This window comes from Alosa pseudoharengus, unplaced genomic scaffold (assembly GCF_046254945.1).
Source record: "Alosa pseudoharengus isolate Yale_2024_CS ecotype anadromous, Long Island Sound unplaced genomic scaffold, YU_APseudo_1.1 YU_APseudo_1.1_scf_7, whole genome shotgun sequence".
NCBI classification, from domain to species: Eukaryota; Metazoa; Chordata; class Actinopteri; order Clupeiformes; family Clupeidae; genus Alosa; species Alosa pseudoharengus.
The window spans coordinates 22,796,149-22,917,346 of NW_027468859.1; the positions used below are offsets into that span (position 1 = coordinate 22,796,149).

The 121,198-nt window shown below is 41.2% G+C and overlaps 4 protein-coding genes and 1 long non-coding RNA gene across 9 annotated transcripts in view; 2 read left to right on the plus strand and 3 right to left on the minus strand.

Moving 5' to 3' along the window:
* Window positions 1–8,052: 8,052 nt before the first annotated feature.
* batf (basic leucine zipper transcription factor, ATF-like) lies at window positions 8,053–14,615 on the plus strand. Its single transcript, XM_076272625.1, has 3 exons — window positions 8,053–8,369; window positions 9,926–10,030; window positions 13,108–14,615. The coding sequence occupies exons 1-3, from the start codon at window positions 8,304–8,306 to the stop codon at window positions 13,312–13,314; spliced, it is 378 nt and encodes a 125-aa protein (XP_076128740.1). The 5' UTR covers window positions 8,053–8,303; the 3' UTR covers window positions 13,315–14,615.
* Window positions 14,616–15,109: 494 nt separating this feature from the next.
* LOC143110238 (choline/ethanolamine transporter flvcr2b-like) lies at window positions 15,110–80,395 on the plus strand. 3 transcript variants are annotated; one of them, XR_012984095.1, is made up of 11 exons: window positions 15,110–16,392; window positions 29,110–29,251; window positions 64,244–64,384; window positions 65,790–65,857; window positions 65,989–66,092; window positions 70,735–70,845; window positions 71,520–71,625; window positions 71,804–71,915; window positions 74,307–74,362; window positions 75,568–75,740; window positions 79,667–80,395. XR_012984095.1 is itself a non-coding variant. In XM_076273129.1 (10 exons), exons 1-10 carry the CDS (start codon window positions 26,165–26,167, stop codon window positions 79,721–79,723), a joined length of 1,521 nt encoding a protein of 506 aa, XP_076129244.1. In that variant the 5' UTR covers window positions 25,921–26,164; the 3' UTR covers window positions 79,724–80,395. The 3 variants fall into 3 exon arrangements, 1 of the variants encoding a protein (XP_076129244.1); XR_012984094.1 differs by lacking the exon at window positions 15,110–16,392 and adding an exon at window positions 25,921–26,788; XM_076273129.1 differs by lacking the exons at window positions 15,110–16,392; window positions 75,568–75,740 and adding an exon at window positions 25,921–26,788.
* Window positions 80,396–88,264: 7,869 nt separating this feature from the next.
* LOC143109654 (SNW domain-containing protein 1-like) lies at window positions 88,265–99,659 on the minus strand. Its single transcript, XM_076272438.1, has 14 exons — window positions 99,592–99,659; window positions 98,510–98,663; window positions 98,254–98,415; window positions 97,556–97,651; window positions 97,328–97,434; window positions 97,033–97,137; window positions 95,437–95,506; window positions 95,206–95,271; window positions 94,810–94,926; window positions 92,099–92,240; window positions 91,073–91,175; window positions 90,439–90,556; window positions 89,695–89,852; window positions 88,265–88,601 (listed from the first exon to the last, which is right to left on the minus strand). The coding sequence occupies exons 1-14, from the start codon at window positions 99,603–99,605 to the stop codon at window positions 88,409–88,411; spliced, it is 1,605 nt and encodes a 534-aa protein (XP_076128553.1). The 5' UTR covers window positions 99,606–99,659; the 3' UTR covers window positions 88,265–88,408.
* An 875-nt stretch (window positions 99,660–100,534) lies between these two features.
* On the minus strand, window positions 100,535–103,129 carry LOC143109536 (uncharacterized). Its single transcript, XR_012983892.1, has 5 exons — window positions 103,041–103,129; window positions 102,087–102,225; window positions 101,774–101,830; window positions 101,566–101,651; window positions 100,535–101,354 (listed from the first exon to the last, which is right to left on the minus strand). It is a non-coding gene; the product is annotated as an uncharacterized LOC143109536 (long non-coding RNA).
* A 9,548-nt stretch (window positions 103,130–112,677) lies between these two features.
* cnstb (consortin, connexin sorting protein b) overlaps window positions 112,678–121,198 on the minus strand; it is a 21,150-nt gene continuing 12,629 nt past the window's right edge. For 2 of the 3 annotated variants that reach the window (XM_076272288.1, XM_076272286.1), the window contains exons 8-10: window positions 120,795–121,112; window positions 118,895–119,024; window positions 117,361–118,494 (exon numbers count right to left, since the gene is read on the minus strand). In XM_076272288.1, the coding sequence (XP_076128403.1) occupies window positions 118,286–118,494; window positions 118,895–119,024; window positions 120,795–121,112 (657 nt within the window). In that variant the 3' untranslated portion in view covers window positions 117,361–118,285. Of the gene's footprint in view, window positions 113,146–113,260; window positions 113,353–117,360; window positions 118,495–118,894; window positions 119,025–120,794; window positions 121,113–121,198 lie in introns of those variants that run through there. The other variant, XR_012983887.1, reaches the window with a different exon arrangement.

Below are 121,198 nucleotides of genomic sequence, written 5' to 3' on the forward strand. Positions count from 1 at the left end.
GTGTCCTAAAACAGGGAAGATGTAGTCAGCATCTTCACATTACCTTCCCCCTCTTTTAAGCTTGCGCAAATAAAAATCATAGATTGTGCAAGTCAGTGCATTAAAAGATCAGTGCAAAAATGTTTCAGGTGACTGCCAGTCTTTTCAAGATCACTCCTTCTTGGCCCAACACTGCACTCTTAGCAGTACACAGCCCCCCGATACCCAGGCCTCCAGACTCCCTGCCACACCGCTCAGCCCTCTGCAATCCCAGCAGATAACAGGCTATCCAAGCACCGGCCTACTCCCAAGGCCAAAGGCCAGTCTGCCACTAGATATATTCAGGAAGTCCTCAGGTCACTGCTGCTCTCTTGGGCTTGGCAATAGCTCCCCACAAGGCTCACGTCAGCATCAAGGAGTTCCCGAGCTATTCCTCCTTCAGGCGTAGGCCAACCCAACAGGACAGCAGCACAACTCCTCCAGTGATCTTTTCCCCAGCAGTCTCTTCATCGGCCTGCCATCCCCTTCTCCGCAGTACACCTTCATGTTCCAAATCAATTGAAATGTGGGTCCAATCCACACAACTAGAGGGATAATCCCACCACTGCCACCAAATGTGAAAAAAGTGTCCACCATCTTGTTTTAAAAAGATAAAAACAGGATATTCTTTGGTAGAAAACATCTTTCTTTAATTTATCCAAATGTTTAAAAATGGACAACACACTTGCACATCAATCAGTCTCTCACACACCAACACCCTGGCCCTTTTAAAGAGCACCAAAATGGGTGTGGCCCAATTAACTCATTCACCATCACCTGCAGACAGCTAACATGCTGACAAGAACATGTGCAAAAGTGCATTGAATTAAAAACAGTGTCCTAAAACAGGGAAGATGTAGTCAGCATCTTTATTTATTTATATGCATTGATAGCATAATACAGCCTATAAAAACCTACACAGGTTGTTATATTTAACTCATTTTAAGTAAGTCTATGGGGAGTTTGATCTCAGTACAATAATGTAAAGGTCATACCTGTTAAACTCACCTTAACATGACATTTACTGAGGGTAGACAGAAATAAATCTTATAAACCTTATCTTATAGCCTAAACAAAGCAACACTGTCAGGCCTATGGTTTACCGCTAGTCTGTGGGCAAGGCAGGTAGCTCACTGCAAATAACGGTAACACTTTACTTGACGGGTGGGTTCATAACACATTCATAGCAGCTGTCATAAACTGCACATAAAGCATTCATGACTGTTTCATGAGACATGACTCAACATTCATACCAAACTTTTCATGAATGTGGAAGACAGAACAACGACAACTTGTCAAAATAAAAGTCCAACAATCGCAAAGCAGCATTGCCGTTTTTGATCCAAACCTCTTACCTGATCACGTCACATCTGAGTCAATGGGCTACTCTAGTGCCAAAAAGACAGAACATGGTCAAGCAAATAATTTTTGTTTCATAAAAATTTATTTGTTTTATGATGTAACCTTTGCAGATGATTTCTCATCTTTTGCTACTGGGAATGTCCAACCGTTCCAGGTTACACAAATACGGGTCAAACTCAGTGATTACAAATACTTCACAACTTGTATAGTAAAGTGACATTCGATGTAGACTTCATAAGATATTCATGAAATATTTACAAAGGCTGGAGAGATTAAATGAATGGTATCCAGGTTACACAAATATGGGTCAGCTGAATGTAGGCTAGTTTACCTTTGCGATTGTTGGACTTTTATTTTGACAAGTTGTTGTCGTTCTGTCTTCCACATTCATGAAAGGTTTGGTATGAATGTTGAGTCATGTCTCATGAAACAGTCATGAATGCTTTATGTGCAGTTTATGAAAGCTGCTATGAATGTGTTATGAACTCACCCGTCAAGTAAAGTGCTACCAAGAAAGTAACACTTTACTTGACGGGTGAGTTCATAACACATTCATAGCAGCTGTCATAAACTGCACATAAAGCATTCATGACTGTTTCATGAGACATGACTCAACATTCATACCAAACCTTTCATGAATGTGGAAGACAGCGACAACTTGTCAAAATAAAAGTCCAACAATCGCAAAGCAGCATTGCCGTTTTTGATGATGTAACCTTTGCGGTGGATTTCTCATCTTTTGCTACTGGGAATGTCCGAACGACCGTTCCAGGTTACACAAGTACAGGTCAGCTGAATGTAGGCTAGTTTACCTCCCAGTGTTAAACTCAGTGATTACGAATACTTTAGAACTTGTATAGTAACATTTGATGTAGACTTCATAAGATATTGATGAAAAAAAAATATTTGCTTGCTCATGTTGTCTTTTTGGCACTGGAATAGCCCATTGACTCAGATGTGATGTGATCAGGTAAGAGGTTTGGAACAAAAACGGCAATGCTGCTTTGTGATTGTTGGACTTTTACTTTGACAAGTTGTTGTCATTCCACATGTTCCACATTCATGAAAGGTTTGGTATGAATGTTGAGTCATGTCTCATGAAACAGTCATGAATGCTTTATGTGCAGTTTGCTATGAATGTGTTATGAACTCACCCGTCAAGTAAAGTGTTACCAGAAAGTTTGTATGTGCAACGATTATTTAAGCAGTTTAGGATCCGTATTGAGGCCCAAGCTCTTACAGTTGTGTTTTGCCAATGTTTTATGAATATGTACCACTTAGTTGAATGGAAGAAAATACATGGTAATGCCTAGATGTGCAGCATGCCTATTTATAGCTCTGTGCAACTCACCGAGTGGTTAATGGTGTTCGTTGATTATTAAAAACAAATATATCATCGGCGCAATGTATGATTTCAATCGGTGTTATTTGCTATTGTGGAACTATTTTTTCAGATACCTCACAACCACGTATAAACTTCCGCTCAATATTTGAGTCTGAAGCAGAGACAGTAAAAGAAGGTCTGACAGGGAAAAGACTACAACCGTAAACAGACCCCCTTTTTCGTTTCCGGTAGCACAGTAATATCAACGAACAATGAGTCTTCCAACAGAAATCAATGGGATTTTACAGAATGCCAAATAAAACACAACAGAAACTGTATTTTGCTACGCTACTTGTTTTGGAACATCAACAAACATCACTAACCACTCGGTGAGTTGCACAGTTTTAAAAACGAACGTTAAGGGTTGTTTTAAGGACATGTTTGTGCATGCCCATAGCCAGCCACTCTGAAACAGTCAAAGGCAATTCAAAACGAGTCAGAAAGTCGAGACAGGACCCATCGTCAAAATTTCGGTGTCCACCACTCTAGTTCATCCTAAGCAAACCAGAAAAGGGACTCAAAGTGCTAAATACCGAAATTATCCTTTAAAGAGACAACAACAACAACACAGGACCATCACTCATGGAGATAAAAACAGAGAAAAAAAACATACACAGGAAAAACACAAACAAGAACGTTCACACAATTTTACACATATAACATAAAACGTCAACAGACACTCTTAGCAACAGGCAGAATACATGTGATGTACTACAGATATTAAGAATTAAAAGTGTTCACATGTCTGACTGCTTAAAAGCCAGTCCTTAAGAAAGTGTGTTGGAAAGTACAACTTCTTATCTGATTTTGGCACAGTGATCCAGAAATTAGAAGCTCTTACAGAGAAGCATAGGTGACTAAAAGCACTGGTCCTAAGAGGGACTACACAGTCCCCTCTTAGGGCAGATCTTGTAGCACTACTGTTGGAGTTTTTTTTTGTGTTATGAAAGCACAGAGTGGTGGTGGAGCCTTACCATTTAGAATTTTAAAAATCTGCATGTAGTTGCCTGAAAAGTTGTGGGTTCAATTCCCAGCTTCCACTGTTGTGCCCCTGAGCAAGGCACTAAACCCCAAGTTGCAATCCTTGTAATAGAATTCATATAAGTCACTTTGGATGAAAGTGTCTGCTAAATGGATAAATGTAAATGTAACATTGTTTTCTGTCCTTAGGACTTGACAGCACTTTTTAAAGCTGTGTCATGACGAACATACCATGGTAGCAGTCCTGTATGATGTCATAAGTAGTCATGTTTTCTGGTGGGAATGTGTTTCCTGATATACCACAAATGGCCTGATTTACTGCTTATCTACTGATAGAAATGTCAGTGAGTCAGAAAAGGAGTTATAAAGAAGGTTGCTTTATTTTGTATAAAATATGAGTTTCCATTACAGTTTATCACATATTCTTTTATATATAAATACCCTGTCAAAGCATTTTATACAATATAATATCACTTACATGTTTTGTGTCCCTCGTGTTTAATACATTTTTTCTGTTATTTTTCTTTTCTGTTTTAACCCCATTGATCCCATAGAGATAAGCTTTCTCACCAGCATGCACCCCAAAAGCTTGCAAGGCAGCTGACATGGAAAATATCCACCACCACTTCAGGAACAGAACATGAAACTATCTCATGGCTTGAAGGAAAGGGAAATAACGGCTGTTACTAGTCACTGATAACTCAGCTCTGGCCTTATTCTGGTACGGAACCTTTATTGAGCATACTGTAGAGGACTGAGAGGGAGCATGTCCTCTGATGGCACTGTGGCAAATTGCACTATATGTTGCCGGCTGGAACACCTCGGGACCACCGGTAGAGAATGGTGTAAACTCTGTTTAGTACTTAGCATCCTGCATGCTCAGCGGCATTTTCACATAAAACACATGCATTTAACCTCTACACTGTTACAATTTAAACAGACAGTAATGAAAAACATCCACGTTTTCCCTACTTAAATACAGTTGCACGAGTAGTTGATAAAAATGTGTAAGGTCACACAACATGAAACGTGGCGATTTTCCAAGCGAACTACAATGTGTGGCGCAATAGCACTTGGGAGTACTTCGACCTAGCGTAGTAATATTAATTAACACCTAATTGTAGATCCTATCCACCATGAAATCACTATAATACTTCTGCTTGTTATCACAACCCTTCACAATGCATGTTATAACCATGATTGATCACAATCTACTTTACCACTACCTGCTACTTTGCTAAGTCAAGCAGGGCAAGTTGTCTCTATTTACGGATGACTGTGTGTGTGCCTCGAAGGGGGAGGGGGAGGCTGAGGGGTCGATCCAGCATGAACTCTGTGGTGGATAGGATCTACAATTAGGTGTTAATTAATATTACTACGCTAGGTCGAAGTACTCCCAAGTGCTATTGCGCCACACATTGTAGTTCTCCTGTTTATTCGCTTGGAAAATCAACTACTCGTGCAACTGTATTTAAGTAGGGAAAACGTGGATGTTTTTGATTACTGCTATCTTCCTCCCTCTATGGCTACGTCTGAGCCCGCTAGCATAGCAACATGCTAACACATTCGCGCCACGCACCAGAGCGTTTGAGTGCACATACCGACACGGGAGAGGTATGACTCAACTCGTGAAAGTTAAGGTAAGAACATATATTACTACTGACATTGGGTGGTGTGTTCCTTTAACCTTGTACTTTAAGCATACTACAGGGATCATGACATTCTTATCTTGTGAGTTCGGATCTCGAGGCATACATTTAACTAAGCTGAACTTGGAGGGTTGTGAATCTCATCGTGTTCAATTTTTATAAAACATGAACTTGCACAGGACGTGTCACCTCCAGTCTTTTTCTCCAAAATAGTTGAAGACAGTTAAAAGACTATGGATGTATGTACTTGCTCAATTAAAAGCCTACACAGATTTCATTTCTTGACGTGTTGAAGGCCTATTTGCCGGATAATTTTGTCAGCAAAATGTATCCCTTAGGTTATAGTAGGCTACAACGTGAGAAAATGCCAGAGAAGAAGTAGGCTGTTTCAGTCAAAGATCAAGAAATGACTGTTTTCCTCACCCACCTTCTGCTGTCTGTCATGTCCAAGAAGCTGCAGACTCTAGTTGTGTTGTTATTATATGTTTATCTGGGGGGGGGTGCTAATCACTTTTATTATTTATGTTATTGATACAGAAATGGGATGGAACTGTGATGGAACTAAAGAGAGACACAAGAAGAAAAAAGAAAAGGGTGCCCTCCATCAGTGACAACTCAGGCGTTTTAATTCCAACGTTGGCAGAACATATTTCACACGTGGGAGGACTGTTCTGCCTGGTGTAATCTGTTATTTACCCTATTTTGTCCTAAGACTCACGAGAGGATTTTGCACTGATGCCAACCCACGCCGAGGGAAATATTTAAAAGGAGAGAAAATCTCAAATAGAGAGACCTTTATCGGAATGTAACGCAGATCAGGCCCAAAGCCATATTAGATATTTGTGATGACTATCAAATATAGTTGTTAATAGAGGCTTAAAGTCATGGCACAGAATACTAAAACCCCTGCCCCTTGAATGTACAGGGAGAGAGTAATTTGAAAAATTTGACACAAATCTTAGCTTCACCAGCCAAGTTGAAAAGGGTAATTTTGATCTAATTCTCTGTCAATAAAACTTTAACAATATGTCAGTTTAGTAGCCTATTGAATTATTGAAGTTTTATATAACTTGTGCCACATACACAGAAAACAGAGAAATAATTGGGCTTTTGGTATATGTACACATTATACATGTTATGTTATGATGCCCAACATATATTTTTCTTTCCTTGAGGTAACAGTCCCATACTGCAGTATTCATTAGTACGATATTACATCACATAATGACTGAGTATGCTGAGGATGAGTTATTTAAAAAGAAAAGGTTTCTGTAACTCTCTATGTTGTATAAACGATCTGGTACCTGCACATACCCGATAGTTAAGAAGCCAGTATAATGTAGATGGACTTGCCTTTGGAAAAGTGTCGATGCAGACAGACCTAAAGCAGGAACAGAGCATATCACAGTTCTGTTTGCTCTGTTCAGCTGTCCAAGGTTTCGGTAGAATAGCAGGGAGGGAACTGAGAACCACTGCCAAGCCGCTTTTCTGCCCATGGTAAAACCCCAAATAACCACTCACAGACCCTTAATGCTCTCTATCAAGTCCATATATCCACTCTGTACCGCAATACTATTTTAATGAGGTTCAGAGGAGATATGAAACACACACACACACACACACACAAAAACACCTCATGGTGTGAATCAGAGATACATGCGCTGCTGCTGTGGGCATTGTCCACATGCTATGGCCTGACTTCACTCACTCTGATGCATAATGTCTTCAGTGTGGTATCATCTTACTTCATGCTTGATTCGTTGATAGGTTCCAGATACAGTATATTTTTGAAATTTCCACCCAAAAAATATTCATGTGGGAAATAAGCACTTGAGCGTAAGTGTGGGCTTGTTCACCTTTACAACAACCTCTTGAGTGTGTATGTGTGTGTGTGTGTGTGTGTGTGTGGTTGGGGGAGGGGGATTGGGGGTTGTGCAGATTTTTTTTTATGGTAATTTGCAGGGTGAAATTTGGTGGAATTTTTGAATGAATTCATAGGACCATCTGAATGCAGCTGCTGCCATAGCTGGTCTCACAGCAAGGGGAAGCACCATATTGCTCAGTGAACCATGAAGATAGACAGAGACAGAGCTGCAATGAGCAGCCATGGTTTATCAAATACTCTTTATTGTAGTATACAGAAGAGAGTTGATCCCTTCATTATGGGTCTATAATCTTCATTTTGCGTCTATTTGAAAGATTTAATAGTCCATTTATGATAAAGGCTGTTGAACCTTTTCTAAGCCAAAGTGGGTTTATCCAAGAAAACAAACATTTCATCAAGTATCAAGCTACTGTCTTAATGTATATAATTAAGCTTTACCCCCGCATTGCTGTCATAACAAAAGGAGCCTGAACTGAACTTTGATTTTTAAAAAGTCAGGTATTTTTCTGATGTTGCCATGTTAATGACTGGGTTCAGCATTGAAAGGGCCATTAAAAGGGGAAGTCATACTCAATCATAAACCTGCACAACTTTGCACTCCAGATCATACAAAAATGTATTATTCAGCCCCTCACCATGAGTTCTCATGCAAAGTTTCCACTGACCATGTGACTTCCAGTCTGGTGTCACTTACACTGTGTTTATCAGAAACCACATCAGACACAGCTAATTGGGCAGGACCGACTCTCACAAATAGTAGAGCGCTCAAGAGAAAGTCTGCGGCAAAGACAACAAGTGTGTGTGTGTGAAAGAGAGAGAGAGAGAGAGAGAGAGAGAGAGAAGAAAAAGAAAGGAAAACAGGCATTGCTCATTTACAAAACAGTGATCAGCGCAACGCTCGCTTCATCACCTCCAGTGTACATATTTGGAACACACACACAACACACAGAGAGCCACTACGCACACAGAAAGCAGAAGTTAAAAGAGGAAAGCCGGGTTTTTTTTTCTCAGCAACGAGGCTGGCATGGCACAGGGCTCTGACAGTAACGACACCAGCTACACCAGGTCCCCTTCACCGGGCAGCACACGGGTAAGCGGCTGGTCTCTTTGCTCTGTTCCAAGTTGGTAGCTTTAATACCATTCTGTGCACTATTCAGGTTCAGTGTTTTTATCGATTTAAAACATGCTGAAGTATCCAGAGAGACTCATATCTCATATTTGTCAAAAGAATGGATGGTGACAATATGTTTTCCTTATTAGTCACCATAGTGAAATGCAGAGAGGAAAGACATGTGCAGTTAGCTGCCCAGTATATTTAACATTATTTTGTGTTCCAGCTTTACAAGTAATGATATTTTTTCTTCTTCTGAGTAGTAGCCACAGTTTTCCATTGAACTTAATGTGGTCAAGATGACATATTGAATGATAGCAGGTTGAGGTTTTAGCCCTACCAGAGTTTATTTAGCTCCCAAAGGCACTTCTTATAAGTCCCATTCAATAAAGCATGGAGTGCATTGATTGGAGTCCCTATCTCCACCCTGAATTCATGTTTTATCATGCATTTACCAAACTTAGCACCATAGCTATGAGAACTTTGTGATAATTGACATTTCATTACAGAAACTAACCTCGGTTGCACTTCTTGATTCAGTTATGGTCTAAACTGGGAAACAAACTCTCCGCTCAAATGTTTGAAACAGTGTGCTGCCTCCCTCAGTCACTTCAGGCGACATGAAGGAGTTTATTGGTAGACCAACAACAGAGTTTATCTGTGAGCTGTTGCATGGTGACTGATTCAATGAGATACACCCTGTTTCAGGTCATTGAAACACCATTGTATGTGGTTTCAGAATAACTAAACCCTTAGCTTCAACTTGAACCAACTTACTTGTAGTGCATAGAGAGGTCTATGTACTATGTTCATGGCATATGCACAGGAGGTAATTAGTAATACGATTCTCAAAGGGCTGGGAAATTAAATTAATACATTTCTAAAAGAGTCTGTCTGTGAGGCCCAGCAACTAATGCAAATCTGTAAGGCACAGTAAGCTATGCTGTTGGTTTGTCTACCTACCTTACTGACACAAAACCCAATGAGAACTGAAGCTGAATACCTGGGCAGTTCATCATTGGCATGAGACAAAAGCACAGCCCAGCAGCTTCTTCCCCCTCTGTGCTTTTGTTATCTATCATACTGAGAATACAGAGGGAATTTCATCTGACCCATGTTTTGTGGATGCAGGTCCATCATCTATACAGTTTACGAGAAAAACCTCAGGCTGTTTCTAATGTTGTTTATCTTTCACTATCAAGTCTTACAGCAATAGAGTTTGCATCAAAGAATGTCTGCATCGTTGATGCTGTTTCTTAATCTAGGAAATAGCAAATGGATGAGAAGACCTGTGCAAGAACTGGCTACACCATCCTCATATGACATTGCTTGAAGTAATGTTCTTAAAATCCTATAATTCTTCTTGTCCAGCAACCATTGGCCAGGGAGAGGTTTGGACCGCTAACTATGAAGCGTCCAGTAGAGTGTGGAGAACGTGTATGTGTATGTGTGTGTGTTCTTGTCTCATTGTATGTGTGACATGAGTCTGTAATGGTGTGCATGTGTGACATGTTTGTCCGTGTCCGAATTCACAGGGCTCCCAGGACGACATGAGAAAGGTGATGAGGAGGGAGAAAAATCGCATCGCCGCTCAGAAGAGCAGGCTACGACAGACCCAAAAGGCAGACAGTTTGCATTTGGTAAGCGACTCATCCCCTCGTCCCCCCAAGCATGGTTTCTCTGGAAGCGTTGTGCGGGATAACCAAAAAAAGTTCCACTGCCCTCCTGGATGCCATGCCACATTCAATGGCCTAGTTCTTGGTTGAAAGGTCAAATGTGACACATGGTGATATCATCACAGGCATGATTCAGGGATTACAGTTAATATTGTGTGGGTTGGAAAACAAGATACTATCAAAATATAATAATACAAAACACAACACAGTGAATCTAAACACTGACTACACCGTAATATGGGATGGGTAGTGTGGGATTTTGGCCAGGGTGAAAGCTGAACATGGGTGAATTAAATCAATATATCATAAATGTAGAGTGTAAGAGAAAATTATCCTTTACATTTACAAAATGTGAAGCTAATGTAGCTGGCATTGTAAATAGTATTGTTGAAAAGATTTGAAAATGTAAAAAGATTTCAAAAATATTTAGAGCTTCAATGCAGACATTCAAGAATACAAAACGATCGTTCAGTTGCAGTACAGTTTGCAGGGAGTGGTATGTAAGGGGAGAATCAGTTAGTCACCTGGCATCTGTGCAGACACGGCAAGTGATAACTGCCTGGATACAAGTCTATTATATTTACATGGTGAAGACTTGACCATGTGGCGATGTGTCATGGCTTCTGTTGCATTTCACACCCAGGATGTGGTGCGTGCCATCTCTGCCTCTCAATTTGGCATTAATTATCATGTGTGGGTGCTTTGCCGGTCACCTCCAAATGAAAAAAAAAAAAACAGAATTCTGCACAGTGGATGACTGATTCAACAGACTTTCTGCAAAATGTTTGGCACTGGTTTTGCTCAGAGCTCTCTCCTCTCCTGTTCTCGTTGATTCCCGAAGGCCAACACGTGATAGGTAGCTTGTTGAAGACGAAAGCAGTCAGTTTCATTTTAACCTCTCTACATTCATTGACTGCAGTGTGAAAGGGGTGTTTTTTACCTTTCACTCTTCGAAGGGGAAGGAGAGATCATATCCGTTGACACTGAAGGCATGCTTTGGTTAACTTTGTGGTTGCTGATACGGAGGAGGGGGGGGTGTTATATTGTTAACATAATTATCTTTAGAAGGTACCATGTTTTGGAGAAAGCTATAGCTTCACATTCAGCAGTAAAGATTGCATCATAAATACATGTGCTTCCCCATTCAAATGAAAGTGGAAATGAAATGATACCTTCAGGGACATAAGTGTTATATATGTTCTCATTTAAACCCTCCACAGCAAGTTGGATTGTCACACTTAAATGTATCTTTATACTTATGTTTTTTTTATACGTATACCTTGAAGTTTTACATTATTTATGTTATGGGTTTAACCTTTTTTTTTAACCAGACAAAGGCTTAGGCTATACACACTTTTGCTTATGCAATTCTTGAAATGTCACTTTCTCGGAAATGTCGGTCCATTTCTCATCCATTTTATCAGTTGTCATCCTGCATCATCCTGCTTGGCCAGGTCATTCAATGTCATCAGGTGTCACTAGGTTTTGATGGTTTATTTTGGAGTATTTTTGTGAGTCCTCTTAATAACTTTGCTTGTCTCAGACAGTCAACATAGATACTCAAGAGGGACATTTTGTGACAAGAGCTATTAAATATATGTATAGCTAGTGTTCATTATCAAAATCAGTTCAAATGTATTGTGGAAAACCGTCTGTCAAGGCTGACATATTTACAAGATTTAAAAGATTTTAACTTCTGCATCTTCAGATTCACTGAGTACAAACACTTGTGCAACCATTCTGTAGTTTTCTCTTTTTGATACTGATAGATAGCAGACTTTAATTAGAGCTTCAGAAGCTGGTATGCTCAGTGTAAATTGTGTGTGTGTGTGTGTGTGTGTGTGTGTATGTCACCGTGTCATAGCCACACTTGATAAACAGGAAGCTGAAATTTCCCTCCCTGTGACATGTTTCCTGAGTTGTACTTTTTCAAGAGAATTGGTTTTCTGTCTCATTCTCTCTTCAGCGTAAACGAGGCCTCACTGTAGACTGTGGGCCGTGGGCGCGGGACGGGAGGTGTAGTTCGTCATTTCTCGTAAAAGCTGAGCTGCAGTCGTGGGCCGTATTTGGCTTTGTGACGCGAATGTCGGGGCTTACCCAGGTCTATCTGTGACAGTAAGATTAGGGCCTGCACGTACCATTTCCCCAGGCTCCTATCGCACAAACACACGCAGGCCTTTTGCAGAAGTTCCCCCCACACAGCATTGTTTTTCCAACACCTTTGAGAACACAGCAAGGCTCCCTTAAATGCCACTAATGAATTTCTAATGAACTGATAGTTTCAGATTACAGTACATGAAACTTATGAATATGATGATATACAGGCTAGTGCAGATAGTGAAATGAGATGAGGAGTTTCTGTGGTAAAACTGGTGCTAAAGTGGTAAAATTTAAATCATTCCAATCAATCTTAACTAATCATTCCTTTCACATAGAATAGTAACTAGCTGAAAGAAAACCATTCTTCAATTATGCTATAAGGTACATAGGATCATTATTTGGGTTCCCCCCCCCCCCTTTTTTTACCATTTGCTAACCCAATATCTACACCTACTGTAAGCAAACATGTGAAGGCAGATTCTCTTTCCCATGACACATTTGAACCACCACACTTCACACAAACCAGGGCAGATGACCAGGTTTGCTACTGGATTGGAAAGGTTATGACTACTTAACCTATTTATTGCTACCTTTTGGGCACATATAGGACAACAGTGATAACATTACAGAAATATATTACTGCAGCAGGCATTTCACTTGCAAAAGGTACACTGATATAACAACAATACAATAAGGATGAATATATTATACCTTTGCTATAATTACAAGATTTGTGTTTACAAACTTGGGGTGGTACAAAATAGCCTACTTGTACGGTTCAGTGGCATTTTTACATATGGTCAACTACATATTCAGATTTTTCAGTATATGTATCATAATTAATTTTTTAGGCTTTGCCTGTTCAATCAAGGGTCTGTATTTAGAGAGTGTCAGAAATCACTAACCCTTTTTTTCCGTCTGCATGCTTGTGTGTACACCAGGAGAGTGAGAACCTGGAAAAGGAGAACGCTGCCTTAAGAAAAGAAGTGAAGAGGCTTCGGGAGGAAGCAAAGTATCTGACTTCAGTCCTGAACAACCATGAACCCGTGTGCACCGGCCTCAGCTCGCCTTCATCTTCAGATCTGCTCTATAGTGCTCACCACGGAGGTTACCACCAGCACATTGCAGTGCAGCACTACCCACTCTGACCATGGGGTGGCGCAAACAAGTCATGAATGAAGTATCACCTTTTTGAGGAAAAGGTTAGGTTGGCGAGATTGAACTTTCACTTGGATGCAAAGAAGAGGCTTTCACAGAGCCACCTAAGACATTGTTTTGGATCAGTGTCCGTCTCAAATTACTGGTTTCCACAACGTGACAGCTGATGAGTGTAACTAGTAGCCTAGCCTACTTCTGCAATTGAGAAAGCAAACCATGGTTTACAAGTTTTTACAACACAGAGAAACAAAGAGGTTCTCTTAATAGAAATGAATGTAAAAAAGTATTTTATGTATGAATATAACTTTGTATATTGGACAACTTTTACACCTCTAGTGCAATTATGATTAATGACAAAATACAATAACGCAAATAATGTCACTTGTCTCTGCGCATATAGCCTACTTTGGGTACCATTTGTGAAATAACTTGGCCCTTCAGTACTGAATGTAATGTTCCTTTTTTAGTCTTTGAAAAGATATCTGGTGTATCTCCTTTTTGCTGAGATTTTTAGTCCGCTATTCTAATCCACATTTCCAAATTCAGCTGTCTGTTCTGTGTGCATGCTAAGAGAAATAATGGCGTTCCTTCACGATCCTGTCCCTGTGAATGAGGAACAAACAATTGTGTCTCAAAACCGGACCACATAGACAATTCCAGCCAATCAGCACATTGCCTCAGAAGGACAGATGGACGTCATTTGATTGGATCCACTCTGCATCAGAATGGTGGACTGTCCGTCTTCAATGATGAGCCCTTGCAATAAAGTAGGCTGTATTGTTAAATTAGCAAATTATTATTTAAAATGTTAATTTCTGTTTCAACTTTTCAACCCTTTTAAAGTTTGAATGTAAATTTGCATAGATGCATCCTGTTCCTTTCACAACCCTTGCTCTCACTATTCCATCTAAATAACTTAAGCCTATATTATTTTGAAAATGTTGTTTATAAATGTAGGCTATCTTTGGAAAAGGTTTATTTTGTGGTGTACTTTTTGCTTCTTTGATTGTATGCAGAGCTATCCTTAGCAACAGTCTGATTATGTAGAACGTTGGAGGGAAAAGGGGCTTTAGTGACTGAATCCGATTATGATTTTGCAATTGTAATGCCACATACGGGCTCTGGTAAATCCCTCATTAGGAAACGTTGGCCTGTAGAGGGCGCTCCAGTATCATGGTTCTAAATGATGACGCCCCAGCAAGTGAAGAGCCTGTTAAGAACTGCTGCCGTTTGCCTGGGTTTGCTGGTTTCTTTGATATTTGGCATTGACAGTAAAGATATTGTGAAAATATCCTTGTGTTGGGTTGCAATATTGCACATATCACCTTACTTAGGCCTATTGTATTAGCCTACTGCCTTACTTTTAGGCCAACGTGATTTTTTTTTATCTTCAGTCCTGCTATCAGTAGAAACAGAAAATGCAAACAGATGAGCAGATATAAATTATACCCTAAATACTACCAAGATATTAAGTATTTAGGCCTATTAATAAACAGCAAAGCCATACATATAATAGACAATTAATATAATACATATCGGAATATATATCTGAATAGGATATACAAAAATATGCACGCTTGTGAGATGACATAACTTTACAAAAGGCTAGCTAAATAGATATCTTAAACTTATCAAGTAGACATTTGGCTATAGGGACTTGATTGTAGCCTAAATGTAATTCAGAGAGGAAGACAGGGCCTAACTACACTGGTGACATTTCATTGGGTGAAATGCAATGATCACATGAGGTGGTACCACCAACACATTGGTTACTTGTCATTTCGAACAAAGTAGGCTTTTGCCTGCTCCGCACTTGAAATTTGCCGTGGTTCATGGTCAGAGGTAGAAACGCAATTATTTCAATAACGCTCGATTTTATCGTTGACTTCCTAAACCAAAATGCGATAGCATGCGCCATATGATAAGGGTTAGAAGTTTTTCATTTACAAGTCCACTTGTCGAGCTAGCTATTAGCCATTGGCTAACCAACTTCTGCTTTTGCTGGCTCATGTGCCGACAGTGTGGTGTTTAAGTAGGCTGTCTTCGTCAACTTACCCGGGGACACTAAGGCATATACAAACTCAGGTCCAATGTCCACTTAAGGTACAATAAGGTAGGATATGGGTTTTTACATCTGGTAGATTTCTGTCACTGTCTCGACATTCTCCGAGGTGACTGGAAGAGAAGGTTAACTTAGCTAGCTAGACTACATAGCTCGCTAATGAATTGCACTAACCTCCAACAATTAACGTGAAGCCTTTACAGTGAACCTCCGGTAAATGTAATACACTACTACTGGAACTAGATATTGCCTACCTAAATAACGTTTACGTTTACATTTTTTGACGTGACTGACTGCCATATTGTGGTCTGCTTCTTTTGACAGCTGAGTTAGCTTATGAATACAAGGTCTCTTGTTCTACAGGAGTTGAAGGTAGCCTATCCCACATTCACTGTAAATTCACTCTGACAACATGAGCGGAGGCAAAGAATTGTCTGCTGGCGACATCAGTGACAAACAATATTTTGAAGTAGCTAAAGATTCGGAGAAAGACCCGCAGATTCATTTCATAGGTGGGCCACTGCCTTTAAATGACATTAATGTAAGCGCTGACAAGAGGCAGCCAGCCACACGTTTGTACAAGAAACGTTGGCTTATAGTGCTTTTATTTAGCTCTTATTCTCTCTGCAACTCGTACCAATGGATTCAGTACGGAATTATCAACAATATCTTCATGAAGTTCTATGGAGTCGATACATTCACCATAGACTGGATGTCTATGATATTCATGCTGACTTACATACCCTTTATATTCCCGGTTACCTGGCTACTCGACAAAAAGGGACTAAGGGTTATTGCGCTGATAGCCACAGCTATGAACTGCGTCGGGACATGGATCAAGGTGGCTAGCGTACGACCAGACCTGTTCGCGGTGACCTTTTTGGGTCAGTTCTGCTCATCATTTGCTCAAGTGTTCATTTTAGGAATGCCTTCGCGAATAGCATCGGTGTGGTTCAGCTCAGAGGAGGTTTCAACGGCGTGCTCAATTGGAGTGTTCGGAAACCAGGTAGGTCAATACGTCCATAATGCATGATGCCATTCTTATGTTGACCACATGGTCAGTAACCTGGGTAGGCCTATCACCAGGTGCCACATCACCAGAGGCGGACAGAGTACACAGCTTCATTACTTGAGTAAAAGTACAGATACCCTTTGCTAAATTTTACTGAAGTATAAGTAAAAGTACAACAGTCAGATGTCTACTTAAGTAAAAGTAAAGTACTTGTTTTTAGTATTGGAGTATCAAGAGTACAAGAGTAGCCTACATTTTCTAAATATTGCATTACTACTGCCACAGTGCTTACATTTATGTACAGAAACGTCATACATGGAGTTATGAAAAATGTTAATACCTTGGAGAATGTAAAATGAATTGGAAGTAAAATCAAGTCATTTTAATCGTTTTACCATGTTGCCAGGGATGGGCAGTATTTCTAATATATGTATTTAAAATAGGTATTTCAAATACAAAATACTATTTTGTAATTTAAACACTTGAAGCGAAAACTATCATTAACTTGTTCAGAAAATTGAAATAGTCCTGCGAGGTGGGGCCACGGGTTGGCACATTCCCGGGATGGACCTGCTGCGTCTTCATCCATTGTTTCGTCCATGGTTTCGTCTCTTATCTAAATCTGACCATGGAGTTTACTTTGGCGGAAAGCTGAATGTGATTGCTGATAGGCTGCACAATCCAATCACAATCCAATCACGTTTGAGAGGGAAACAACAAATTGAGGGTTTCCGAGATTTTTCTTTTTTCCTTTTTTTTTAGAAGTAGTAACGGGTACTCACGGTTATGGATAGAAATGTAGTGGAGTAAAGAGTACAATATTTGCCTCTCAAATGTACTTGAGTAAAGTCATGAGTACTCCCCAAAAATGATACTCGAGTAAAGTACAGATCCCTCAAAATTGTACTCAAGTACTGTACTCAAGTAAATGTACTCCGTTACTGTCCGGCTCTGCACATCACTACTGCGTAATTATGCATACATTTATCATAGCGTCGATTAGAACATGCAATGCTCATATGACTAATTTGACGAAAGTATGAATTATGCACATGTTTCTGATATCCAGTACAAACTGTGATGTACTTATAATGTTGCTATTTACACAAAACTCTGTATTCATAAAAACAGTGCAATTCCTTGCCATCACAGTTGATTCAAGTGTTTGCCCTGTGAAATATAAAGTGTCAGCCTATCCCTTAATAGTAGAGGTTTAAATGAGGTTTGTATTGAATGCATAATCTACACTTTCATTGTGAAAATGTGCATATTTACTCAGATTACACATTAACATCAGAGTCATTCTGTGTCTAATTAGACCGAATCTTGGAAAGTTATTGCAGCAGTCTCAGATATTGCTCAAAGTTTCCCAATGTAGAAAAAATTTCGGCCTTGATTTACCCCTTGGGGGTAAGGCTATTTGCACCCCTGGTACAATTAGCAGTTTATGCTATTCGTACCCTGGTGCAATAAGAAGTGAATTCTATTCGTACCCCGGTGCACACAGCAATGTGTCCTATTAGTACCCCGTCTGGTACAAATATCAATGTATGCTATTCGTACCCCAGTGCACACAGCAATGTGTTCTATTAATACCCCATCTGGTACACATATCAGTGTATGCTATTTGCACCCCTGTGCATTTAATCTGGCATATTGATCACACCATAGACTGTATAGAACTGGACAGTGTGGCTGCATTCTGCAGTGTTCTATGGAATTGAAGCCGCCGAGGCGACGCCATCTTGGAAAATTTGGAGCCAATTTGAAGTGCGGCTGCGCAGCAGAAGTTGAAGCATGCGCAGTGAAGAGGAGTCGCGGTCAGGCACGCCCACTCAGCGAGTTAAACACGCCCCTTGTCAAGTGAAATCCGCCCCCTACTCCTTTCCACAACGCAGGTCGACCATGAGGTCGACTCGGTGCCGAAGGCTAGCTGGCTGGATGAATTTTGCGGCTGTGAGTTAGCTAAACAGTACAAACAACAATCTTCGGTTTGCTCTTGTCTGGTAAGTGTTGCGTATCAACTGAAAAGTTTTTTTGTCTATTGTTGTTTTTAAATACGTCTAAGAGGGCTTATTATGTTGATTATAGACTGTGACAATTTAGTATGGTGAATACTAATGAGCTAACAACAGAAATACGGACCGCGAATTACATGCTAACGTTAGCAGCTACATTAACGTTACCGTCAACGGTAGGCTAAGTTAGTTGTTGAAGTGAAGATTAGCACACAGCTCCCATAACAGTCGATGCATGATTTACTCGGTTTTATTAGTTTTTGCTGTTTTCAAATATCTCAATCTTAATGTATGCCATCTCAACATGGAGTAACCATTGACTGTACATGGATTAGACAGTCAGTACAGTTATGATGTGATAAAGCAACGGTATGATGTGATCAAGCAACGTAAGTTAACGTTAACGTAATGTGAAGCATGGACCTTATCAACCTGTCATGTCAATGTGCCAGCGTTGCATTTTTTCTAACGTAAACGACAAAGACACCTTAGAGCTACTTCTGTGATGGTAGGTCGGTAGCATAGACTGTAAAAAATAGATTGGTAGGTCGGTAGTTGTAGACCGCATAAGTGAATGATCGATAAATGAAACGCCTGCATTAAACACTACGCCAAGAACCAGTCACTTCCCAGGGATATCGGTGAACATTTGAGAAAGACCTTAGTTTGTCATCTAACGTCCATGATCAGTCATACTGATAACGTTATTTTTCAAGCTGACGCAAGTTAATAACATTCACACCGCATATTTAAATGTGTAGTTAACATTAGGTAGGCTGTGACGTTTATTGCACACATATATTTAATTAATTGGTATTACTAGTGGTGTTGAGTGCCTGATTAGATGCTTTGTAATGTTGTAAAATTGTCTGACTAACTTTATTGTAACTTTCCTTTTTGCAGATAAGATATGGGTGATGGCTGAATGTACTGGAGGTGGCGGCAAGGTGGTCTCCATGGTCTACATCGGTATGCCTACGTGAAGTGGTTTGGCTGGGGTGGTCTGAGGTGGCATGTGTTCCCCCTTTCTCCAAGTCCCCTGACATCCATCTCCCTGACATCATCACCCACCGTCACTGGATCAACCTGAAGCCCCTTATACATGGGACATGGCACAGCACCACTACGTTCTGAAAACACATGACTTTCAATAACTTCCGTGGCACCAAGAAAGGTCTGCCGCTGCTCTGAACCTTCTGTTAATGTGACATCATTCATACTTGAGGCTGTACACATCCCTTTGTTAATATTAACTTTCTGTATGCCCCTGAACTTACACAAATTGTAAATTGCAATGCGCCATTTAACTAGTGGTGTAGTCTAGTTAGTTATTTGTAGTGGTGGGTATACTGTGAGCAACCCCAAATGTTATATACATTACAAATGTTAAAATACGTATCCTTGCCTATTTTAAATGGGTATACTGAGATGATGATGCTTTTTAAATGGGTTTACTGTGTAGTCCTGTGTATCACGTAGACTATACCACTATAATACGGTCATTTAACTGCCTTGGTATTAAAAAGTCAGAGGCCATTGCTTAGTATTTAACAGTAGCCTACACAAAGATGTAGACGTTAGAATATTAAATAATTTTCAGTATCCCGCCGGCGACATTTATTTTGACTGTTTCCTACGAAAACTAGAGGTTCTCAGCTTTCCAACATTTGATGGTAGGCCCCAGAAGAGGTGGGAACAATGCCCTTGTAAATTGAAATTCTTTTTGAGAGTTAAGCAGTTTTAATATCAGAATAATTATTGGTTGATATTAAATCAATATTGAATGTTTTTTGTTTCTTTTGTTTGATATATCATTCAGAATGCTGCAACACGACTGGTCTTCAATCAGCCAAGGAGGACACATGTAACTCCTCTCCTAGTTACTCTCCATTGGCTCCTTACAGTAGCCAGAATTAAATTTAAATCTCTCACTTTGGCCTATAGGACACTGACTGGATCTGCTCCTTGTTATTTTAATTCAATGATCAAGATATACATCCCCAACCGCCCACTGCGGTCTTCTGATGAGCGTCTGTTGTGTCGACCAGTTTTAAACGCTAGGTCAAATTCAAGACACTTTTCCTCAGTGGTTCCATGTTGGTGGAATGAGTTGCCCAGTGCTCTTCGTTCTTGTGATAGTTTTTGGTATTTTAAGCACTTCTTATACGTTATGGTTTGTAATGTATGCAGTAGTACTGTTTTATTTTCATTATAGGCTGTTGATTAATTTGACGTTGTTTATTATTGATATTCTCCTTAATGTAGTCTTACCATGTCATTGTTATTATATTATTGATTGAATAGGCATTATTATTTATTATTGCTTTTCCCCCCTCATTTTCATTGTTTATTTCATTAGGCTATTGATTGATCCCTGTTTTAAGTATTATATTGTTTTGTATTTGTTAAGGGTAAGCATAACCATAACCATCATCATCATAATGTGGTATTTTCTTATGCACTTGAAACAAAGAATAAAAATGTTTCTTTAAATGTAGTACCATTTTAAACACATCACACACTGAATAGCAAAGTAGCTTCCTGATTATGTGTAAAATGTTTACAGAGTATCCTGATGTAGTAGGTCCATGTTCTCATATTTTTACAGCTGACATGAAGGCTGCAATATTACATTTTTGATTTATAATGGAGCACCCTCTCTGGTGAAAGACTAGCAAGCCTGTGGTAGAGGCATACGATTACAGACATATTGAGAGAGCCTATCAATGAGTTGTCAGTTTTCAAATTAGACGTATTATTTTGAAATGGGGTACGTCTACGGGAGGATTTACACATCACTGGCAAGACCTGATCAATTCATACCAATGCAAAATGCTTCTCCAGCAGTGCAATCGCAGGTAACAACAATACCTTAACGCATTTCAGATACCGCTGTTCTGAAAAACTAAGCAAGAATTAACGTTAATGAAACTTAACATCGCCTTCTCCCAGTCAAGTTAAGTGTATTCAAATGAAGTTGCAACGATGATGGCGGCAATCACTGGTTACGTTAAAGGAAACCATTTGAAACAAATAGGACTGTAAATGATGTTGACTATGGCTAACGTCACTTCGGATCAATATAGCAGAGCCCTTTTACTTTACCCATAGAATCTTTTTTCACAAAGAATCTGTCACTAACTAACAAAGATGTCTCTTACAAACAACTACACAATGTATGACTATCAATATGTATTTAGTCAGACTGTGATAAGATATAGCCTAATGATAATAACAGCAACACTTATTTAGGTTAGATTATGTGTCGAAATCAGGTGTCGTTAAAATAAGGGAGCGATGACGTGGTCGTGTCTGCAGCCTAGACGGTAAAACATAATGGACAAAGCGTCGTGTCTGCAGCCAGCCAGCTGTCAATCATAGGTGTAAACACGCCCTTTTTAGATTTGTTAATATAACATTAAAAAAAAATAATTTCAGCAAGAAAAGAAAAATTGTGTGTATTGAAGCAACTTGAAAACTATTTTTTCGAATAAAAAGTTGTAGATACAAAAATAGTTTTAGGTGAGAAAAGTGACACGGAAAGTTGGCAACTTGGCCATTGAAATACATGGGGATGGGCGGAGTTACACTTTGTACTGCAGCCAGCCACCAGGGGGCTCTGGACTAACGCTCGCATCACTCTTAACAGACGGCACACTGTCCAGTTCTATATATACAGTCTATGGTACTGCATGCTATTTACACAAGGGGGCAGGCGAATTCCCGGAAGTAGAAGAATCAATGTAAGCTGGAGGGACCACTTCTCTGCTAACCCCATAAAAGCCCATTCATTTTAGGATTTTTTTTTTTTTTGAAATACCATAACTTAATATAACATATATCCTGTGCCGATATTGTAGCTTCTGTGTAATCTACATAAACAATAAAAGGCAAAACAACACTCGACTACCTCGTACGTAACGTAAGAAGAATGTTTAGCATGTCCGGTTGTAGTGAAGCTAACGCACTGTAGGGGGATAACCGTATTGTTTGGATAAGAAGCTCAGTCCAGCCAGCACGGAAACTCATGAACAAAGCTATGTAGTCTATAGCATTGTATGTTAAATTAAAGCATTGCATAGAGGCAAGTAAACCTAATGAAAAACGGCACTAACAATAATCATTTCAGAGGTTTTCGATGGATTGACCGTAGGTCGGAAAAGTGGAAAGAAGATTAGCTTCAAGGCTATAACTTTTTTGTTTTGTTTTAGCATGACTGTTTTTGAAGATGATCATGTGTGGTAGCTTCAACATTAACACAACTTGGTATCACTTGTGAGGATGATATTAATAATAATACATAAATAAATGTTTAACTTTGACTTTGAAGGCGAAGGAAGTGTGAGAAGAATTTCTGTGTATCTACCATATGAGTTACAAGATTCAGTTCGATGGCTAACGTCACAAAGTTAAGTGTGAGTCTGCGCAGTACTGGGGGGACCAACTGAAAAATCGTTCTATTTGACTCTGTGCCCTCCCATTGAAAACGACGGAGTCTGTTCGTCCATTTCTTTTACTGTCTAACGTTATGTATTTACACCCTGGTGCATGAACTAGCTAATTGTTGCAATCAAAACTTCCGTTTGAGAACCGATTTCTTGTTCAAATTGCGCGCCTTTTCTCCAGAGACGTTGGTACACATGCACACTCACTCTGCCTCCACAAGGAATAGAGGTTTGCAGGTAAAATTATAGTTTATAGGCCTGAACGTCATATTCACGAAATTTCTGTTAGCTAACAAACTGACGGTTGTATGTGTTCACTGAACAAAGATTATGAAAATAAAACACAACTTTTCCATCTCAAGTTTAATTTGAACAGATATTAGTGCTGAAACCGTTCAGAATTCTTCACTTTCTGCTGACGAAAAAACGAATGTCGGCCATGTTTTTTGGGCACGCGAGCAACATGTTTTTGTTGTTATGTAAGGGTGTGAATAGCCCAGTTGTGTGGCCAAGGCTATTCGTACCAGGGGTACGAATAGACACTCCTTTTTTTTTTTCATTTGTTTTTACACTGTCAAAACTGCCTGATATGCCATGTTTGAACATTAATATATTTAAGAGTAAAATCTTAGGCTGCGCAAATTTCATAGGATGGAAGGCAAACATGTTCTCAGCATGACTGGGCCATTACAAGTTTGTACTGCATGCCCACTGATTTTATACAAGACCCTATTCCTTACTATCTTTTTGCTCATTGTATTTTGGAGAACTCAGATAATGGCCCAACATTAGTGTATCTAAAGAAAGAAATAATTGTTGATATACCAAAATGGTTTGGTTCAGTGTTATTCTTTTTGCACTTTTCCAAATCTAGGGCCTTATAGAAAATCAATAAGCATGCCATACAAACATGTAATGTTTCAGTCATACCGAGAAAAGTCTTCTGTCCTACAAAGTTTGGGCTGGATATGAATAATACTTTTCAAAATATGAATGCCCAAACATTGCTTCCCAGACAATGCTTTTTTTTTCAGGCTGTAAAACTAAATATCAAGTGCTGGAAAAAAATAGGAAGACATAGGATTTGAACAGAACTATTTCACAGGCCTTGGTTTAGGGGACCCATGATAAGAAAGGTTTTAAAAAATTCTGAAAGTGCAGCAGCAACTTTCTGATTTGACACAGAATGACCCATCAGTCCCTTCAGTCATCCTATAATCCTTATTGCTATGAATGTAATATGGAAAATGCAGACTTGTTAAGGCCTACCTACCTTAGAAGTAAGTGAAAATCCTTTTTGCTGAGTAGCTTTAACTTGTGACAGGAGACGCCTGCTGACCGAAACTTTCTGTGGACAGTGGCAGTGATCATGTGCATTGTTGCCAGTTTCCTGAGAGAACACTCTAATGCCAGGCTGCTGAGTTTGATGTTTGGCTCCCAATGGTAAAACCTGGGTGGCCATCGGTGCTTACTACTTGGATTTTGCACAAACGGTGGACCGACTTTTGTGGTGTTCCACTCAAAAAGAGGGATACAATCCTTGCCCCGTTATATCATTAACTTGTCTAACTAAATCTGTGAAATGTAACTGTTAAACTACAAGCAACAAGGTCAGTAATGAGTCACATATGTGGACCGGACCAGACCATAGGATGTAAAAATGAAACTTACTAAATTACAGTTATTGCAACATTTACTTTAAAATCCCCCTCAGTTATCCATTGTGTAGAGGTAATGGCCTACTAGATCAGGTGATGGGCCTAAAGTGTAAATAAAGTGGCCTAAAGGCCTAGTGCCCCTCAACAGCTAAGATACTGATACTGTTTCTGGATAAATGAAAAAACATTTGCATGATCCCCATTATCAGGCTGATGGCCTGTTTGCATCGTCCTCTTTTGTAATCATCTTTACCGGACTCAGTTACCTTACCTACTCAGAAACCCGGAGATAGTTGCCTTGAGGAAGCCTGACAGGCACAATCCAGCACCAAGTGATAATAAATCATGTCTGAGACTAAATCTGAGACAGCTTAGCCTTGGTCCGACAATGGGGAAGGGGTTATAGATACAGAGGGGAAAACTCTAGGATAAACAGTTGTCCATGACCAAAATGCATTGTAATTGTCTACAAGGCAAGCATTGAGTCATGGCTCTCTAGTATTGTTAGATTAAAACTGAGGTGAAACACATCAGACGAACTGTTTCAGAAAAGTTGGAAGATCACTACGTGAACGAATATCAATGCTATCGACTGCTATCATTTTATTCCATGATTAAGCTCTTGTCTTTGTCATGCTATGTGGAGGTTTGGTAAATGATGTCTAGCTCATATGATAGGCATACGTCAATATGTCTGAATCTGTTCAGACAGTTTGCTCAGTGTTCTTGTTCTTTTTGGTCAAGTCTGTGCTGTACAAAAGCGGCTGTATTGCGTTGGTCTAATACAAATCACAATAAATAGTCATCTCCTGACCTTGTGTCTCATGTTATGTTGACGTTTCTTTAACATAACTGTCAATATATCGCCTGTGCTACTGCTCTATATAAAATATGATGCTTGGATTTAATGCTTGCATCTGTTCGATCATCGTAGCATTTACTCTCATTAACATGGGCTTTTGAATTGACTCTGATTTCCACACCAACAGCCAGCAGGTGTTGTCGGAATCTCCTGGGATGGTCTTTAAGAAAACATCACCAGCAGAGTAAAAAAGTGCACCCGTGCACTCTGATAGATCAGCTAGGAATAGATGGAAGCAGTAGGAGAAAGTTCAGTGATGTCCTATCAAGCCCTGTGTCACAGTAGGAGAAAGGTCAGTGAGGTCCTGTTTAGCCCTGTGTCACAGCTCATGTTTGATTGTCAAGATTGTATTGCAACATTGCAAGTCAAGACATATGGTACAGTTGGTGGGAGGGGTCTTGGTTATTGGCGAGTGAGGGAGGTGCGAGTTCCAAGAAGATTTTGTGTCACATGACTTGGTGTGGGGTGATAAATACTGGAACGTCTGGACAATTCACGCAAACGGTTGAAAGTGATCAGGCATGAAAACTAGTGCTGTGAGACCAGCTGCTTTTTTTTCTCACCTCACACATTCTGAGGGAACACCCCCCCTCCTCCCCTGACATCCTGTGACAGGAGCACCAGCCGAATCTGTGGCCAAACCGAAAGCGAAAGGCAATAGAAGAAGTTAAGGAAGAAAAGAGAACTGTTTGCTGTTGTCATACTGGTTATACGGGTATAAACACTTGTGATTGGCTGCAAGCCTACGTAACTCCGGCCCACCGATAACACTCTTAACACGCAATGCCTCAAAGCAATGAAGTAGTAAGCAGAAGCTCAGAGATGAGCAAGAGCCCAGCGGGTGCCCTCGAGCACCACAGGGAGTTCTTTCCCACCAAGGCCAACAACAAGCTGCTGCCCACCGGCCCGCTGGGCTCACCGCTGACCATGGAGGCTGGGGAACGCGTGGGTCTGGTGTCCAAGACAGAGACACGCGTGTACCGGCGCCGCTGGATAATGCTCTTCCTGTTCAGCGCTTACTCAGCCAGCAATGCCTTCATGTGGCTCCAGTACGGCATAGTCGGGAACATCTTCATTCGCTTCTACAGCATCGACAACATGGCCCTGGACTGGCTCTCCATGATCTACCTGCTTACCTACGTCCCACTCATTGTGCCGGTCATGTGGATGCTCGACAAACGCGGCATGCGGGACGTGGTCCTCACTGGGGCGGCCTTCAACTGCATCGGCGCCTGGGCGAAGGTTGGCAGCGCAGCGCCAGACCTGTTTCCCTTGACGTTTTTTGGGCAGTTTGTTTGCTCAGTGGGCACTGTGTTCATCCTGGGAATCCCACCTCGCTTGGCATCGGTGTGGTTTGGAGAGAATGAAGTTTCCACTGCCTGCTCCATTGGAGTGTTGGGTAATCAGGTGTGTTTACCCTGGGTCTTAGTATATTTTGTCATGGCCATTGTATAGCTCTATTTTGCCTGCATGTGAGGGTGAGAGAGTATGCATGCCATAGGGTATGTTTGGCCAGGTTTTGGCTTTATTGTGTGATGAAGGGATATGGAAGAAGAGACGTATATACAGTAGTATAGTACAGTCCTAGATTGTGTTTTACAAAAGGAATTGAGCACATATTAGTAACCCTTACATTTTCTTTTAATTTGCTGGCTACGGCATGTTTTGAGAGAGTTCACCCATCTATGAAAACATTCTTTTTACTTCATGCCTGTAGTAGACATAATTGGATTTACTTGTCTGTATTATGGGAGGATGATCGCTTGTGAGAGAGGCTCTGTTTCTATACAGGGAAGGTGAATGATGACCACCCCTTTCTGACCGCTGGCATTCTGCAGCCGGTGTTAGATAGACAAGCAAACCTAATACAGGCTTTCACTGTCATGAGGTAAAATTTATTTGTTTGGTTTTTGGGTGAACTCTTGTAGCCTATCGCTTTAAGACTTTTAAGTCGGGCAGTGTATCTTTGAGTTTATTGAGTTTACACTGGATAATATGTGTTCTAGCTTGTTTGACTTCTTGCTGAAGCACTTTTGCTGAGAACAGTCCAGTTTATTTTGAGCCTAAAAGCTCAAAGTTCAGTAGAGCAGAGGGGAGAGTTCAAGCACTCCATGTGCCCTAAATACAACAGTTCAGCAGGTGATCCGTTTCTGACAGCCATTTTCATTTCAACCAAAAGCAGCTTTTTACTCTTACTGTGATGTTTGTGTGTACTCTCCTTTAGAAATATGAGGAAACAGTCACACGAAGCAATATGATATGAGGACGGTATCATTGGTATGATAAGAGGATGATGTCACTGTGTTTGGAGACTAGTGGTTTTCCTGGGTCAGGCTTCTTGTTTTGATGTGTGCAATGAATGAACAGGAATAGAACCTGATCTTCAGTCTTCATTGCTCATGCATCCGTGAAGACATCAAGCCTATAATAGTATGTTCCTGTGAGATTATCCTAATGTTATTTTGTGTCCATTGAACAGCCCCCTACATTGTACTGATTCGTTAAAAAAACAGGATTAAAATGGGAAAATATATCCATTGTTCTGAAGTAGATTCCACACTAGCTGATTAAAATGATTTTGCCTTGCTGATCTCTATGTCTTAATGTGTACAGTTGAGATACACACAATCAGGTGACGTGATGAGGGGATTTTTGTGCATGATTTTTCTCTTGTGATGTTTTTTCATATTCTATTGATATTCTATTGATAAAAGTTCCCTGGTCATTGAAACACATGATCGAGCAGCAGGTCTATTAATCATTTTTAAGACGATAAGTCTAGTTATTGATGTTAAGTACAGTTCTAGAAAATAAGACTTCAACAACAATATCAGGATTTGTTTTAACCCTTTAATACTTAGTTGTGCAGGAAATCTCTCCAAGAATTTAAAAGTTCAAAAAGAAGCTTAGGAAGTTATATAGATTGCTAATAAACTTCTTGGATACAGCACAAAGGAGTTTTTAGGATCAATACAGTATGAGATTATTACCACTTGGTCTTAAATCATAACACATGGAGACTTTTCTTGCAAGTGATAACTCAAGTGGCTTTGTTGGAGGTGAAGCACACACACACAAATGGAATGCATGTAAAAACCAACACAAATGACCGTAGTTACACACATATTCTACTTTGATTAAAACCAGATTGAAAGGGTTTAAGCCAATATAGTGTAGAGCAGGGTGGGAGCTTTTCTCCCTTGCCGCCACCCTCACCATTATCCAACTTTTGAGCTATATCCAGTTAGTTTGAATCTTGTGTGTACGTGTCAATGAGTGGCATCTTAAAAGTCATAGTTGAAACAAATTATGTAGAATAAACTGTTATTCTTTATGATTTACCACCTTGTGCAAACTCACCTGTTGCCCTCAGTTTGAGAAGGGTTTGTACGGCACTACCCATCCCATGGCAAGGTTACATGCTTGTGTCACTGGACCACAGGGCATGTTTCCCCATCCACTGCCACGATGGCCCTGTGTGTTTGCTGTGTGTTGAGTAATAAAAAATGTCCACTCCCAGTTGGTCATTTCACAATTTACACTGTACTGTAGTGGAACACGTTTTTGTTTCCATAGACTTCTCCAGTGTGAACTGAGGCTTTATAGTTATACATCAGTTTATCTTAACTTGAGTCATAGCTTATCAGTATACATGTAAGATGGCCTGTGAACCATGATGACATGGCAAGCTCAGGAACTCATCCGTGTGCCTTCTGACCTTCCTACAGCTTGGCATTGCCATTGGCTTCCTAGTTCCCCCTATCCTGGTGCCAAATGTGGACGACATGGACGAGTTGGCACACCACATTCGTGTGATGTTCTACATAACCGCTGGCGTGGCCACTCTGCTCTTTGTCCTGGTGGTCATTGGTATGTATTGCAAGACATGCTCACTGAGTTCATCTCATCTCATCTCAAAAGCTCATCTCGTAACAATTTGTTAATTGTGTTTGAATTGATGTCTGTTTGACTTTCTCCTGTCTCATACGTTTGCTGTGAAAATGCGGTCAATGTCTAATGCACAGCATGAAGCCGCATAAACCAGTCTTCATATACTGTGGTTGCTCTGTTTGATCAGAAGTCATAAGGTATCTTCACAAGAAATGAAAAAGGGTTGACAAAGAGATATGAAAGTCTTTTGTAATCATAGCCTCTTCCGCTTTCCAGCGGGAATGACCAAAAGAAAATAAGGGGAAAAAAGGGAAGATCTACTTCTGCTCCCAGCAGAGGCTTTCACATTGAGAGCAGGAGATGAACAAAGTCAAAGGAGGAAGGGTCAAACACAGATCAAAGGAAAGAAACGTTGGGTGTATGAATTCCTTCCAGGCAGCTCAGTGAAGAGGACTTTTGGGGCGGAGTTTGTTGGCAAGTCCCAGCCCCATGGTCTCACATGACTCCCAAAAAAAACATTCATTCACATTTAACCCAAAAATAGTTTGCTTCATTGAAATGGGCAAATTGACAAAGCCCAGACACCAAAGAAATATCTGGTTTCTGGTATTGACCATCTGGTAAAGTGATGCTTGTATGATTTAAAAATAGCCATTGGTTAAGATATGTTCTAAAGTCGTTAATCAGCCTAGGAACTTCACCAGCCAAGTAGGGCTGGGAAGGTAACCGCATTACCGCAATACCTCGGTCACTTGTACCTACGTTGTAAAATTCACATTAGCGTCATGAATGTAACAGTTCTAAAATCGTGATAGCCTTTCATAATCCATAATCCAATTTTTTGTGTGTGGAGGGGTATACATCGAAACCGCTGTAATTTCTTGCTTACCGACCGCGGTAAGAAAACATCCATGCCGTCCCAGCCCTACAGCCAAGCACAAAGTGTTGTACAGTTTAGCTGAATGTGATTGTGGAAGCAGCCAAAGCAAGAAACAAGGCGAGGGGGGCAGTGAGGACATGGCCAAGTCACGTGCATAAGGGAGGACAACAAATGAAAACTGTGTTTTCTGCAGATAGTGGAGCCTTCCAGTATACCCTCCCACACACACACACACACACACACACACACAGAGAGAGAGAGAGAGAGACAAACAAACACACAGTTAAACAGAAAACTACAACAAAGGATTGTATTCTTACACACACACACACACATAGAGGAAGAGAGAGAGCGAGTAGGGTCCCCTTTCTCCACTGTTCCTCTCATCTTTCCCATTCGTTGTTTGTTTGAAAAAAATGGCATCCTTATCGGGAACCCTTGCCAAGGTCTGTGACACACACACACACACACACACACACACACACACAAACATGCCCGCAAGCACACACACACACACATGCCCTTATCAAATGCTGTCCATGGAAGAGCTTGCTCATGTGGCTACACCTATGAAAATAAATCAAACCTTAATCGGATAAAAAAAAGTTGGCTCAACACATGGTCCGTTCCAGCTGGCTGGAAGCATAACAGCCCTGTGTTCACAGATCAGCATGCACAAAGTTGGTTTGTACAGATATCATTTCTTGAATCATGATCATATTTTATGACATGTTAACATGTTAATTAAAAAAGGTGTAGGATAGAGTAGTTTTGGCGGTAGTACTAATAGCGTCAATAGTTGTGATCGCAGCAACTTGTCACATACAGTACACTAGCCATATTAGTAGTCAATTAGGAGAATGTGGTACTGGCATTGCAGGAGAAGAGCATATTTTGCATTTTTCATTTGTAAATACTCACAGTTGTGACCATTACGAAGAGATGGCCCTCTGAATTGGTTTAGCAACATTACACATGCATCCCATAAGCTGCAATGCAGCAACATTTGAGAATTTCTGGTATTTGGAACTTCTCACACATGCTTTAGACCCTGGAATTCAGTTGAGCCACAGTAGAGATAACAACAGGCATCCGCCCGAGAAGCGGCCTCTCCTCTTTGTGCTCTCCTTTGTGGTGTCAGTGACAGGGTGAGAGATCTGTGGAGATAAGACCAAAAGCAAAACAAACGTTACTTAGTATGCAAGTGGTGCAAATAGGGGAGTTGTTCGACAGAAAAGAAGGGGATTACCCTTGAACGATCTGGCATGCATCTACCAGACCTTGGTTAGACCCACCCTACAGTCGGTGTAGTGACACAACTGCAACAGTTGACTACAGCAAAGTCCTTTTAGGCAGTTCCCCCCATTCGGCGGCCATCTTGCAGTACACTTTGGGCAGTTATCAGGCATCAATTGTTTTATTCAAGTGAATGGGGAGGCATACAGGAAGGTGCGGGATATGTGTAGAGACTAATGCCATATTGCCGTTACGAACTTACCCCATGCATTTCTTTGGAGGAGTCTTTGAGTGCTGTGTCTCCTCATTAGAAAGTCTCCAACGTTAGTATGCAAGCGGTGCAGATAGGGGGAGTTGTTTGACAGAAAAGAAGACAGTCCCTTTAGGGGATGACCTTTGGACTGCGTGGGTCTGTGAGATCCGTCGCTGTCCCCCTGGACAGCTACCCTACTGAGCTGCTGCTCCAGCGCCTGGTTAGAGAGATCGGACTTGGACACAGGCTCTTCTGTGTGGGACCTGTCTCGCTGTTTCCAATGGAGATGTCCGCCAAGCTGTCTGCCTACTTTTGCCTCTGTGTGAATGGAGCAGTTCGTGCTCAGTTTCACACTGGTTATTGGGACCTGATGCTGTTTGAGCTTCACTGAGCTGCTGGTCTTATGGGCTAGCTTTCCAGAGTCTGGTTTTGCTTGTATCCCAGAGAAGTCGCTGGCAGCTGACTTGTGATTCTGGAGCCCTCCAGACGCCCTAGCATTGCCTGGTTGGATTGAGCAGTATAAGTATAAGTATATATACTCTTTTGATCCCGTGAGGGAAATTTGGTCTCTGCTTTTATCCCAATCCGTGAATTAGTGAAACACACACAGCACACAGTGTACACACAGTGAGGTGAAGCACACACTAATCCCGGCGCAGTGAGCACCATGCTGCTGTTCAATATAATGTTAGGCCTAACCAATGAACTGATTGAATTTCACTTACAGATTTTTATTTATTTATTTACTTTTTATTATTCTTCATTTGTTTGTTTCCTGTCTTAATGTCTGGGTACGAGTGCGCTTGCGAATCACGCCGCTCTGTCCAGCATTTTGTTTCTATATTTGCCAATTTGTTCATTTGTCTGTTTATGCCTTGATGTCTGCGTGTGGAGCGCCTTGGGTTGCACTCTGCATACAAAAATGCATTATATAAATAAATGTGACTTGACTTGAACGATCTGGCGTGTGTCTGTCAGACAGGGTAGTGACACAACTACAGCAGTTGATTGTTTAAAAATGCAACCTGTAAATGTGTCATTTGTACACTGTATTAAGTTTAAAGCTTAAACTAGATTTGATTTATTGTGGTATTAATCCTAATCCTTAGTATTGCCACATTCTCAGAATTTCCTGGGTCACATTCTTTTGAAAAAAAACAAACAAACAAATGCTCTGGAATGTATTCTGTGGTTGTGAATTTTCCATGTATTTTACACCATTTATTTTATCTAGCTGCACAATCTTCAATGGAAATTTTCATTCTGTTTCAAGTGGAAGTTTCCACTGACATATGGAAGCAGGACAGTTGACACTGACATAGCAGCATGCTAACAGCTGTCAACTGACTCCTTGTGATCCATCATACAGTTACTTCATTTCCAGACCTGAGGAATTGCCACTAACTTAGCCTTTATCTGCAAACACATAAACAACCTACAACATTTAAGGGAACAGTTGTGGTAGTCTTTATATTCTGGGTAGGTGATAAGACCCCCTTGATGAAAGCTAAGGTTCCTAAGCATGGTACCTATGCAAAAGTTAGACTTTCTTCTTATTATTATTATTAGTAGTAGTATTAATAGTAGTAGTAGTATTATTAATAATAATAATAATAATAATAATAAGTTTGCTTTATATAACGCCTTTCTCAACACCACAGTCACTTTTCATCTTCATGCCCTGTCATAGTCACCCATTGAAATTACTCTGAAGTAATTATGTAGTGGATGTTAGTCTGAGCTATTTACAGAATCACCGCTCCTCTGTTGCCTCAACAGTCAGATCCGTTTTCTCTTCATAAACTCTTTGCTCACCTGCCAACAATAATTAGAAAAACTACGGAAATCCGATGTTGTAGAAAACAATTTGTACTTGGTGCCTTACAAGAAAATAATCAAACCACCATCAGGAACACAACAAAGTCAGCGGTGTTGAAGCGCTAAGTCTGTTTTTGTTTTTTTTGTGACCGGGTGTCATACTTTCTTTGGCTGTGTGTCAACCTACCTGCACCTGTGCAGCTCGTCAAAGTTTCAGCAGGAGCCACAGGACTCCATCTGTGCAGACTAATGGCCAGACCATCTGGGTCTCTTACTCAAGATCATGTTCTTGGAGGCCCCACAGAGTACGCTTCTCCTCTGTACGGTCATAGGAATGGACGCCCAAGGTTACAACCAAACCAATAGGATCGCAAACTCACTAGCAATGTTTTTCGATTTTTTTTTCTTAAAAAAATACTTTCATATTAACTGATCTCAGTATAGCGAGATGGGTATGAGGGTAGTGTCCATTTCAGTCTCCTTGCTTTACACTCTACCCTACCGATTTGCGCCAGAAGGCAGGCAGCCGTGGCCTTACTAATGTAACAAAGTAAAACATTAATTTGTAGAGTACCAAAACCAGACGTCTTTTGAGTGTAATCAGATTATGGCAATCATTTTTACAGTTGTTTACAACTTAACAGAAACAGAGACTTTCTAATGAGGAGACACAACACTCAAAAAATCCTCCATAGAAATGCATGGGGTTAGTTTGTAACGCCAATCTGGCCGTTGTCTACACATATCCCACCCCTTCCTCGCCAAAACGTCGACATGTGTATACATTGAGCCAATCATGTGGTGTGATGTGACTACATTGAGCCAATTATGTGCTGTGTTGTGCAGACATCGTGCCAATCATGTGTTGTGAACTCGCCGCTGGAGCACGGTTGGTGTCGTGAAGCCTTGCGCACGCGCATTTCTGCCGAATAGGATGCCCGATGAGTACCCAAAAAGCGTTGCATTATGGCCGCTGAGTGGAGGGACTTGCCTAAAAGGACTTTGCTTGAACCCATTTGCAAGGATGGACGACGCTGAATATAGAACGTGCTGGCAGCGACAGATAACATGTAAGTGATAACCATAGCAGTGACGGGACGCACACGCCATACAATCGGCCTGACATTTTGAGTGAACTTAAATGAACAACAACAATTCCAACACCCACAAGTTAAGGATGTCTTCAGAGAGTTACACTTGATAAGCATGATAGGTCTACTTTCGGCGCATCAACAATTGAAATGGAGGGGCAGCGTGACTATTTCGGGAAAGGCTACAATCTTTGATAGGTGTAATCTCAAAAGAAAGTTCACTTTCTCTATCACCGAACTCTTGAATACAGTGATGGTACAAACCAATATCTGTAATGCAGTGGGTAAATTAACGTTACGTTAGCAGTAGTTTTTACGTTTTATGCAAAAAATATATGGTTTATGTAACAAACCCTTCAAATTTGACAGAGACTGAACAAAAATATGAGTTTATTGTATAGTTTTTGATGGGGAATTCAGAGGAACACCTCTTTTGTGTGGGACCTGTCTCGCTGTTTCCAGTGGAGATGTCCGCCAAGCTGTCTGCCTACTTTTGCCGTGTGAATGGAGCAGTTCGTTCTCAGTTTCACACTGGTTATTGGGACCTGATGCTGTTTGAGCTTCACTGAGCTGCTGGTCTATGGGCTAGCTTTCCAGAGTCTGGTTTTGATTGTATCCCAGAGAAGTCGCTGGCAGCTGACTTGTGATTCTGGAGCCCTCCAGACGCCCTAGCATTGCCTGGTTGGATTGAGCAGTATAAGTATATATACTCTTTTGATCCCGTGAGGGAAATTTGGTCTCTGCCTGTGCTAAAAAAGTAAAGTGAATGGGTGTCCAACTCTTGAAATAGCATGCATCTCCTTCCATGCAATCCCCGCCCCACCCCCACTTTTTTCCCACGCTTAACGGTAGTGCTATATGTAGATAAATTACAATACTTACAGTATTTGAAGTAGCTGCACAACCATGCTAAATAGTATAGTTTTGGCACACAGTACACAAAGACACTTCTGCCATCATACCGGAATGTAAACGTAAACGTGCTAATTACCAACCATTTCGTTCAAAAAGTCTAAAACAACAATGTTTTTTAATACTTCAAAATAACATTGTGTGTGTGTGTGTCTTTACCTGGTGAGTGAACTCTCTTGCGAGCTTGGACGTGGCACAAATTTGGAATATTCCAGAATGCACTCAGTGTTCTCAGGGCAGCAGTCCTCACAACACACCACCTGCAAACAGAGGGAACGGAGGGAGACTAAGATTAAGAGCTTCTACATACCTGACGCACCCGACCAGTAGCGCGACAACGTGACGTCAAAATGACGTAGATCTCTCTGGCGCGCCAGGGTTTTGGCAGTGTAGCACACGGTAGCGCACCACTCATTTTTTTTCAGACGAGCGCGACAAGGCAGAAACAGGAAGATGGACTAGTTCGAGGGCAAGCGAGTTGCAGTGTTTTGTTACAGTCGTGAATTTTTAATAGTTTGCTGGATAAGTTAACAAAGTTACCAGTGAGAGTTGCAACACATGGAATTAAGAGGAAAGAATAGAAACGATTTATTTTCAAACAAAGGATATCTATTAAGGCCTGAACAAAATCTCTTTCCACTACAGGAAATTACACAAACTCAGCCAGCTGCTAGCTAGCTAGCCAGCTAACTAAACTGTTTAAATTATTAAAATTTCCCTCGGGATGACTAAAGTACCTATCTATATATCCATCTATCTATCTATCTATCTACCTGTGCACACACCTTGGAAACTACATGATAATGATGATGGTAGTTGTGAATAGTAGCAACCAAAGTCTGAAGTACCATCACAGAGGCTAGCTACTGGTGTTTCTTACTGCAGCTTCTTCTGCTGTGTAAGTAGTTAACGTTAGCCTTTTCACAACAGCGACACCTCTGTTCAGGAGAATATTGCAACTAGTATCGCGACCACCACGCGCGAGTATAAATGGTTACGGCGCTTCTGTGACGTCACATTGTCGCGCTACTGGTCGGGTGCGTCGAGTATGTGGCGCACTTAATACGTTGCAAAACACACAGAACATGAAAAGACCATCACTGAAGTATGGCAAGCGGTTTAGGACATAACGTCTGTCAAAATAACGCCTCCACATGTAGATTTTTTACTTCTTCAGGAGTAAAAAATAGACGCCTGAGCGTCAGACGTCATATTTTAACGTGTGACACGCGCAAAAACTTTGCGTCTGACGTCAGAAGTAAAAAAATGACGAAGGGATCAATCTAACATGTAGTCACTGGTCTATAAAACTTGGGTCAATATGATTGATGTTAAATCAACGTTGATTTGATATCAAGAAAAAAGGCGTCAAAATGCTATGGAATTGACGTCATTGAATTGACCACCATATGAGAACCAATAATGTTAATAATCATAATAGTAGTAATAATAGCCCACTAGGCTAATGTTACTATTGTTTTGACACTTCTACCAATCAGTTTGGTAATATAACAGACTAAAATGCCAACAGTAATAATTTTCACGATTGTTTTTAATGGATGCTTATCGCCACTTGATAAGCGCGTGCGCACACACAGCAATTCCCATCCCCCACCCTTGATCAAATTCAAATTCGCATAGCACTCTAGAATCTTTGCTCCTTTTCAACTCCAGTCACCAGTGACTTCAACCGTCACTTTTATGTCATGCCTCTGACTGAATGTGCAAGCTGTATAAACTCTGCTGTCATCATATCCCAGAAATACAGTACTTTTGTATGCCAATTGAAACGTGAATTTATTCTAAATATATTGTTTCATAATGGAATGTTAATCAAAGCCGTTAGTCATGTTTAGAATTAGCTAGTGAGCTAACGCTAGCGATGTTAGCTGTTAATGTTAACTTTTCCAGTAACTAACTTCACTATTATGTGGAATATCTGTTTGTTTGAAGTTACATAACACGTTTACATGTCTGTTTAGTTTTAGAATGAAATATCAGGCGCAAGTAAGTTAGCTTTTACGTTAAAGTAACTTAGCTACATTTAAAGTGGCTGTTACCATGCAGGCTAGCAGACACAGATGAAAGTTGTTATGCAGGCTGGCAGACACAGATGAAAGTTGTTAACGTTAGAATTAATAACAGTTAATGTTACCTTGCGAACTTCCATGGGACATAGGTAGGTCACATTATTTAAATTTAATACATGTAGTGCTATACATGTAGTGTTGCTATGACTGCAAAGAGGTCCAGTATGAATTAAGTAATATATCAGTTATCTACCCACTGATTTAAGGAACTGCAGTTTAATATAGCCATGGTCATTAACAGACCTGTCATTTAATGGATGTGAATGGGGCAAGTGTGATGGGTGGGTGGCACCTCAATATCATGCCTACAAGTAAAGGGATCTTTAGTTTGTGAAGGGTAGTGTTAGGCTACATGTTCTTCATTTCATAGCCCTTATTTGCCCCTTGTTTGATGTACCTGACTTGCTCTGAGGCATGTGTTAAGATGCATGTGAGTGTAGTAGTGCTTCAGTATGGCAAGCCGTTTAGGACATAACGTCTGTCAAAATAACGCCTCCACGTGTAGATTTTTTACTTCTTCAGGAGTAAAAAATAGACGTCTGAGCGTCAGACGTCATATTTTTACGTGTGCCACGTGCAAAAACTTTGCGTCTGATGTCAGAAGTAAAAAAATGACGACTGGATGATTTGCTGCAATGCCAGAGCCCATGTGCCAGAGTAGACACAGCATTGGCTGCTGGAAAAAGGAAATGCAGCCGATATAGTTGCAGCAGAAGAAACAAGAGTCAAATCGGCGGACCATCGCAAACAGGGCTCGGGGGATTACTTTCCACAAGTAAGATTTAACATTATCGTACTATTGGTTGTATTTTGTGAATGCAATATTACCAGAGAGTTCAAAAGGAGCAAGGATCTTAGTTATTACTGTATGTAAATTGTAGCCAGCTAGCTAGGCTACTTACTAGGTGTTCAGGTGTTCACCCGGCTATGAACTGAGACTTGATAAGTCATATTCCATAACACTGACTTACATTACAACTGACACAAGAATGCTATTGTAGAAATGAATCAAATATTACTAGTATAACATTGGCCGGCGAATTTTACACAAGTGGCTCAGACTGTAGCCTATTATTGGGCAGTTGCTACTTGTAGCTTAGCTAGTAATAAGTGTGTTGGTGGTAGCTTCACTATTTCCTGAATAAAGTAACTTTTCAATAGCTTAACTTCTTTATATGAAGTAGCTTGGCCAAACAAGCTACACTTTTCTTGTCATGTGAAATTAGCACAATTTAAAGTAGCTTCCTATGTAGTGAACTAGCCTACTGCTGTGTTTGTGTTACTAAGCTTGCTACATTTGACTGCGGTGGTAGTTTTATTCATGGCAGAGTAACTGATAGTTTAGCTCACTACAATTTCCAAGTAGCTTGCCCATCACTGTATTATTCACATGTAATTCACCCTAACAAAAATAAGATTCATCTCAAATCCCTTTTCATTCATTTATTTATTTTATATCTCCCCAGAACAACTGCCTTGCTCAAGGACTACCACGAATGAGCTGAACGGTCTCCTCACACCCCTGGAACTGAGGAAGGTGCAGCTCTACATTGCAGTACTGCAGGGCATCTGCTACACTGTGACTGGATATTTGATTTATGAGCTCCACCTTCATCACCTTTTTGGTATGGCAACTGCTCTGCCCATGACCGGAAAGCACTGCAGAGGGTGTGAAAACTGCCCAACGCATCACCGGTTCCTCACTCCCCTCCATCGAGGCCATCCAGGGCAAGCGATGCTTGCGTAAGGCGCGCATCATCATCAAGGACTGTTCTCACCCCAACCACAGACTGTTCACCCCACTCCCCTCAGGGAGGCGTTACAGGTCTCTCCGCACCCGAACCAGCAGGTTCAGAGGAAGCTTCTTTCCTGCGGCTGTCACCCTACTAAACTCTAGCTCTGCATTCCGGTGACATCCAACGAACTTAAGCCCCCATCACCCTACGTAAACGTGATCTTCAGAGGCTAGCCGGGAGGAGCTACAACAGAGGGCAGCTCATCCCGGACAGACAGGCTACAGTCTGCCTGACGTGACTCGCGGGAGATATCGCGGAATTTTGTTTGCAATAAACACAGCAGAACTTTCATTCTTACTCATTAAAATGAGCATGATGACTGACGAAATACATTCTTATGATGTAGTTTAAATAAACCACTGTTGTCATACAGTTAACAGGCCTGCATTGTAGCACATAAATTCAATATCAAGTGTTTCCCCTATATGTGTGTCTATCTATTTAGCCAAAAGCAGAAAATAACAGAATATCCAAACGTTTTCAGTAGGCTAGCCCACCATTGTTGCAGAAATCACATATAAGAAGGTATCCCTTCGATTTCTGTTTATTTTCGCATATTCCAACATAAGGAAGCAGCATGAGACTCCTGTCATAATCGTCATGAGGACATTCCTCCCAAATGGCCCTATCACGTCTTTGAACTGACGTCATGAGGGCGGGTTTTAGCTCGTGGAAGGCAACTGCAAGATCTGTCTGCAGGCTGATGGTGCATTCAGAGCACCTCGGAATGACAAGGACCGCCCCCATGGCTACTTTGTTTTTCCGACAGCAAGTGTTCAAGTGCTTTGCCATCGAATGTGTGACAAACACGGATGCCACAACAAAGGTTAAAACATACACTCACTAATCCTAAACAAACAACTGTATTTGCTTAAAATATAGTGTAAGATGCTCGTGAAAGAAAGATATGCAGCTTTTCAAGTGATAAAAAGGGCAAATTCCCAAGTTCACATTAAAACTGTTGGACATGAAAGGCCACATGGACTACAAACGAACTACGTGACGACAAAAGTGATGACGAGCCCCTAACTGGGCAACTCTGTTAGCAAAATCTAGCCCCAGTTTCCGACCTCTGACTCACACATTAAGTGACGTGAATGACGCAGAATGATGATGTTTTCACTCTGAGAAAGGTTTTTCCGAAGCACATGAACGCTAGGTAAGACTCCCGCGATATTTTAAGGTCATGTGACATGGTGTCACGGTGGTAAGTCCCTCCCCGGCTGACAGAAGTCGGACAGAATTTTTAACCAGCAAGCATTGCGTCCATCCCAGTATGCATTGTGTTCAACCCAGCATGCATCACATCAAGTCAGATCTGCCTCAAGTCGAACACGCCTATTGACTTAACCAGAGCCCGTCTACGGAGAGCCTTGGCACTTCCTATTAAGCCTCATTGTATCGACATTGGTTGCAGTTCCATTAGAATTCCACTGGGGGTGATCGCGGGCGAGTGCAGGTTGAATGGGGGTCTATGGAGCTAGACGGCTAAATGTATCTCTTTCACCTGCTTGTCGTGGAAGAATCGTAGTTTATGCAAGTTCAATATAGATTTTAGATCTAAAGTTGAATGAACGAGTACTTATGTCCTTTTCATTTCTTACAGGTTGGGTCGTTGTTGCCCATATCACGCTAGCATTGTGCTAATGAATGACGTCATTGACATATTTGAAAGGCTTTTTAGAAGACTTACGTGACTTCAAAAAATGTAACAATCAACAGTGTGTATTTTTTTTGCCTCTCCTAGCGAATGCAACATTCAAATTACTACTCAAAAAATTATATCCAGAGAAAAGTGGATATTGAGGGGTAAATAGACCTCCATGCATTCTGCACTCGCCTGCGAGCGCCCTCAAGTGGAATCTGAGGAGGAACTGCTACCAGTCCAGAAACCGGAAGTAACCAGACAGTGCCAATTCTCTTCCTATTAGACAGTAATCAACAGTAGAATGTTATGCCATGGACATACAAGTGGTGACCATTATGTCAGTTTACTCAACTAACATCAAAAAACAATTGACGCTTTTTAAAAATACTACTTCCATTGAGAACATATATTGTTAATCAGTCCCTCCAGGAATTCACGATGTTGCGATCGCAACAATTAACGCAAATTCAGCAAATCCTCGTGAATTCTGGGCGACCTCGCAATTTTGTCCAAACACTGCAACTTTTTCGCAAATTTGACCAATCATCATGGTTTCCCCGTGAAATTTCACCTACCACAACAGCCCCTCGCGCAGAATATTGACTCAGATGCCACACTCACTTCTGCAGACACCAGAGATAACTTGTTCACTCCTCTGCAGTTTTGATGACAATAAATAGAAGGCTAACGTTAATGATCTGCTTTACTTGCATCTGTCATCTCAACCTAGTGTTGCTAACCTGCCTAAGCTATGAAAGTAAGTTAATTAAGGCCTACTTGGTTTACTGACATTTGAGTAGGCTACAATATGCAACCCATTGGCAAACGTTTACACCTGGAGATGTCCTTTTAGCTCGTCATGTTTGCTAGCTTGTGGGCTCAGTTTGTGTAGTGCAGTGCTACCAAAATCATAGAAATTAATAACATTGTAAGACATTTACCTCTTCTATGATCCAAGAATGATTTCATACGAGTTCATTTTTAACATTTATTTTAACTAATGACAGAAAACATCCCGAATTCTATCCACATATCGTAATGCACTATGCAAAAAGTTATTTCCAGTCGTAGCCGAGCACAATGAGATGCAAGCGTTCCAATCCACCAGGGTCGGACTGGGAACAAAATTCGGCCCTGGCAATTTTCTCCTGGACCGGCCCACCACTGGACCGACGACCCCCCCACCCCCCAAAAATAAATAAATAAATAAATTAGGGCTGTCAATCGATTAAAAAAATGAATGTAATTAATTACATACTCTGTGATTAACTAATCTAAATTAATCGCATATATGATTTTTTGCTGTGAAAGTATTTTAAATATTTAAATTCAAATGAATCATTGAATAATCAGCATTAGTGACATTAAAGTTCAAAAACTATTTTATTATTATTTTAATAATGGCCATAATAATCTATGATATGACCTAATATGCTGAGGAAATAAATTCAAAAGTGCTTCGGGAAGAAGTTTTTTTTATCACATACATTGCAGAGGACTTTATTTTAATCAACACTTTATTTTTATCAACACAATCAAGCCGTTTTTGAAAAGTAAATGTTCCAATCAATGATCTAGGCAGCACATTTTCGTCTCTCCTTCATTTTACAGTCTAATGGTTACTGACTACAACGGCTCGGGGTCAAAGGTCATACAGAATCGATTCATCTTTAATCTAAGTTATTTTTTTTAATCAGTTATTTTTTCTCAAATTAATTAATCGAAATTAATCAGTTATTTTGACAGCCCTAAAATAAATAAATAAATAAATCCCCCCCTGATTCCCCCCATAAATAACAAACACACAGTATTATGTTGTAGCAACACTTCATAAACTGGACCCAAACATTTCGATTTCGACCTATAGCCTAATCACAATAACACGGGGGTCCGGGGGTGTCTCTCTGGTTGCTAATCACACCATTTTAAAGTGATTTGAGAGGGACAGGATTCAGGGATAGGCTACTAAAGACAAGCTCATCTTCTGTCTGTCTCACGTCATGTTACCCCATGCATTAAACCACATGTCACTGCTTGACTAAATGAAAAATATAGGCTAGCCTACTGAACATGGACATCGTCATAGTTGACAAGAATTACGTTTTGTGCCAACATGTTGTAGAAACAGCAGCCTTTATTTGGTGCAAATATCCTTTACTTTGGTCATAGTCCGCGATTCACATTAACTGTAGGCTATCACTACAAGTGTATACTAAACGTTTCTGCCCAAGTTTGTGTGCCGTCATCACATTTTGCAAAATTAGGCTACCTTCATTACTAACCTACCAGTTGATACTTTTTACCTGCATCGACTCGCGATTGATTATGCATCTAATGTAACACTCGGTGGAGTGACTTCCACTTTCCAAGTTTCACTTTTACTGTCGTTGTGAGCTAAAAGGCTAGGCCTACTATATGGGAAATACTTTGAAGTTCCTTTTGAGTAGGATCAGCTCCAAAAATGAATGGGTTTTCTTTAACCTGTGCTACACTTTTCCACCAAGTTGTGCGAAAATTGTAGGCTACCCGTAGTTTTTTTTTTTTATGTTGACAGAACCGCACTGTAGCCTACATGATGCAGTGAATGGAAGGTCTTGGTAGCGCGTGCAACTAACGTCTATAAAAACAATATATTTATGGAATAAAACTAGACCTCTGATTGCTGTTTACGGTTAAACTGCGATGATGTGAACACCAGCCAGCGGAGGGGACTTAGGCTACCATGCACTCGTAGGCTACATTTCCCCACAAACCTAGCGGCTGCTTGGACAAATCCACTTGAGGGGTGGGGCAGGGGGGCGCGATCATAGCCTAACACACACTGAACCTGTCATGAAGAGGCCAAAATTATTGACCTGTCACCCCCCAAGCCAAATGGATGCAACTTCATTTATAGGCTATGCCTAGGCCTACATGACGGGCCGCAAATAGGTTAAATAACTTAAAAACAAACAAAACAAAAAAAATCCCGGAGGTCACCGGCCCACATGTGGACCGGCCCTGTACAGATTACCAGTCCGAGCCTGCAATCCACTTAGATGTGTTATTACGCTACTCTCACGTCCTTAAAGTGGCAGGCAGTCAATTAGACTTACACACTACCAATGTAATAACATTAAAGAAAAGTGTAGTCTAATAGTTTAAATCAATATGAAATTACTAGATACTTAGTTGGCCATCAGTAATTATGCAAGTCACAGAATATGAATTATTAAAAAGATATGAACTTAATATGAATTACAACATATATGAATGTATTGAAACATATGACATTATGCCATCTCTTTAGGGGGCTGTCTTTTTTGGACAGTTCTACGAAAGGTTATACTGCTTTGTGAATTACCCCAGTCAAAGTATTTACACAAATAAAGTAGGCCTACTTTGATTTTCTGTAACCCTTACTATTTACCTTTACTTATCCTTTTTAATAAGCATCAAGATGATCCGTGTAATTTTGGTCTTACTAACCTTAATTACCCTCAATTAAAATCGCAACTATTTGTGCAATTTTCACTTCCTCTCGCAATTTCTTCGCAACAAACAGCTAAAAACACCGCAACTTCCATCGCAATTTTTTAGAAAAGCTGTCGCGAAATCAGGCATTTTAGATCGCAACAATCTCAAAAAATCCTCACGAAATCCTGGAGGGACTGGTTAATGAACTTTAGGTTAGCAGTGGCAAAAATGAACCTAATGACAAAACTTCAAAACTGAGGTACAAGCCAGTTTTGTGTATCATTACACCCCTAGTACTCAGGCATTGGTGTGTGTGTGTGTGTTAATGTGTTATTGAGTGTCTTTTCTGGTCGTTTGGTTTCCTCTACACATGTTGGGGTGATGCAATCTGTAAAACAGAAATAAGAGAAGAACACAGTCAGAAAAATACTACAGAAACAAACTATTCTAAATACTTTGAATTTTCTCAATTCAATCAATTCAACTTTATTTCGCCATGTATACAGAGATACTAGGAATTTGATTTGGTCTTCTCCATGCAGGCAACACTAAGTGCAACAGAAAGACAGAAATAAAGACAACATCTCCACTGTTTTGTTGATGTTAAGCTCCAGGTTACTGACTGCACACCAGGACTCCAGGAGACTGACCTCTCTGCGGTAGGCTGACTCGTCGTTGTAGGAGATGAGGCCTATTATGGTGGTGTCGTCCGCATATTTGATGGTTTTGACAGAAGGGTCTCCAGAGGTGCAGTCATTGGTGTACAGGGAGAAGAGCAGGGGGGACAGCACCCAGCCCTGGGGGGCACCGGTGTTAACTGTGCGGGGCTGTGAGAGGTGTGGGCCCAGCCTGACATACTGAGTCCTGTTGGTGAGGAAGTCTGTAATCCATGAGCAGAGGAGGGGGTGAATGTTCAGATGGGTCAGTTTGCTGTGGAGGAGGTCAGGGATGATGGTGTTAAAGGCAGAGCTGTAATCCACAAACAGGAGTCTTGCGTAGGTATTCCGACTGTCCAGGTGTTGTAGAATGAAGTGAAGTGCAATGTTGATTGCATCGTCAACTGAGCGGTTGGGTCTGTATGCAAATTGAAGGGGGTCCATGAGGTGGTCGGTGGATGCTTTGAGATAAGAGAGGACCAAGCGTTCAAATGCTTTCATGACTACAGAGGTGAGGGCGACCGGTCTGTAGTCATTCAAGCAGGTGATCTTGGGCTTTTTCGGCACCGGAAGGATGACCGCAGATTTGAAGCAGGCAGGTACTCGGCATAGTTCTAATGACTGATTAAAAATGTCCGTAAACACTGGGGTCAGCTCGCTGGCACAGTGCTTGAGGGTAGCAGGGGACACCATGTCTGGTCCCCGCGCTTTCCTGATGTTCTGACCTTTGAAGAGCCTCTGAACCTCATGCTCCGAGATGACCAGTGGAGCAGGTGAGGTGGTGGCAGGGGGGATGGAGTGGGGGGACCCACGTGGGGCTTCGAACCTAGTGCAAAACACATTGAACTTGTCTGGTAGATTTGGGTCGGTGGAGGCTGGTGGGGGGGCTTTTTGTAGCCCGTGGCAGATTGTAGGCCCTTCCAGACAGCTCTGATGTTCTTATCCCCGACCTGTTGTTCAATCCTGGCCTTATACAGCCCCTTAGCATGCTGGATGGCTTTGCTGAGTGCGTATTTGGCCCTGGTGTAGGCAGCCTTGTCTCCGCTCCTGTGGGCCGCCTCCTTCTCACTCCTCCGTAGCCTTACTTCCTTATTGAACCATGGCTTACTATTCCCATAGATGACAATAGATTGTCTGGGAATGCAGAGTTCCTCACAGAAGTAGATGTAGGACGAGCATGTGTCTGCATACTCATCAAAGTTATTGCATGCCAATTTAATAGTTTCCCAGTCTGTAATGTCAAAGCAGGCTTGTAGTGTTTCAGTTGCAGCGGGTGTCCATTTCTGTACAGACCTCTTGATCGGTTTTTGTTTTTTGAGTTGAGACCGGTATGTGGGGATGAGTTTAATCACAGCATGATCGCCATTGCCTAGTGGCGCGCGCGCACAAGCGCGATAGGCCTCTTTGATGGTAGAATAGCAATGATCAAGAGTCCGTTCTCCCCTGGTGGCGCAGCGCACCAACTGATGGTATTTCGGAAGTTCAGATCTCAGATCAGTGTGGTTGAAATCACCCATGACAAATACAGTGGAGTTAGGGAACTTATTCTCCACTTCCGTGATATGATCAGCTAAAAGCTGCTGCGCTGTATCGGCGTGCGCCTGTGGCTGAACGTAGACACCCGCAAGGATAATGGATGATATTTCCCTAGGCGAGTAGAAAGGTTTGCAGTGTATGGCCAGCAATTCCAGATCGGGGGAACATAATTCAGCAATGACTGTTAAATCGCTGCACCACTCGCTACTCACGTAAAAGCAGACACCTCCGCCTTTTGTTTTCCCGGTGGCTGTCGCATCGCGGTCCGCTCTAAAGAGCTGATAGCCGGGCAGGTTCACCGCCGTGTCAGGAATATTGGAGTGAAGCCAGATTTCCGTAAAGCAGAGCGCAGCAATATGGGAATAGTCCTTGTCCGTCCTCAATCGAAGTTGAAGCTCATCCAGCTTGTTGCTGAGTGATCTCACCTTAGCCAGTACTAGTCCAGGTAAAGGTGCACGGAACCCTTTCTTCTCCAAGCGGCGACGGCAGCCGGCTCGACTACCCCTCGCTCTGCTGCGGGGGAGTAGCCGCCATGGGCGAGCTTTCGAGTGTTTGTATGGGCTGCAATCCGCTGAGTTTCTGAGGATATCCGAATGAAAACCCTGCCAATCAGGGTGGCAACTAAGGGATGGTATTGCGCTGATGTTAAGTAGTTCATCTCGGGTGTAGGGAATTTTCATAGTGGCGCCGCACGATAAACATAAACACGGACAAACTTCTGTTTATTAAATTAAGATATAAACAGATCTGGAACTGTGGAGCGAAATAAACCAGTCTCCACTTCCTCAAAGATTAATATTTATAATATTTCCTTCATAGATAAATGCAGTTTCCTACGAAGTTAGGGCAGACTAGCCTATTAATAACACTATTCATGATATTAATGCCCAACCATTGCTTCACATTTATTTTTTAGGCACTCCTATCCTTCAGTACTAGTATTGACAGATGCAGTCCTAGCTTCTCCTCTGCACTGTAGTTTTGCTGTAGCTCTGTAGCTACAATGTTAAAATGGTTAAATGTTAATAGATCAAATGTTATTCTACTGCTGTAAATCACTTTGGATGTGTCTGACAAATAAATTAATACATGTAAATGTTAGGTTGTCACAGAAGCATAATCAAGGGAAAAATATGAAGATATGAAACAACAAATACAGCCATTGGCTTTGGAAACCATTCATGATATGGACAGGTTGAACAAAATCTGAGATTGTGTAGCTATTACCCTATAATATTTTAAACTTGACATAGGCTACTCACTTATGATGTCAGATGTTTTCACAGGATTAAGTTGCAGGTCAGGCTGTCGAAGACAGATCTTTGGGGCCGTTCTTGCATCTGCTCTCTTGATGTCAGCATATTGGGATGCTGTAATACATGTTGTAGTTCCTACTTAAACCTAACAATGATAGAGAAACAATAATGACAACAAGCATTACAGCAAAGTTGCACAAGCATGTTACAAGGGCTAAGGCCTCATGGGAATGCAAGTGAATTTTAACTGGGTTGATGAGGGTAGTGATATTGCTAGTGAAATTATAACATCAAATCATATTTGAAAAGATTGAGGATTAGATAGCACAGTGTGTCTGCCTTAGCTGCAACAGAATATAAGACAGTATTAACTTAGCATGCATTACTTGTCCATGTCAACAGCTTTCTTATAAGGTTATACCATTTACATGTGAGGCAGACATCACACAACATAAAATTGTGATAGCAAAACGTTTTAACTTATTGTATTCATACGTAGTCGTTAGTTAGGCTACACTAGCCCATTGTATTTACAGTAGATGGTGAATAAAAACCGCAGAAGGCAAAAGTAAGGTAGACTGATAACGTTAATGTTAAATACTTTTATGAAGCAAACACCGCTTAGCTGCTACATTTACCTCAGCTCACATTAAGGTAACGTAACGTTAACTTTAAGATAATCAAGCCCAAGATAGCGCCAGCTTCACACATTTAACGTACACGACAGATTTAACGTACATGACGAATTCTTCTTTAAAGTTGATAGTAAAATAAAACGTACACCAAAATAAAAACAGACATAACGAGATAGCCTACCGACGAACATTTACCTGAATTAATTTCTTCTCCTGATAATACAATAGCAAATACAACTTACTAGCCTGGTAGAAACCAGACCCTCACAACTTACCTCAACTCAACTGATATACATAACGTATTTTCGAAACACCCAACATTTAAATTCAACATTTCTCCTAATATACTTACATTTATAAACATCGGCAGAAGTAGCTGCCGTGACCTCCATCGTGTCAGCCATTTTGTCCGATTTGATTTTCCCGGCGGCTCGTCTTCTACGGTTATCGGGCTCCCGCTGAATTGTGGGATAGCGTAGTAACCATCCGTTGTATACTGTGGAGGTAGTAGGCCATCCGGGTACTTTTCGCCTACTAGTCGATGCCTACTAGAATTCGGACGTACCACTACTGTGGCGTACTGCGTCTCGCCTACTGTACAGTACGCTAGTATGGGTATTCGGATGCACACATTCTCTGACTTAACTCCTCCTATACCAGTGGTAACTGCTCAGTAATGGCGTCGCCACAAGATGGCAGCCTCCACAGAACGCTCGTCGCCATGGGTCTGGTGAATATAGCCTACCGAATGCAGATGGCTACAAGCTCACGCTTTGCCTGGTCTAGACTAGTTTCAAAGATTTAGTCAAGTCAAGTCAGTTAAAGCGCATTTAACATGCACATAGTGCAACCCAAAGCGCTCCAACAAACAAGACACATAACAAGACAAACGATGCCGGATGGAGCGGCGTAGTCGCCAGCGTGCCCATGACATCAAGACATGACAAATACATTTAAAAAATAACAAATACAAAAAATGCTGGACGGAGCGGCGTAGTCGCCAGCGTACCCATGACACCAAGACATACAAGACAGACAACAAAACAAATAAACAAATAAAAAGTGAAAAAAAAGAAAATATATTTAAAAAGGGGAAAGGTGATGTTAAAATTAGTCCAATTTCCAAACCAGCTGAAAATGTCCAAGGGCAATGATGATCCGTGAAAACTGCACAGAGTGTCTTCACAACCGATATGCCAACAAAGTTCTTTAACGTTAGCAAATGATCAACCCGGTGAATTCACTGGCATTCTGGAGATCACGTTAACGTTAGGCCTTGTAGACTGCAGTCTAGAGATCACTGGAAGCACAGTCTGAAGTAGTGGGCGATCGTGTAGATCCGCAACTCGGTGGACTTCTGACCGTCTGTACTCCGTGAGACTGCAGCTCCTCACCGCTAGGCTAACGTTAGTCTGCAGTTGGCATGGCAGCTCGCAGGTCAGCAACAGCTCGGCGGCCACGACAGATCTTTCGCAGAGTAGCTAGCCTAGGTCCAGCTGTCCTGAGAGATCCCCTCGACCAGACAGTGAAGTGCACCGTTCACTAGAGGGTGACAATTTTTCGGGACTCCCGCGGGTCACGGTATTACCGCGGGTTTCCCGCAGTACGGGAGTAAATTTCACTGTTGGTAACGTGATTGGGACGGGACAGGAAATAATAAACGGGACCTGGCGGGAAGCCAGAGAATAACTTTAAAAAAATGACGCTGCAATGCAGTGAGTGCGCCCAAAGACGTGAGGCATTTCGTTTTAGAAAAGAGAACCAATTACAACCCACAATACGTTTGTTGTTGATTGGTAGCCTATCAGAGCAAGACAAAGCAGCTGTTCACAATCAATCAGCTTCAGCGACTAGGCCCTAAGGCAAAATGGATGCAAAGAAACAGTTACAGGCAAGTGTCCGCAAAGGACAGCTCTATTCAATTGCACGAGCTGTCCAGGAAAGCGATTCTCATTGAGTTTAATGTGTCATGCAATGTTGGGGCATGGCACCTCGACGATCGCATTCCTCAATATATTTATCGCATAACCCTGGCGGAACACAAACAATAGTTTTATTTTGTTTACCCATAGCCACAACGTTGCTATGCTTCGCTGGTTTAACGTGATGAGAACGGTGCAAACTTAACTGATGGGATGAGATCTACAATTCTGACTATGAAATGATTTAAGCATAGCCTACAGCAAAGTCCTGTAAAATATGTAATTTTAATGTAGCCCAAAATGATCGACTATTAAAGAAAAGTTAGACAAGGCTTTCTGCCCTACCAAAATGTATGGTCACTGCACGCTACTGGGTAGCCTAACAGTCGGATAACTTTAGACATCAACATAGGGAGCGGGACGGGATTCGGGAGTCTTTCTCTCGGGATTTTGCGGGACAGAATTTTTTGGGGGGGGGGGGCTGTCACGTGATCGGGATATGACGGGAGTATTTGTGCGGGCTCGGGATGGGACGGGAGTGAAAATTGATTCCCGTGTCACCCTCTACCATTCACAGATGGATGGAAGGATTTCAGAGGCCCAGTTAGTCTGCAGTTGGCATGGCAGCTCTCAGGTCAGCAACAGCTCGGTGGCCACGGCAGATCTCCCGCAGAGTAGCCCAGGTCCAGGAGTCCCGAGAGATCCCCTCGACCAGGCAGCACCGCTCACGGATGGATGGAAGGATGTCCGATGCCCAGCTAGGGCAAAAGCTAGCCATAGCAAGCTCCCAATGGACAAACGTCAACGACGTTTCAGCTGACTTAGAAGCAGTAAAAAGGACTAAGAATAACACGAAAACTATCAAAAATAACGTAAATAAATAGGGAAAACATTTAACTAGACAAACCAATACAAAAAAATAAACATGACATTACATAAAATTACGAACATTACATAAAAACAAACAAAAACATGATGCCAGACGGAGCGGCGTGTCTCGCCAGCGTCCCCGTAACCTAGCAACCTTTTAGGCTATGTATATACTATGTTATAACAAAAACATGATGCCAGACGGAGCGGCGTGTCTCGCCAGCGTCCCCGTAACCTAGCAACCTTTTAGGCTATGTTTTTGACGATGAAAAGAGAAGACGCAGAAGTGGCGTCTCGTCTTCATTTTTTTATTTCGCGTTTAGACGAGCATTCTCAGGGGGAAATCTTTGTTTATATGAAGACGCAAGAGTATGTGATATTCGATTGGATATGCATTCCAGACCGCTGGGTGGTGGTGAGTCCAAGTCCTTATTTTTTCGAGTCCTAAACAAGTCACTATCTTATTACTGCATATTAATATGTCATCAATCATGCTTTCTATATATCATTCTTATCAATATATCATACTTGACATATTGAAGTGTTTTAAAACACTTATAAGTACGGAGCCCCTAAGGGGACATGAGCAAAATAAAATCTAAAGTTTAGTTTCATGTGCTCACTTTGAAAAGTAGGCTATCCTTTGGTATCTTACTGAGGAAAAGTAAGAGTGAATACAGGATTTTTGATTCTAATGAGTTCACTATGTAATAGCCTACTATGTCCTGACTTTCATGCTAATGAAGCAACTTTAAAGGAACACACCGACTTTTTGGGACTTTAGCTCATTCACCGTGTTACCCAGAGTTCGATAAGTCGAACGTGTGATATGTATGTGGTATGGAATATGTATGTGATATGTAAAAAATCCCTAATTACTTGTGGCCTGGTATTCACAACGAGTAGGTTACAACTGGCAATGCAGATTAAGAAGACGAGGCGATTTAGGCAGATATATTGACTTGAGACTACAGTATATTGGGGCGAAGCACTGCTACTTGGGTGCAGAGATATCACGCAACACATAGCCTACCTTGTCTCACTCGCCACAGCACAGACAATCTCTAGGCTATTCTTTAAAAACAGCCCCTACAAGATGCTTGGCGATTCTGACCTTTTGACGATCGAAACTATCTCAGCAACAGAGACATGAAACAGTGCCTACAGTGCATTCTCCTCCAAGATGCCTAGAGCATTGTACTCAATGTCCCCAAAAATGTTGCTGGCTGCACTGCATTCTAAGCCATTCTATGTTACACACCCCATAGCTGCTTGTCATTCAAAATGTTAGAATGGCTTAGAATGCAGTGCAGCCAGCAACACATGTTATGTAGGCTATGTAGAGTATTGGTCTTCACAACTGAACGTAAATGCCCCCGCCCCTTTTTTACAATATAAAAATGTCTAGTCATTTGTTATACCAATAGGCCTACTATAATAACTGTGCCGCATGGGGATTTGAAGAAAGAGGACCGATGCAGGCTATTTTTTTTAGACCATTAGTAATTAAACAGTGTTCTATCATCATGGTCATGCGATCATTGAGGGCGAAGAGTGTCTAGCGCTCCACGCTCAACTTGTTTACCATTATGAGTGCACCATCCGTGTAGCCTACTTGCAGCGCACTTTGTTGTCAAAATTATCAGTGTGAATGCACTCATGTGAATGAATACACAGTGCTAGTGACGACCTAGTGACCATCCAAAGGATTTACATCTTATTATTGTGTATAAAAAATATTACATTAAAAAGGAAAAATGGTTGTGCTTTTGATTTTTGAATATTTTTAAAAACAGTATAGTTCTCTACTTCAACTCAATTAGCATTTTCACTTTGCAACTTTCCCTTGTATTGGAGTAATATTTGACAAGGTGTATCTGTACTTTCACTTAAGTAAAGGAATTGTGTAGGCTACTTTGTTCACCTCTGCTATTGGTTTTACCAAGAATATTTGGCAGTATTTTTAAACTAAAAAAAAAAAACACCTTTAAAGTATTTTGGTAGAAAATGCAAAGCCATCCTTCTTCTAACCTCTGTGCGTGAGACCTTCTCAGCAGCAAGCACATGCTCCAATACAGAATATACGGCCCCCACTGACGTGCAAATGAGCGATAGAAAACCGCAAATGAAAGCTTGATATTTATGTTGCAAAACACAACGCTGATATGGGTGTAAGCTTGAAATGCCATCAGTCATTGATGATGATTTATTGATAGTTTCGGTTAGCTCCGTGGAGCAAATTAAATTGTTTAGGCTATATCGAACCCATCGAACCACATCAAAGGGATCAGAGGATCCATCATAATATCACATGATCCAAGTCAGACGACAAATGGTAGCATGTTCAGTGATGTTCATCCCTTCTCACAATAGATAAGAGACCTGCATTCCATGCAAAATAACGTTGCAATGCAGGTGTAACGTTAACGATGAACTTGAGGCTGCTGAAGTTGGTATGGGCAGAAAATAGTTGTTTTTATAACATTTTACCCATGCCGCAAGTCAAGTCATTACAAGTCAAAGGGGCAAAGTCAGAGTCGAGTCTCGAGTCAATAGCATGGAAGTCCAAGTCGAGTTACAAGTCATTTCTAATTTTGTCAAGTCGAGTCTGAAGTCATGAAAATCGTGACTCGAGTCTGACTCGAGTCCAAGTCATGTGACTCGAGTCCACACGTCTGGTATGTACTATATATTCTACTTAAGTAAAGTACAAATAGAGAGTATGGGCTTTTAGAAAATGTATGGATTAAATGGCTGAATAGGCATGTTTGGCTTTGATAGAGACCATAATGTCTTGGCTGCAAAAATGGCTCAACTTTAGGCTACAGTGGAATTTATAGGTGGATGTGCTCAAACGTTTGAAGACAAGATTAATGAGGACTCAAAATTATATTTTTAATCTTCATCACTATCATCATATTCATCCAGACTGGCATTTATGTTCTCCTCATCATCCTCTTCCTCCATCTGATTGCTACAAGTTTGTAACCTACACAATTCCGTGCACTTTAATTTGTTTGAAAGACAGGAGCAGTCAGGAAGTTTGCAGGTCCGTACACATTTGCAGGCCAACTTAGTTTTATCTTTGTCTATGTCTGAATCTTCCTTTGTGTACACCCTGTAGCAGGATCTATGGTAATGGCCTTCTGCTGCTACTAATGGCCACCTTACACCAAACAACTTTGACAAGATTTGGGAAAGATTCTTGAAAGATTGTAGTCTTTCAACTAATGTCTCCCATTCAAACTTTACTCAAAAGACTCCAATCTTTCAAGAATCTTTCCCAAATTTTGTCAAAGTTGTCTGGTGTAAGGAGGCCATAAGTCACGACTGGCTATGGATAGTACTCTTTTGTAACCTTTCCTGACGGCTGCTCTTCTGATTTTGTCATCAGGTCTTAACTCTGCACATTTTGTTAGACTCTCTTTTGTCCTTTGACCTTTCAAATACTTGCTACATTTATCACAAAATACAGGTGCTGGTCATATAATTAGAATATCATGAAAAAGTTTATTTAAGTAATACAGGTGCTGGTCATATAATTTGAATATCATGAAAAAGTTTATTTAAGTAATTCCATTCAAAAAGTGAAACTTGTATAATGTATACATTTCTTCCACACATACTGATATTTTTGAAGTGTTTATTTCTTTTAATTTTGATGATTATAACTGACAATTAATGAAAACCCCAAATTCAGTATCTCAGAAAATTTGAATATTGTGAAAAGGTTCAATATTTAAGACACCTGGTGCCACACTCTAATCAGCTAATTAACTCAAAACACCTGCAAAGGCATTTAAATGGTCTCTCAGTCTAGTTCTGTAGGCTACACAATCATGGGGAAGATTGCTGACTTGACAGTTGTCCAAAAGACGACCGTTGACACCTTGCACAAGGAGGGCAAGACACAAAAGGTCATTGCTAAAGAGGCTGGCTGTTCACAGAGCTGTGTGTCCAAGCACATTAAAGGGACACCAGGCAACGTTTTCGTGTTAATTAATCATCTTCATAAGTCGGTATATGGCCGGGGTGAATGAAGGCTCTCTCGCCCGCCCCTACTGCCTGTAGGAAGAATATCCCACTTGCAAGTTCGGTGTATCCTACCCGCCGACCGAAGCAGGATCAGTTTACAGCACAGAGGCAGGCTAACGAAACGCTAAGAGATTGTTGCAAACGTGTGTATAATGGCAGAGCCAGCGAAGAAGCAGCGAAAACCCTTGACGGAAGATGCAAAGAAAAGGAAAAGAGCTTCAGACCGAGCGAGGGGGAGTTTCGTAGAGAAAAAGCATCAGGCTTGCCTGGTGTCCCTTTAATAGACACCCATTCAAAAATGTGAGATTCACAAAGAGTGGACTGCAGCTGGAGTCGGTGCTTCAAGAACCACCACGCACAGACGTATGCAAGACATGGGTTTCAGATGTCGCATTCCTTGTGTCAAGCCACTCTTGAACAAGAGACAGCATCAGAAGCATCAGAAGCGTCTGGGCTAAAGACAAAAAGGACTGGACTGCTGCTGAGTGGTCCAAAGTTATGTTCTCTGATGAAAGTAAATTTTGCATTTCCTTTGGAAATCAAGGTCCCAGAGTCTGGAGGAAGAGAGGAGAGGCACAGAATCCACGTTGCTTGAAGTCAAGTGTAAAGTTTCCACAGTCAGTGATGGTTTGGGGTGCCATGTCATCTGCTGGTGTTGGTCCATTGTGTTTTCTGAGGTCCAAGGTCAACGCAGCCGTCTACCAGGAAGTTTTAGAGCACTTCATGCTTCCTGCTGCTGACCAACTTTATGGAGATGCAGATTTCATTTTCCAACAGGACTTGGCACCTGCACACAGTGCCAAAGCTACCAGTACCTGGTTTAAGGACCATGGTATCCCTGTTCTTAATTGGCCAGCAAACTCGCCTGACCTTATTATGAAGAGGAAGATGTGATACGCCATACCCAATAATGCAGAAGAGCTGAAGGCCACTATCAGAGCAACCTGGGCTCTCATAACACCTGAGCAGTGCCACAGACTGATTTACTCCATGTCATGCCGCATTGTAATTCAGGCAAAATGAGCCCCAACTAAATATTGAGTGCTGTATGCTCATACTTTTCATTTTCATATTTTTCAGTTGGCCAATATTTCTAAAAAAAACTTTTTTTGTATTGGTCTTAAGTAATATTCTAATTTTCTGAGATACTGAATTTGGGATTTTCATTAGTTGTCAGTTATAATCATCAAAATGAAAATAAATAAACATTTGAAATATCAGTCTGTGAGTAATGAATGAATATAACATACAAGATTCACTTTTTGAATGGAATTACTGACATGATTGAACTTTTTGATGATATGACCAGCACCTGTATACATTTGGCCTCATAAACTCTTAAAGTCGTTGGACCTTGCCTTTCGGTCCTCTGTGACAGACGGTTCTGCAGATATGTCTTTTGCAAGGATCTTGTCAAGCAGTTTCTTCATAGTAAAGATGCTACGCCATTTTCTGTGATACAATATGGATGGTATTCTACCCTCAGGTAGATCTTTAGCAAGATCAAGGATGGGGCGATAGGCTCTTATTTCAGCTGCTCTCAGTAGTGTGTTCCATGACTTTATGTTCATACAGTAGGTGCCACAAGGTTTATCATCTGAACAATGTATTAAACACTCCCCCTGAATACCACTACTTCCTTCTGCCATGCTTCTCGATGTACAACAATTTAAAAGCAACAGAGATATATCAAGAATGATGAGCTAAAATGAGGCCTTTTCCTACTCAGCAACAGTGTGTGTGACTGTGTGTGTGTGTGAGAGGGAGAGACAGGGAATATATGAAGTGTGTGTGTGTGTGTGTGTGAGTGAAAGAGAGAGAGTGTGAGAGAGTGTGTGTGTATGTGAGGGAGAGAACATGTTTGTGTATGTGTGTGTGTATGTGAGGAAGAGAGTGAGAGTGCAGTGGCTTGAGCTGTGGCTTGACTGTGCATCATCAGTATTCTGCCACTCTCATCAGTATTCTAGCTTACCAACTGAAACTGCTCTCTCACACATTGGCTAAATCTCTGTATATTATTTAAGTAAGTATATATACTCTTTTGATCCCGTGAGGGAAATTTGGTCTCTGCATTTATCCCAATCCGTGAATTAGTGAAACACACTCAGCACACAGTGAAGTGAAGCACACACTAATCCCGCCGCAGTGAGCTGCCTGCAACAACAGCGGCGCTCGGGGAGCAGTGAGGGGTTAGGTGCCTTGCTCAAGGGCACTTCAGCCGTGCCTACTGGTCGGGGTTCGAACCCTCCGGTTACAAGTCCGAAGCGCTAACCAGTAGGCCACGGCTGCCCCTAATTTTTGTCCTTTCTTTTGTTCACACACAAATTGGGGAAGTCTACAGTTTTACGGTTTACAGCATACATCATTGCTTGATAATGATGTTAGTACCTTACTTGGGCCGGTTGGGTTATTATATCTAGTCTTTCACAAGTAGCCTAGTCATTGGTCATATCCTTACTCATTCTCACACATCTGAATCATAACACAAATAAAAAATAAACAGGACTCACCTTGTAATCTGTTTTTGACACTACAACAGCCATTGTTGTTCTGTAACCTAACTAAACTGCTTCCATCCACATACTGGCCCTGTGGCCCAGCAAACACCAACACCAGGGTTGCCAGATTGGGTTGAGTGATTTCCTCCCATTCACGCTCAAAAACCCGCCCTCTTCAGCAAAAAAACACCCCAACAACGATTTTGTCATAGAGAACCATTCAACTCAAAATTTTATTTGCCCGCCTAAAGCTTATTTTCCCCCGCCCGACGAAGTCAAAAGAAGCCCAATTGGGCGGGCACCCACCCAATCTGGCAACACTGACCAACACACTCTAAAGTTGGCAGTTTATATTTGTACTGTAGAATGTTCAGAAAAGAAATCTAGTTCCAGACAAATTGAAAAAGCAGAATTTAGGCCTAATAATTATGCAGGATCTACATGCATTCTCTTTAGAATTGAAATATCATGGCATGTCCGATCATTATAGTTTTGGTATCATTAGGGAAAACAGATTAATTACCCTAAAATATATTTTTTTGAGAAGTCTATATATTCTAGATGTGATATAATGTGCATTGAGACATCTCCCAACTACCACTATACCTTAGTTCTGTAATGTATTTTGCAATACATTGAAATGCATTGATTTTCAATGGACAGCTATTAGTTATGGGTCTAAAATAGCTGTGTAAAGTGTATTCAGCTATCTAACCCATATCTTTTCTAAAAGCCTATACTCTCTAGATGTGATATAGCAAGAGTTTGGATTTGACCCACCCACTTTTAGTCTTTTCCCTCTATCTAATCCTATATTATATAGGTGAAAAAGTGTATGACGGATGCATTTTAGCCTATGTAATTCATGAAAAGCTAAATTATCCATCTAAACTGTATATTTTCTAAAAGCCTATGCCATCTACATATGATATAACATAGATTAAGACATATCGCATCATCCCACACACTTGCATACAGCTATACCTACACATACACTGTAGGCATGTATTGTAAATTGTACTGGGTATGGGTATAAAAGCTAGTAAAAATACAACTAAGCTACCACTTAGAAAAGGTTATCATACCAAAACATATCTCTCAGACATAGAGGATTACGAAAATCATTGCTAGATTTTGCCACCTTTGGTGATACCAACTTCTGCTCTGGCCCATGGACTAATAGGCGAGTGGACAGTGTTTGACAGCTTGCGTGAGCCCAAGTAGCAGCTAGCTTACTTTAAAGCGATATCGCGAGCTCCTGTCAAAATCTAGCAGTGGGCCTAACTACACACAAGCAAAAGGTTATGAAACAACATCAACAGTAGCCTATATTTTACAAAATATCCTTGCTAATGCGCTAACTGGCATTTATTTGAAATGTTATCAGCAAAGTTGTAAGGTGAAAACTGTATTTCACGTTGTGTTCTAAACAACATAATGGCATGATATTAATCTTTCATGTGCATGAGGCCTATATAGCATCACAATGAATTTGAAGATCATGTTAAAAGTTAGCTGGCAAAAACATAAATATGTAGGTTACATACCTGATGTCACTGAGCTGTCAAAGAGGCTACGAAACCATCTCCATACGTTATCGCTAATTAAACTCAGCTGACTGGTGTTAGCGCATAGCCATAGTTGCTGTTAAAATGCCTACTAGCCTAGCGCTGGGAATCTAAACACTTCAACACCGACATGTAGACTAACATGTTCAAAACTACTGCGTGTTATGGGTTAAGACGTGACTATTTCTTGAAGCATTTGGCAACACACTGAATTATCTGTAAAGTAGAGTCCCTGTAAGATTAGCTTGCTTGCAAATGCCGTTGTCCATGACCTGGCAGTTTTATGGAAAGCGGTTTTAACATACTGTAGCGATCTCACCCTCAGACAAGATTCACCTTTGGCCAGGACGGCCATTTATTGGAACAGGAAGACTCATACGGACACAGACAACTACATAGGGCAACACAGGGGTAGTCTCAGCCGCACATGCTACACACAATAAGGGTTTACCACACACATCAACACGAGGATAAGCACATGAGGTACAACCAAAGAGACTAACACGCTAACAAATACACAACATGCTAAACGTAACTACAACTATTATAACCGACATTACACATTCTACCATTCACTCGCACTGCATTCTGGGAGACACTCATTCAACGTTAAACATGTACATCCACCGACGCTACATAACCCCCTCCCGAGCCATTGTCGTCCCCGGCAATGACAGCTCAGCTCACCGCTCGCGGCTGCGTCGGTGTCAGTCCCAGTGCTTAGTCCAAGTGACCGGAAAGCCTCCGGCTGCACGATAACCCATCCCGACTGGAAGGGCTCTCGGCTGCCTCTGTCACGTCAGTTCTCCCCCGAACAAGCACCAGAACCGGCCAGACGTGGGTCGTGGTGTCGCTTGGGCCCTCAGTTTCCCGCCGTGCAGCTGCGCTACCTGAAACAGCAGCAAACAGTCCCACTGCAAGCCGAACCCCCGGATACGCTGGAACCCCTGGACGTTCGGTAGCCCCCTCTGGCTACTGTGACAGCTCGTGGCCGTTGCCACCTGTCCACAGTGTGCCGATCTCCAGGCGGTCAGCAGTCCACGTCGAGGTCCCTCCTCGCGCTGCCCTCTTGTAGAACTTTTGTCGGCTGTCTCTCGAGCACAACGATGCTCCACTGTGGCGGGAAATGGAGACCCCGACCCTCTCAGCAGGCTCGGGACACACAGAAACTCACACAAAACATGAAAAACATTGCGCAGACTTGCGTCAACCGGAACGTGCGCACTTAAAATCTCAAACAGTACACAAAACGATAGCTCCCAAGGCTCTACAGGTCGACGTTACCCTCTTGGTCACTAGCTGGAGCACCGCAAGCTCCCGAACTAGCAGCTATGACTCCATCACACTCTCGACTGGCAGCTGACGCTCTGGAAGTTCTTCCGTAGCTGGCGGTGTAGACCCGGCCGCTGTGGTCGTGTTCCAAGGCCGTCAGAGAGTTCGCGCTCTCTATGGATGAGATCCTCGGATGACGGCAGCATCGACATCGGCGTCGAGCCGGGAACTCCTCAGCCGGGGCCGCTTCCTCCAGCGCTGGCAGCTCTCGTCGGCTGTGCAGGGCTGGTCCCGCTGGTCGCCTGCACAGGTCCCGCGCCGGGCCGACAGGTCCCCCATCCTCCGAAGTGGCGAGCTCAGCGAGCTGGCTAGTCTTTAAAAGGACCATTGGAACATCTGCTGAGGTCCGCCGCCATCTTGCTGGTCTGGTCTTCGGCCTTCTTCTCCGTCTTGATCTGGGGAGGGGCCCATCCCACTTCTGACACCAATGTAGCGATCTCACCCTCAGACAAGATTCACCTTTGGCCAGGACGGCCATTTATTGGAACAGGAAGACTCATACGGACACAGACAACTACATAGGGCAACACAGGGGTAGTCTCAGCCGCACATGCTACACACAATAAGGGTTTACCACACACATCAACACGAGGATAAGCACATGAGGTACAACCAAAGAGACTAACACGCTAACAAATACACAACATGCTAAACGTAACTACAACTATTATAACCGACATTACACATTCTACCATTCACTCGCACTGCATTCTGGGAGACACTCATTCAACGTTAAACATGTACATCCACCGACGCTACAATACCTTATGGCAAACCGCCTACACTGGATAAACTAGAAAGCAGAGCTTTAGCCTACCATTGTGTGTGCATGCATGGCAAGCTGTTTTAACATTTAAATGTATTATTCGTAGGAGCAATGAGATATTGATAGTAAATTGAATATAACAGTTCAATTTCATGTTCAAATTTGTCTTATCAATAATTAAAAAAACAATTCATGCTTTAGACCATTTTAATTTAAAACATTTTAAAAACAAAGTACTGGTTCAGGCACCGTTTCGGCACCGGCACCGTTTTAAAAGTATCGATTTAGCACCGGTATCGGATAAAACCCAAACGATACCCAACCCTAGTTAGAAGACACTCTAGCCATTGTGCCCTCTCCTGAAAAGTCCCATTGTATTGTTTTGAAGTAAACATGTGACCAGAGCGCACTTCTTGGTTGGAAAGGGGTTGTGAGTGTTTGAGGGGCGAGAAAGCAAGTAAAGAGGGGAGCAGGTGGGAGATGAGACTCCGGGGGCCTTGATTTGCCGAAACAATCACAAACACGGACATCTGCATGTCTGCCCCCCTATGTCTTGGAATTTGTACATCTCACCAGCCCCCAAGGTTGACACAGAGCCTGTTTTTCCAGTTGCTGAGGCCAGTAGTGTTCATTCCAGGCCACTCTTGTGGGTCACGTGTAATTCATGTATGTTCCTTTGTTACTTTTCAACATCCCCCTGATGGCCCTTAACCTGAATTGACTTTTACTCTAAAATGTATGCAGATGCATACAGATCCTGTTTTTCTTTAGGGTTGTCACACTTGGAAAAACAGGATGTCCACAGCAATGCACTGAAAATAATGTAAAAACATTGTGCTTGTGGGCAAGGTGTGTTTTGTCTCCTTTTGTCCTCAATCTCTGCAGTCTCCCCTAAATATATTCCAAGACTAATCTCAGAACACTACTTTTCTCTGTGCATGTCTGACAACATGGCACAGACTAACAAATTCCACAACTGCAAATCCCAAAGCGTACTGCAACTACAAATCCCAAATGGCTCACAGAAAATGTATCAGGCTATATATATATATATATATAAGTATAAGTAAGTATATCTTTTGATCCCGTGAGGGAAATTTGGTCTCTGCATTCATCCCAATCCGTGAATTAGTGAAACACACTCAGCACACAGTGAACACACAGTGAGGTGAAGACACACACTAATCCCGGTGCAGTGAGCTGCCTGCTACAATAGCGGCGCTCGGGGAGCAGTGAGGGGTTGGGTGCCTTGCTCAAGGGCACTTCAGCCGTTCCTACTGTTCGGGGTTCGAACCGGCAACCCTCCGGTTTCAAGTCCGAAATGCTAACCAGTAGGCCATGGCTGCCCCCCAAGTATAATATATAGACCCTTTCAACAATAAAACCAAAAACAATGCTTGAACGTTCTATTTGGTTCCCAATCTACTTCCTCTGCATTAAGATAACATATGGAATGTTAAAACGGAAGCCTTGTGGCCAACTATGATGCTGATAATGGAACTCTCTTGACTCTCTTGAAAGGGTCTATGTAAGGGATAATGTATAGAACGCCGGTCATTATGGGGAAAATAAGTCCCGACAGGGCGAACCAGACCCCGACGCGCCAGCGGAGTATAGAACGCCATAATGACCGGCGTTCTATACATTATCCCGCTTATTATACGGTTACTTGCCAAAACGAAAAAATAAACTCCATGATATGTCTCTTTACACTTATTTGTTACCGTTTCGTCGTGGCTTTTGCTGAGAAACAAATAGTTCGCAACACACGCTGAACTTGAATCAAACATTCTTTAGAACACAGCTGATCAACCGTCTGCTTTCACTTTTGAATGAAGTTCCAAGCGCAAACTCCGTTGCCATTGACAGCGGTCATTCTTGTTTTCAGAGGTCCTTTCCCAAGAAATAATGACCGCTAGAACTTTTGGAAATCCCATTCAAGTCAATGGAGCATTCTACTTGCATTGTGAAGAGCCGTATAATAAGTAAGGGATAATGGACTCCACGGTGGTCTGTTCACAGAAGTTAATGCACGGTTGAGGTTGTAAAACGGCCCCGACGCGAAGCGGAGGGCTGTTTAAACCTCGTAAGTGCATTAACTTTTGTGAACAGACCACCGTGGAGTCCATTATCCCGCTTATTCCACTGCTGCCACTTACGTTGTGTTCATTTCCTGTTACAATTTAAACGTTTTTAATCGCTAAAACTGTCTTGTTTGTAGAACTAATTTCTTCCGACACATATCAACTAATTTATCAACTCGTGGGACAAACTGCCGTTACTAGTTCTAAATGGATGGTTGCTACGGCCAAAGGCCAGTCGTTAATTCTATCTCTCCCGTTGTCAAGCGGGCGTATCCCAAGATTCTGATGAACCTTGAAGCTTCGAAACAACCCTTTTTTACTTAGCCTGCTGTCATCCATCTAGCTAAAAGCCACCTCCGTCATATGCTACAATGTTGCAATGTTCTGAACGTCTGCATTTTACAGCTCGGATGCAACGTGACAGTTCATTTAAACTTCACAACGAGTTTGGCGAATTAATATACAAGTGGGATACGGCCAAAAAAATGGATCTACTTCATAGGTGTGCAGATAACATACGGTTAATGGTCGTTCTAAATTACGTAGGACAATGGGAAATTCAACCAAGCAGTGGAATAAATATATATATACTGTATATATATATATATAATGACTCTTCTTCTCTCTCTACAGTCTTCCAGGAGCAGCCTGAGATTCCACCAACCCAGTCCCAGGTCACAGCCAGAAGCATTCCCCCCGAGGACTACTCCTACATGGCCTCCATCAAGAGACTCCTCAGCAACAAGCCCTTCATCCTCCTAATCATCAGCTATGGTGAGTGGTTACACATAGCCTCAGAAGCCTCATGAGTAATTTGGCTCGTCTAGCTGCTGAAGGTTGTTCAGTGTGAAACTTTTAGCTTCTTACATAAGTTATATTATCAAATAATAAACATTTAGCTTCCTTTATGGGGGTACAGTGTTTGTCCAAGCCATTGGTTAATATGTCTATCATTAATAGTATTAAACTGCTGTTTGCCTTCTGAGCTGTAAATAATGTGTTCCATTTTAATCTGATTGCACATTGTCAGGCCATCATGATTCTGATAAAACTTTATTGCCTTGATAGTCTCATTGATCCAATATGTCATTCTTATCCACCCACTATAATGCACTTGAGCTGTACTCAAACATGTTTACACACACACACACAGACAGACAGACAGACAGACAGACAGACCTTTAGGCGGGGATCACATTAGCCAGAAGCAATCGACAGTGGCAAACGTAACGCAACGCTCCATAACAATAATACGTTTTATCTCGTTCTTAAGCAACACAAACGGTTTGTAAATTGAATACGCTCACGTTGCGCTTTGAAAGTTGAACCAAGTTCAACGCTCAGCTTGTTCAACGCTAGCGTTACTCCAGCGTTACCACCGTTCTGCTGCCGAACCATAGAAAACAATAGGAAACCTGCCACTTGCCGCTGGCTAATGTGATCCCCGCCTTAAGGGTTAAAGACCAGCATGTTCAAGGTCAGTTTATCTGACAATGATTAACAGTCATAGATCCCACTCCACGAGGGTTAGCCATATCTTAAGCACTTTACAGTCACTTTTATGTGAATTACAATGGCCCATGCAACTTTAAGTTTTAAAGGGTTTTTTTGTCTGAGAAAGCAGTGTGCTGTTGAGATAAACTGTGCCTCTCAACAACAAGCAACACCCATATTCAGCCGCATTCAGGAAAAGATTAATTGAGAGTTAACACCTTTAGCTTTAGCCCTTAGGCTTATTGTCCATTCATGCTGAAAGTCTTTAAAATGTGTCTCACAGTTTAATTCATTTAGCATTTATTTGCAATTAAAATTTACGGATCTACCTTGATAGCAATAATTCAGATGTTTATCCTGTATTGAATATGTTACTTAACTGTATAAATAGTACCTGTTTTACAGGTCATTAGTGGTCAGTTATTGAAATTTGTAACACCGGTGTCACTGTCTTGTATCATGTGCACTAATCACTTTAACATAAAGATGAAAATGAGTTTGCAACGTGACTTGGTGAAGAGGTCATTGTAGTTGCAAAATGATCTAGTGAAGGGGTAATTTCTTCGCTGTATCGGTTTGGTTAGCTTTGGACAGCTAGTCTACTTTTTGGGAAGGATGTGATCGTGTGAAACAAAAGTATTCACTGTCTTGTTGTTCTCATTGTATCTCCCTCTTGTCTCTGCAGGCCTCAATGTGGGCTGCTTCTATGCCGTCAGCACACTGCTCAATCGCATGATTATTGAGTACTATCCAGTGAGTTTTACACACACACACACACACACACACACACACACACATACACACATACACCACAGCACAACACAACATAAATCATCTCAATTATTCCATCTGAACATTCATCACCGGTGTGTGTCATTCTGTAGGGTGAAGAGGTCAATGCTGGCAGAATTGGGCTTACCATTGTTATCGCTGGAATGGTTGGCTCCTTGATCTGTGGAATCTGGCTTGATCGGACCAAAACCTACAAGTAAGAAAGATGTTATACTTTTTCAATTTTGAACTGTAATGGTCATATTCACATTGGACAAACGTGTCTGCTCAGTAACCTGTGTGAAGCTACACATCTGTTGTGTGCCTCCTGGTTAAATGCCTGGGGTTACACTGACCAGCTCCCAGTAGTGTGCAAGGCATGTCTGGAATGAGCAATGTTTGCTCAGCCAAACTGCACTGGGTAAATAAAGGAGTAAGTAAGTACACTTCAAAGGAAAAGGCATTCAATTTTGGACATAGCCGTCTGTATAGTTACCGTATCAATATGTTTGTTTTTTTTCCAGTAATGATGTAATGGATGTTTGCCACCCAGTATATAGACAGAAATCCTTCACCACCGCTGTAAACATGCGGTTATCATCCGATGTGGTGAACATATCTCTACCAATATTTCATTGCCAGTTGCCAGAGCAGTCACAAGGAAAGGCTTTAGCTGCTCACTTCTGAAAGGGATTACAACAAAACGTAAAAACAAGAAGAATTGTGCTGTGTGGCCGTGGCCTTTTTTGTTTCAGTTTGATTGATCCAATTACTAACAGGGTCTTGGAATCAGCAGTACATCCGACTGGGTGAAGCTTGATCCTTTTTATTTTTCATTTTCTTTAATTTCATCCACCTCAAACAGGCTTTGGCATACAAATCAGTCATAGGTTGACCCCCAGGAAGGGCACCTTAGGAAAGGCAGTGGTAGCGTAGTGGCTAGGAGCTGGACTAGCATGCAGTAGTCTGAAATGTTGTGGGTTCAATTCCCGCCCTTGTGCTCTTGAGTTGCCTTTGTGATATAATTGACATATGTAGGTTGTCTGCTAAGCGTCTGCTAAACAAATAAATGCAAATAGATATAAGGGCACTATAAGTCATCTTTCAAAACTGTATCAGTTTATAGGAGTAGACGAATAAAAAATTATTAAAAATGCCAATATTTTAGACTAATGACATTACATTTATTCATATAGCAGACACTTTTATCCAAAGCGACTTAAATATGTTTTTAAAACAAATTACTTTCCAAGGTGCTTAATTTGAAGACATGGTTTGAAAATAGTCCTAGATGTACTAATCATAAACTAATCATAAACCCTTTTTTTCTAATTTTGCGTTGTTTGTCCTTATCATTTACTGAACTGGGTCCATAAGCACAGTGAAAGTATACACAGGGTTCCTAAGCAGTATGGAAAACCTGGAAAAGTATGGAATTTGATTTTAGTAATTTCCAGGTCTGGATAAGTATGGAAAAAAGAAACAAGGGTTTGGAGAAATATTTGTGTTTCCAGACTATTGCATTTGCAGTACTAATCACTTCACTCAGGTCATAATGAACCATTCCTACTGTTGTGTAGCTTAACTGTCAGTCCCCATCGTCAAGATACAACTATGATACAACTAAGATACAACTAAAAATGACCAAGCTAAATGGATGAATATTAAGTGTCATTTTTTAATTAACTTCAGTTGTCCATACCTTTGTTTTCACCGAGTTATCCCAAACCAGAAGTGGCCGCAATGTCGAGAATATGGTCAGAAAAATCTAACGAGAATTTTGAAAATTTGAGTATGGAAAAGTATGGAATTTTGACATGGAAAATGTGTAGGAACCCTGTATACAGTATTTCTGTCCATTCTGGATGGGCTGTTGGTGTATATTCTTTGCAGGGTATTCTTTTCTGTTAAGTCGTTAATTTAGTCTTGCTTTAATATAGCTACTCATGATAAGATCTGACGCTATTAATTAGACCATTATAATTCTGACCTTTGAGATGAGCAAAGGTGAGGAAAAAAATGTTAGGGCCTCTTCTGTGATTCCCAATTAAACACCACAGTATTAGACTTATTTGATTTAAGGATAGCATTGTATGCATCAACATGGATCACATAAGATCATAGGACTTTGGTAAGTGAAGGAAGTAGATATCTAAGTATATTCTGTGAAGTCGTGATAATAAGTTTGTTATTTGGTCTAATGAAAGAATATAGAGATTAATGGGACAATTCTAATCACATACACTTTTTGTCATATTCAGTGAATGTCTCTTCATAGTCCTCTACTTGTCCGTTTAGTGCTCAATAACAAAAAAAACTTTGTACACGCCCAAACTTGGAAACTCAGACCCAGGCATAAACATTAGCCTGGTTAAAAGCAGATGCATTCACTTCAGGAATAGAGTCTGGGGACTCACAAATCTGAAACCTTTCCAGCACTAGCATGGTGACGGGCATAGACATCGTGTTAACTTTGAAATCATTGGTCCAGCCTAGCCAATCGCATTGATCAGGGATTCCTAACGTTACTTCCTACTTTGTCTAAACTTTACAAACTGGCAATAAACAGCATCTGCAGTAGGGCTGATCGATTTGGGGAAAATATGTAATTGCAATTTTTCTGACAGATATTGTGGTTTGCGATGGTGTGACTTTGTTAACAAAGAAGTAGCAAGGAAGGAAGCAGAAAGGCTCAGATCGTGTAAGGATTGACCCAGAAGAGGATGTGGCCACGGAGCTTAGCAACTTTTATGCACAGGCTTTGTGTGAAAACAACTCACTGAACATCCTCCCTCTCTCAAGACCAAAATACACAAATTAGCTCTGCTCTGTTGGAGAGTTATTACTTAAAACAACAAATTGCAGGAAAACATGATGGGCCTGATGGCACCCCCTCATGGCTTTTATAAGAATATGCTGAAGGCTTAGCAACTATCGTTGCGCATCTTTTCAAACAGTCATTCTCAGAAGGCAAGCTTCCAGCTATCTTTGTGCAAATGTGATTCCCGTTCCTAAAAGACCCAGGGGTTAATTAGCTGAACCAGTACAGACCAATATCCCTAATTAGTGTAATAGCTAAACTCTTAGAAAAGTGCATGCTAAAACAAAGCAGTGATCACGTCCTTTCTGTGGTGAAAGACCAAATTCACTTACAAAAAGAAGTCTTCAACCACAATTGCCCTGGTCAAAGCCTACCAGTCCTGCCTTACAGCACTGGACTCTCATGATGGCATAGTGATCCGGGTTTTACTGGCTGATATGAGCAAGGCCTTTGACAGTCAACCATGCAACACTGATGCAGCGCTATTGTGAGGTCATCTTAGACCCTCGAGACATTGCATGAACCCTCAACTACCTCCACGGCAGAACCCAACAGGTACTTGTTAATACTTGTTAACAACACACACAGCCCCTGGACTCACATAACATCAGGATTCCCTCAAGGAGGTGTGTTGTCCCCACCCTCTATATGAGTTCTAGGAACACACTCTGTGATGATACAGTCTCTGTTGGATACGCAGACGACATCAGTCTTTCAAGATGCCTGGCCACCAAGTCCCTTCCATTAGATCCAACCATGCAACTCAAAGCCCAGCACCTAATTGAATGGGCCCTGCGAAACAACATGATGTTGAATAGGAAGAAGAGTTTCGAGATGCAGATCACCAGTGTAAGAAAAGCCCCTATGCCCCAGCAACTGGCTGGGGCACCTGCATCGTATGCCGGCGACTCGGGTTCGATTCCCGCCCCGTGGTCCTTTCCAGATCCCACCCCGACTCTCTCTCCCACTCGCTTCCTTTGATTCTCAACTGTCTTGTCACATTAAAGGCATAAAAAGCCCAAAAAATATACTTAAAAAAAATGATGACTAGGTCTACCATTTACACAGCCACTTTCGATTTCAAACTATAGCGTCATTCCCTCTAGTCACTGATTGGCCCCGCGCTTCTGCAGACCAATGGAAGCATTAGTGAATTATGGAGATTCCCAGCCAATGAAGTATTGAATATGAATCGGATATGTGCCAATGCGACTGCAATCTGACCATGCAGATCGGATATTCCCTGTTATTTTCAACTTGCGCATCGTTGAAAATGCCCTCATCTTTTACGTTCTCGCATAACATTACATATAATGACACTTTCAGTTTCACGTGAACGAACGCCTGGCAGAACAGTGTAATTAAAATGAAAACAGAGATGGAAAAGCTGCATTGAAAGTGGTAGGCACTCCACTTTATTTTTCCCCTTAAAATAAAAACGACAGCCTAATTTGCGGACTTCTCAAGATACTTTGGAAACTAAAGTAAACAACTAGTCACTGAAATACCCTAATGCAAACTTATTTTGTGTATTTGCAGTGCCATCTGTTTGTTTGCTTGTATTTCTGTGACCAAAATTCTTCTGGTGCGCATGCGGGTTGTCTCGAGTGTTATATAGCAGCTGCACTCCGTCAGTAGGTGGGTATAGGTGTCATGGTGAGGTGGTGGGCATGACCTTGGGGGGGAGGCAGGGTAGCCTGATGCCTCTGGCAAAGTGGAGGAGCTTAGTTCCAGCACATTCCAGACCATAACTGCAGGGCTCTTGCCGCTGCGAGCTCCAGTGTTGTTTACTCGCCTCGCTGCCCCTCGCTATTTCGTGACCCAAAAAAAGCATCAGCAATCCAAACACCCATCTTAAATCTGTCGACTAAATGGCTTTTTGAATACGCTGTGTTCCTGTCAACTATGTGGTTTCACATGAACATTGTTACGTAATATAGGTCACATTAACATCAATAGGATGTGATATTCATCAAAGAAGCCCTTCACTAATAATGTTTAATAGAAACTAAACCGTTTGTTATTTCTCTGTTCCCAGGCAGACCACTTTGGTTGTGTACGTGATGTCCTTCCTCGGGATGATTGTGTTCGCTTTCACGCTCGACTTAGGGTACTTGTGGGTTGTCTTCATCACTGCTGGAGCATTAGGGTGAGACTGCCAAGTCGACCTCAGACACCCATAACACATTTTTTGGACCCTTGGTTTCTTGTTTTGAAAACTCTAGTGAGCTGTCTTTAATGCTGTAACATGCTTTTGGGTCGCAGCAGAAATTCATGTCAGGAGCCTCAAGAGATTTAGTTAGTCTCAGTAGAATCTTCTGGAAGTTAGGACTATAGTTTGTTAAGCGATTCTTCCAAAGTTACACAACACCTAAATAGATGTTCAACTCCAATGTCCACTTGTTTGTTATTGCCTTAGAATGTACAACCAACAGTTGTGCACTGAACCATGACATAATTGTGACATAGCTGAAGGAATGGCATCCATTAGGGTATGTTTCCATTTGAAGTTCACACAGTTGCACAATTTAGCCAGTGTGCCATTTTCTGACACTTGTTAACAGTCACAACTTATTAAGGAAATATTTGTATTTAGCTGGCCTGCCACCAGGGTATTCTGTAATAATTTACCTTATAATGAATTATTATAAGTGTGTGTGTGGGGGGGGTTCTACGGCTGAACTGTGAGGCCCCAGTAGCAGTCGCCCCTTGACCCAGATTGCACTAGACTCTCAAACAAGCACAGTCAGCCCACAGTCCAGCAGTCCCCAGTGCTGTTGGTGGCTCACTGGGTTTGTTAATGCATCATGTTTGTGTGTGAAGGTTTTTCATGACCGGCTACCTACCTCTTGGCTTTGAGTTTGCTGTGGAACTCACCTATCCAGAGTCGGAGGGCACATCGTCAGGGCTACTCAACTGCTCTGCTCAGGTGTGTGTGTGTGTGTCTGTGTCTGTGTGCTACAGTATGTACACTCCATATGTTCAAGCATTTGTGCAAGGCCTATTTGTTTGATGTTTATTTGTGTGTATGTGTGTGTACAGTAATAATTTGTGTGTTTAAGATCATCTGTAGTACATTATAGCCAACTGTCTGTTTCCTCCAACAGGTTTTTGGCATCATCTTCATCATCTGCGAGGGAAAGATCATCGATTCCTACGGCATTCTGCCCGGCAACATTTTCCTCTGTGTTTTCTTGCTCATCGGCACAATCATGACTGGTACTATTACGCATATCCATGATTTGGCACAATCACGCTATGTGACTAAGCACTTCGCATTGAATGATATTTTTGTTGCACACTTACAAAAAATGTTCATTTGTGATCGACAGAATGTACCCTAAAAAGCAGCATCAAACAAGGGTTTTTATGAACTAAAAGCTGTACAACCACGCTGCATAGCTTCAGGCAGGCAAGCGATAAAACCTTAATAGGATAATAACCTCAAAATGTAATAAGAGGCAATAGGCTAGACCTCAGGGGACAGACCATGCTGCCAGTTGAGATTATATCACAGTTCAAATCTCAGTGTCAAACACATTTCGGATAATTTTAATATTTTTCTTGAAACTTCAGTTGGTTCATGCTAGTTACAGGGTAATCTCATTTTGTTAACGATTACAGATTATGACTGAAGCATTAACACCCCTCAGCATGTTGCGTTTATATTTCCTTCTTTGTAAAACTCTATTTCCAGGTACAGTGTTGCTCATGGGAGAGGAGAAAGTTCTAGAGAAATATGTGGTCTCATTAAATATGCCAGGGCAAAAGCCATCTGTGTGGTAACAATGCCACGGTTTTTAACCGCTTACAAAAGCCAATGCTCTCAGCATAGCATTGCTATGCATGCACCACATTTATGATTCATCACAGAGAATGTGTTGAAATATTTTGAGTTACTGAACAACAAACTCCAGTAAAAAGAAAAGGCACCTCTGAAAAATCACTTGGAGAATGCTGGCCCCCAGTAGTCGGTTTACCCGCGCTATGCATTAGATTAGGTTTGGTTACGTTTGGATTATGTTACCTAAACTCAATCCTCCATCAGTCAGACGTGGACTCCAGCCATGTGGTGTATACAGTTTAGATTTACCTGAGCTTAAATCACAGTGAGCCTTAAAAAGCACCAGTCCTATTTTAACAAGCACAACTATTTAAAAACTGACAAAATGTTGGCAGCAATGTGTAAGGATACACCATATACAACAAGATTCATCATAGCATAACGCTGTCCTTTCTAACCTCCAGGTTAAGGGTGCAACATATAGTGGTAGTGGTTTTATAGAAGTAAATCCAGAGTAGGCCTAGTGTTTTTTTTGGAAAAATGAGAAAGTTCTTAGATCCATCAGGCCATTAGTCAAAACATTCCACCCACGAGGAATCACAGAGGAAGAGTATTGCCTGTGTCCTTTTAGTGTTGATGGAAAACTGACATGGCAGACACTCATGAGAGGACCGCAGCGGGCGAGAGGGGCAAAAGAGCTGGATTGTGGAATTAAAGATGGCAAGGTGCTAAGTGTCCTATAGGTCAGAGTGAGGGGAATGAATAATCTGGCTACTGTAGAAAGTCAATGAAGAATAACTAACAAAGGAGTAGCATGTGTTATTCGGCTAATCGAAACCAGACGTGCTGCTGCATTTTGAATGGTCTGTAATGGTCTCACTGCACAAGCAGGAAGGCCAGCAAAAACTATAACTGTATAAACCATAATCCAGTCGTTAGAGACAAGAAAGCCTGTCATACCTCCTCTACCAGATAAACAGCTGCAATGGGCAAAGGCATAATTAGTTGACAGCTTTCTAGTTGTGTGATGCACATGTAGGGCCCACTGAATTGCCCAACACATACATACTTTTGTATGAAAGTTCACTAGGCCATTTTTTCTTTTCCACTGAAATGATTATATGCAACTTGATTGTAACAAACATCTCAAACATTAACAAGTCATTTGTTATTGAATGGGAAATAGGTTTTGGATTCATCTGCGATAGTTACTAATTTGTTTAGTGTTGTTTCGACAGACATTTCCTTTTCCTTTTTCCATCTCTTTAGTCATTTTCCCTTCTCCTGTCCCACGCTCTGGAGGTTTTGTCGGCCTCTGATGTTGTGCATGTCACCGTGTTTATTGTAATAGCTGAATCACAGTGTGTTCCTGCTTGGCACGCCTGCATGCCTGCCAACACTTTCGAACAGATTCGAAAGGGTTTATTTGGTCACATTGTTGGACGTGTGCCGTCTTGGCGAGGAGCACCTGCTCTCCGATGTCTGTAGGAAAAGCACGGGCCAGTGACCTCAAGTCAGCGGGAGGGCATGCACTTGGCCCGTGTCAAGCAAAACAGTCTTTGATATTTCCGTATAGCTCAGAGTATTTGTGTCATTTGTTACTTACAGACTAAATTTATTTCTTTAGTAGTCATTAGTCCAGTCGGATGCTTTGGCAGCAGAGTGGATAGGAGTCATTTTGGAATTGAGGTGCTAGATGCCACAGACACAGCCAGTCAGATGGCTATTGAACATCATGCTTTTATATGTGAAGGACAACGAAAGGACTGTGATCTCATGACAAGTGTTTTTTTCACCCTTTTTTCTTTTCTCCTCGTAAATGAAAGGCATTATCAAGTCAGACCTGCGGAGACAGAAGGCAAATGCATTGGCCAAGGAAGCTGTGAGTATGACAGTCCTCAAATTCACAGTGCGTGTGTGTGTGTGTGTGTGTGTGTGTGTGTGTGTGTGTGTGTGTGTGTGTGTGTGTTCCTTGTCCAAAACAATCTTCAATTGAGCATGCAAGCTCATCCCCATTCTCCTCTGTGGTTAACATGTGCCCCTTGTGTTGTTTCATCTCACTTGTTTTAAAGAGCGAACTCAAAAAGCCCCCACACGTGGACGTGTAAGGTATAGATCTATTGCATGTTCTGAGGAGCATGCCATGCCATAGCGTATTTGTCTTTTATAAGTGGTTGTTCATGTTACAGTAAAAAGAATTTGATACCTAAAAGTTCAAAGCAAAAGTACAAAACAAAATCAAATTGGCTATATGACGTTGCATGATGTTAGGATAATATTGTAGTCATGCATTTCAACAAATTTACTATACACAATATATAGTCATATAACAACATATGACTATGCTGTGGAAAGCAAATAAATGACACAGATGAATGATCCTGAAATAACAAGTATGCTAAACCAGGAAACCCTAACACCTGTTTTTGGATATGATCTCTCAACTGATGCACAGATTACACTATTATGAGTCTAATTCAGTTCTGAATTTTCACAGAAATAATCGCTAGTTGAATGTTTGTGTTAATGTACATTCTTCCACCAATCAGCTCGCTTTAAAACAATGTCATGAACCATGTTTGCAGGACCCTCGTTTTGGATCCTCAGTGCCATCAAAAACCTCTGGTGACATTGACTGGGTACACACACACACACACACCCGAGCACAGAGAACCTTATATGATGAAGACCCGTGATCAGTGCTTGTCTTGAGGGGATGGGCAGGTGGGCAGGACTGTCAGTGACTGACTGAAAATCTCAATTCTGGTCAAATGAGAGCTACTTCACAGAACAAAAATGTCACGCTTTTAGGGAAAAGGTAAAAAAATAAAAAATAATAATAATGGTCTTATCTTGATCTTACACTCCCTTAAAAATATCTGCGTAGAGAGAGTGTTGCACACATACTGTGCAGTGATGGTGGATGTGTTACCCAAGTGCTAAACAATGTCACCAGACGGTGTGAGAATGCTTCTGATGGTATGAGGTGTCTGTGTACCCTTCCTACCCTACCCACATTCATTGTGAACCACCTGCTGTTGTTGCATCATCCAACCCCACCCCTCTACCCCCCACCTCCTTTGCCAGGCGGCGAAGGAACGTCTCGAGGGGCCAGACTACGGCGCCACGGCTCTGATCACCCCTCCACAGCTATGATCATTTAATCCCCTCACCCCCCCCCCTCCCATTTCCCACACTCCCCTTTTCCCATTTGAACCCCCTGTCCCTCAAATCTACACATCCACACCGCCATACCCAAGGTAGGAGCTGCCTGGCTGCTGATTTCCCACTCATTCCTTCAAGCTTCTGATCCAATCCCCCTCCTCTCCCCACCCTCTCAGCCTTCCCTCTCTTGCTGCTAATCTGCTGGCTAATCATGTCAATCATGTTTACACACAATCACGTGCACACAGTACATTATACAGCCAAGAAGCATTATAGTCAGGCATAGTTTTCACCATCTGAATAGGGAGACATATTCTGTTAACATTATGCAGATGATGATGCCAAAGACTAGTAGATGTTGCAGTAAGTTGCTGAGGTTATTCCTTTAAGCTCTCGAGGTTATGCTATTAAGCACTCAAGCAGCATCATCTCATGACAAGTTTAGGAGTTTAACCGCCTCCCTGTGGCTAGCTAAAGAACTGCACATAAAGGGCATGTAAAGGACAATTATCACGTGCCATTAGACTCTAACAAAGTCCTTGTAGGCAAGTCTCCCTACTCGGCAGCCATCTTGGTAACACACTTTTTTGGGCAGTTATCAGGAAGCTATTTTCCTATTCAAATAAATGGGGAGGCATACAGGAAAGGGCAGGGTATGTGTAGACTACTGCCATATTGGCATTACAAACTAACCCTATGCATTTCTATGGATGATTCTTTGAGTGTTGTGTCCCCTCATTAGAAAGTCTTAGACTATAATGAGTCGGCTCCACTCACTAGTCAAGTAGAAGACTGTAGATTGCATTACAATTAATTATACTAGTGCAGTGCCCGTTCAAACATGCTATTCTTTTAGAAAACCCGTAGCCCAATTACATGGCCGCAGGTAGGTCTGCTTTAAAAATAAGATGATAGGGTAAAACTTCAGCTAAGCATTCAAATTCATTTTCAGCTAAGCATTCAAAACTGAATATTATATTATAATACATTATAATAAATGTGCAGTGAGCAGAATCTAAGCATAGCTGCACTGACATTTCAAAATGACACAAGTTCAACAGCTGTTTTAAGTTTTTGGGACTCAAAAACAGTCTCTTGCAGCCTATAAGTGAGATCACGCTCTGCCACTCATTGTCTGCAGCTGGTATTGCTTTGCATGTTTTGAAACCTCCTTAAATTTGGGACCTCGCTCGTTTCAATTTCTGACCTTGCAGTCGGAAATGTCAATTGTTTATTCAGAGTCTAATGACCGTTTTAAATAGCCACTGCAGCCTACCCATGTTTGTTGGCGTGTTGTTGCAAAATCCACTGAATCATTTTATGCAAGCAAACCGCATACAGAGGCAGATTGACAGATATATGACACACACAGACAGATGTTCCTGTATTTTATAGATAGATACAGGGTTCCCATGGGTCATGGAATTTCTGGAATATCGTGGAATTTTGGAAAGTCTGTTCCAGACATGGAAAGTCAGGGAATTTTACCATTTTGGGGGCAAAGTCATGGAAAATCAAGGAATTAATGTTATAGCAGTTGAAAATGCACTTGCCTAAATTAAAGGCACCCTTAACAGTTTTTTTACCTTAACCTAACGTATCCAAAATCATTTTGTTGGCACATAACCTCATAACATACATGACAAAAGGCACTTCTGCCATTGCGGTCTTCTGTAGGCGATTACCAATCTAGCAAGAGCTGCTATTCTACAGGAATTCAGAGATCTTTTTCTACAGACTGCTGTCGGTGCATTCCCTCTATATTATATTGGAGTTATGTTCATACTTTGTTGCAAAAGATACATATTTAGCTAATGTTATTAAGGGTGCCTTGAATACAAATATATTTGGTTATATTTTGTTTTTTTTGTTTTACTGCTTGCTTGAGTGGTTGTGGTTAGCCCAACTGTGTTTATTCAATGCCCAGTTTGTCAAAGAGTCTTGAACGGCATGTGGCTGCTCTGAAATCTTTGGTAGGTATAATGTACCATTCATATGGTAGGTCATGGAAATTCAGGTTTTTTGTCAGGGAAAGTCAGGGAAAAAGTCATGGAATTTTACATTTGACTTACAGTGGGAACAGTGTAGATAGTATGACACATTGGTATTAAATTGTGACCTTTTGGATCTTTACATGCAAGGGTTATTTATGTGATGCTATTAATGGGAAGCATTGAACTGCTTTGAATCTTTGCCATCTGTAGTATCCCTACTCTGACACACCTGTCTGAACTCACTCATGCTAGCCATTATTAGTACAAGCCAGTCTATATGAATTGACAAATGTTCAGAGTAGGGATTACTGTATGTTTAAAAAAGAAATTAAATTGAAAAAATATAATGTCCGCAACACTGCTTTTGACTCGCAATTATTTAATGCACAACAGAAGAAGACCCAGCAGGGTCGAAACGTTGCCTGTTGTGCATTAAATAATTGGGAGTCAAAAGCAGTGTTGCGGACATTATATTTTTTCAATTGAGTATAGTTTTCTTTTGTCCTGCACCTGCCAGAAGGTGGGATGTGCACACAATAACTGTTTTCTAAAAAAGAAAGTCCCCAGTAATCAAACTCATGACCTCAGTGTTGTTGGAGCACCAGTGAAGACATATTCATATGGTGTTGCATGTAGTGTTATCATATGGTGTTGCATGTAGTGTTATCATATCCTCCTGAGAACCAATCCATAGACCTATGTCCTCTGTAGTGGACATAAGTTCTAGAAGCATACCCCTTTACCCCTTTGAGCTTTTCTATCAATTCCTGTGGTCTTTTAAAGAGGACATCCTGGGCTATCATGTGATTGGCTGGGTTGCTGGGAACCTCCTCTTCCTGGTTCTCAAAAATGGTTGACATCAAAACAAGCACATTTTATGGAAGGAGAGATAAGTCAAATAGTGTCTTCTTATTAAGCATTCATTATGATGGCAATATATGGTCTTGTTAATGAAAATGTCAGGAATCATATGATTCATTTTGAAAGAAGTTAAGTTATTTACATTTTGAAATAATAGTGACTTTATGAATGTCCATTATAATGGACACCAGGACCATAATATTTAGATTTTTTGGGGAATTTAGGAGATCATTTGTATAGGATGAATGAGGCGGGGTCAGATTTGGAGCTCTCAGGTGATGAGTGAGTGAAACAGAGATGAGGACTATGAACCTGTGCCTCAAGAAGATAGTGAGGAAGAGTAAGACTAAAAAATGAATTATCGCAGATGAAAGAAAAACATGAAAATGAAATGAACAATCCAGAAAAAAGAAATACAACTGTCCAAAAAGGCAAATAAAGTAGTCTAGAAGGATAAATAACATTTCCCTTATATTTGGTTAAGTTTACCCTTAATTTAATACCACTAAAAGCATAATTTGTCCATCATTTTGTCTATTTTCATGGCTACCTTTTCATAGTAAAACGGTCCTTTTGTCCACCACAGGGGACATGCTATAAAATGTAAAATAAAAATAAATTTTAAAAAAATAAAAATTGTAAGATGTTTTTTTTTAATCCTAAATAGAAAGGAAATCACAATTCTTGAACACTTTTTCTTGGTTCCCAGGAGGATATGGTGTTGCATGTAGTGTTATCATATGGTGTTGCATGTAGTGTTATCCCAAAATAGGGCTCATCATGTGATTTATAATGCTTGCATCCTAACACAAGTGTTCAGTGTCTAAACCAATAGTAGCACAAAGGTCAAGGGCAAATGTACAATATGCATCACAAGGCCACTTAAGGAGGAGGACACAAATGTGCCTGATGACAGCTATCAGAAAGAAAATGGGGTCATGAATTGTAATGTCACTGATATATGAGTGATTTCATAAATGTAGCAACATGACTAAAGTGAACTACTGTAGATAATATAAAAAAATACATCAACAGGTACAAAAATGAGCAGTCATACCTTTGTCTGAAAATGGCTGACAGGATATGATGGCCTCTGTGCTGCCAAACAGAACTGGGACAAGAGATATGTGGTATGTGGCACTAAATAATGTCATTCTTGCACACAGGCAAACCAGAACGGAACACTTCCGTCGTCTACCATTGTGACTGAAGCCAGACTGTAGAGAGGATGTGGGTGACTCCTTCTGTTGTACTGAGGGAAAACCACGTGTGCACAATAAGATTTAAGGCTTTGAAAATCATCTCACAGCACAAAAAATGGCCTCCAACAGTGAGACTTTTTTTTCTGTTTGTTTTTACCATTATTACAGTATTAGCATCATAAAAACTGTTCACTTGATTTTTGTCAGATAATGAATGTTTGTAAATTCCAAATGTTTAGTGCCTAGTGTTCGGTTCAAAAATGATTTGTTTGTATAGATACGTGTTTTTTTTTCTCTTCTAAACTATGTGCACAAAACAACAGCCATGGAAATCCTTTGTCAGGTTCTTATCAATAGAACTGGAAACTTCTTTATCTTTATGTTTAAGGGGTGTAGGATTTTATATATAATTTGAAAGATGTATGTATGTGTACTTTTTAGACTGAAGTTCCAAGAAAATATAATTGTGTCTTACAGTGGGAGTCAATCACTGTATTTGTTCCATAAAGCACATGACATTGATCATTTTTATACCACCTCTGTGAAGTGATTTTAAACATGCCACAAGTGTGTGACAATAATGATAACAAGTCAACATTTTTATATTGAAGTGCTTTTTGTAATTTTACATTTACTCATTTTTATTTGTATGGACAGAAAAACAATGTGTAATAAATAAGGAAATTGACTCAAGTCCTGCAAAGTCTTCCTTCCAGTAGTGTCGGCCCAGCATAATGAAAAGTTAGCAAGAAAAATCTTGTGTTGGGTTTATCATTCGAGGAGTGTTCGAAGAAAAGTTGTCAACAATTTAGAAAAGCTTTAATTGTACCTTCGCCAATATTGGGGACATTCTAAAATTATTGGAACAGAAGCAAAGGTGAGCAAACATGGCCAATATTAAAAGCAAATGTTACATATTCAGGATGGTTGGTAGCCTAGAAATCTAGACGCACCCTAGCGGCAGCAAATTACATTTGCTTCCAGGGCTAGATGGTTGGGCCTGGACCTGTGATTTTACCATATGTTATGGTAGCATGTACGGTTAACATGAACTGATGTGGTTGTATGTCATGGTAACCTACATATGCTAAACATAAGCTGCTGAGGCCTTGAAGCCCAGCCAGACACTCACAGCAACCACATTCATAAAAGTGAAGACGTGTCTGACTGCACTAGCCATGTGCCAGTGAGAACTTGCACTGCCCAAATACATTCCAAGCTGGGGCTTTAGAACTGTAACTTGTCCAAATCTGGACAGTTGCTATTGTTGACAGGGGGTTACTGTCTAGTGATGGTGCGTGAAGGGCATTGCATGTGGTCCCTGAGCATGCATTCCATAGTTTCACTTTTTTCCTCACACCACACAACAGTGGTCATCAGGGCGCTTGTTAGTCAGAATGGTGGTCGCTGAGGCAGTCAGTTAAACCTAATGTAGAGTTTCAAGCCAAGGGCAGTGGCAAAATGTGCACTTATGGACTAAGCTGGGGCCAGGCCCTGTTTCAGGTCCAGGATTTCATTCAGACTTTACAGGGAAGACTGACACCATCTAGTGGTAGAAATAGGTACAACAAAGATATAAGCTTGACCCCAGTTGTTAATAGTATGCTGCTCTGTTTATCTATAATCTAATTAAACACATAAAGCAGGCACTTAATGTTGGGATGCTCAAAAGATCTTTTGCAATAGTCATCAAGAACATTCAGACAGCAAAACAATAATATCCCTACGAAATTAAATGAATTAAATTACACATGCAGAAATGTAACCATGGATTTTGAGTATGATTTATTTATGGTGGCTAGGAAAATTAAACAAATACAAATGATCAAAGTGGGTTGATAGGTCTTTCTAGTCCTCTTTGGCAATGCAGCAGTTCAGTTTCCTAAGGAACTGAAAAAACCTACAAACAGAATTTCTATTACAACATCAATTACTTTGAAGTATTCAAAAAGGCTTTCTGTTGATCTGACAGGTATAAGTTTACATTTTCCCCAACTTCTTGTGTCAGTTCATCAGCGACCTCAAGTCTAGCACATTCTTCAAAGAGATCATGTTAACTGTTTTGTGTGTTTGCAATCTCACCTCTCTTTAATGCTTCTCGTCTTTTTCCTCTCCTGCTCTACCACGATGTCACCTGCTACTAGGGACTCGGAGGACAATGTGCTGGTAGCCTCTAGACTTTGACCATCAGCATCCAGATTCACCATCAAATGCTCTGCCACAGCACTCTGTGTCAAAAAGAGAGAGAGAAAGAGAGAGAGACACACACAGACAGACAGTAAGAGAGAGGAGCTTGACTCATTAGGTTGCTGCAATACTTTTCCTTCAGCTACATATTTACTGTCTGCAGCAGGCAGACTGGATTTCTAATTGGCTAATATTGTCCAACTTCTGCCTGATACCAAAATATGTCCAACATCTGTGTACATTACCATACAACTCTATACCTATCATGGATTATACTGGTGAGGAGTATGACATGGTTCTGATGGTCTGAATGTTCTTTCACCTGTGTGGAATGTTCTGAAACACTCTCTAGGTCTAGGTCCTCTTGTTCTCTCTTGCACTGGATGGGAGGCAGAGGGGCAACTGGGTTGCAGAATGCTCTCAGAAGGGGTGGGTTCAAAGGGGGGAGCATAGCTGGCAATGGGGGTAGCTTGGATGGCAGAGGAGCTAGTTTTGATGGCAGAGGAGGGAGTTGTGATGGCAGAGGAGGGAGTTGTGATGGCAGAGGAAAATAGCATCTTGTTAAATTGACGACGCTATAAGGGTGAAAGGCTGTCCTTCTGATACTAATGCACCAACAATATCTGAGATGAAATGACAGGAGCTAGGGTGTTCCTTTCCTCCGCATCCTCTATCATATCCATAACTTATGAGTACTGTGCTATCTTAGGAAATGTTACGTTAAGAACTAGACACTAATATTTTGACAAGATAGATCGAAAACAGAACTGCATCTTTTTTTCAGTAACTCACAATGTTCTTACGTCCTCCATTTTCTGCTGTATTCCAGAGCTGAGGGACTCTGGCCACTGCGTCTCTGCTCTGCTGCCTGGTGATGGTGTCCAAGTGTAAAACTTGCTCCCTCCATGTTGCCCACTCCAAGCTGTCCTCTTCTTCCTCTTTCTTCACCCACTCCTCAAGCTCCACCATTCTCATGCGGTCCAGAGAATGTATTACCCTGGGCAGCTGAGCAATGGCGTCTTTGAGCATTAAACACTCTCCTTCTTCCCTTTTTTGATGAGAGATCTGTTTCTTTCCCTTGTCCATTTCTCCACTTCCATGACCCGCGTCTCTCTACCCTCCAGCAGGACTGCTAACTTCCTCTCTCTTTCCCCCTGTCTGCTCCTCATCACTTGCTTCATCTCTCTCCTCATGCTTTCTATGGCCACCTTCAAAGCCTGTTCTTGGCCTGTTGCAGCATCCCGCACAACCTTCAGAGTCTCAGCCCTGAGGTCCAAATTAAGCCTTGGTGAGCTAAGGGTGAACAGTCTGTGAGGTTCTGAAGAACGATGCATGCGTTCCAGATCCTCGGCAGAAATGAATTTGGAAGTGAACTCAGTCAGGTCCTGCAAGTAAAATGTGAGGTGATCACTGATAAGTACTGTGATTCACATTCCAACTTTATCTAAGATAGGTTTTCTTTTTTTTAATGTGTAATACATTTTCACAGTCTTACCCCACCGAAGTCCTCTGCACTGGATTTTACCTGGGAGGTTGCTTTCCCTTTGGCCGCTGGTGAATCACTGTTCACATGGGTCTAAAATAAACCAAGACGTTTATATTTACCTATGCCGTTTTTCCTCTCGAACTTTTTCACAATGTTTAAGGTGAAATGGGTAGACCTTTGTTATTAATCCAACTTATTATTTGGAAACGCACAGTAGACTATAATACGATTCATTTAGAAAGTGGAAATATGGGGGGATCTATAAAGTAATTAAAAACTCATAAAAGTAGGCCTACTATCTCCGAAATTCCCCTAAACTCACCATAGTGAAGACGCAACCTCTTGATTGGACAAAATGTGAATTTGCTATATGGAAGAACAATCTCTATTTAACTTTCTTTCCTCGATCGGTCTGTTTGTGTGTTGCTTTGCGCTCCATCCAGAACAGGGGCCTATTGCACAAAACTAGGATAAGGGATTAAGCCGGGATATCTTGGTTATCCTGGCTCAATTTATCCGTGATCCAGTTGCACAAAAGCGGGATAGGGGGCAGCAGGATATGTTATGGTATAAGTTACCATGGCGATTTATTCTGTGGAGCTAGCCTGCTCCAGACCAGGCTAAGTTCCAGGATCTATTTAATCTCATCCCGACACTGGCATGCATTCAGAAGGTGTCATAATGATCCTACAATTCCAATTCCGTGCAGTTTGGACGATGTTAGCCAGAGATATCTACGATTACACCTAATTTTTGCTTTTTCATTTTAGGTTTCAGGTTCAGGATTTCATTCAAGCTTTACAGGGAAGACTGACACCATCTAGTGGTAGAGATAGGCACAAAAAAAAAGACACAACCCTGACACCAGGGGGGTATTCCATCAACCTCGCTAAAGGCCAAACCTGGCTTATTATTTTGATAAGTCTCGCTAATTTTAGTGAGAATTCCGTTCCATTAATGAGGTTAACGTGAATCCCAGCTTGGTAACCATGGGAATGTATGCCACAGAACTAACCTGCTCCGTAGCAGGTTAACTTTCAAGCTAAATTAAGCTGTGTTGCAAAAAAAAAAAAATCAGTCGGAAAACGAGTCCAAAAAGATGGTTCCGTCAACCTGTGCTCTGGTCACCTGTAGCATACTACTTCAAAAATAGAAGCCTATAGAAATATTTTTTCCGACAGTGCACCAAGCATGGATTTACACATTCACTAGCTCCAAAGAATGTATGAAGATTATACGATTAAAAATGTTTTAACTTCACATGCGTGTGGTTCTAGGAATCGTGCTACTCTGCGTCATCTACGTTCGGTGGTGGTGTAACGTGCAGCGAGACGGCATAGGATAGGATTTACATTCTTTGGTGTTCGCAGGTTCGCTTCCCATACGAAGTATTAAGGCTACATTGTTTATCACCTTGATAATGGAATTTTTAGTTATAATCTTTGATGAAAGACATATGTCTACTGCTGATAAAGGGTCATGCACATTTGGTAGGCTGTTCAGTGACAGCTTTGCCAGTGGGCTAGCCTATTATATCTGATGCAAGCCAAAGGATAATTATTCTGTAGCCTAGGCAGCTAATAATTAAAACTGCTTCATGTGTCGACGATTGTTCATGAATGTCAAATCAACTGTGTGCTACACAGATTAAATATTAGGCATAAATTGAATTGAAAGCCATTGCATTTCAGATAATTTTATTTCAAAACACTTTGGGATTTATGGGAGACAATAGCCTATTATGTTGATACTAATTTATTTTATGACCACCTACACCTAGACAATAATTTGGAGTGAATGAACTCTTTTAATCTAAGAACGTAAGCTAGGCTATAGATAGTTTTGAATATCTATATGCATATCCATAAGTTGTTTTTGAGTTTATACTATTTATTCATGCACTCGTTTTGTTCAAGCATAGACTAGACCTATGTGTTCAAGAGTGAAGCCAATCAAACTTGCAATTGATTTCAAAACCATTAGCATTGTTGTTTTAAATGTATGCTTTCATTATTCTCCCATTTCTGTAGGCAATCTATTTTTTTCTCTCGATGTTAAATTTGATGACTTTCGATGAAAATCCTGTAGATGGCGCTTGCCAAATCGAACAGAAATCGTCTAGTATTGTCTTAATTTTACGACATATATCCTCTTTTCGTCAATCTACTGTTTTGGTCTACTGTTCTACCTCGTGCACGAGCAGAGATGAAGCTGACTTTAACCTCGCTTGAATAAACGAGACCAAGATGCCGCTAACTTGAGTTAATGGAACGGCTTCAGCCCCAAGTGGAAGTCTACGCTAGTTCAAGCCAGGCTATTTCTGTTAAGCGCCGCCTTCATTAGCGAGGTTGATGGAATATCCCCCAGGTGTATGCTGTTCTGTTTATCTATAATCTAAACACATAAAGCAGGTACTTAATGTTAGGATGCTCAGAAGATCTTTTGCAATAATCATCAAGAACATTCAGATAGCCAAACAATTATATCCCTATGAAATGAAATGAATGAAATTACAAATGTGACCATGGATTTCGATTATGATTTATTGATGGTGGCTAGGAAACTTAAACTAAATGATCAAAGTGACTTGTTGGGTCTGTCTAGTCCTCTTTGACACTGCAGCAATTCTGATATATAATATATATTATATTATATTTACTCAGATTGTAAATTTGTAGCAAAAAGAAATGTGCTAGTTTTCAACTCACATAAATTCAAGAGTAGATTTTCCAGGGGTTTTCATTGGTAATGCTTATGCTTACAGTGGATAGTACAATCTACAAGAGGACATTTAATTATGACCGCCGGTTTAGTCAGATTTATTTTTTTTTTCGCATGTCCAAATTTCTGTCAATGATTCCCGGGACACTGAAAGACCGGGGTAGACGAAACTTGGTGGGCATGTAACCCCATATGGATAGCATGGAACCATCGTTTTTCGTTTTGATCTGTAGCCCCCCCGCTGGACTGCACCCCCCGAAAGGAGGGTAGGGCAGACACAGTTTTCTGTGAATATCTCGAGAACCGTAAGGTTTAGGAGGACCATCTGAATGCACGCCAAGTTTCGTGGAATTCCGTTCATGGGGGGCCACACAATAAATTCATTTATGTTACTATACACCAACTGGCCTGTAGGTGGCCGGAGACAGTTTTCTGTGAATATCTCGAGAACCGTAGGGCCTAGGAGGTCCACCTTTTTTTGGTATGTTGATCTCAAGGGGCCATGTCAACCCATCCCATTACCACTTATTTCATGTATAGCGCCACCTAGTTAAAAATTAAAAAGCAAAAAATTAGGTGTTTTCATTACAATATCTCTGGCTGACATGGTCAAAACTGCACGAAATTGAAAGTGTAGGATCATTATGACACCCTCCGAATGCATGCCAAGTTTTGTGTACTTTCGTTCATGGGGGGCCTTACAATAAAACAATTTATGTGTACATTTAGTGACGTACACCAACAAGGATTCCCGGGACACTGAAAGACCGGGGTACACAAAACTTGGTGGGCATGTACCCCCACATGGATAGCATGGAACTGTCATTTTTCGTTTTGATCTGTAGCCCCCCCCGCTGGACTGGACCCCCCGAAAGGAGGGTAGGCCAGACACAGTTCTCTGTGAATATCTTGAGAACTGTAGGGCCTAGGATGACCATTTTTTCCGTATATTTGCCTCCAGGGGTCATGTTAGCCCAGTTCATGTGCACACATGTGCACAAACAGATACACACACACATTCACAGTAATCATGACACATACTCACACAGTAGACATATGTACGCTTCCATGCACAGGTACATACGCAGGCACACACACACACACACACAAACATAAACATAACACAAACAATCAAGAATTTCTCATAATTATGAACAGGCAAGATGGAGGTGGGGTTGTATAAAATGAATTTTACATGTGAAATCTATGAACTAATCATGTTTTGGTACTTGTTGTCTAGCAGATACCAGTGAGAATTGAGTGTGGATAATGCAATTTAGTGAGACAGTTAGAATCATATAGGCCTTTCAGCGTGATTTCTTTTTGTGGAAAAAATGTGCTGGACTGGGCGGCGGTCATATTTTGTATCGCTCTGCGGTACATCTAGTTTTCAATGCAAATTGAGCACATTTTTAAGGGAAATTATCAAATCTGGACAAACTAAATTGGCAATAGATTCGTCAACGGAGTACCTCTCATTTTTCTATAACTGGGGAGTTGTCCAACTGTTTAATTCCTCAAACTATTCCCTGTAATATGGAAACAGCTTTGTCTTCACTGTTGCTCGCTCATTACTGGCCATGCAAACACAATTCACTAACATGGTCAACAATAAGTGTGTAATTGCACTGGTCTTTGGAGCATGCATCTTTTAAAACTTCAATTAGGCAAAAAATAGCTGGCTTGAGGCAACATTTTGGCACAACTGTGTTTCGACCCAAGCATACAAAGAAATCAGGCACAGATCTTTGTATTCATCTCATTATCTAGTTATAACTTCTAAAACATTGTCAAACATAGTCCAATCTAAAAGGGATAAGTATCGGTTTTGAAAGGAATGACCATTTCACGTCTGACAAGATCCTCTGGTCAATGTTATATTGCTATTGAGAAAAGATTGCTTCACAGTTGTGGCCTTTCCATGTACAAATTTATTGGGTGAGGGAAGGAGTTTCAGACTTTCTATCAACACTTAAACAGAAACACATGGTTATATGCGGGGAATCCAAAAGAATATACCTACTGTTGAAAACAACATTAAAAGAACAGGAATGATAAGATAGGGATGGGGGATGTATTTGTCTTACAAACAACTACAGAGCGTTTTGACTTAAAATACACATTTTACGATTCGGCTCAGTAGCCACGTGTGACAATGGAGCACGTGGAGCGAACAAAGATCTACTCCGAGGTAACAGCACAAGAAGTCCTTGGTATTCCCATGGGCGGGCTCAGGTCCTATAACAACACACAAAGTAGAGATGCTATGGAGGTGTGGACATCTCTCCAGGGCGTTGGCTAGGCTGTGCTGCTCACTCCTTCCTGCGCTTCTTCTCGTGGTCGTAGTCCTTGGAGCGGCCGCTGGTGGAGGGCCTCTTGGAGCCACCATGCTGCTTGGCCTCCTCCAAGAACCTGTCCAGACCGAAGGGATCCTCCTCAAACTGGACGGGTCCGTCCCGGCGAGGCCCACTGTCTGCACCAGAGAACTCACGATCCGGCACAAACCTGGAGACAAACAGAGACAGACAGAAAGAGATGAATGTGTGATGTTAGACAATATCTCACAAAGTGCTCCCACTTTACTTGCCGATACTGATATTTCTACCACAAAAATAATTATTAGGCTAGCATAAAAATGCAATGAATTGGAACACGTTTTCTTTTTTTCCAATAAGCTTAAAAATAAATAATAGTATCACATAAAATATGTAATATTCAGGCTATTTTAAACTGAAATGTCTCCACATTTCATTTCATTGTCACCTCATTTCATTTCAACAAATTACCAACAAGATTATTTTGCACTGGCACCACATTATCTCTAACCTAGAAATATCCAGACAGACACTTTCACGAAGTGAATAAAGTCTGGCAGCTCTTGATTGGAAAACGTTTGCAACACTTGCATCGCGACGAGCACTAACTTTAAAATCATTGGTCCAGCCTTACCAATCACATTGATCAGAGATTCCTAACGTTAACTCCCTCCACGGAGTTTTGTTTACTTCTCCCTCAACTCCCGGTGAAGTGCAGAGCTACAGCAACACGCTAGCCACCAAGTGTGTGCCACTTGCACAGGTTAGACGAGCTATAGTTTCATGGAGAACCATTTATGCGATGGTATTAGGCTGCCTAGATTCAACACAGATCCATAAATCTTGCTAACTATGCGCAGTGGCAGTACATGGAAGCATAGGCGTTCTTAAAGTAGCGGTTACGCTACAGTGTTTTATGGGAAACCGTGTAATTGAGTGGTATTGAGCATACCCAAAATGCTGCTACACAAAAAATGTAAAAGTGGCTGGGGCATCTTCTATGCCAACTTTGTCAGACTCGTCAGTCATGCTGGCTAATGTTAAACACTACTCCACGAGACAGATTTTTACCTTGACGAGAAATATTGTGACCTTGTAGTATCGTGAGATGTCGTGGCACGAGATCACACCCCTATTTTTCATATTAAAATACCAAAACCATACCGTTACCGTGGCACAAAAATGTTGCATCCTGAGTGTGTGACTACATTTTACATGGAACCCAACCAAAACAAACCAACAAGTTTCCCAAACAATTAATTCCTAAAATGGGAAGGCCAAACCTGTTGTTCTTCATAAGGGTGTCCACATCGTCCCCATAGATGTCCTTGTCCGTGTTCTTGCTAGGCCTGTAGATGTTCTGGGCCATTGACCTGTCTCCCCTGAAGGGCTGGTCGTACACTGTGTACTGGTCATCATCACCAAAGCCACTGTCCATTCCCTGGAAGCCATAGAGAAAGAGAGAAAGGGTCAACACACAAACAGTGGGCATCCCAAAATGGCACCATTACACAGGTTGACTTTGGTGCCAATAAAACTGTGTTTAAAGAACACCAATACAATTATTTTTGTTGTTGTTTTGTTTTATGTTTAACATATAAAAGCAATCAATCACAAGTCACAACCTAACATACAGATTTGTTGCAATGAATTAATCGGAAAGAGGCTATTACTGTGTCTGCAAGTCTTTCATAAATTCTCCAGCCTAATAAATAGTTTGAACAACTGGACGTTGATTGCATGACACAAACAAATGATTGCAAAGAAACACGGCAAACTGACATTGACCTGAAATTCAAGCTCACACACTAGACCATGAAACCAGTATTTGGGTCTTAGGAACCATGATCTCATTTGGTCACGGTACACTAATGTGAAGCGTACACCATATTTTCAACATGACAACAAGCCCAAGACAAACACCATCATACACCACTTCACAGTGGGCACATAAAGCTGAAGTGTCATGTGAGAGTGATAGTGGCAATCAGACACAAGGTGCGGTAAGCTGCAATAGAGTGCATTACCTTGCTTTGGTTGAAGAGCCGCTGGTCATACTGGGCCTCACTGGAGGTGCGCGGGTTGGGCTGGCCCAGAGCTATGAGCTCACTGATGTCTCGGTCCTGGTCCCTCTGCAGCTTGGACCTGTTCAGAGGAAAACAGTCAAAGAAGTGTTCAAGATGATGGGAAGGATAGGGCAAACACCGTCTCAAGAACCGTACTCAGGGTAATGGTTCTCTAGTCGCATTTGTCATATTCTGAAATGGTGTGTGTGTGGCAAGATAGGGTAATTTTCAGAGGATTATCTGACTGTTGCATTTTTTAAAACTAGAGCTTGCTGCATACATTAACAACTAACACTCCCATGGGGTTAAAGTGCAAGTCTGGCAGCTTCCCGACTGAAAGTGACAAGACCTGAATGGCAGAACAGGGAGGTTCTCAAATTTACATTAACCCCCTACATCACTCGGAACGAATTCATTTAATACAGTTCAGAGAGCAAATGTGATCACGTCCTGGTTAGGGGATTCTGGGGGCATATTCTTTCTTTTAACCCCTGGCTGATGATTTGTGCCCTGGAGGCTCCGACTGGAATCTAATGTGGGGGGTCAGGCATGAATGATTGAGTGGGCGGTGGGTGGGTTTAAAAATGCATGTTACCTCTTATCGGGTGCGGCCCGGGAGATGTTCCTGTCGTGCTGCCGCTCTTTCCTCCTGTCGTGGCGGATCTCGTCACGCTCCCTGGTCTCGCCATCTTCGCCACCTGCCGGGGGCCACCGGGACAGGAGGAGGAAGGAAGGAGCAGGTGGACGAGAGAGAGAAAGAAAGAGAGAAGGTCCGACAGAACGTACACAGGGATGGACAGACAGATAGAAAAAAGTGAACAGGGCCAACAGATAAAGGTACACAGACACAAAAAAAAAAAGAGAGAAAGAGTGAGACAGGAGTGTGAACAGGGCCAACAACACAAACAAAAGTACAGCCTAATCGCCCTACACACTGTAGCAACATTTACTCATTAGCCATGTTTACATGGACACTTTTAATCCGATTAGAAACGGAATAACGACTCAATCGGAATAAAAATTCTCATAAACACCTCAATCGGAATAAAAATGCCTGATCCGATCAGAATTTTAATCAGAATGAAAGTGGTGGTGTAGTCCATTCCTATTCCGATTGAGGAGCCATGTATACGGTAAATCAGATTGCTTGCTGTATCTTCAAGGAATAGTACTGTAGGCGACAATGGCTATTCCGATTAAAGATTCTAAAGCGCTTGAGAGCACCTGATTGGTGTAAACAGACGGCACAGATTTATCAATCATAAAAGTTTAATCAAAATGACAAAAAAAAAAAAAAAAAAAAACTGTCCATGTCAACATGGCTAGTGTCACAATCAAAGCACACCTCTCTTTCTTCTAAAGCAAATTAACTTAACTGACTTGGTGAGCCATCCTCTTAACCAGTGATACAGTACATGTGTGACTATGGTTGAACTCCCTGACTGGTACAACGTGTGCACCAGACTTTCAAGTGCCTGTTCAGTTACGTAAACCCTTGCCCTCCCTCACCGGTCAGTGGAGAACATATCTGTTTGTTTGTTTTGCTTGTATGTGCGCGCGGTGTCGACAGGAGGTCAGGCTGTGGTGTGACCAGGGAAGCAGCGGCGCAGCAGTCGCGTACCTTTGTCTCCGTGACTCTTGATCCCAGCCCTGCGGTCGCGAGCCATCTGAGCCAACTCGCGCAGCTTCTCCTCTTTCTTCTCCTTCTCCTTCTGCGCCATCTTCTTCTCCACCTGGGCACGCATCTCCACCGCCTCTCTGGCCTGAGGGGGAAAACATCATCGTTTAAGAAAGATAAAACTTACATTTCATATGGCCTCTTCTGTAATCATTTAACTGCGACTGCTCATACTTGGTGAAGTAGTATCCACTTCATGTTAAATGGACAAGGACTTTAGTGTTGGAATTCCATAATGGTTCATTCAAACAGAGGCACTTGCTTTCAGACAATTAATAGCAATTCTTAGGTAGACTCCTGCAGTGATGCTGCATTTCAGAGTAATACTACACTCTCAACATCTGTACTAACCCATGTAGGCCCTACTGAGTTATTTGGTCACATTTTACATTGCAGTCAATTTGGTATAATGATAGCTACACATTCTAATACATGTAAATGCACAGTCATTGAGTAACGATTACGTTTCCAGTATAAGTATAAGTATATATACTCTTTTGATCCTGTGAGGGAAATTTGGTCTCTGCATTTAACCCAATCGGTCAATTAGTGAAACACAAACAGCACACAGTGAACACACAGTGAGGTGAAGCACACACTAATCCCGGGGCAGTGAGCTGCCTGCTTCAACGGCGGCGCTCGGGGAGCAGTGAGGGGTTAGGTGCCTTGCTCAAGGGCACTTCAGCCGCGGCCCACTGGTCGGGGCTCGAACCGGCAACCCTCCGGTTACAAGAGTGCTAACCAGTGGGCCACGGCTGAAGTGCCCTTGAGCAAGGCACCTAACCCCTCCTGTTTCCATGTACACCATATTCCGATTAAGGATCATATTCTGCTTATGCCAATATTCAGAATAAGACGTTTCCATGTGTAACAGAAATGGAATATTCCCGTTTACATGTTAATCAGTTTGCTGAATATCAGTATCTGCGTCATGACATCTCCATTCTTCATTCATGGCTGCAAAATAGGTGTATAGCCGCTATTGTTCTGCATTTTAGCTGTATAATAGGCCGCTTTGAGGGGTTTTCACCAATTCTTCATCTGTCAGTAGTGAGCGCAAAACCTGCATCTTTGAGCATTACGATGCTCCCACCCATCGTCCATCCTGACATTAAAACTTTGTTTTTTTACATCATTTGAGACATCGTCTTCACTCTAGAAGTGCAAACTTTTTGCCTTTATATGTAGGGTTGGGTATCGTTTGGGTTTTATCCGATACCGGTGCCTGAACCGGTACTTTGTTTTTAAATTAAAATAGTCTAAAGAATGAATTGCTTTTTTTTATTGATAAGACAAATTTGAACATGAAATTGAACTGTTATATTCAATTCACTATCAATATCTCATTGCTCCTACGCATAATACATTTAAGCTTGCCATGGATGCACACACAATGGTAAGCTCTGCTTTCAAGTTTATCCAGTGTAGGCGGTTTGCCATAAGGTATGTTAAAACCACTTGCCATATAACTGCCAGGTCATGGACAACAGCATTTGCAAGCAAGCTAATCTAACAGGGACTCTACTTTCCAGTTAATTCAGTGTGCTCCAAAATGCTTCAAGAAATGTCATGTCTTCCCCCATAACACGCAATAGTTTTGAACATGTTAGGCTACATTATGTTGGTGTTGAAGTGTTTAGATTCCCAGCGCTAGTAGCCTATAGCATTTTAACAGCAATGGCTATGCGCTAACACCAGTCAGCTGAGTTTAATTAGCGATAATGTAAGGTTCCATAGCCTCTTTGATAGCTCAATGACATCAGGTATGTAACCTACATATTTATGTTTTTGCCAGCTAACTTTTAACATGATCTTCATATTCAGATGCTATATGGGCCTCATGCACATGAAAGATTAACATGCCATTATGTTTAGAACACACCGTGAAATAAAGTTTTCACCTTACAACTTTGCTGATAACATTTCAAATAAATGCCAGTTAGCGCATTAGCAAGGATATTGTGTAACGTATACTGTTGATGTTGTTTCATAGCCTTTTGCTTGTGTGTAGTTAGGCCCACTGCTAGGTTTTGACAGGAGCTCGTGATATCGCTTTAAACACTGCCTAGTCGCCTATGTGGGTCCCTCTGGTTTATACATCCAGTGTTTATGTTAGCTAACTGTATCTGGATGTGTTGCTATCAGAGCAAGAAGTTAGAGATGGCGCATGATATGCAGTGATGCATACAACAAAACAAACAAAACAAAAAAAAACGCGATTTAAGCACCGAAATGAGGCACCGAAATCCAAGTTGTTATTCGATGCAGTTAGTACTGTTTGCGTCGGCACCGGTGCCATATTAGAACCGTGTTTTGGTGCCCAACCCTATTTATATGACATTAATCAGGTTATGGCAGCTGGAATAAGGCGTTTACATGAGTCATGCGCAATCGGAATTATTATTCCGAATAAAACAGGAATATGGTGTGGATGGAAATGTAGTCAATCATTAACATGTTGATAGATGTTATATACAAATAGCAGGGGATTAATGTACCATTACACACAGATATTCAGGTCTAGTTCAGTTCTAGGACATTTAACAGTGTGATTTTTACATAACAAGGTCATAATGCCAATAGTACAGACTAGAGTGCCACTGATACTATTCACAACAAACTTTTTCATAGATAAAAATCACTGCTTTGCTTACTTTTCTGTCTGCTATGTACAAAGCCTCTGCCAGCTTAGCAAAGTTCTCATTGATGTGAACCGTCTGCAGGCCTCTTCCATCTGCAGCCAAGCGCTTGTCCAGAGGGATCGTGTAACCCTGAGAGAGAGAGGAGTATGCCATGCCAATGTTAACCTCAGCTGTCAATACAGCACATCTGTGGCCTTCAAAATTATTAATGAAGATTCTTATTCTGGGAGTGAGAGGCCGAGAGAGAGAGAGAGAGAGAGAGAGAGAGAGAGAGAGAGAGAGAGAGAGAGAGAGAGAGAGAGAGACAGAGAGAGAGAGAGAGAGACAGACAGAGGCCAGAAGAGAGAGAGGCCAGAAGAGAGAGAGACAGAGAGAGAGAGACAGAGAGAGAGAGACCAACAAACAAACCTTTGCGTTCTTCCAGTTGGAGATACATGGAGGTATCTTCCACTCCTGCTGCTCTTTCACGGTCATCTGGGAGAGATGGAGAGAGAGAGAGAGAGCAAGAAATGGAGAGAAAGAGTGAGCGAGTAAATGTAACAACATATTGTGCACTTAGCCTTTGTCTCCATTAAGAAGCTATGTGTAGCCTTCCCCAGGGGTATCGCCATATGAAACACATGAATAGGCCGGCTTTACCTTCCTGCTGGGGGAGTGCATGACTGGAGCAGGGGGGGATGGGGGTCCACGAGGAATCTTCTTGTTGATCCTGCACAGAGAGAATATTCAACCATTAACCACTTGAGATGCATCACTCAGGCAGGGCTGTACGTTAACTTTTTTTGCAAGTAGCACTGGTGCTACAGAGGTTAAAAGTTTTGTAGCACCAGCCACAAATTCTGTAGCATCGATATAAAACCTCTAAAATCTCTAAAAACAATCAGTTCAGTCATGTAGTTGTAAACATCTCACCTGGCTACATTGTGTTTGAGATGAACAAAAGCTATCAGCATGATATGTTATTTGGTTGTTGTGTTTTTGTAAAAACAAAAAAACAATCCATGACAGTTCCATGCAGTTAGACTTTTCAATGGGTATCAGGAAGACAGGTCATGCCATTGATTTTTTGTTCATTTATTTTTGAATAAGTAGAAGATATGCTGAAGATTTTATTCCACTAAGATTTAATTCACGTTTAGTTCATATATATCAAGTTTTTAAATTAGTGTAACCCTACATTTAACCTTATTGTCATTGCACGAGTGAAATACCGTAATTACATCTAACCAGTGGTGCAAATGAGTAGGCTAACGGACATGTCAAATGCATCCCTATACTGTTCCATACACATAGGCTACAATAGGTAGCCTACTAAAGATAGCTGAAGGTCTGTGGCTAACGCAGTCGTAATTAAAGTGTCGTGAAGGTTTTTCCGGAACCGATCTTGTATAGGTTATTAAGCACTACTAAGCGAGACTGTTGCGCATGAAGTGGGCTCATATTTAACAGATAGAAGTGAACGTCCCGGTGGACTTTTTTCTTCTAAGTTTTAGATCTAAATGGTGCTGTTTGGTTAAGTTGTTCGTTTTAAACTAAACTAAAAATGCAAAGCAACAAGGCGATTGCCACAAACTTCTACCTCTGCTTGACTAATCTAATCACCTCAGCCCGGCCCGGTCGGAAGATACTTTCGCTTTAGGCTAAACATAGCTATCACTTGTTTGATTCGCGAGGATAATTTGAAAGGTGTTTTTTGGTTTGGAGTTGGATTGTTTGGATACTATGCCTACAAACAAGTAGACATAGTAGATACATATAATCGCGTAGACTGTAACTAAGTTGAAATCAAAGTAGCCTCTCACAGAAGTAATCTATACATACGCACTTCAAACAAACAAACAAGCGTTTCACCGGGAGCCTACACCGGGCGCGTAACGAAGAGCTCCGTTTGCGACGCGCAAAAACAGAAGAAGGGTCTATTTTTTTTTTTTTTACGTAGCCTACGCGCCGCTATCACATCTGGTGTAGCCAGTTGCACTGATCACAGTAGAAGGTAATTGCTGTAGCCTCCCTGTCAGTCTCACACGCATGCATTGTATTGCCATAAGCAAAACTGTATACTGTAGCACCAGTGCTACGTTGGTAAATCATCCATCGCACAAACTATTTTTTTTGTAGCATGTGCGACATATATGTCGCACTGTACAGCCCTGCACCCAGGAACACTTCCCAGTTTCATGCAAACACATTATATAATAAAGAACGGGAAATCTTGAGAGATCAAGCAGGCCTTACTTGAAGCGTGGAGGCTCCATAGGATCCTTCTGCATCTCCACCATGCGAATGACTCGCTGCTTGGCTCCCGAGTTGAATGCCACTCCCTGCTGTGAAGGTGTGTACCTGAATAGAAACACAATAGTATTTTCAATCTGATTACTGCACAATAGTGCATCTAAAATAAACAGTGCGCATCTAAACATACTGCATCTTTGTACACAATACTCAATGCATTTTGATTACCCTACCAGGGGATATGCGAGATGCCCTGTGGGGGGTATGGGGATCTGTGAGAGATTGCACTATAGCCTACCTAATATACTGTGCTGGGGCCTGCTTATCTGCTGCACGCACAGGCATGGCAGCGGCAATCTTCTGCGAGACCTGCTTGTCCAGTGCAGCACGCGTCTTCTCTGTGAGCTACGGAGGACAGATAAAGAACAACACACCACATAAAGTGACAGTTCCTCAGTAGAACTATCAGTAATTGGACATTGGTCCACACAAGTCTGTGGGAAATGAACGCTGTCTCAAAACTCACCTCCTTCACAGCCTCCTCATCGGGCCTCTGAAGCTCTGGGGCATCGTCGTTCAAGACTTCCTTAGGAAGTAGGTCTGTGTATTTGCTGAAGATCACCTGTAATCAGATGTAAACAAGCAAAAACAAATTACAAATGCTACTGATATCATTCATCACAACCCATAGATAGATGCATGTACATCACACATCTTAAATGTGGGGCTGCAACAGTGCAACCAACGATTATTTTCATAATTGATTCATCTGTCCATTACTTACTGAATTGTTGGATCAATAAAATGTCAGTAAATGGTCAAACAAAAATGAAATGTCAATCACTAGGTGGGTTTACATGGACAGTTTTTTTTTATCATTCTGATTAAACTATTCTGATTGAAAAATATGTGCCGTCTGTTTACATGGGGTACGTTTTACTCTCAAGCGCTTTAGAATCAATCAGAAAAGCCGCTGTTGCATACTTTTCCTTGAGGATACAGTAAGCAATCCGATTGACTTTATACATGGAAATTAAAATTATGATCGGATCGGCAGTTTTATTCCAAACAAGGTGTTTTTATGTGAAATATCTATTCCGATTGTAACCGTAATACGTGTCCATGTAAACTATTAACAAAGCAGTTGGAGATTATATCAATAGTTGACAACTAACCAATTAATCAACCTAAATGTCCAACTGAGATGTGTGAGGGTGGTTATACCTTGTCTTTGCCCTGGCCCTGCCTGGCAATGGCATCATACTTGATCTTGCCCTCTGCATCCACCTGCACTGCCAAGGCATTGGAGGTCTTCTTCTTCCTACCCATTTCCAATGGGTACTGGGCAACATGGATTTCTGGAAAAGCACCTCCATCTCCAAAGTCCTACAACACAAATACCCAAACACACACACTAAACCAAACTGTACACATACCCCTCCATTACACACAAGGCAGATGTTAAATTTGTGTCTGGTACCTCAAGTGAGCGGGGGACCCATGATTTTCTGAAGCCATAGGGGGGTGGTTCTCTGCGGGAGGACACGAGTGCCGTAGAGTGAGACCTCTTGGTCCGGGTCCGTTCCTCGGCCTCCAGCTGGTCCTGGGACAGCTGCGTAGGCGCCGGTAAAAAGCTACAGAGAAAAACATCCGTTTTAGCCAAGATATCTTGAATGGACCATAGACAGTAAAAGATAGGGTATGGACAGACCAACAAGTTCAGGATGGACGCAGAAATAAGTTAACGCAACTTTTATAACGCAGTCATAACTGACTACAGTAACTAAAGTTAGCAATGCATGTATACTAGCGAAATGGTAAATTGTCTAAGATGGCTGTATAAGGCCTGCTCTTAATGTGACTTCTCAACGCACATTGACAAAAAATTGTGCGGCTGCCTAAACAAACACCTTCATTGACGTTAACCTGACGATGTGTATGCGTGCCGATTTGGTGACTAGCTCACCACTTGCACTGCTAGTCAGTTCTTATTTTGCTACATTTCAATCTTTTGTCTCAATCCAGCTATACTTTTGAGGGCAACAAAACACAACAAAAAGATCAGGCCCTGCTAGTTGTTACAAGCTGACAAACATCCACTGCGACTGAAAAGAACGGCAACTGTAACATTAACGTTGGTTAAATTAGCAACATTAGCCATAGCTATCTACGTAAGCTGTTATCGTTACACGCACCTAAGTTACCCGCAAATAGTTAAACAACTATGACTAGCTCGTACATAAACGAAATAGTTGACACGCTATAAACAAATGGTGTCAGAAGTCATGATGAGTAATCAAAGAAACCGGTACTTTAGCCATGTCGCAAAGTCAAACATTATCCTATCGCTAGTTAACTTGCTAACGTTAGCATGCTATTACAAAGACTTGCACCCACAGGCCCATGGATATCGGCTACCACAAAAATCAGATCAGAACAATACACATCTTGTCCATTTACGTTACATGTAAGTGTTACGTGTATAATAAATGAAACTATATTCAAGAACCAATCGGTAATAAGATTTACAAAAAAAAAGCAAGGCCTGTGGTCAGGACTTACCTCGCTAGCGACATTTTCCTCTCTCTCGAATTTGACGTCACAAGATCTCGCGATATAAGAGTATTTATTCTGACATCATATCCATACCAGGGTGGAAGCAGAGCCCGTCTACCCTTATTATGACCGCCGCGCAGCGAAGCGGCGGTCATATAGGTTTAGTCAGATTTTTTTTTTTTTTTTTTTTTTTTCCCCCGCATGCCCAAATTTCCGTCAATGATTCCCGGGACACTGAAAGACCGGGGTACACAAAACTTGGTGGGCATGTAACCCCACATGGATAGCATGGAACCGTCGTTTTTCATTTTGATCTGTTGCCCCCCCCGCTGGACTGGACCCCCGAAAGGAGGGTAGGGCAGACACAGTTCTCTGTGAATATCTTGAGAACTGTAGGGACTAGGATGACCATTTTTTTCCGTATGTTTGCCTCCAGGGGTCATGTTAACCCATTTCATGTGCACACATGTGCACAAACGGATACACACACACACACACATACATTCACAGTAATCATACGTATGACACATACTCACACAGTAGACATATGTACGCTTGCATGCACAGGCACATACGCAGGCACAAACACAAGCACGCACACACACACACACACACACACACACCCACACTCATAACATAAACATGTACATGCACACATGCAAACAATTCAAGAATTTCTCAGAATTATTAACAGGCAAGATGGAGGTGGGGCGCTCTGCGGTACATCTAGTTAGACATTCTCTGATAGGCTTTGATAGAAAGACACTGTATTTTTTGTAACAGTCTATGGTTTTGACTAATGATGTTAATGATACACTGTGTGTAAGAGTGACAACAGTTTTTAGTGTTTAGGCTACCACATCTGAACTGCCCAAGGCTAAATAATTTCCTGCAGTCCCAAAAGCAAATTTTCTCTGCTTGGTTCCACTGTGGAGATGAGAACAACACTGTAAAAAATAATATGCCCTTTTAACTTAAAAAGGTTTGTTACCCCGCTGCCTTACGTTTTTGAGTTAACTTGACATAACGTTTTTGAGTTAACTTGACATAAAATTAAATTTGATTTAACTTATCTTTCTTAGTTAAGTCAACTGAAAATTTTACATAGACTCTTGTTGTGTCAAAAAAGCCATGTAAGTTAACTTGATTAATTTACATGTTGTTTCAAAATAGAATCATTAGTTGAAATAAATTTGTTCAGACATGTATTTTCCTTGTTAGTTTTATTAACTTTTAAAAACTTTTATACTTATTTTTTTCAAAGAGAGGATGCACATCATAATATTGAAGAAAAAAACAAAAACTAACTAAAAATACACAGGTGGATGTACAGCACATCAAATTTGGGGGGGAAACCCATTATGCTACATTAGAAAAAATAATCTGAAAACACACATAAAAACAAATCAAAACTGAGGACCAAGTCCAAGTTCTAGGGAAGGTTGTTGTACTACTCTTTACCAAGCAGCCTGTTTTGGAGAAAGCAGCTGCAATGTTCATGTGAAGAGGAGCTCCTTCCAATGTTCAAGAACAGCTTTTGTACTTCAAACGTGAATTTTAGATGCTTCGGGTAGTCCATATTGAGACCCATCAGTCCAAAGAGTTCAAAGGCCTTTGGAATATTGGAAATGTCCATGACGATAAACTGTTCCTCCAAAACAAGACATATGTGATTGATTTTGTAGAACTACGCATTTGCTGCAGTCCTCATACACGATCAGGATCCCCACACTGGTTTCTTTTAAGACATCTTCAACTGGACCAGTTGGCTGAAAAACAAATCACCAGAAAGGTGAATATTTAACTCATTACCAGGGACATGCTTTTATTCTATTACAGTTTAGAACAGTTAAAATAATCTGCTTAGTTCAAATACAATGTTACATGCTTTATAAAATGATGAGTTTCCATCTGTAGAGCATGTCCTTGTATTTCAACCAGTGCTTCCAAATCACATTTAAAGTCATTTGCTAAACCTACCTCACAGGTCTTTAGAATGCTGGAAGTATCTTGACGAAGAAAGTGGGGCATGCCAAGCAGGTTGTTTGCTTATTCTGGTTGGAATCCTGAAATGCAAAAGGAAACACACAAACGCAAACACAATGTTAAACAAAAACAAAATAGAAAAAACTCTGAGCTCATTAATATTCACATCATAGAATGCAGGAGTCATATGTTCAATACTTACATGAGCATCAAGCTATCTAAGAATGTCTTGGAGCTTGTGATGGCAGGGTCCCTTTTTCTGAAAAGGACAAGAAACATGGGCAGATATTCATCAAGTTCACTGAGGAAGGTTCTCAAGAGATCAGCAGACATCAGACAGTTGAATTCCGTGAGGATGCAGTGAATGCAGAATATGACAACAAAAAAGAAAAGATAAAAGACATTAAATCAATATTTTTGTGTTCATTCTACAGGCAATTCTGTTAATACCTGGTGACACTATAAAATAAAAAAAAGTAAATTGTGTGTAGAAATGTCCGTTGAGGTCAACTTGCCTTCTGAAGGTGATAAAACAAGCAGAGCAAGGGGCAAAAGTGGCTGTGCTGTCCGTGCTTCAGAGTATATCTTCTGATGACCCTCTGATTCCGCGTTGAAAATGGGCTCAGTTTACAGGTCCACTTCATTAACACTCTTCTGTAACAGAGATAAATTACAAGCATCTGAGATTTTAATGCACAAAAATGTGTTTGTAAAAGCATTAGGCCTATTGAGATATCTGTTAAACATTGATACATGGCCTACATTATAATACACAATATTATTCAGATTTGAATGAGGACTTTCTATGAACACTGTAAAAATGCTTAGGTAACTTTTATCACCTATACTAAACATAGTGAGAATGAAGTCATGCTTAATAAAGATATGCTTAATGGGTTCATAATAATATTCTACATTTATGTCCACTGTGCTAAATAGCATCGGAGATGGTTGATATAGGATGTAGGCTACTAAAGGATCTTTGATATTGACTCATTTCTTGCCACACACTCTCAGTGCTGTTTTTAAAGTAAACTTTTGGCTCAAACTGTGAAAACAAACATATCACCCTTACTAATCTGAATTAAGGTTAAATTGTCATTAGTCCTTGTGAAGGGAGAACATGCTCATGGACAAGAGAAGCTTCCGTTAGTTAGCAGGCTAGTTCGTACCCATCTAAGTGAATGTATGCAAATAGATAACCACCAACCAACTTGGCTTGCCTTAAACAAACAAACAAAAACATCTCCTTAGCTACAAGGGGAAATAACCATAAGGAATAGAGAAAAGACTTGTTTTCTTCAAGTGGCTTGGTACATTACAGCATTATGATAGCTAGCTTTTACTGGTACTAGCGAGATATGTGGTTAAGCGAAAACATCTACGAAATGCAAGTGTTTCATCCAATTATATGGAAATAGTTCTACTCATTCAATTCATTGAGTGGTTGTGTACTAAAGTTTACTCACCAAAAACACTGAATATTGACGGATTACGTCGGATGAAAGTTGAGACGATTCCTCCATGTGCTTTTCTTCCAACAGGGCAAAGTGATGTAAACAGGTCTGGCCAGAGGTGGCAGTAACGAGCATGTGTCGTGTTTTGTTAGGGCTACTTGTTCATTTAAGTGAAGACAACAAAGTGCTTGTTCATTGAACTTAGAACAAAGTTGAATCAGTGAAAACTTAGTAATTTTTTTTGACTCGACAATTTTCACAGAGTTTAGTTATATTAACTAAACAAATTAAGTTAAAGCAACAAAACCACAGTATTATTTTTTACAGTGAATGATGATTCTATCATCATTATCTGTAGCAGAGAAAAAGGTGGGGAACTGGATGTGAATATCTTGCTGTATGGAATGAATAGAGACATACAGAATGCAGAATGTTTGCATTTACATTGGCTGCTTTGCCAGGGATTAGAAACACATATGGCTTATTGTAAAGGTGGGGTTGTACCGAATCCAACAATACCAAATATGTAAATATAGCATGACAAATCAGGGTGTTCTGTAACGTATTGTATGAGGTGTCCAAAATGAAAGAAAACGGAACACTGGCAAAAATACAGTCTCAAGTCCAAAATCACATTATCAGTGGTGAGAAGAATGTTGACAAATTCATTGTTACTGCAAGGTAAGTTACATGAGGTAAGTGCTGATCTATATTTACATTTAATAATGATAGATTTCATGTCACAGTATTAGACAATTCATGAAACACAGATCCAATTGAATCAGGTTAACATTGGAATGGAATAATATTGTTAGCTTTTGTCTGTAGAGCTCACTGCTTATTTCACCGCTAAACAGTTATACTTACCCCTAACCCCTACTACCCCCTAAATCCCTGGTAAAGCAGCCACAAAGTAAATGAAAACATTCTGCATATTCATTTTTTTGCATGTCCGCTTATTTTAGGTATGGGTATGTCTCTATTCATTCCATCAAGATACATGTATTCACATCCAGTCTTTTCTAGTAGGCAAATCAACTGCCTGACTACAAACATGCAAAGTTTCAAAGCTCTCAGAGCTTGTGTGATTGATTTGCACAAATGTATATGCCCTAACTCCCATACAGACTTTTAGTCCTTTTTTGGTTTTGGGGTGTATAACAATATCTGTTAATTTAACAATCTTAGTAGTAAAATATTTTTAGCCAAGAATCCATTTCATATACAGTATGGGATACCTTAGAGATGAGGAAAAACATTGTTGCTTTTAGTCTACCTCTGGTGGGGTATCTCAAAAATGTGGGGCCATTGTCACTAGCCTATGCTTTTGTGCCTATTGCTGTCCTCGCATGGTATCAGTTCATATTATCTGCAATTTGCGTGTTTGTTCAATCTAGCTTATATTATTACTCTCTTAAAAATGTGTGAGTGAGCAGGACATCTTATTTCTCATGTCTGTCTCTCCTTCATTCCTCCATACTCTTTGCGTTCCTTCACACACGTGTGTGTGTGCATGTGTGTGGTACGTGTTTGTGTTTATGGGTGTGTGCGTGCGTGTGAGTCTGTGTATGTTTATCTGTGCTTGTGTGTGTGTGTGTATGTCTGTATGTGTGTGTGTCCCTGCATGTGTGTGCATGTATCTTTATGTGCGTGTGTTTGCATGTATGTGTATGTACTGTATGTATGTATATGTTCGTAAGGTTCGTAAAATACCTCCAGGTAGATAAACAAAGACAGAAGTTGTTCTGCTCAATGTCACTTATACGACAGTTATGAGTTACGCTATATAGGTCACAAGCACTAGCAAGCCACAACGTGATCTTTACGATTTGCGCCATTACGTAATAAAACAAAACAAAAATAGTCTCTATAATAATGAGACCTTCAGTACAGATGGATTAATTGTATGAGAAATATTATCACAATTAACACATTTGTCCAGCTATTTTAGTGGAGCTCATCATTGCAAACTTATCATGAAACAGAACTGCACTGCAGAGACTGGTAACAGTGTGACAGGGTGCTAATTATTAAAGATGCCTGTGAAAAGTTTTACCATGAAAATAAAATAGGAATATCAAAAGTCAACTGGTAATGGAAGTGAAAGTGTAATACTTAACTCTGCTACAAAGGGAGCTCTGGAGCCAGCGTAGTTTCCCGGGCCCACTGTCTGGATCTCATCAAGAGGTGGACAAGCACCCGAGGAATGGGGCCAAAGGACTATGAAGACTGAATGTCATTACCGGTAATAGTAATACATGTGACAGAACAGCCATTATCCCTGTTGGTATCTCTCATAAAAGTGAAGACGTGTTGGACTGCACAAGCCCTGGGCAAGTGAGAACTTGCACTGCCCAAATACGTTCCAAGTTTGGGCTTTATTGACAGTGGGTTGCTGTCCAGTGATGGTGCATTGCATATTATGTGCTCATGAACTGTGACAACAGACAAAAATGTCCATATCCATAAAGGATATTGTCTCAATTGGACTCGCAGGGACTCAGTTGGCACTATTGTATAGCGGTCAGAGTAAGGGCGCTTTCATACTTTTGTTCCAAATCACGGGCTGAATCGATACAATTTTCGTCATTGTCCCCTGGATTCGTTTGTGTTCACATGGCAGCATTTATATCGCAACAAATGATATAACAAACCCACGTGAGATAAATGTTGGTCTACAGACAAATCCATACGCGATTAAATTTTTCCCTGATTGGTAACATTTGACAGCTGAAGATAGGCCTACTATCCCGCAGTCACCACCTAACCCCACATAGAGCTCCTTATGTGCGTGTGTGTGTGCGCGCGTGTCCAAAGTCTAGGCTTCTCCCACTCTCTCCCGTTTTCGCGTGTAACACCGGTAAAGCTAGCCTAAGACATTCGCTTGAAATTCAAAACATGGGCTAGCTAGATATAGAACTGATCCTTGAGGGGAAACGCTCCACGTTCCGATTCAAAAAGAGCCAGGTGTGAAAGCGTCCTTAATCAGGATTCCATTTTTATTCTTCTGGTTAATTAAATGAATTCACAAATGTGTGTGTGTTTTTTTTCACTCTGTCTGCCCCAAAATATGTGATAATGAGGCTAGGTTCAACTAGTAGTTGGCCTCTGGGTGGCCTCATGCTTTCTCGCATGGTATCAGTTCATATTATCTGCAATTTGCGTGTTTATAGCTTATTTGATGCGCTACGTCATCAGCAATTGGCCTCTTTTAAACATGCGTGAGTGAGCAGGACATCTTATTTCTCATGTCTGTCTCTCTTTCATTCCTCCATACTGTTCCTTCACAAAAACTAGATGTAACTAGCAAAGCGCTGCAACATATGACCGCCGCTCAGTCCTGCACATTCTCTCTGCAAAAACAAAAATCACGTTTGTCAATGTGTCTCCATCTCCTAATCCATCCCCTACTCTTGCAACTTTTGTCTATGTAAATGAGTGTGTGCATGTGTGCGTTTGCCTTTGTATATGTGTGCTTCTCTGTGTCAAGTCAAGTCACGTTTATTTATAGCCTATAGCGCATTTCATACACAGAGGCCATTCCATGTGCTTTACATAAACAAAACCAAACAATAATAACAAATAAAAGCATAGAAGGGCAATATCAAAGAATAGTTAAAAGGTAAAGATCATAATAAAAAAGAAAACATAAAACACAACGTAAAATCATTTAAAAATAAAAATAATTAGTAAGCAAAAACAAAGGCAAAAGTAGTAAAAAAAAGTAATAAAAGACAAGGTAGAATAATTATCATTTGTATCATATCATATTATATTTGTAACTCGACACAGTTAGCAGAAAGCATCTGAGAACGGTCTTAAGTCTAGATTTAAAACTGGCTACAGTTGGGGCCTTTTTGATGTCATCCAAAAGTTGGTTCCACAGCTGAGCCGCATAGCAGCTAAAAGCTGCTTCACCATGTATAGTTTTAACAGTAGGTTTTACTAGCAGGTTTTTCACCTGGGACCTGAGAGGACGAGGTGTGTACTGCTGAAGCATGTCTGACAGGTATTTAGGTCCTGCTCAATTTACTGATTTATAAACAAGCAATAGTGCTTTAAAGTCAATTCTGTGACTTACTGGAAGCCAGTGCAAGGACTTAAGCATTGGAGTAATGTGGTCAGTTCTTTTAGTTTTTGTTAGAATTCCTAGCTGCTGCATTTTGTATCACCTGAAGCTTTTTAATAAGTCTTTTTAGGCAGGCCTGTGAACAGTCCATTGCAGTAATCAACCCTGCTGGAGATAAATGCATGAATGAGTTTTTCTAAGTCATGTTGTGTTTTATATATCTGTGTGTGTGTGTGTTCGCGTGTGGATGTGTTTGTGCATGCGTGTGGTATGTGTTTGTATTTATGTGTGTATGTTTGTGTGTGTGAGTGTATGTGTGTGCATACATAGGTGCTAAATTTACACATAGGCTATATTCAAGTATTGTGTGGTCCCCCATGATTGGAATTCCATGAAACTTGGCATGCATTCAGAGGGTGTCAAAATGATCCTATACTTCAAATTCTGTGCCTGCACCTGTTAGACAAAGGTACCTGTGATTACAATGTCTGGTTTTTACAATGTCTGGCTATACATAAAATGAGTGGATATGGTATGGGTTGACTTGGCCCCTGGAAACCAACATACAAAACAATTGGTCATCCCAGACCCTACAGTTCACAGAAAACTGTCTGGCCATCTACAGCCCAGTTGGTGTACAGTCACTAAATGTAGGCTACACTTAAATTAATTTCTTGTATGGCCCCCCGTGAATGGAATTCCACGACACTTGGCATGCATTCAGATGGTGTCATAATAATCCTACAACTCCAATTTCGTGCAGTTTTGACCAGGTCAGCCAAAGATCTGTAATTACAACACCTAATTTTTGCTTTTTCATTTTTAACTAGGTGGCTATACATCAAACGAGTGGTTATGGGATGGGTTGACATGGCCCTGCCCCTTAAGACTAACCTGACTCCGCCAGATGGATTGCTTCACATTTGCTCGGCATATCCATCTGGAAACTTTCCGTTGGAGATCTTTAGGGAAGGGGCGAAAATACTGGTTAGCTGATTGGATAAACCATCTGTCTATCACTACCTATGTTGGTGATAGACAAACCAAATCAACCAATCAGGGTTTCATTTCTAGAAAAGTTAGCAACGACGTTGCTCAACCACCGTGGTACGACGCAACTTCCGATCAAACAATGATGTTGTAACACCTGTTTCCAGAAAGCATCGTACCTGTGTTGCAATTCCCTACCTCCGGCTTTTGAACACCGTAGTTCCAACAACATTGTTGATGATGTAGCGATACATATCATTGGAAACAGTGGCAACGTGTAATACCACACCCCCTAGAAATTCTCTGCCACAGCCTATGTCGACATTTTTCTAATTTAAACCAAAAGGGATTAATGCTGGCATTGTTATTGCCATCAGCAAAAACCTCAACCTATTGGAAGCGTATAAAACAGTTACCTTAATTACTTTTTAATTACTTAAGACGGTTTACTTAATTACTAATTAATTACTTAAGCCCTGGGCCAGTGAGAACTTGCACTGCCCAAATACGTTCCAAGCTGGTGCTTTATTGACAGTGGGTTGCTGTCCAGTGATGGTGCATTGCAGGTGGTCTCTGAGCATGCATTCAATAATGTAGTCTCAGTTTTACCTCACACCTCACAACAACGGACACCAGGGCGCTCCCTGAGGCACAGTCAGTTAAAACTAATGTAGAGTTTCAAGCCAAGGGCAGTGGCAAAATGTGCGCTTATGGACTAGGCTGGGGCCAGGCCCTGTTTCAGGTTCAGGATTTCATTCAAGCTTTACAGGGAAGACTGACACCATCTAGTGGTAGAGATAGGCATAAAAAAGATAAGCTTGACACCAGTTGTTAATAGTATGCTGCTCTGTTTATCTATAATCTAATTAAACACATAAAGCAGGCACTCAATGTTGGGATGCTCAGAAGATCTTTTGCAATAGTCATCAAGAATATTCAGATAGCCAAACAATAATATCCCTATGAAATTAAATTGATGAAATTACACATGCAGAAATTACCATGGATTTCAATTATGATTTATTTATGGTGGCTAGGAAAATTAAACTAACATAAATGATCAAAGTGGGTTGATGGGTCTTTCTAGTCCTCTTTGGCACTGCAGCAGTTCAGTTTCCTGAGGAACTGAAAAAACCTACAAACAAAAGAAAATGTTTCGCAATTTCTATTACAACATCAATAACTTTGAAGTATTCAAAAAGGCTTTCTGTTAAGCTAACAGGTATAAGTTTACATTTTACCCAACTTCTTGTGTCAGTTCATCAGCGACCTCAAGTCTAGCACATTCTTCAAAGAGATCATGTTAACTGTTTTGTGTGTTTGCAATCTCACCTCTCTTTAATGCTTCTTGTCTTTTTCCTCTCCTGCTCTACCACGCTGTCACCTGCTGCTAGGGACTCAGAGGACAATGTGCTGGTAGCCTCTGGACTTTGACCATCAACATCCAGATTCACCATCAAATGCTCTGCCACAGCACTCTTTGTCAAAGAGAGAGAGAGACAGACAGACAGACAGAAAGAGAGAGGAGCTTGACTGTCATTAGGTTGCTGCAATACTTTTCCTTCAGCTACATATTTACTGTCTGCAGCAGGCAGACTGGACTTCTAATTGGCTAATATTGTCCAACTTCTGCCTGACACCAAAATATGTCCAATATCTGTGTAGATTACATACACCTTAAAACTCTATACCTATCCTGGGTTATACTGGTGAGGAGTATGACATGGTTCTGATGGTCTGAATGTTCTTTCACCTGTGTGGAATGTTCTGAAACACTCTCTAGGTCTAGGTCCTCTTGTTTTCTCGTGCACTGGATGGGAGGCAGAGGGGCAACTGGGTTGCAGAATGCTCTCAGAAGGGGTGGGTTCAAAGGGGGGAGCTTGGCTGGCAATGGGGGTAGCTTGGATGGCAGAGGAGCTACTTTTGATGGCAGAGGAGGGAGTTGTGATGGCAGATGAGGGAGCTTGGACAGCAGAGGAGGGAGTTGTGATGGCAGAGGAGGGAGCTTGGACGGCAGAGGAGGGAGTTGTGATGGCAGAGCCAGTGTTGCAGCATTCTGTATTGTTGAAAGAAAAATAGCATCTTGTAATTGACAATACAAGGGTGAAAGGCTGTACTTCTGATACTAATGCACCAACAATATCTGAGATGAAATGACAGGAGCCAGGGTGTTCCTTTCCTCCGCATCCTCTATCATATCCATAACTTATGAGTACTGTGCTATCTTAGGAAATTTTACATTAGGAAATAGACACTAATATTTTGACAAGATAGATCGAAACAGAACTGCATCTTTTTTTCAGTAACTCACAATGTTCTTACGTCCTCCATTTTCTGCTGTATTCCAGAGCTGAGCGACTCTGGCCACTGCGTCTCTGCTCTGCTGCCTGGTGATGGTGTCCAAGTGTAAAACTTGCTCCCTCCATGTTGCCCACTCCAAGCTGTCCTCTTCTTCCTCTTTCTTCACCCACTCCTCAAGCTCCACCATTCTCATGCGGTCCAGGGAATGTATTACCCTGGGCAGCTGAGCAATAGCGTCTTTGAGCATTAAACACTCTCCTTCTTCCCTTTTTTGATGGGAGATATGTTTTATTCCCTCATTCCATTTCTCCATTTGTGTGACCCGCGTGTCTGAGGACTAATGAGGAGGGTGGGACATGTCTCATGTCATTTTAGTTTACATCCTAAGGGTCTAAGCTTTCAGAAAATATATGGTTTATATAGTTGAATCAGTTTCCCCTTCATGGTACAGACCAAAATGTATTGAATTGCATTGAATTACATAGCTAATAAGAATGCATCACCCTGGGTAGCTGAGCAATAGCCTCGTTAAGCATTGCAGCAGCACGCTCTTCTTCCTCTCCAACTTTGCTCACCTCTCCTCATTTGTCAAACCACATGCAAGAAATGTGGGTGTTATCTTTGATTCTTGGTTTTGTCTTGATATACAGATCTCATCTGTTGTCAAGAGTAGCTTTTATCAGTGAGAACCATCACCAAGCTTAAACCCTTTCTGTCATATCACAACCTGGAACAAGTCATTCATGCCTTCATAACATCATGGCTTGATTACTGCAATTCCCTTTACCTAGGTCTCCCCCAATCACTGTTGTCATGCCTTCAGATGGTCCAAAACGCAGTGGCAAGGCTGCTAACTGGTACCAAAAAACTGGAGCATATTACCCCAGTCTTAGCCTCCCTTCATTGGCTCCCAGTCCATTTCAGGATCCAATTGAATGGTTTTTAAAGTACAAAATGGTCTGGCCCCAATCTACATCTCTGACCTCATACACCCCCATTCAGCCCCCAGGTCTCTTAGATCTGGCAACAAAGACCTTCTCTACATCCCCCGCTCTCTGCTAATGCAAAAAGGTGACGGAGCCTTCGCCGTCGCTGCTCCACGCTTGTGGAATCAGCTGCCATCTGATATAAGAACTGCCCCCTCGATTTTTGCCCCCCCCCCCTCACTTTTTTTAAATCCAGGCTTAAAACCCACCTGTACTCTAGCCTTTTCTGCCCTCTAACATGCTATGCTTGCTTTCTGTGTCCTGCTGTTCCTTGTTTAATGTGTAGATGTATTTTATTTTTATTTATTTTATTTTTGTTTCTAGTAAGCTGTGTATAAATGTGCTATAAAAATACATTTTACTTACTTACTTCATTGTCGTCCAAAACCGGGTGAAATCAGCTGATAGCATAATCAGCTGATAGGTCAAGCCTAAATAATTTAAAACACAAAAACCGTCATCATGTAGGCTACACGTCTCGTCACATATCATCACTAATATATAGCCTACACGGCCTCGGCCTGCAGCTACACCACCGAACTCATCTTCACCTGTAGGCCTATCTAGTTGTAACCTGCAAACTCTTGTCATGTGTAATATTGTATTGTAACATTGTATGCTGTTTCCCATGTAACTCCATTGACCACAATGCAATATTCCACTGTTCTAATCAAATTTTGTGTATGTTTGACCAATGAGATTTATTTGTTTGATTTGCTTTTATTTGAATTGTATAGCAGGTTATTAGAACATTAGGGGAACGTTTTTTCTTGGTTATGGGAACGTTGCTTGAAAATTGTGAATGTTGTCCTATGGTTTGCCAGTAAAGTTTTTCTGACGGAAATACTACGTTTTGTGTTGGTTTGCAGAACGTTTTTCTAACATTTTCTAACCTGGGGCAACCTTTAGAGAACGATACTATTTGGTTGCAGTATGGTTCCCCTAACCATGTAAAAAAAAACTTGGGGTAACCATCAGAGAATGTTACCATTTGGTTGTAGTAACATTCCCCTAACTATTGAAATTAAATAACCTAGGGGCAACCTTTAAAGAACATTATATTTGGTTGCAGTAATGTTCCCCTTACCATGTGGATTAAAAAAAACTTAAGACAATGTTACATTTAGGTTGTCAAAACGTTATTGAACGTTAAAACCATCACAGTAGGCTATGAAATCTGTTTTTTTTTATGAATAATAAACATACAAACTCAGGTATCACTTTTTTTTCCATTTATTAGATGAGTCTTTGAATGAAAAATGCATTTATGTATTATGAGCTGTATGAAGGCACTTATATTTCATTCCTCGGTTGCATTCAGTACCCCCACCTGCTGCTTGCAGACGGACCCTCCACCTGCTGCAGCTAACACCACAAATACAATTCAATTCTGTGGGAAACACTGGGTGCCAAAGATCAAACAAACAAAAAGAATGAGAAAAATAAGGTGAATTTGTGACAGTGTTGTGAAGAAAATGTTTGTGGCCTAACAGCAGCACATTTGACTCAATGTTAAACTCACTTATTTACCTTACTGTGCCTTACAAAGTCTAGAACACATTAACTGTTCGTGCGTCAACATATTCCACCACAGTCTGGTCTCACATGTAGGTATAGCAAGCCCAAAAGAGTTGTTTTTGTCTTCACGTATACTAGAATGAGTTGTGGGATTCCCGAGGTAGCAACGGATAGAAAGAGACTGCCATGTTGTCTTCCTCGCATCATCCCACTTGGTGCTTGGCATATTGTTGTCAAGGGTCCTATTTTGAACCTAAAATAAATTACCAATGTGCACATACACACAATAAGCATTGTTACCAAATAGTGCAAGCAGGTAGCAAATAATTAAATTGTTACTGAGAATGCATGTGATGTTTGATGTTTACCTGGGCCATAGTTCGGTCAGTAGCTTGATGCTCATGATGGGGATGGTAATGATGTAGTGGTGTTGCTGCTGCTGGTAGAGGGGTCATTTGACCTGTGCCAAAAAATGAAAAATAAAATGTTACTTTAACAGTGTGGCCGTTTATCAAAACTAGAAGGTGTGATGTTAGGTTTTTTAATCTAGTCTGTTGTCTGACATTATTGTGATGTTCTCTTCCGTGTGTAGTAGAAGAACCAGACTGTTTGTTGAGAAATAAATCAACATTTACTAGAAATAATACTTCAGGCAGGTGACATGCATACAGATGCATCATTAACCGATATGGTACCGGGCTTCTATAAACTGTAATGGTATAACGGCAGACAGTCACGCTTCACTGTCATAAAGCACTTTATAATGTACATATAAACATTACAATTATGGTAATATTGACACATAAGGAGTAAAACCATGTGATGAGAGCTTTTAACTAACCCACTGTTGTTTGTGCTTACGACTTTTCTCATGGTATTATCTGCAAATAGATTTAGCATATACCAAACTTTAGGCTTTGCACTGTCTAGCATTTCATTTAGGGCTATTGATATATATATCTATGGACTGTTTTTAGTGGCAGGCTAACTAATACTGATGACTTGCGCTAGCTTAGCACCTGCGAACTCACCAAGGTGAAGTTAGGATTCGGATATTCATTTTTTTTAATGCGGCCGGTTTCACCCCATGTTTGCAGACAGTGTACAAACAGATGACCTCTCTACTTGCTCCCAGCCGACCTACCTTCATAGTCTTTTTTTGTCAATAGCCTAGCTTTGACATCATGTGACCTAGTGACTCCAAAACAATGCAGAATAGGGATTAATCCGACACACCTCTTATAGCCATTGTATGCACACTCTATTTTATATGCATATTTTAAAGAAAATAGCCTAGGCCTACATTATTTCCATAAAGAACAGTCTCCTTTTTTCAATACCTCGAAATGTGACCTTGACTCCAAGAATAGTTATGAGACTCATCAAACACACCTCTTCCTATATTCACACTGTATTTTATATGAATATTTAAAATTGTAAAATTTAAAGAAAATACATTATTACAAAAAGGGTTGAAATTGAAAGTAAGTTAGCCTGTTTGGGTTGACTATAGGGTGCATATAAGTTTTTGCCTGAAATTGCACTGTGCCTATTTACAAGGGCATTGTTCCCACCTCTTTTGGTGCCAACCATCAAATGCTGGACCTCTATAGAAAGCTGAGAACCTGTAGTTTTCGTAGGAAAATAACTGTGATGTACTGACAAAGAGTTACAGAGGCTAGAATATAGTTTTTTCTTTCTGGCGGATTACAAGCATCTATGAACTGACCACATTTCAGCCCTCTAGGTCACTTGATATCCCTTAGAAACACAACTGAGCCCTAGCACCAGGTCTTGTGAAGCTGTAGCCTATGCAAAAGTAGATCAATATAGAATAAAAATATGAGTGTTTTAGACTATTATTTGCCAAGGTATGTCCATGCGTTTTGTAAAATGCCTATGGAAACTGGTCCGTGTAACGCAGTGCTTTGTTCTATTTGCTCTATCCATCTGATCCAAATCAAAAAATGTGTTCAATAATCCAATTTTCACTTTTTTTAACTGCCTAGCAAATAGATAATTGCTGCTATTTTCTAAATGTGTCATTAGTCACGCAAGATAAAGAAAACAGAAACTGGATTGGAAACAAAAGTAAAATTCAGTTAATATTTAATAACTTCGTTTTACTGTTGGGCTGATAGAGACTGACTGACGTCGATGGCAAAGCATTCTGCTTTGGGGAATTATTTGCTATGGTATGGCATGGCCATATTCAACTATAGGCTACTGTAGATATGTTCAACATAGGCTGAAACTTATATTTAACGTGCCTTCACCCAAAAAGTTTTAGTTATTAATCTCTAAAGTAATTAGTCAAAATCAAACAACTTCAGGCGGCGCTCTCTTCCACCATCTAGCCTGGCCCAGCTAGATGGTGTTCTCCTCCGGTGCTCGTGGTTCAGTCCATCCACAAGCTCAAAAAAGGAAAATTAGAAAATTGACGCATCATTTCAATTTTTAACTTCTGAACAGAAAACCGTAACTGTGCTCAATTGAAAATCAAAAGATTTTTAGGCCTATTTTTATATTTTTTCGTGTGAATTTTGCAAATAGAACATAGCAAAGCGTTACACGGACCGAAACTCCCCATATTTGTTATCCAAAATGCATACTGACAATCAAATGCTTACTGCACATGAACCCCTTTGTGTAGAAGCATAATCCTGGTCTCAAATGAAAGGTAACACTTTGAGGTTTCTTGTGAACTATTTAGATTGTATGTCAGGTGTTCTGATATAGACTGACTACACAAAATATGGAATAACTACAAAAAAGTCTCTATTTTTGCATTTACTTTGTTGGTTCAATGAGTGTGTATAAGATAGACTACATCTGTACAATTAATATTGGATAATACAACATGAAGATTCAATTTATGGATTCTTGTGAATATTTCAGTACCCAATAAGCGGAGGAGGGGGAGGGGGGCATTTTGGATCAAATTTAATTGAGACATAATAAAAAATGAATCTGAGAATGTAAAGCACTATACAGATTGTACATGAAAAAAGTTGTCATTTTTGGATTCCCAAGAGTCAAAGCTTTGAAATGTTGTTTAACATTACTATGCTACATAGCAATATGGTGCATTGATTTAGAATGTTGGGGAGAGGTGGGGGGGGGGGGGGGGGGGGGTAACCGTCCCGCCGGCGGGACACTGAAAATTATTTAATGTACTAACTTTTCAGCTTCCGCGGCTGTGCAGTCACTTTTTGAATTCTTGTTCACCTGGATGTCAGGCAAGTCGTTCCGCAGTTTGTTGCAACTTCTCTTGTGATAATGTCGTTTCGATGTTGCAAATCAACAATTCAGCCTACTCGGCAAAACACAAGACGCATCCAGGGATGCATCCTATTTAATCTTAATGGTAAATTGGCATTTTTGTGTATGTTGGAAACACAAATATATTTAGATAAATTTAACTACAAATCAGTTATTTTTATGAACTGAAACTGGTACACTACAATAACCATGGCATAACAATTATTGTGGTGTAGAGTAAACAAGTCACCTTCCACAAGCAGAAATACCACATTCCACATCAAGACAATACCATCGATCTCACTCTTTCATAACGCAGCCACATCCTCTCTTGAAATACGGACTATTAGGATAAAATGAAAAAAAAATATTTACAAGACAAGCATCCTTGAAAGAAGAATCCCAGAATCCAACATGATGCAGCCCTGATGTTTCTCTAAGAAAACTCAGTTTATGCCACATGGGATCAGTAGCCTACAGCGGAACTCTTCTCTCTCCATGCCTAGTATGGTTGGGCCTCTTCAGCAACATGATGACACTCCAGTAGGCCTGGGCGGCCTAAAGGTGTGTCTGCATCGGCAAGAAGGGCGCAGCATTCAACGGCATGTGGTGGGATGGGATGGGATGGGGGTGGGGTCTATGGAGCGGGTAAAGGTGGATGTGCTTGGCCTATTCTCCATCACTGAGCTCAGTCAGTGCAGAGGGCCAGATGATATCTATAGGGTCCCAAACCAGCCACTGACTTAGGAGACTGAACTGAACTGTGAAATGGAGAGTGCAGCCCTGAGATGGTACCCTCTCCTGTGGCTTGGGACATGTCTGATGAAAACTACATCACCCACATCACCTTAATAACAACTTTTTTTAATGATAGACCTAGAAATAGCAATAGAAACACATGGTCTCCAAAATGAACCCTTATGCATAAATGTCATATCTAGTACTTAAATAAGAATATTCATTCAACAGAGTTTGCTCACATTAACCCCTCACCTGCCATTGCTTGTTTATTTTGTGGAGAAAACCTCAAAATCATCCTCTTATACAGTAAACCATACTGTTTATAGGATTTTTGAAGATATTTTTCCCTGTTAAAATAATTTCAGGCCATATTAATACAAAATATCATGTCATCATTTTGACCAAAAATTACCCAATTTCCCCCAGCATATTCGTTTTCAAAGAACAAAACAGCACAGTTGTTGAGTACAGTCTCAAAGTGGAGTCTTGCTTTAATATTGTGAGAGATATTGCCCCAAAAGTCATATCTGTTTTTGCGTAGGTTATGAACACCTCTCAGTCTCTATCTATGGAGACCCATTAGTTTCCTTTGAGTGGGTCTTTTCTGTTCACCATACCAGTATTACACTGTTCACATACTGTACTAATGCCTCACCACAAAGAACAACTGACTTCAAAAGCCAGAATTGGGTCGATTCAGGAGTCAGCGTTTGTCTTGGGAAGGTTTGTCACTGTGAAATCTAACGTTATCTAACACAGACAAGGCAGTCACAGCAGCACAGTGTAATGAGCCACACCCCAAACAGCCATGAGCCAATGAGCATTAGAGCTGACCACAGGCACTGGCCACAGCTTTTTAGCTGTGCAGTTCAAGAGCTGCTGAGTTGTAGATATTGTGGTTTATTGTCCTGAGGACGGGAAACGAATCCCAGTTAGAAACTCTTCCTACCGCAGCAAATCCAGGTTGGGGGCCTAAAAGCCCATTGGTCCATCTGTAAAGTAGTTGATTAAGACTTCAAAAGTAAATATCACCGCACATGTGTATAATACATGTATTACGGATTGTTTAATTAGAGTGAACACAAACCTGAAGAAGCTGACAGCAAAGCGCATTGTTTGCTCTAAATAAACAATTCGTAATATTATACCAGTGTGCGGTAATGATCTTTACTTTTGAAGTCTGATATTCCTGCGTATTAGCAGCACCTGGGATCCGAAACAGGCCAGTGCAAGGGATTTGTCTTATAAATAAGACGTTTGTGGAAAGCACGCCATGACTGTTAAGACTGAATAAGACCTTTGTGGAAAGCACACACCACGACTGTTGGACAACAGTGCAAGAAGTGTTGTTATTTACATAGTCCACAGTCCTGTCTGGAGGTGGACAGGCGTTAGGAGACGGGGAACAGCCAGTGGGTCAGCCACCTGATGCCACTCCGCACGGGACCCCAGTACACATCCATGTTCTGGGAGAAGTCCGTGCACACGTCTGTGCTGGCGTTGCCAAGGAGACAGTAGAGCGCCGTTCCACCGATGCTTATCACTACGGTGACCAGGCACAGGACCACAAGGATCAGGCAGGAATCTGCGCTGGAATCATCTAGGTACAGGTAACCATAACGACAGTGTGAACACAATATGCACAGCAACATGCACTGTTAGACAAGGCCATAAAGAACAGTGGAATAACACTACTCAGCTGCATTGTTCAATGCTGTAAAATAACATCGACAAATTTGCCAAGAATCCCATAGGCTAGTTTCCCATTGAGCCTTTCACTAAATGGGCAACAAGACTATGAAGAAATTCCTTTTTATTTATTTTGAACTGGAGTTACACTGTCTCAAGGAAACAAGCCTGGCCCCATTTATATATATGAAAAATTCATATAGCTCAATATGAATGATAATACAAATTCAACAAGATGGACCATCACAAAGACCGAATGAAAACAAACATACACAACTTAGTGTACATGGAGTGGCCAGGCGGCATCTTACCCTCACTGGGCTCGCTGAAGCGGACTTTACGCCGGGCTGTGCGTCTGGGGGAGCTCTCGGGGGGTGATGGCTCTCCCTCTTCTGAAACTCTCCTCTTCAGAATGGACACCAGCCCATTGGTTGGAGACATCTGGGGATATGAGAGGGAAGCGGCTGTCAATATTAGCAGATGAATGACAAATAAATGGTTACCAAGTTAAAGTTAATTGTGTGAAAGGTCTCATGGTATTCCTTCACAAAGTCTCCCCGAGTCTACATGGGTATACTGTAATGTTATATTTTTACCACATGGGGTCAGCATGCTGCACACAATTGTACAACTGTACAACTCATGTTATGGGTCAGGGTTGGTCAGGGAGGAGGGAGTTAATTCACACTGACGGAGAACTGCTCTGCTCACCATAACAACAGTGACACTGATACACCCCAAAGATTCTGGAGGACAAAGAGGATTCTCTGTGACATTTACACAGGACTAATCGAAATGACCAAGTTATACCTAACTTACACACACACACACCTTCAGAGTTTCAGTATATCTTAGTATCACTGTGGGTGAGTCCAGAGGCCTTAGTAACCACAGTTGAAGAAGTGCGCCCAAGTGCCACACCATAATCAACCATGCTACAAAGTGAGATCCTTGGCATACAGCAGCACCTTTCCAAACCCAATAATCACACTGTAAACTAGGATGTGTGATGCATCAGATGTGCTAGGCCGAGGACTAGGAAGTACATATATACAAGACACACGCTCGCCCTTCTGCAAGAGGCCCACCACGCTTCGCAGCCTCCAAGGGGTGTGCCACTCCCTCGACAGTCTCTCAAAACATTACGACTGCCGGTTGCCACGACGACTCGGGGGCCAATGACATCATCGAGCCTGCACTCGCAGACGAAGCGAACGTGGAGAGCAGCCGCTCCCCCCCCCCCTCGTGACTGATGCGGCCCCGTAATTGAAAACAAATGTGGTCAAGGCCTGGGCCCAGTAAAGCAATTACCCTGCCATTTCACTGACCGAAGAATCTTAGAGATTTTCTCCGAGCGGTCAACTCCCTCCTGCCTCCAGAAACCGCCCAGAGACGGACGGACGATGGAATTACCGGATTCCTCAGAGACCAGCAGAAATGTGTGGGAAACTGGAGTCTTTGAGGACAGCAGGGAAAGAGAGGCGAGGTAGCGAAGGTGTATCTCCTCTCACGGATCAGGTGTAAATCCCTGTAATAATGCCCCTGTTTTGCTGAAGGAGTAATTAAACTGTGCTCGCATGGTTCTCAGTATAATCTACCTCAGGTAGATGACAAACTATAGAATTAATACAAACTATTGAACTATTGAATTAATCTGCATTATTGGCTTAAAAGTCATAGTGGAAGATAGGGTAGGCTCAGGTGGCAATGCCGAATGAACTCTCGAAAGACTTGGTCTACGATTGAACACAAATGTAAGTTCTTCCTCTTTTGTATTCAAAAGGGAAAAAACTACAGTAAATTGATCTATCTGAACAACAGATGCTTTTTGCCATTTTAGATTGATTCCTATGATGACTCCTAGACACCAAAACTAAAGTCTCTCTGTCTGCCTAGCTTAGGTAAATCAGTGTGTAATGGTTTGTGGTGCCTTGTTATGTCATCTGATAATGAAGTTAAAAGCAGCTGTGATTACATACACTGGATGCCTTAGTAAATCAACAGCTGAGAGCAGCTTACTCTCCCTTAATGTATTCCTGCAAGTCCTCAATCATAGGCATCACAGACATGAGGTCATGCCTTAGCCAACCCACTTTCACTTATGTCGTGCTAGTTGTTGTTACTTGGGAGAGGGTGTAGGGAAATGACCTTGGGAGAGGGTGTAGGGAAATGACCTTGGGAGAGGGTGTAGGGGAATGACTATATCTGTACCTCCTCCACCTGGATGCATTTGGCCAAGTCTTCCATAGGTCTCAGTCCTTTGCTCCTCGCCTCTCCAGCTCCCATCTGAAGTTCCTCCACTCCCTCCTCTTCCTCGTCCTCCTGCTCCTCCCAGAGTTCCTCGTCTTCGTCCTCCTCCTGCTCCTCTTCCTCCTCTTCTCCTTCCTCCTGCTGTTCCCTCGTTGGATGGGGGGATTCGTCTGGTGTCGCTCTCTTGTGTTGGTTCTCCAAACAGAAAACAGTCTCCTGCACGCCTCCATACCTCTCACAGTGCCCTAGGCAGTCTGTCCGGGATTGGTCAACCATGTGCTGCAGGGACGTAGAAAGAGACAGGTGGCATGTTTGACATGCAGCTCACAATCACAATTAAAATTCAAGTAGGGAAGCCTCAAGTA

Excerpts from the sequence above, each read along its gene's own strand:
- batf (XM_076272625.1), top strand. The coding sequence starts at position 8,304 with ATGGCACAGGGCTCTGACAGTAACGACACCAGCTACACCAGGTCCCCT. Across the intron at positions 8,370-9,925 it reads CTTCACCGGGCAGCACACGG|GGCTCCCAGGACGACATGAG; the intron begins GTAAGCGGCTGG and ends CCGAATTCACAG. Across the intron at positions 10,031-13,107 it reads AGGCAGACAGTTTGCATTTG|GAGAGTGAGAACCTGGAAAA; the intron begins GTAAGCGACTCA and ends TGTGTACACCAG.
- LOC143110238 (XM_076273129.1), top strand. The coding sequence starts at position 26,165 with ATGCCTCAAAGCAATGAAGTAGTAAGCAGAAGCTCAGAGATGAGCAAG. Across the intron at positions 26,789-29,109 it reads TTGGAGTGTTGGGTAATCAG|CTTGGCATTGCCATTGGCTT; the intron begins GTGTGTTTACCC and ends ACCTTCCTACAG. Across the intron at positions 66,093-70,734 it reads GATCGGACCAAAACCTACAA|GCAGACCACTTTGGTTGTGT; the intron begins GTAAGAAAGATG and ends CTCTGTTCCCAG.
- LOC143109654 (XM_076272438.1), bottom strand. Across the intron at positions 97,435-97,555 it reads ATGAGGAGGCTGTGAAGGAG|CTCACAGAGAAGACGCGTGC; the intron begins GTGAGTTTTGAG and ends TGTCCTCCGTAG. Across the intron at positions 88,602-89,694 it reads ACCCTTATGAAGAACAACAG|GTTTGTGCCGGATCGTGAGT; the intron begins GTTTGGCCTTCC and ends GTTTGTCTCCAG.